This window comes from Crocodylus siamensis, chromosome 10 (assembly GCF_052110815.1).
Source record: "Crocodylus siamensis isolate JL-2025a chromosome 10, ASM5211081v1, whole genome shotgun sequence".
Classification (NCBI taxonomy): domain Eukaryota; kingdom Metazoa; phylum Chordata; order Crocodylia; family Crocodylidae; genus Crocodylus; species Crocodylus siamensis.
In genome coordinates, this window is record NC_143404.1 from 57278931 (window position 1) to 57391104 (window position 112174).

Here is a 112174-nt window from a genome sequence, read left to right on the forward strand (position 1 = left end):
GGGTGATCCTCAAGCACCAAGTCTGCTGGCCTGGAGGCACTCCTGACTCCGCTCCCAGAACAGGGGCTCTGCTCCAGCCAGGCCGGCCTGGGCCCTGGCGCTGGCCGGGGGATGCTACAGGGAGGGACATGCTGAAGAGAAAACATGCTGACATCAAAGCTGAAGGAGCCACCCCAAAGCTCCCGCACCCTCAGCCGAGCAGGACCCACTGGAGGGAAAGCGCCTTGCCCTCGGGTCACAGCAGAGGGCGTGGAGGAAAGGCAAGAAGAGCAATCCCGGCCTGCAGGAAATACCTGTGGCTCAAGGGCTGCACCCTGAGTCACCTCGCGCCCCGGGGCAGACACCCTCCTGCACGGAGGGGCGCGGGCACCGCCGGGCCCGGGCCCGAGCCAGGCACGGCCTGCCGGCGCTCACGCCCCCAGCGGGGAAGGGCGGCGCTGGCAGGTGACGGCCGGCTGGGGGGGGGAGCTCAGTGCGTGAGGAGCCGGCGGGCGGGGCCGGCAGCGCCGCGAGGTCCTGACAGCCGGGCGGCGGCGGCGGGAGCGGCATGGAGCTGTGCGCGGGGGGGCAGCAACGCCAGCAGCAGCCGCAGCCGCCCGTCTTCGGCCAGCCCAAGGTGAGCGGCGGGACGGGGCGGCCGGGAGCGCGGGCAGGAGCCGTCCCTCGGCCGGCCGGCGGGCGGGAGGGAGCCGGGCTCGTGCCGCTGCAGCCCGGCCGCGCCGTCGGGGGCAGGTGCAGGCTCCTCCGGCCCGCCAGCCGGGCGGGGGCGCTGCGGCCTGCCCCCGGGGCAGAGCCGGCCGAGGGGCTCCCCCTGCGGGCCGCAGCAGGCGGGGAGTGCTGGGCTGCAGGCGGACTTGCGAGAGCCCTCTCCGACGGGGGAGCTAGACATTTGGAAAGCGGCGTGCAGGGGGCGAGGTGCAGCCTCGCTTGTTAAACAACACCTATTTTTTCTCAGTTAAAAGCACACTAGAAACTTGAGTGGTTGCCAGGGGCTTGGGCTGGATTATTGAGTGAACACAAATATAACTTGATTGGAATAAGTTCAGAACCACCTGCGGGGCTATGAAATAGCAGCTTCGTTATCAGGAGCGGGGAGCAGAAGCTGCGGCAGGTAAGGCCAGCTTGACGGGTGGGACATGGAGACGTTACATTACAAAGGAGGGACGGCCGTTAGCACCTGCGGTCTGAGGCGTTTGGAAAGGATCAGGCAGATGATAATGAGCCGTGAAGGCGCTGCCCGACTTGAAATGCCAGGCAGTCGGTTTTACATTTTGGGTGGAGCAGGAATGGAAGTGGGATGCAAGCGCAGATCCACTCCTGCCCTCTCCCCTCAGCCTGCCTGATGCATGGGGTCTTCCCTGGTGGTGTTAACCATGGACGGTGTTAGTGGGACACTAGTGGCATTGTTGGGAGGATACCTACTGCTTGGAGACTGCCAGAAAGCCATTAGATAACAACTTTCAGTCATTATCAATTTGAATTGCATCAAAGCATTGACCTATAGGTGGAATGCTGTGTACATGGGCAATTCCCTGAGTCATCCCGTTCCTCACCACACCAAGCATTTAAAACAAAGACTATTCAGGAAAGCTCTGCTCACAGCACATTGGAAGAATAATTTGTATTCTGTGCTAGATGAACATAGAGCAAAGAGGTGGCTTGGTTTTATTGAAAGTAGATAAATGCATCTGTTGTGTAACATGCAGTATACCTCTGACATTAAGCAGTTCGGGAACAAACGTGTATTCTAAGCTGAGCTTGCAGTATCTTGTTTAATGACAGCTACGGGTCACGATACACATGGACACGCATGCACACCCTCTGCTGCTTATTATCTGCTGCTCTGACTTTACAGGTGTTAGAGACCTCTAGGAGATGAGATGTGGCCATGTGCAGGTGACCTTGTGTCCAGGGAGGATTTGAGGAAATGCAGTGCTGATCTGGCAGCGGTGGCTTTTTCGGTCAGAATTGTAAATGTTCAGTTCAGTTCTTTGCTAGGGATAAGATTGTTTCTACCACAAGCATCTACAGACCACAGCTGTAAAATGTTACCCTGGTAGTTACTTGCAGTACATCTGAAACATGATCATGTTCTTATGTTATTTATAAAATAAAGATGTTTGCCTGTTTATACTCTTGGCATCATATAAAGGAGGAGAAAGTAAAGAAAGAAATGCATGTTTCTCTTTGGATCTCATTGTACTATTCTTCACCTGTCAATTTTTCTTCCATGGAAGAATCCCTGCAGAAGGCCTCTTGTCTAGGTTCTGGCACCTCCGTCCTGGACTTTTATGTATTTTATCCAACAAGCATTCGGTGTAAATGCAAAAACTATCCTGGTGTAGGTACTGCAACACATAACTTTTAGTCTCTGCTGAGCACCCCAGCCACTAGCCTGTATAGAAGTGGCATGCTCGCCAAAAAGAGTGGCTGTCAAAAGTTGAACTCCAACCCTCCCTGAATGCCCCTCTGATCCCTGCTCCTCAGAAACGTCCTTGCTAGTTTGCGCCCTGGTGTGCAACAGAGCTCACTTGCCACACACAGCCGCTTCTTGTGGCCCACATGCCGTGCATTGGCCACCCTGGCTGTACAGTCATGTTTTTTCGTGCTCTCAATCACTCTCTGGCCCAATGAACTGTATGCTTTCTGCACAGGAACGCAGCTCCCACAGAAGGGATGGAGAGTGTCGGTCTTTCCTAGAATAGTCTAATCTTGTTTGGACACTCTGCCAGGAGCAGGAGATATGGGTTCAACTCTCCCCTCTGCCCTCCTTTGGCAGAAGAAGGTTTGTAACCTGGGTCTCCCACTTCCTGGGCCAGCTTAACCATTATGTTACTATATAAAAGGTGGACCCATGATGACACCAATAGCATTTCTTTGTTCAGCTGCACTTAAAAAGGAAACAGTGGCTGTACTCACTTATTTGAAAGAAACCCTTCTTTAGGGGAGGGTTCTGCTTTGTGGAACCTGAGCGGATAGAGGTGCCTACCTGCAGCCCTCAGCAAGGTGCCTGAAGCGTGTTTTCCCATTTGGTCAGCTCTGGGGGCTACCCAGCAAGCATGCTGACTTTAAGCAGCTTGCTGCTCAGTATACCAGCTGTTGGGCCCTGTTCTGAGGCACTGAGTCTCCCACACCATTCTGGCCTCCACTCTGGAAGTTAGACACAGCAGCCTCCAGCTTTGAAGCACTTCAATCCTTGTTCTGAAAGGTCTATATGTGGTGAGAGCACGCAACGTCCATTGGGTTGGGGTGGGAGGATGCTTTAATTCATGGCACTTTATGTAAAGCACCAGGAGTTAGAGCAGGGCCCTGAATGTCTGTAGGCACCCTTAGTCTCTGGGTGGCTTTTCTTAACGAAAAGGAAGATGGGAGAGGAGAGACAGTCAGGGAAGATGCATGCAAGACGCTGTCTTTTTCAGGCAGCTTCTTGAACTTTGCCAGAAATTAAAACAGAAAATAAACACCCACAACTTTGAAATGACCACCAAGAGGTGAAATTGCCTCAAAAATGTGACTGTAGTTCCTTTGTTCAAAAACCATCGTCAGTGCTGCCCACTGTCACTGTTGTACCAAACCAGTGGAACAGCCCAAGACAGTAAAAGTGACAAAATGTTAGAAGTTGGAAGGTGAGTGCTCCTTTTCTGTAAAGGGACTGAAACTGTACCTTGCAGAGTTTGTTTTTTTTCTTTTTTTCCCAGATGCTGCCAGTGTGTGACTGAGCCCTGTTCTTCCTGCACTTTTGAAGAGTACAGTCACTGAGTCTGCTAGGAACAATAAGCCATGTTAAAGTTTGTAATAGACCTGGGGTGTCAGTCACATTTGGTTTCCCATGCTGGATCTGGCCTGTGGAGCTCCATCTGAGCTAGATCCAAACCTGCCTTTGCTAGTGGGACAAGTGGCAGCAGGAAATCGTGGGAGTTACCACAGCCTTTTGTCACCCCAATGGCACTAAAATATGACTTCAGTGGTGCTTTGTACCCTGGAATTTGGTGGTGGGTCCTGCCCCCAAATTCCTGGCCTCTCCAGGTCTCTTTGGCCTCTGTAGGCCAAATGCTTGATACCCCTGCAATACACTGGTGCTAAAGAAATTGTGGAGCAAACAAGAAAATGCTTTTGCTGTCCATGAGCTACCATTATCCAAGATCCCTTGCTGTTGATCTGCAGGCTAAGGCATGGTCCAATTGTAGTTGCTTTAGTGCATGATCTCCTGTCCCTAATCAAGACAAATCTCTCCATCTTCCACTGGAGTGTCCTGCAAGCATTTGACACTATTGGTCCTGTCCTTTGGCAACAAAGCTTCAGGATATATGGCAGTGTCCTGAAACTGTGATTGAGCATATGTCTTCACTGCAGTGACTGTAGCTTAAACATACCTGGGCTGCTTTTAAACTAGGTAGCTCGATGCTGCCAACTGAGTGGCTGCAGTGGCATGGATCACAGCATGGGCTGCAAAACCTGTCTGAGAAGCTGGGTAAATACCGAGGTGTCTTACCTGTGCTGAGCTCCATGCTGCAGGGGATATATTGCTGGCACTACCTCATTTAGCTAATTTAAATTAGCTCAGGTCTGTCTGCCAAATGCAGTCACAGAATAGACAAGGAGTAGCCAAATTTCCTAACCATCTAGCTTCAAACAAAACTCTTGACACAGCTGTGAGCCACAGGACTCTGCTTTTGAGATGTGTGTGCCCCAGTCTCAGCGATCTGTGCACAGTGCTCCAGCTCACATAATGACTTTTAGAATAAATAAGAACTGAAGAGAATAAAAAACAGAATAATGAAAGAACAGAGAGAATAAAACAATGTTTTTAATCAACTGCTTCTCTTCCTTCAGAAGCCACATTTAAACTTCCTGGGAGCCATGATCTGACTACCCCTGCAGACATACCCTAGAGGTACATGGCAGGAGCACGGATTTCCCTATAACAGAAAAATAAAATTTGTAGCCCACTGTCTCTGTAGCAAAACTTTGGCCCTATTGTCAACCCTTTGAATTGGAGCTCTGGTGCCCTGAAAGAGCCTTTGTTTTAGGGGTTCCCTTCAAATAGATAAAGCTAGTTTGTAGCTGACTGCATGTGCCTGTATCAGCTGAGCAGAAACCCTCTAAACAGGAATCTCAACACTCGCTTCTCTGCCTATTCAGAAGAACAGCAGTACCAGATAGGCACTCTTGAACATGCATACTGTGTCCCAACAGACCTTGCAGCATTGCACTTGGGTCATCATACCCAAAATAAATTCAGGATACATTTTATATGTGGGGCAGGTGTTGCTTTGAATCCTCCAAGGTTCAGTGTGTGTGCCAGGGCCAAAATAAGATACACAGCAAAAAGTAACGGGAGGAAGGATGGGAATACATTTGGCAAAACAACATAGGAGGGCATTCTCTGTAGTCGCTCCTGAAATCTGGGCTCCCTCTTCTTGCGGCCTGCCAGGGCCTCATCCTGGACATGTTCTGAAAATGCTGTAAGACCTTCCTATCTGGGCAGGCATTCATAAGGCCTATTTAGCAGGCATTGCTATGTAGTTTAACACTCTGCTGTATTTAGTTGCTTTGTTTCTTGTGCCTTATATATGTCGTTTCATTCTCTTTTGTAAGCCACCTTAAGCCTTTTGTAGCAGCAGCTGCAGCGTTTTCTTGAACCGTACTGTAAAGATCTTGAACTTTACTGTAAAGATCTTTTAATTCTAATGTTGATGCTTTACAGGAGCAAACAGTTTTCTGCAAGGTATGTGGAGACTTCCATGTCAGATAAGTGGCATCACTTGGAGTGAGGTAAAGTTGGCACTGGTATAACCTGCGCAGCTCGTGGTTAGAGTAAGTAGCAACCCACTCCCAGCTCTGACAGTCGCCCTTTTAATGGTTAGGAGAGCTTAGTGCTTAAATCTGGATGCCATGAATGTGCCATTTCCATATTAATTCACAGTTATCTTCATTTTAAAGCATTTTAGGTGAGCTTCCATACATAAAGTAAAACAAGATATGGTGGCCTAAATAGTAGAATTGCTCACCCAGAACAAAGTGATCGTTTAATGCACTGGTTGACAAAGAATCAGCAAGCTGGATGTGTCTTCTAGCATAGAAAGATTTTGGTGACCTCCCAGAATTTAACTGGCTGAAAGCCTTTTGGCAGAGGGATAAATTGTTTTCCTGGAAATAAGAATTGGAGGAAGATGCTATCATGCCACATCTAAGTTTGATTGACTTTTCAAACCATGATTTTGGCCTCAGAGTGGAGCTTTAGGGTCATGGATCATTAGGCAGTTTACTTGAAACACATAAGAGGGAATGACGCAGTCTAGAGGACTGAACATGTGCCAAAGCATCAGGAGACCACATTTTAAATCCAAAGACTCTTGACAAAACACTTCACTCTGCCTCCTACATGTCCCCTCTTGGAAAATAGGGTTTACAAAGCTTTACCTCACACTGGGATTTTGAATATTAATTTAAAAGGGCTGGGTCAATAATGAGCTTATTTTCACTGCAGCGTGCACTCAACAAGATAGCCTCTAACCCAGCCCCTGCCCACACAGCAACAAAAGTCAAGCTAGCTGGCTATCAGAGGTCAAAGAGGCCTAGTAATGCAGTGGGGAAATGGCTGCTCCATTGCTAGTCGAGTGCTTTGTGGTGTGGCTGTGCACATTTTAGTTAAATGAGAAATGTTAACTTGAATACAGATAACTCGGATTAATTTAGTGAAGATTTAGACTCAGTTTGCCCTCTCCTCCAAGTTCCCAAAGGCAGAGGTGTTCACAAGCACAGTCTCTGTAGTCCTTCAAACACAAGGACTCCTGTTTTTGTGCGTGTCCCTGAGTCTCTCCGCAAATGCACACACTAAAGGGAAGGTGTGGTGTCAGCATTGCAGGGCCTTCTGAAGCTGTCTCTGTGACGGTACGCCTCTGTCACATTTACTCAGCGCTGGGCCATCATGGCATAAATGAGCCCTTCATAATCATACCAAGCTTTACAACTATCAAGTGCAATATAAGTGTTAAGTAATCACTATAAAGAAGAAAGATGCTGGGAAAAGTGATGTAGAGCAAGACAACAGCATTGGATTTTAAATACTTTTTATGAACTGCAGAATATTTTTGGTGAGACGCAGAAATCTGAGTCGCACCTAATTCACAAAATTAATCTGAGTTATCTGTGCAGCTTTTCCATTGGTTTTGACCTAAATATGTCTATATCTATAGATATAGGTAGTGCACACTGAAATGTGTGTGATAAATTCACCCATGCATCTGTCTGCCTCTGCAGGCATTTCTAGCTTGGAGAATCATTATGTGGTTTTGATTCAGAAAGAAACAAGAGAAGCACGTTTTCTCCAGTCATGCCTGTCCCTGTCATTGAAAGTCAAAGTTGATTGTGCCAACTCTGGCGCCAATGGGTAGACATCATCTTGCATAACCTTTGGTAACAACGGCTGAATAAGTGTGCCTTTGGTTGCAGCTGCTTCTTTTGGCAAAGGTTATCCCTCTATCCTGTGCTGAAGTTTGACCTTAACATTTTCCACTTCAGGTTTATCGAGCTATTCAGCAAGTGAGCAATTCAGTAATTGCAGTAGGTAATAACTGCCATTTCTAGCTATTGTTTGCATCAATATTGATACTGGTATTTTCTAAAGTGCCATATATTCCTGCACTGATAAACACATTGGAGCAAAGTCACTGATAAATAAAAACTGTCTTAATTATTTAATAACTGTTGGCTGGATTATCCATTAACACCTACCTGAACTAATAAAAAAGGGTGGAATGTATTAATGCCAATCAGAATTGTTTGGATTCTGGAATTTTGATCGAATTAATTATTGACTGATGTAAGCGAAAGGCACTGACATTTCCAAATTCCTAGGTGAAAAGGTTGCTAGTGCCTGTTACTTGATGCTGGTATAAATTAAGAGTAACAGCACTGAGGTCAATGGAATTACATAGTTTTACAAATTGGAATTAAGTTCCATGGAGTTTTCCATAACTGGAAGTGTAAACGAAAACTGGACCCTCAAAATGGATATATAGTTGATCTATAACGTGACTGAGGTGGTGCCATGCAAAACAACAACCCAGAATGTTTTTCTTTTATTACTACCTGTGAAATATTTTGCTTTGTTCAGAGCTTTTCCCCAACATATTAAAAAAAGATTTTCAAATGTGGAGTGTTTTATTTTGTCACAAGGTTTTTTGTATCAGTAGCTTCCTTTCTAGAACTTTTTTCATTTTTTTTTTTCTAACAGTAATCAATTATGCTAAATGTTTTGGTTATTGCTCTTGGAGGGGGAAAAATCTAGCCAAACCTCCCTGCCTCCCCCGTCCCACATCCAGTCCTACTAATAACTTTATTGAGAATCAGTTTACTGGATATATGCACTCTAAGAGATTACCTCTCTTTCAGCACTGCCCCTACTTTGGTTTTAGACGTTGCTCTTTAGCCAGGTTTAAATATTGTATTCAGTGAGATGGTCAAACCAACTGGAGATCAATTAGCTTACTCTCAGCTATGGTTCAAACAAAGTATGAAGCCAAGTTGTCTGATACACAGGGGGAAGATAATTCACGTGTCATCTGCCTCTTCAAAGATAGCTTTAAGAGTTTCTTGCAAGTCACAATAGCAGCAGGGTGGAAAAAAATTTTCCTGTCCTGTAAAAGTGTTCAAGATTTCAGAGGCAGACAAAGTTCTTTGAGTGAATCTGATATCTTTTATTAGATCAACTTAAATAGTTGGAAAACAATTATTAAGCAAGTTTTCGGGTTCAAAAACCCTTCATTTAAGTTGGTCTAATAAAAGATAGCGGATTCACACAAAGAACCTTGTCTGCCTATGTCCTTAGACCAACACAGCTACAACCTAAACCCCTGCAAGATTTCAAATACTTTTTCCTGTGTTGGGGCAAACTGAGAGCTTTTTGGATTTTTTTTTCTTCCTTTTTATTTTGTGTGAAAGCGAAGAGAGTGTCAGCCTCCAAGAGTAGCCAAAGTTTACTTGGGCTACTCTCATTTAATTTTTGTTGGAAAATTCCCAAGCCACTCCAAATACAACTCTCATAAAATACCAGGGATGGAGTTTGTCAAATAATCCTGAAAGTTAATTCATAAAGGGAGCTGTGAGGCATCTTAATCTGATTTTGACCTGATGTGAAGTTTAAAGCAGAAAGCACAGTCATCCCTTCCAGTGTCCTCTGCCAGCACAAATGTATCTTGCCACTAGCCCATACCACAACTCCAGGGATTTTTAATATGTAGTTAGTCAAGGGAGACTCAGCATATTTGGCAGTGACATGCATTTCTGAAAGAAGGTTACACAGAGAGCATCTTTCAGTGAAAAATTCTGCAACAGGCAAAAGCCTAAAGCTCTGTGATCAGGAATGAGTTGGGTCTGCATTGTAACTTAGTCCAAAATACACTTCTTTGCTGAGGAGAGAGGACTCGTGCTGTGGCCCATCATGGCAGGGCAATGAGCTTGGAAGCAGAGGTTTCTTACCTCTCCCACCTTGGCTAAGAATCTGTGTTTTACCTTGGTTCTGGGCATGTTTTGCTTACTCAGGCTTCTTCTTGTGGATATGCAGTTCAGTGAAAGCTCTTTAACCTTAGTTATCTGGAAGATTCATTTATCTACAGGAATGTCATGTTCCCTGCATACCCCATGCTAATCGAGCTCTCCACCTTAGAGAGGCCAGGATCTTTTTTGGGTTACTTGCAACTTTGGGGGTCTGCTCACAATTAGTCATTTTTCGTGCAAGTTGCTCACCACTGTGGCTCAGGGGGCTTAAAATGCTCTGCCTCCAACTGAAATTATCTTTGTTTTGGATGCCAGCTGTTTATAAGGAAATAGGAGCAATTAAGGGCTTGTCTTCTCTGCAGTCATAGTGTAGTGTGGCATAGCCATACCAGAGGTATCTTGGATACAGGTTGCACTCTAGCTGTGGCAGGAGGAAGCCTGTGCTTTGCTCTGTGCTCTGCAGTTAGACTGCTCTCAAACTACTACTCTAACATGAGGTTTTGGGTTCATCTGGAGTCACTGCTGTGACTCAGTGGCAACATATTGCTAAAGAATGCTGCTTGATATGACCCTTTTCTTGTCTTGCTGCCATCTGTGTGCTCTTGTTGCCGTCTTCTGTGCTTTCCACCTTGCCTCCCAACATCTCATTCTGTATTGCTCTGGTTGCATAGCCCTAATTATCAGAATCACATAACTCCTGGGCAGAATTTATGCCTGTGAATGATCTGATTTTGACACTGGCTTCGTAGGTTCTGATATTATGACTCCCTTCCCAATCTGTTTTCCAAAAATGAAAAGTCAGTGATGATGCCTGCCCTGAACCTGGTGGCAAAGGTTGAGCTGGGTTTTCCTAGATGAAGTAAAACAAGGATGAGTGTCAGAGCTTTCAAGCCATTACCTAACCCATGCTTCGATAAAGAGATGGGGTTTGCAAGAAGATCTGAAGTTTTCCATGTTAGCGGTTTCTTTATTTCGCCCAGTGGTGATTCCTGTAACTTTGCTCAGGCTTCTGTGAAAGTTCTGGCTCTACTAATGAGGCGTCTCCTCCATTCTGACTAGCATTTTCTTTGCTCCAGTGAAGCCAAGCTGCCATTGGAGGTCCGTGGTTGCAGGGAAGAGGGGCTGTTTCAGCTACATCCAGGCCTGTTCAGGGATTTGCAGAGAGAAAAGCATTTGATGTAGTCTGAAAACCAGTGCTAGGTATGAGCAGTTCCCTTACCTGTTATAATGTGTATACAGAACTATGAAGCATAATGCTCTGCTCTTAGCTAGATGCATCCATCACACCTAGCTTTGATGAGTGTAGCTAAAAGCTACAATTGGTTTGGGATGGAGCTATCTTTTAGTTCAGCAGCTCAGAGCAACCAGTACTTCATCATCCCCCTTTTGCTGCTGTTTTTGCTGGCTCAGAAATCTCAGGCTTTTGTCTTTCTGCAAGTGCTGTATGCAAATAGCCCAGACCTGTGACAGTGAGCAGTGTCAATAGCCATGTTCCAGTGTCAGTGTTGGCCTCTGATTGTGCTTGTGCATGAGGTGGTGCAGGTACTAAGGTGCCTGGTTGGCAGCCTAGAGATCATAAGTTCAAGGCCATTGCAGAAGTGTTCACAGTGCAGCCCTGTCAGATTCTACCTAATCTGAATTCTGCTTGTCACAAGGACCTGAAAAGGCAGAGCTTGTGTGCAGGAGGGGGATTTTTCCTCAATTCAGGCTTGTGAATTAGGAACTCCTGAAAGGGATCAGGCAACGCATGAACTTTAAGCAGACTGCAGAAAACACTTTTACCCAAATAACAGAATTTCCTGAGCTTATCAGGCCAGGAGTCTAACATAGATTAACATAGACTCCTAACATAGTTATGTGTCTGACATAGATTAAAAGCAGGTTTTCCTGAGGAAGCTTCAAGAAACCCTGAAGTAGGCAGATAAGAAGTAACCTGTCTGCAGAGGAAATTCCTTTCTAACCCTTGTCGGTTACTGGCTGGTCTGTACCCTGAATCCAGAAATACATAGAAATAAATGCAGCAGGAATAGAACGGCTAATTAGCTGTGGCTGTATCCAGTATCTACATAACTATCCAACAGCAACATAACTATCTTCTATCTCCTACTGACTTACCATCCTCAGTATCTGCAGGCTAATTTCATATCCTGTTAAAAAAATGCTGTCTTAGTATTAAAATTGTTGCCCTTAAGTTTCATTGATTGTCCCCTTTGCCCTGTTTTTGAAATGGCCTTCGTCATATTCATTATTTTATATGTTTTCTCTAATATCATCATTTTCTCTGAACTGCTCTATAGTCCGGGTCAGAAGAACATAAGAACTGCCATCCTGGGTCAGACCAATGGTCCATCTAGCCCAGTATCCTTTCTCCAGTGCTGGCAAGTAGTTGGTGCCTTAGCAGAAGTGTGTGATAAACAAAATGTATGTAGAATGATGCATCCCATGTCAGACCATCCACATTACCAGCAGTTATAGGTGGAGGGATGTCCTGAGCCTGAGGCCACATCCCCAGCTGCAGTGGTCAATAGACCGTCATGAACCAGTTCTCCATAAATTTGTCCAATCCCTTTTTGTAGCTGGGTCTCTTAGTCTTTTCTTGTATGGCACTCTCTCTGTTTGCTTCACTGGAGAAGTGTTGTGTTTCAACATTTCTGAAGAATCAGAAAATAGTAGCCAGACCTATGGGAGAGTTCTCACTCCCTGCCAGACTGGCTGCCTGTTATCCATTTTAGTTTTAAAAGTACAGTTCATTTGGGCTGAGTAATTTAAACACAAGTCAAGGATGCAGTCTCCTGTAGATTGATGAGATTTATGTGCAGTCCTCCTCAGAGGGCATACCAGGAAAATGATAATGCAGCTTTCGTTAGTCTCTGAATGTAGCAACATCTTAATTAAAAATGAGTTTATTTTCAATGCCTTTGGCTTTCCAGTTTCGCAGTTCTGGTAAATATTTTTCAGAAGATATCTGAAATATCCTGTCTGGTGTGTGTAGGGAGAATGTGTATATATTTGGCTCCAAGGACTGGTATGTGTTATTTTGTGAACAGTCAAAGAATGGTGTAACATTTGGAGAAGAAAGGCACAGATCTGAATTTAATTACAATATTTTATACTCTTCCTTCTTAGTAATTAGCAAAGGCTTCAATCTTGTTCCAGTTTTCCCTTATGAGTGACTTGTTCTCCTACTCGCCTACTGATCTCCGAACGATTGTACTTGCATGGAAAAAGTGCTTATTTTGCAATCCTAATTCTGTGATTTTACAATTGCTTTTATCACCTTCTTCCTGAACAACTGGAAATATACGTTGTTATTTGGAAGGGTTTCCCTCACCCTTCATCCCCTGCCCCTCCTTTTTGGCAGTCCTCTGCATTGATGGAAACTATTTATCCCTGAGTGTACTTGGCAAAGGATGATAAAAGGCAATTTGTATTGCTGCCTCTTCCTTAATGAGCCACAGCTACAGAACTTTATCATGAAAGGTTATGAACTCTTTGGGACAGAAAACATTTTTTTGTTGTTTTGCACAGCACCTACCAGAGTGGGGAGTGGGCTGAGGCAGAGGCTTTGGTAATTTAAGTAAATAATAAAGAAAGTAGCTTTTGATAGATGAAGCTCTGTAGTCACACCTTCAGCAGACAGAAGGTAGGATTCGTTCAAGAGCAAACAGGTTAGAAGCAAAGAGATTTTTAGTTTTGCCAAAGTCTGGGACCAATTTGGATAAGATTGTTTTCCCAAGCAATGTTAAGATTACGGGTAATGTGGGGCCCCTGCAGGACACGATGGGCAACTTAGTCATCACGCCAGATGACAAAGCTAACATATTTAACGATTTCTTTGCCTCTGTCTTCCTAAGTAGGGACCAGTTCAGCCACCTCCCTGCTGGGCCCCCCTCGGGCCCCGAGAGAGACACGCCTGGGCCAAGGGTTAGTGAGGAGTTAGTTAGGGTACTTCTGGAGAGGCTGGACGTGTTCAAGTCCGCTGGTCCGGACGATCTTCACCCTAGGGTTCTACAGGAACTGGCTGAGGTCATTGCGGGACCCCTGGCACGGCTCTATGAGCACTCGTGGTGCTCTGGCGAGGTGCCGGAGGACTGGAAGAGGGCCAATGTGGTCCCTATCTTCAAAAAGGGAAAAAAAGAGGACCCGGGAAATTACAGGCCAGTTAGTCTGACCTCAATCCCGGGTAAGCTCTTTGAAAAAATTATCCTGGCACACATCCAGGAGGGCCCTGCGGGGGAATGCATGCTCAGGGGCAACCAACATGGGTTTATCAGTGGCAGGTCTTGTCAGACCAACCTGGTGGCCTTTTACGATCAGGTCACCAAATCATTAGACGCAGGGGTTGCTGTGGATGTAGTCTTTTTGGACTTCCGGAAGGCTTTCGACACTGTCTCTCACCCTGTCCTCATCAAAAAGCTGGGAGACTGTGGTGTCGATGCCCACACGATCAAATGGGTCGCCAACTGGTTGGAGGGCCGCACCCAGAGGGTGGTAGTGGATGGGTTCTTCTCGACATGGAAGGATGTGGGCAGTGGGGTTCCGCAGGGCTCGGTCCTCGGGCCTGCACTGTTCAACATCTTCATCAGTGACTTGGATGACGGGGTAGAAAGCACCCTGTTCAAGTTTGCTGATGACACTAAGATGTGGGGGGATGTGGGTGCACTAGAAGGGTGCAATAGGCTACAAGCTGACCTTGACAGGTTGCAACGGTGGGAGGATGAGAATAGGATGGGGTTTAACACTGATAAGTGCTGGAAACAGAGCGTGCTCTTTAAAAACATGCTAAAAATTTGCCCTGCAAGAAGAACAGTAAATCTCGGTAATTTTCAGACCTTCAGAAACTAATCACAACTTGTTTAGTGTCTATTTTTGTGTATTGTGCAGATGTTACTTTTCCTCCCTGTTTCCAAATAGCTTTTTTGGCTGTATTACCACCACCTTCAAATCTGTAGACTTCTTTGGCTGGCATAGGAATTTTTGTGTATTGTGCAGATGTTACTTTTCCTTCCTGTTTCCAAATAGCTTTTTTGGCTGTATTACCACCACCTTCAAATCTGTAGACTTCTTTGGCTGGGATAGGAATGTGCTGCTATTCATTCCTGATTTTCTTTTTTCTTTGTTTTAAATTATAGGTAGAACTTCATGTCCACCTGGATGGAGCCATTAAACCAGAAACCATCTTGTACTTTGGCAAGTGAGTTGGTTGCAACTAATGATTTGTTGATGACTATTCAGCTGGGCACCTGGGTTTTTAAATCAGACCGAAAAGCATAAACCCCTGATCTGAAGGGGAGAAATCCTAGAACCTGGCTCTGCATATGCAGTGATTTAACACTGTGTTAAACATGATTTCTACTAGCATGATTCCATCTAGCCAACAAAGATAAGGGTGCTTTTTTTTAAGAGCACTTGCAATCTAAAGTGTGCCATAGATCACTATCTAGCCCCACCTGCTCTTTCTGTGTAAACTGTTTCTATCCCGCCCCAGCCCCCTTCTCAGACAAAGTCTCTCCATATGTTGTGGTCAGAGATGCATCTGATTGAAATCTGCAACCTAAAAACTTGGCCTTTACTAGCACGGTCCTTCTGGACATGCAAATCAGAACAAAGTGCACAGAAGTAAACACTGTCTAATAGCTTGGTATTGAAACTGGACTGAATTGGTGACAACTGTAGTGAGCAAACAGTCTGGCTGGGAAGCCCAAACAGCCACAGGCAACAAAATTAATACTGGGGACACCCAGATCTTTCTATCAGATTTTTCTTAATGAATCGTTGAAATACTGAGTTCCAGGTTGCATTTTTTTTAAATACACCCATGCAGTGCCTCAGCATTATCACGTTAATAAGTGCAAATAAGCAACTTTGGCTGTCCCTTGTAGCTGACTGCTGAAGTAGTACAGTCTGCAGAAAGTACTGGGCTTGAACAAGCCTCCCTCACTTCCTGTGCTCTTAATGCAAGGATTTGTGTCTTCAGCAGGGGCTTTCCCCCTTATCAACCAGTGTAGTTTGTCTGTTTGCCCTTGCCCTGAAGTAATCTATCTTGTCTTCTACTTGACTTCATACTAACACAGATAACTGTATCTCAAAGCAAATGCATGCTGTTGTGACCCACTGCCAAGAAGATTGTTCAGTGATGTTGCTTCATTAATGGCTTAAGAAAGAAGGATCTGGTGGGCTTTGCTTGGGAAGCAAACCTGAGTTAGGTTATACATGCAGCACCCGCTCCCGCTGGTCCGAGGCAGGCACCACATGCAGTGAGGGTCTCAGAACAGACGCTGCACGTGGCGCGTGTTCTGGGCTGCTGGATCTGGCATGTGGGTTGCAGGGGACAAGGGGAGTCTGGGTCCCATAACACCCCGGCTTAGAGCATCCATCTACATAAAATTTGCATTCCTTGGATTCCTTTGAAGCACAAGCTTGAATTCTGCCAGGCTTGGTCTTTTCATGTGGCCTGAATTGTCTTCCATGTGGTGTCCTGCATCTGAGTCAGTATCCATAGATGTACAGACAGTCCCAAATGATGTTATAGTCAATCCCCTGTAATTAATTGTACTATAGACAGGTTAGCTATCAGAGCTGATTTGGATGAAGATAGGACAGATTTGCTGAAGAATAACATTTCATACACTGGAACTGGCACGTTTGGAGGTTATTTTTTTAAATGGATAAGATGTGTGTCATTGGGATGGAAAGGACAACATGAAAAACCCAGTACATACCAGGAATGAATGACTCGTGCTGAGTGCCATAGACTTAAGCTGTGATAATTGTCTCTTGCTTTTGTAGTTTGGATGTAATATAGATTTCCTACACCGCAGAATGATGTGTGCAAGTTTATTGAGGAAAAGAACAATGTACTGTAATTTGTGTTATTGCAGTCAGCTTATTGAACTGGTAAAACTCAGAAGGTCCCATGCCTCTGTTCAGAATAAGTTCTCCAGTGTTTGGCAATTTCTCTGAATGACTGGAAGCTTTGGAGTCTGCATGGAAATTGCTTTTTGGAAGTCTTTTGGCTTTCTAGTTCCAGGAATTATCGAAGTATCTTCAAATAAAAAGCCATACATTCACATTTCAAAAAAAAAAAAAAAGACAAACTTTTTTTAAAAGCTCTTTCAGCTGAATTCCTTATGAATAGATTTGGCTTTGTTTTTTCATCTATAGCTGCTTGAGCTTTTGAATAGAATTTGTGGTGAGGTTTGGTGCCACATTTGCAAGGCATCTTGTGTTGTAACTGTTCTCTGAAGAAACAGACTGCTGGGTCATTGCCTCAGGACATTTCTCTAATTTAAAATATAAAAGCAGAACCCTATCTCTTGCCAGTGAAATCTGTCATATTTTTTTTCTTAGGAAAAGAGGAATTCAGCTACCTGCCAACACTGTTAGTGGCCTGCTGCAGCACATCAGTTACAACAAGCCACTCACCCTCACCCAGTTTCTAGACAAGTTTGCTCATTACATGCCTGCAATCGCGTAAGTAACTCATTCCCAGTTGACTGCGGCACACTTCTCCCTGCTTTTCCGAGGCACCTGCTGGTGTTGCCAAGTTGGGGCACTTCTGGTCTTGAGAATGGCTTAGTCTCGCGTGTGCAAAATAAAATACATTTCCTTCTCTTTGATACAATGATGATAGAGAAGGGCATAAAGATATTTGACTTGCTTATCAGAAAAAAGGAAGTTCATCTCTTGAGGGCAAGGGAAAAGTTTTGCAAGCCTGATTTGGAGGTGACATAATCCATTGCCCCACTCTGCAGAGAGAATCTAAGTGGCACACTGGTTCTATTCCCTTCAAAGCTCAGTGTCAGATGACTTCCCCTTCCTGCAAAACATGTTGAGGCTTTAAAAACGAAGTTTGAAGTCTGAGGCCTTTCAAAGTCTTTTGTGAAAAACCAGGAGGAGGGAGGAGCAGACATTTAACCTCGCAAAGCCAAACCAGTCCGAGCGTGCACCTGAGACATAGATGATTTCATCACCCTGCTGTTGTCTGGGTTTTGCTGCTCTGCCTGATTCAGATCAGGAACTGGAACCCTTAGGTAGTTTTACACGTCCTCCAGGGCTGCACTCTGAGAACTGCCCTAATTAAAGCACCACTGCATCTTATGTGTTAGTGTCCTTGCACTTAAAAATGGTGGCAGGGGTGCTTGAACTAAAGCTTGTTTAGTTCAAGTGCCCCTACCACCATTTTTAAGCACGGGATACTAATACACAAGACGCAGGAGGTTGCTGGAGTGTAGCAATTGCCAAGTTTCATCAGACTTGATTAATCAAGTCTGCTCCAATGTGCTGGAATTCCAGCAAGGTGGAGCAGCCTCGCTGCTCATGTGTAGGCACCCCAGTGTCCCTCATCACAAGTGAATGTGTGCTACTCGGAGATGGGCCTGTCAGTCTTTCCTCCTGAAGCTGAACTGTTTTGTATGAATAAATAAATATTAATTGTGTTATAATTTATCTGTGTTCAGGCTCATGCTGACACAAACCATGTGCTGGTAACTGAAACCTCAGTCCTACCTCATCAGGAAGCATTTCAGACGCACAAAAGCTCCACACATGCCCATTTTGTTGCTGCCTGACTCCTTAAATCCATTCACATTGGACTAACCTCACTGTTTTTTCTTGCAGGGGAGACCGTGATGCTGTAAGAAGAGTAGCTTATGAATTTGTAGGGATGAAAGCCAGAGAAGGCATCATCTATGTTGAGGTCAGGTATAGCCCTCACCTCCTAGCCAACTGCAAAGTGGATCCTATTCCATGGGGCCAAAAAGAGTGAGTGAATCGCTAAAGCTTGAAGCAATGTGAACACTATATACTGGGACTCCTATAAAAGCCACTGACCCCCAAAAGGAGAACTCACTCTTGTTCTCAGCAGGCAGTAAGAATCATTTATAAATGGAGAACAAAAGTTTCAAGCTGGTATTAATTAAGATACGAATTTATATATCTGAATTGCATGGATGATTGCAGTAGCTTCACATGCACATAACTTTTTGGACAGACTTCTAACTAATAAATAAGCAGGCACAGCTATGATAATTGAGCATACAAATTGGGGAAATTATGAACTGAAACTGAATGTAGAGCTAATCCAGATGGATGGATTGAAAGGCATAGATCAGGTTACAGGAACATGTCTGAAAAGTAATGGATACCTAGTTAATAAATACTTTCTGCTCATATCCACATTTTCCCTCTTCCGTAAAGACTTGATAGCAAAGTGCCATAATAAGGCTTTTAGGACCCAGACTTATTTTTTCCAAAGCATATTACAACATGCTGACTAGCATGTTATGAAGCATTGCAAATTAAACTGTGGGTATAAAGTTGATTTTATGGTGCTGTCTGTCTTCATCATTTATTTGCTGGCTGGTTCAGTAATTTGCAGTAATTTGCCCAGGAGCATGAAGTAGGGAGGTTTTCAGTTCAGGCAAGAAGTTAGGCCTGGTGTCAGATAGTATGGAACCCAAATTCCTGTGAACCTTTGCCATTTCATCCCTTAGCCCTATCCTGAAATTAAGTGATAGCTGTATAGTTTCTTGCCCTGCAAAATTAGCAGTTTGTGTTTGTGGAAGTAATTGTTTTCTAAGGACATCTTGCCTTAAGGCACTTGATCCTGCCTCTGTGAAGCAGCTGTGAGATTTTTGGCTGAAACTGCTCCTTGTGCATAACAGTGAATGGGAGAGCAGGGCACAAGTCCCAGGTTCAGCCTGAGTTAGGGAGCTAGTCTGCAGGTGCGCCTACATGTGAAATTAATGTGACATAATAAGCTCTGGTGCATATTGCACCAGTGTTTATTGCTCCCAGGCACCACATTTTACATGGGAGCCTGAGACTGCAGCACATTGAGTGGGGTTAGATCAGCCCTGGCTGCCAGGGGGCTATGAAGGCCAACCTGCCAGCCCAGGGAAGCTTTGACCCGGGTCATCATATTGCAGGGGGGCTGGCTAGGGTAGGAGGGATGCTCCAGTGCGGGGCTAGCTGGCAGGCATCCCCTGCACTGAAACACCCTCATGCTCCAGCCAGCCACATCAGTGTCTACACGTGTGTTGCCGTGCACTAAAGAAAACCTCCATAAGATACTAATCTACATTTCCTGCAGCCTAATAGGGCTGCACGTGTAGACGCTTAAGACTTTATATTGCAGAACTAATTAGGCAGCTCTACAGTAAACAGCTCGTGTAGATGTGCCTGCTATATGCTACCTCTGGAACCAGCAGCAGTACAACAGTCCTAGTGCAGAGCTGTACCCAGGCTATGGTAGCTAGGCTGCTTCCTGTTGTGGGGGTAGGGTGGGTATCTTCATGATGCTGTACAAGCATGTCCATAGTGTCTCTTCTTTGGGGGTTGTTGGGGGTGCTAAATCCCCTGGCTTGCTGGCTGACTTGTGAGTTTTATTCCTGCAGGGGCGACCTCACTCCAGATGAAGTGGTTCACCTCGTTAATCAGGGATTGCAGGATGGAGAAAGGGATTTCCACATCAAAGCCAGGTCTATTCTATGCTGCATGCGCCATATGCCAAGTAATGTATTACAGCTCACCTGCTGCTCTGCTCCCTCTTCCTTGACCCTCTGGGTGTGTGTGAAATGCCTTGAATCTGGGCCTTTGTGGGAAATGCTAGAGAAGAGTCAGTTTGGTTCTGGGCTTGGTGCTGGCTTGTTCTCATGGGAAGGCAGTAACAGTTTCCATTTGGGCCTGGAGGAGGCAGGCCAAGATGGAAGACTCTTCATACTCAGTCAGGGATTTCCAGCTCTCTTTATTCTCAGAGAAGCAAATCTGAGACCATCATTCCCCCCCACAACCCTTTCCTCCCCTGTTGGTGTCTAGCTACAAAAACTCTGGAGCAGAGTGATTCAAGGCAAACTGTACACTGCTCCCAGCAGAACCTGCCAACACCCCTGTGTTAGCTGGAGGGTCTTGCTCAAGAGTGACATGCAGTTCCCCTTTACCCTAGTGGCTGAGCTTGCTGCTTTCACATAGCACTTAGGCTCAGGAGTGGAAGGACCCAGCTAAGCTGAAGTACTCGGGTCAGGCAAAGCCAGTCTAGATAAGCCAAAGCACTTGCCCTCTCAGTTGGAGAGCAACAATATCTTTAAGCATCAAAAACTGTTTTGTTGCATCTCTGGCAGTCTGCTGCAGGTCTTCAACCTTAAGACTGCTATTTATTCATTTTTGTTCACTTCCGCTAGGAGAGATTTGAATCACAATTTGGTCATAGGGATAAGCATAATAACTGCACCTTTTTGCCAGGATGTTGCCAAGAGGGGCAGTTGGGCAAGAGGCGGTGTCAGTGGAGGACAGGTTGCGGCTTATGCAGTCTGGACTCTGAGAAATGTTCCACAAAGACCTTTAAGCCTGGTTGTGCAGTAGGCACATCTACATGAGATTCTGACTGTGCAGTAGCTGAAAAATTTTGCACAGTAACGCATCACAGCACAGATAGTGCAAATACGATACTGCACAGTATTATTAGGCTACTGTGCAGTAGCGTCACCTAAAAGATGTTCACTGGCACTACTGCACATCAGTTACTGCACATTTATTTAGTACTTGCTAATACAAGTACGACTACACAATAGTGTCTCATGTAGACATGCCCAGTGTCCACAGATTTGCTCCATTGGGTTTAGTACCCTCTAGAGTAAAAGAGGAAGCAGAAAAGGTAGAAATATTGGGCTGGCTTGGCAAGGAGGAACTGGTAGATGCAAAAATCAAAGCCATTAAACATAGGGGTGTTACTTACTCATTTAGGGTTCCTACGGTACCTGTAACAAGAGCAACAAAGTCTCGCTGGAGTAAAACAGGACAGTTCCAGCTGGAGGTCATGAGATGCAGCCTGTATGAGAAATTCTTTTTTGTAGCTGAGATTCAGGATAGGAAGGGGAATATTAATGACATCTTGAAATAAAATGCTCTATGATATGGCCTATCTTCTAGGTCTGATATTTAAAAATCCTTGAGCCTCGCATAATCAGTTTACATGAGAGACATGGAGGAATTGGAGCTCACATGAAAGGACTGGAGGAACTTAATTTGAAGATAAACAGATTTATTAAATCCTTTAGGGGAAATGTGTATCAGGGGCTTCCTCCTTAGAGTCCCAAAGCACTACGTAAACTAATATAATGAAAACAGTTTACTTAGACCTGAAGAACAGAACACAAGCAGGAAATGTTCCATCGAGGAGCAACACAATTCCATAATGATGGTGCTCCCTATTGTCTGGTTATAATGAGACTAACTAAACAAACAGACATTTCCGACTCTGTGCAGGCCCAGATCCAGGAGACAAGTAAAATACTCTGAGCTACATTTGTTAACTCAATGGCTTTTGAGTGTTACTAGTAGTTGGTGCTGTGGTCTGAAATGGGTGTAATGTACTGAGGCAACCAAGTTTGCTATTGTCTTGAACTGTGGCCTTTTTATATAAGTTGCACTAGGAGAGGACGTTGGTAAGCAACAGCCTCTGGATATTTAGATGAGCAAACTTAAGTAAATACTACCTTCTGGGTCACTACTTAAAGATATGGAAAGCAAACCTATACCCAGAAATATACCAGAGGCAAATGGAAAGATCCAGTGGTCAAATTTTCAGATCTGTATTCATGTGACTAAACATGTAAAGATGTGCATGCATTTACATATCTGTAATAATTGTGCATGTGGTTACTGTGTGCACAGAAGCAGTAAATGCTTACATAAATGATCACTTCTACATCTAACTGATGATTTGTGTGCCCACTTGTTGCACTTGTACAGGTCTGGTAATTGCACTAGCAAATCAGAGGCACAAGTGAATGTGAATTTTTATGTATATACAGTTCTGAACATGTGGCTCAAATATCCTGATGTGTAGATTCAGTTAATTACAAGACATTTTCCTTAAATTAGACTTTGACATAAGGGAGAATTTTTAAGTGGCATGGTTTAGAAAACTGCAATAAGCTTTCTAAAATCTACACTAAATTGTATCTGTTTAAAAAGATAATGAGAAGTTACTTCTAAATTTGCAACTTATTGAGAGGGAGGAAGAAATACCAGACTGAGAACTAGAGTCTATTAAACTTGAAATGATTACTTCAGATTACAAATGTATAAAAAGTAATTAACCAACAAGGCTAAACTGTGGGCACGCAAGCTGTAGTTCAGGTATCACTTGTTTATAGGTTTGCATGTTTTTACATCAAACAGGCATAACAGGTGCATATTAATTGTTAACTGTACATCCTAAATCTCTTTCTTGGCCCTTTTTGCTAAGGTCCTATATTGGTTATGCCCTCTCATGGTGACCATACTTTGTCATGGTCAGAGATAGCTCTGAACTAGTGGGTCTTGGCCATCTCTAACTTCTGTGAAAATTGGAAAAAGAGAATTCAGATGCTGCATGTTTAGAGCACTTTACAAGCATTATACTTGGTGTACATGGGCTGACTATACCTCATCCCTCACAAAGCACTTGGCATTCTGAAATTCCAGTTCATTCAGATGAGTTGTGTGGTTGCTCAACACCAGACCAGTAGCACTTGATGTCTGGGAGATTCAGCCTGTCATCACTAAACGTTAAACCAAATGCAGTCATTTGCTAGTTCCCAAGGCTTTCCTCCTCTGACAAATACTGAGTAGACTGAAGAACAACACAAATAACTGAATTCTCTCACCCTTTCAGTTTTCTTTTGGATCTTCACCCACTCCCTGGCCCTTTGGCACTTTGAGCTGCAGACAGCTCTTCTGTTTCTTTGCAGGTCTGAAAGAAAAAGGTGCTGTGCAATATATGCCAGAAAAAGAAACTTAGCTCCCCACCCAATTGTTGAGGATGATGAAGGGAAACCCCCCGCAAAGACCACTGCTCTTTTTTCCTTTAAGGCAGTCTTGAAGCAGTGAGTTGCACATCTGTGCTGCAACTTCAGGGCTAGTAACAGAACTGTAAGGGGAGAATCCGGTTTATTTTGTAAATGTGAATTTGTTTACCCCCCCCCCCGACACACATACACACGCAGCCTGTTCCTCTGGGTGTCTGATGTTCAGTACATGATAACCTGTACTGCATCAAGTCTCCTGGGTTTTCTCTACCTGCACTGTCCCATCTCTGCTAGGAACAACGCCCGCGATGGAACACCGCCAGCCTCCTTTGAGCCAGCACTGTAGATGGGGCCAGTGAGATTGGCTTGTGGGTATGCTGGCAGATCAAAGCTCCTTTGTTGTGTTGATTTTGGTTTTGCTAAGGCTCAACATAAATATTTCTGACATAAATATTTGCTTTAAGGGTAGAAACTCCTCTCTACTTTCCTTCCTCAACCTGGACAGGGGTGAGACTGTGCCTTTCCAGTTGGAAGTATAGCTAGCTGTCAGGGTAAGGGCTCCCTTGTTCTCTCTGTTTCCTCTTGATTCCTGTTATTGAAAAGCCCATTCTGCTTTCAGTTCCATACAAAGCACATCCCTGTGAAGAGAAGTGTCCTTCAGGACACCAGTGTCACTGTCTGGCTGGCACTAATGCTTACTTGATCTGAACTTTTGTGAGACAGATTTCCAACTCTCTGACTGACTGATTTATTGAGGATGCTAAAGATCCAGTACTACCTGCTGACAGCTCGTGGGACCAATTCAACCTGGTATCAACCTTCCAGGTTGACTGATGGGAGGTTGGGCTGAGGCCTGCTTTGGCTCCTGCAGTAGCCTTCAGGCTGGATCAGCCTTATTTTCAAGGAGCTTCCTTGTTCCTCCAGAACTCCCTTTTTCCCGCTCTTCTGCCTCATGCAGGAAGTAGCGGTATTTCAAGGAATTGGTAGTTTTTCCTGGTCCAAAAATACCCAGAATGGGAGCAGATCTGGGTTAGCTAGCACCAACATTGCTGAAGTGAATGGCTGCTTCTGTACCTCCTTTTTCATATCATAGAAACATTATCATCCTTAAGGTAACATTTAAGAGATACGTATGGAAGCAGCAGCAGGCCTGAGTTATGAATAGTTGGCCAAATGCAAAATTTATTCTTCCCTCGTGTGACTGAGATCAGCCCACAAGGTAGGGACAGCTACAGAAGAGTATTTGTTCCAATCCCATGGCTTGTTTTTAAAGGCCCAGTGCAAATACACTTTCCACATTGCACCCTTTGAAAATGGGTTTACTCCTCTGGCTTAATACCAAAGGACTTTCAGAAAGACTGGATGAGATGCTACATAGAGCTGCGTGGAGCATCATACTCCCCAGCCAGTGAAGGGTGACTGCTACAGCTTACCTCTTTCCAGGGAAGATGGTCCCAACAGTCATCCCATAAACTCAGCCCTCTGCCTGCTGTGAGCCCCAGCATTTCCACCCTGTTTGAATTCAGTCTTGGAGGGTTTGTGAGTTGCCTTTGTGGGTTCACCCTCTCATGCTTTTCACAGGAGATGAAACCCCACAACTACCGCTACTCCTTCCCATCAGCCTAATTTTCCAGTTTTCTTCATGAATTCCCCTCCTCCTTTTATAAAGAAAATCATGCCAGTCTAAGCTGCAGCAAGCAGGAGCTTTCAGAGGGATCTTGAATTCCTTACTCCTAAACTTTTCTCCTTCATTATTTCATAAAAGATTCTAAGAGATGGAGGGATTTTCTTCTGCATCTTAGAGCAAAATCACAGTAGCTGGAAGGTTCCTCCTCATCCCAGCAAGCCATCTGTGGGGATTAAGTTTTTGCCATATGGTTCTGAGTGGTTACACAGTCCTTGTAACATGGGTCTTCCATGTCTCTGGACCAGGAGGGACACTTACAAAATGGTGGGGAGGGATCTCATTTGGTGTCTTCAGTCCTGTAGATGACAATGCTTTGGGGACAGACTCCTCACCCTTAATGCTGATTTTTCTTTCCCTTTCCCCTTAATAGGAAAAGGGTTGTGTTCACTAATGTAGGCATGGTTCCCACTACTGCTCTTAGCAGTGTTTGCCTGGTGCCCAGTTAAATTAATTAATTATGTGTATGTATATGTGTGTGTGTATATGTGTGTGTGTGTGTGTGTGTGTGTGTAATATGCCTTTATGTAGAGTTGAGTCTAGTAGAACATAACAAAAAGCTTGTGTTGCTACCAGTTCAGTGCCCTTAGCAGATCGCGTGTTAGCTTGTTCAGTTCAGATTGTCTTTACAAGAGGTCATGAATTGCACCCAGGAAATGGGAAGAGAGCTTGTTTGTGTCTTACTACAAACAAAGTATACCAAAAAGTATACCTACTTGGCCCACACTTGCAAGGAGGCAGTTAGAAAGGCCAAAGCAACTACCGAGCTGAGGCTGGCAACACAAACTAAAGACAACAAAAAGTCTTTTTTAGGTCTGTAGAGAGTGAAAGGGAGGCACAGGGCAGCATAGGACCTGTACTGAACAAGGAGGAGCAATTAGTGACAGACAGGGGGGACAAGGCTGAGCTATTCAATGAGTTTTTCGCCTCAGTGTTCCCAAACAGGGCTCAAGATAAGTCTCCTAATGGGTTCTTAGATGGGCAGCAGAGGGACACCAGCCCACCAAACGGTCGATGCTGACCTGGTGCAGAGTCACTTGGATGGACTGGATGTGTTCAAGTCAGCAGGCCCGGATGAGCTGCATCTGAGGGTACTGAAGGAATTGGCTGGCGTCATAGCAGGACTGCTGGCAAGGCTGTTTGAGCACTCGTGATGCTTGGGTCAGGTCCCAGAGGAGTGGAAAAGAGCAAATGTGGTTCCCTATTTTCAAGAAGGGGAGAAAGGAGGATCCGAGTAATTACCCCGGCACTTCTTGGGTAACAAGGAACAATGGTCACAAACTGACAGAGAGCAGGTTTAGGCTAAATATCAGGAAGACTTCTTCATGGTAAGGGTGGCCAGAGTTTGGAATGGAGGTGCCAAGGGAGGTGGTGCTCTCCCCTACCTTGGGCACCTTCAAGAGAAGGCTGGCTAGGCATCTGGCTGGGGTCATCTCACCCCAGCACTCTTTCCTGCCTAGGCAGGGGGTCGGACTCGATGATCTGTTGAGGTCCCTTCTGACCCTACATCTGTGAATCTATGAAACCTTTTTGTAAAAATGTATAGATCCTGGATCAAGAGTTGGGAGTCCTGAATTCTGTTTCTGGTAAATCAATTCACTTGGTCTGTGCTCAGTCATCTCATAGGTGCAAAGGAGCAAGATCAGTTATCCTCCTTTAAGTGCTTATAGCTGTGCGAGTGAAAAGCATGATACCGCAGCTAAGCATTCAGGTTATTAATGGCCATTGACAGTAAGATGTTTGGGGACACAGCAAATGCACATAACTTTCTTTTTTCTTTGCCTCTGGATGTCATCCCAGCCCACTTCAGCCTCTCTTGCCTGGCCTGTAACTATTTGAAAGCTCAGGTGTGATGCTGGGAGTTATTTCCATACTATGGAGTTGGGCACATATGTTCTGGAGTGCAGTTTCCTACAATGCAACCTACTGTGGCCAACTCCTGAAGTGAGTCTGTCTTCTACTCCCCCATCGAGGGCTTTAATGTAGGAGGGCTCCCCCTTTTAAAGCCTGGTAGTTAGATTTAAAACATCTCATGCCTAGATACCTTAACAGCCAGTGTAGTCACTTGCTGATGAGCCTGTTTCTTTTTGGTCTGGATTGCAAATCTGCTTCTAATATTTTGTTGCATTTTATGGAGCCCAGAAAAAATCCTGATTTGGAAATTCACTTTGTGTTTGGTCATTTGAGCAACCAATAGGTTTGTCTAGAGTATGGAGTATTGTCTCTGTAGAATATTCTTCCTGAATCCTGCTGCTGGGTTTTTTTTTTCAGATTGGTCCTCAGAAGTGGTGGAGCTGTGCAAGAAATACCACAATAATTCAGTTGTGGCCATAGACTTGGCTGGTGATGAGCTGCTGAAGGCTGAAACCGACCAAGGTCATAGGAAGGCTTATGAGGTTTGTTTAAGAAACTTCCTGAGGTTAATGATAAAGAACTTGCATCAACTTTCTCTTAATTGGCGAAGAAACAGCACATTATGAAAGGAACCTGCTAGGTAGCTCAGGCCCAAAAAATGTCTCGCCTGACTTAAAAAACATATACTTTAAAACTAAAACATCTTTTATTTGAATTGCAAAGTCTTACTTTGAATTTAAGTTACTAATGCAGTGATATCTGGAAGCAATGTAAATAGAAATAGTTTTCTTTGTTTTTTAATGTGCCTCAGCAGTGTTTGCAACCCCAGTTTTTCAGTACAGGACTGGTGCATACAGCAGTGTAACTTGGAGTGGATAAGTAGGGCCTGAGCCCTGGGCACCAAAATGGCATCTCCCCTAGGAAGTCTGCCAACAGCAGCAACAACAGCAGGTTCAGGAATGCTGCGCCAGTGCTGTAGCAGTAGCAGCAGCAGCCAGGGCTGGGCAGATCACACATCCTTCTCCCACAGGGATTTGCCCAGGGCAGTGTGTCCCTTTCTGCAGCCACTGTTTCTCTTGCCATGATTCCCCTGCTTCCATTGCCACTGAAAATGGGCATCTGCAGTAACTGGCAGAAGGGCAGGTGGTTGTACTTAGTGGTAAGAGAATAAGGGGCTGTCTTCTCATGTTCCTTTGCATGATTGGAAAAGTGATAAAAAAACTAGTTCCAAAAATGAAACTCACTTGTCTCTTTGCCATAAAATGGAACAGCTGAGCAGATCAGACAACAAAAGTTCTTTCGGTTTCAGTAACCTACAGTGACAGTGGCAGAGACTCATTTCTTGTAGTGTTTTCTCCTTCCTAATCTAGACAGTATTGTACAATACCTTTGAGCTACAACAGCTCCCATGCTTCCCACATGGAGCAATCTGAGGCATTTGTCAAGAGGTTGATTTTATTTGTGGAAATAGAAATGTTTGGCAGAGATAAGGTTGCTTTGGCCTGTGACAGGTTCTTAGTCTGAAATATCAGCAGGTTGAAACCAGCACTTGGTGTTGGGTGGTCAGCTAAAGCAAAATGCAAAGGAAAAGCTGAAGGTTGAGAGGTGGGTATGGAAGAAATAGACTTTTGTGTTGTGTGGCCTTGAACATCTGTGCTCATATTAGGTGTTTCTATGGTGTATAAAGGCCCAGTGCCATGTTTTTAATTTGTTTTACATTTATTCTTTTCCCTTCTTGCCATCACCTTTCAGTGAAATGCTTAAGGGCAATGTTTTACTGAAGTTTTTTGTAATAAATGAGTATAAATTGAATAACTAATGAAACTTCTTCAACTATCGAACTTTTCTTATGAAACTTCTTCAACTATCGAACTTTTCTTATGAAACTTCTTCAACTATCGTACTTTTCTTATACAAGAGGAATCAGTTAGCTGGTCACAAGCTGGCATCCAGGTAGTTTAAAGGTGGATAAACAGTTGTTTTCCCTCCTCTTCTGTTAGCTAACTGGCCTACTCCAGTTGAGGGGGTATTGAAGTCTAGATTTCTCACTCCTAAGGGTATGAATTGTTCTGGTCTCTAAGCCAGTGACTCACTTGGACTCTATAAACACCAGAACAAATCATTTTCCAGTTTATCAGGCTTTCTCAGCCAGCATGGCCATGGAATGCTTCTTTTAAATACTGTCCTCACGCTGGAGCTGCTCACAGTAATAGTGTGAAGGATAATATGTCTTATGAAATGAAAGAGGCTTATGATGAGGGGAGCAGATGGTTCCCCTTGGACTGGAGTTCCCAGGTGGCAGATGTCTTCCCGTTGAAACTGTGCCCAGGAGCAGTCGATGGCTGATGGTAAGACTGCAGGTAGTGACAAAAGTTTGGATTCAGTTTAGTAACTTGTGAGGAAGGAACCGGGAAGGCCGTGTGTAAACCTCCCCAGCGAGTTCAGGATAAACTTAGATGTAAAGCATAGAACCAGCGGGAGAGTAATACCCAATCTTTTCCTTAGATGGAAAGTTGAGGGATATTTAGGCCATTTCCCTGGGGGGGGCTGTGCTGAGAGGGGGAAGTAGCAGGAATGTTTCCCTGGCCTCGCTCTTCACTCCAGTGTGTACATGCACACAAATCTACCCTGGAATGAACCATCTTTCTGTTTTCTGAACTTGGCAAAGCATCTTGGCCAAAGGGCTTTTGTTATATAAACAAAAAAGAAAAATGAGAAAACACATGGTTTTTTGCCCCTCGAGGAAAACCCATGTCAGTCTAGCAGCTGCAGTGAAACCTGCCCTGGGGCTGGAGGTGGAATCTCGGGAGGGAGCAAGGCAGCCGCCTCAGACACTGCTCTGTGCAATAATCCCCAGTTCGCTGCGGCTCGAGAGGATTAATGTGGTTATTCTGTCAGGAAAATCCTCTCGACACTGAGCTCAGACCTCTTTTGGTGACCAGGGTGGAACTGAGCTGGCCATGAGGTTCACTCTGGGCTGTGTTGCCTCCAGATGCAGCCTATATCTTGAAACCTTTTGAAGTGTAATGCCATTTCAGGTACAACTCGCTTGTTTTCAGGCGAGCTGCATCAGAGCTCCCGTGGACTTTAACAGGAGTTGTACCTGAGCAAGGCATTGTGGTGTCCAGCTGTTGTCTCGTCTCTTGATGGTGTTGCTCACAGCTGTAACCTTATGGCCTTTCTTGCTGATTTCCCTGTCCTGCTTCTTGGAGGGCACTGGCAAAACTCTCACTTGACTGCAGCTCTCAGGAGAAGGGCTGTCCCCTGAGAGTCCAGAGCCTGATCGTAAACCTCCTGAAGTCAACACGGGTCTTTCCCAGAACCTTCAAATTAGCAATTTCTGAAAAATTAACACTGGAAAACTAGTGTGAATAGTGCGAGTCTGGTAAACTCAGCCCTTGGGTAGCAGTCTGAGTTTCTAACTCATGTAGAGCAGTCAGTAAACATGTGTTTCAAAGAAGTTATTGCTGCAGGCAGGGAGCTTAGACTTCGCTTCAAATAGGATGGCTTTTCCTGTTAGCATCCAAAGCAGAGTGCTGCCTTTCCTGGGTGTTGAGCAGTGAGTGCAGCAGCTGCAAAATTTGAAAAACTCGACAAGGACTTGAACAACTCAGAGGTTAAAAAGAAGGTCACAGCAGTCACCTGAAGGAACGTGTGTGTGCCCACTGTTAAAATCCCTGTAGCACCCACCTGGTGCTCTGCTTCCCACTTTCTCATGTTGCTGAACCTAGATCCTGTCATTGAAGCTCTGGGAACATGCGAATCAGCACCGGTGTCAAAACTGCAGCCACTACAATGAGAGCTTCCTCCTGCCCCAACCTCAGCCAGCAGGTCTCAGTGCTGCCCTTAAGGGTAAAGCAGTTTAGTTCAGTCAGCCCTGTCCCTCTCTGCTGAGGTTAACTGCCACCAAGAGGCACAGTTTACTTTAGGCATTGGACTCAAATCTCCTTAACACGTTTCACCTGAGAAACGAGCCCTGCCAGATGAATGCCTTACTCCCACTAGAGGGAATGCCTTACTGGACTTGGTGTTGGCTACGGGGGAGGACCTGGTAGGGGAGCTGCAGATTCGTGGTCACCTTGGGGACAGTGACCACCAACAAATCAAATTCACCATACAGTGTAGGGTGGGTAAGATAATTAGTAGGGTGGAAGTGCTTGACTTTAGAAAGGCTAACTTCAGTGTGCTTAGGAGTTAGCAGGATAAGCGTATCGGCGAGATGGGAGTCCAGGAAGGGTGGTTGTTCCTAAAGGAAGTGATCCTTCGGGCACAGAGGGAGACTATCCCAGTACAAGGGAAAAGGGGGAAAGGAGCCAAAAAACTTCCTTGGCTAAACAGGGAAATCCAGGGGAGCCTGTGGGCAAAAAAGAAGGCAAATAGGCAGTGGAAGCAGGGGGAAGCTACCAAGGAGGAGTATACCCACTTGGCCCACACTTGCAGGAAAGCGGGAGCAACTACAGAGCTGAGGCTGGCAACACAAATTAAAGACAACAAAAAGTCTCTTTTAGGTATGTAGGGAGTAAAAGGGAGGCACAGGGCTGCGTAGGACCCATGCTGAACAAGGAGGAGCAATTAGTGACAGACAGGGGGGACAAGGCTGAGCTATTCAATGAGTTTTTTGCTTCAGTGTTCCCGAACAAGGCTCAAGGTAAGTCTCCTAATGGGTTCTTAGATGGGCATCAGATGGACGCCAGCCCACCAACTGTCGACGCCGACTTGGTGCAGAGTCACTTGGATAGACTGGATGTGTTCAAGTCAGCAGACCCAGATGAGCTGCATCTGAGGGGACTGGAGGAATTGGCCAGTGTCATAGCAGAACCACTGGCACGGCTGCTTGAGTGCTTGTGGTGCTCGGGTCAGGTCCCAGAGGAGTGGAAAAGGGCCAATGTGGTCCCTATTTTCAAGAAGGGGAGAAAAGAGGATCTGAGTAAGCATAGGCCAGTTAGTCTCACCTCCATCCTTGGAAAGGTCTTTGAAAACATTATGAAGGATCTGTGGGAGTCCAGTGGAAAAAATAATGCATCGGGGAAACCAGCATGGATTTGTAACAGGTAGATCATGTCTGACCGATCTGGTTTCGTTTTATGACAGGGTCACAAAATTCTTAGACTCAGGAGTAGAGGTGGGTGTTGTTTTCTTGGACTTTAGCAAAGCCTTTGATATGGTATCTCATCCTATTCTCATAAATAAATTAAGAGGCTGTGACATAGATGTTTACACGATCCGGTGGGTGGCAAATTGGCTTGGGGGGTCGCACCCAGAGAGTGGTAGTAGACAGGACAGCAGACCTGGACAGGTTAGAAATGTGGGCAGTATACAATAGGATGCAGTACAACAAGGACAAGTGTGGAGTGATGCACCTAGGGCGTAAAAATATCCAGCACACCTACTGACTGGGAAGTGACCCTCAGTAGTGCAGAAGTGGAAAGGGATCTCGGAGTCATAGTGATCTCCAAGATGAACATGAGTTGTCAGTGTGACAAAATCATCAGCAAAGCTAACTGCACTTGATTATGCATCAGCAGATGCATGACAAGTAGATCCAAGGAAGTGATACTTCCCCTCTATGCAGCACTGGTCAGACTGCAGTTGGAGTACTGCGTCCAGTTTTGGGAGCCCTACTTCAAGAAAGATGTTGATAGACTCGAGAGGGTCCAGAGGAGGAGCACTCGTATGGTTAGAGGCTTACAGAACGAGGCCTATGAGGAGAGACTGAGAGACCTGAACCTCTTCAGCCTCCACAAGAGAAGGCTGAGAGGAGATCTTGTGTCCACCTACAAATTCATTAGGGGGACGCAGCAAGGGATCGGAGATGCTCTGTTCAGCAGGGTGCCTCGTGGGGTAAGACGGAACAGTGGTCACAAACTGACAGAGCAGATTTAGGCTGAACATCAGGAAGAGCTTCTTCATGGTAAGGGTGGCCAGAATTTCCCCTTCTTTAAGAGAAGGCTGGATAGGCATCTAGCTGGAGGGTCAGACCCAATGACCTGTTGAGGTCCCTTCGTACCCTAGTGTCTATGAATCTGTGAAAGCTGCTTTCATTCATTAGTGTTGTCTGGACTTCCCTAGCACTTTGGTGCCCCCAGCCCGTGTGCTGTGTGCATGTGTCCTGTCTGTGTGCATGCACATCAACAGTTTTTTCCCTCCTTCTTTTCCACGTGTTGCTCCAGTGGAATGAGCCGATCTAGTAGGTTCACTGTTTTGAAGCTCTCAGACAAAAGGCCTGTTGGAAGTAATTTGTCTGGGAAGGGACTGTTGTCCCAAGAAGCTGGGTTATCCTTTCTTCATGCCTCTCAAAACTTACAGAAGTATTTTCACTCCCTGCTGTTTTTTTCCCTCCAGGAAGCTGAAAGATGTGGCATTCATCGAACTGTTCATGCTGGTGAAGTTGGGCCTCCGTCTGTCATCAAGGAGGTAAGAGACTGCAGCACAGCAGTAACAGCACTGCCCTCCATCTCCATAATATATATGATAATGCAGGGAATAAAGAGAGCAGATTCCTGCTGCATCATTCAGTAGCTCCTGGGAGGTTGCCAAGTTTTCCTGTTGCTCTAAGGGAATAAAGTCAGTGAATCACTGAAGGAGAGAGCCAGAGACCTAGCCCTTACACTGGGCATAATATGGCCTGCAGGCCTGATTCAGCATACGGTGGGACTTTGAACAGCTTGTGGCAGGTCCCTTAGTCCTGCTTGGCCCAGATGCCACCTGGCCCGTGGCATGTTCTGCCACCCCTGGGCATGCAGGGAGGCTGGGGCAGCTCTGTGGCTGCACTCCAGTTCCAGGCAGCCCAAGTGGCAATGATTTCTTAGCCCAGGTCCCATGGAGACTGGTGGGAACCAGCATGCACAGCCCTGCCCACACCCACTCCAGACTTGCCCCAGCCAGTGCAAACCAGCTTTGGACCAGCCAGGACCTACAGACATGGTCCTGACCCTGTCTTGCCTTGCACCTGCTCTGGACCTCCCACCCAGTGGCACCAGCAGTGGTAGCCAGGCAGAAGCTGCTGCTGGGCCCAGGGGAAAAGCAGCCACCTCCCCCTTGCCACTGCTGGGCCCTTCTTGCTGAGGCCACCCAGAGGAGCCCATGCCTGGGCTGTCCTGTGGCTCCTTTCCACTGCCACCATTGCCCTGCTGGACAGCCCCGAGGCAGTATTGGTGGTGCTGGTGACAGCAGTAAAGAGGAGCCACGGGGCAGCCCAGACATGGGCTCTGGGTGGCTGCAGGAAAAAGGGCCCAGCAGCAGCAAGTGGGAGGTAGTCACTTTTTCCCCCTGCACCCAGCAGCAGCTTTGGCCTGGCTGCCGCTGTTGCTCAGCATAGGCAGGCATCTGGAGCAGGCACGGAGCAAGCCAGGTTTGGGGCTGTGCACATAGGTGCCAGTTGCTCTGGAGCTGGTCCACTTCAGGCAGAGCAAGTCTGGAGTGGATGCATGGGGAGCTGAGGTCGGGGTGTGTGCTCAGCTGCTGCTGGGCACTGGTGGCAGTGGTGGGGAGGAACCGCAGGGCACATGGGATTTGGGCTGTTACAGGGGTGGGGGATGTAGACTGGCCCATGGCAGCTCCCCAAAACTGCCCATGTGGCCCACAGGCCCAAATAATTGCCCACCCCTGCCTTATACCAAGATCAAAAGAGCAGATATCTCTGGAGCCCCCATCCCGGGTGCACTGGTGGGAGATGGGAGTCCTGCCACTAGGATTGGAGTCCTGGAGAGTTCAGAAGCTCCTGCGGGTCAGGTCCCCACATACTACTCTTTGGAGCAGAGACCAAGCTCTTGCACAGAGCTTGGAGATCTGAAACATTTTATTCTGCAGGCAGTCAGCTTACTGAAGGCTGAGCGGATTGGCCATGGATACCATGTCATGAATGACCCCGTCCTTTATAAGGAACTGTTGGATAAAAGAATGCATTTTGAGGTAATGCCACGTCTTACAAGGATGGCAGCTTTGTCTACCACAGAGTTGGAGAGCAGTCCTCCCTTCAGTTGCATTACTGCCCAGGATTTTGGATAAATGAATATAAACTTAAATGCCTTTATAAGAAGGGTGGTGCTGCCACCACCTGGAGTCCAAGCACTGACAAGAGTTGGAGTGAAAGTCTTTTCCAGATCAGCTTGGACTCCAGTGTGGCTTGGAGTCGGAGCCAGGCATACAGTGCTCTGGCATGTGGTGTACTGTGCTGGTGAGCAGAAAAGCAGTGTCATGTAAGGGGAGATAAGTTTGGGTTCTCTGCTGTTCTGAATGCTGAAGGTCATGCCCTGGCAGCATGCTCAGTCCTGAAGAAAAGGGGCTTGTGACAAGCAGGGCACTGACAGAAGCGATGGTTTGCTGCATGATTAGGCCTCTGACCAAAGTGCAGAGCTGCAGAGTGCTTTAAAAATGCCCGATCACATGACAATCTGAAACTCCATTACATGAGGGTTCAGATGAAGGCACTGCAAAGCGCAGCACCTTCATTAACACTGTCAGTGCACACCAGGAGCAGAGCTGGGCTGAAGTAGGCCAGCCCCACCTACAGTGCTGTCTTCAGAAAGGGAGGAAAGGGGCTTCAATCTGGGGTTTGCCCAGCCTGCGCTAGAGGCTGGAGCGGGTGGATTGGAGTCCCCCTGAAGTGCAGCGCACAATGAGTTACAGCTGGACGTTGCACATCTGTCAGCACCCTAAGTGACTTCAGTCTGCCTTCTGCTTGGAGCAACCTCCTCTGTCTGTGCAGGGAGATGCCTCCACTTTTTCCAAGCCAAGGCTGTAGTGCTAGGCAGGATGGTGACAGGTGAGATCTTGGAGGATTTTGTGTGCTTCTAAAAGGCACCAGCCTTGGGAGCCATCTCCTTCCAATCTGGAAAACCACCCACCCTAGTCCTTGGCATAGAGTAACTGTTGCAGTACCCTTTGCAGAGACTAGTTAACTAAGAGTTTCCATTTGCACATAGCAGCCGCAGACCAGTCCTACATGCAGAGAAGTAAATACAACACAGTGCTTGAGGCAGGGCAGGGGGAGAAGGTGGATTTTGGAATGATGAGGGGCTTCTGTATGTGGGCAGAAAATGATAGCTAATAGGAAAAACATTTGCTTAGCAGAATTAGGAGTGTGTGTGGCAGACACTGGGAGTGGATGTTCACTGTTTTTGCAGGGCTGTAAATCACTGTGGTACTTTCTGGCTAAGACTGCCCAGAGGGCTTCACAACTTAGCAGTCTGTGCAGCAGCATTTTAAGTGGATGGGGTTGACTGCTTTTTTTTTTTTCTTTTTTTTTTAAACTATATAAACAGACCTGCCCTTGGTCCAGTAACCTCACTGGAGCATGTGACCCGGACTTTAAGAAACACCCAATAATACAGTAAGGCATTTAAATAATACTTTATTATTTTAAAGTAACTGCTCAGACTCCACTTTCTTTCTAGCCACTTTATTGCCTCACATGAGAAATGAATTAAAGTCCTGTCAGAGTGGGTTTTATCCTCCTTCTTGGTGGATAAGCCACTTTGGAAGAGGCTGCAACAAGCTTGCTGATGGGCCTTATCCCAGAGAGCTTTCTGGTCTCACACTCCTGCCCTGAGCTGACAAGGCTAAGTCCCAGGGTCAATGCGTTGCCTTCTTCTGCCTGGTTGTGACCAGCATGGTAAGGGCTGGGTTTGAGCCTCTGTCCAACAGCTTCATTTTAAAAAAATGGGATAGCAAATCTAGGCTACAGTTAGGAAATGCAGGTGGGTCAATACAAATGGTGACTAACCTGGGTAGAAGGTTTTTTGTGTGTTTTTTCACACAGGTGTAAAACCTGTGCTACCCCTGGTATTTATCCTGCTGTATCTATCCTGCTGTAAATTCTGTTTTTCCAGGTTTAGGAAGGATCAAGCCAATTATTCTTTAAATACTGATGACCCGCTTATTTTCAACTCCACAATCGATACTGATTATAAAATAGCTAAGAAATACATGAACTTCACTGAAGAGGAGTTCAAGAGAGTGGTAAGTTGGCCTGGGAGAGTCTAGGTGAAGTCAGGCTAAATCCTACCCGGAGATATGAAACCAAAGAGATTTTGGTGGAATCAATGATCTGTCGAGGTCTTCTGACCCTAGCATCTATGAATCTATAAATCTATGAAAGCGTGGGGCAGAATGTGGAGTTGTCACATGGGGTGGTGGGAGGATGAGCTGCTGAGACAGCCGCAGCGAGGGGAGAGGACGTGAACTGAGTGCGCATGCAAGCTGCAACCAGCTGTCTGAAATGAATAAAGAGCATGGAGAGGATTCCAATGCTGCTTTGGCCAGCCCGAGATGCAGAGGCACAGCATGTGCAAGTCTAACTGAGTGCTTGGGGATTTGCTGGGACCAGACTGTGGGGTGGGATTCGTTCACCGTGTTCCTCAGACTGACATTGAGCAATAGCCTGTGAGGTGGTGTTGGGAGCAGCGCGCTAACTGCTCTTTGCTGTTCCTCTCCCATGACTGTGGGCTGGACTTTCAGAATGCAGCCTGCAAGTGCTTTGCAATTGCAGTCAATGCAGAGTGGCTGTCTGCTTCTCTGCTGGTGTATATGTGTACTTATATTTTTGCATGCATCTCGGCATGGGAAGAGTTCTGAAAATCTCCCCTAAAAATAGCCCTTTTCATCTGCTTTATACCTAAGATACATGAACAAGAAAATAGTCAGAATGTCATTTGCATGTGGGTAATTACTGGTGCTTTCCATTCACAGTGCATTGGCTTGTTAGGAGACATGTAGATAAATAAAAGCTAAAGAAGTTCTTGAAGTCGCCCTTTCTTCCATAGCTTGGCATTCAACTAGTTTCCTTTTCAGCTAGAGCTGAAATGGCAGAATACAGCTTTGCAGGAGAAACTACTGACCTGATATCAGATACTTCAAGAAAGGGGATTCTCCGCATCCTATAGAGATGATGCATTCTTTAGTTTTTCCTTGCATCTATAAGAAAGCTCCACACCTTATACTCATAACTCCATGGGCAGTTTGGCTGCAAGGTCTTGTTCCCTTCTTGCTCTTGCCAGAGATTTTCTTTTTGTTTAACAACAGGAAGTGTACAACAGAAAGATGCATTGTCCACACCAATGGCAAAGCAAGCCAGGGGTAAGCTTTGATATCACAACAGCAGCAGTTCTGGCTGCCTCTCTTAGGGCCCTGTCCAAAGCCCATTTAAGTCTTTCCCTTTTCTTCAGTAGGTTTTGGATCAGGCTCCTAAACTGCATGTCTTAGAGCCCTGCAGAGTTTTTGAAGACCCAGTGTTTATCTTGGCAGCCTTTGGTTTTTTGCAGACGACTTAGGAGTGGTGGCAGATGTAGCTTTTTGGAAGATGAGACTGCAGAACTGAGCTCCAGAGTAGCAATGTGAACAAGAACTGTTCCTTTTATTTTCACAAACTCACCTGCTAGCTCACATTAATGCTCATATGTCACAAGTCACACTCTGACTTGTTGGTATCATTCAAATACATCTCTTTCTCTCTCCCCACCCCTCCTCCTCTTTCCAGAACATCAATGCAGCTCAAGCCAGTTTCCTGCCTGAGAGAGAAAAGAATGAACTTCTCAATAAGCTGTATGAAGCCTACGGGATGGCCCCCAATAAATCCTGACTTGGCCTCTGCCAGCCAGCATGGTGCAGTAACCTCTCCCCACGTAGACATGACTCCCCTATGTGCTAGTGGGAGCAGCAGGGAGGAGGTGTCCCAGCATCAGCTCCTAATACTGGTATTACTATGCTAACATTTCCAATGCTACACATACATTATAAAGCAACATTTCCATGATCCCTACAGTATATACCTACCTACACCGCATATCCTGGTGCTACATTAATTGAAACCTAATTTTCTATAGTTATGATATGCAAACATATTGGTGCAATTTTCTGGCCTAACTTTGTTGTGGTTGACACCTGTTTTTGTAAAACTATTTCAGGGAGCGAGGTGACCTTTGCTATGTAAACTCATGTCACTTCAGTTCCTCTGCCTTCGCTCATCTGCCTTAGTCCTTGTCTACACTACAAAAATAGCCATGTTTAACTGTGGCCATATTCAAATAATTTTTTCTTGTCTGTAATCTTACTACAAGAACCCTGTGTTAATGCTGATAAGTACCTAAAATCAAATTACAAGGTTTATTCTCTTTTTAATGGAAAGAAAACAGTTATAGCATTGCTTGGCCACTTTTATTTTTAAACATGGTTAATCTTGTATTGTAAACGGAGACTGTGAACAAGATGGAAACCCCAGCAGTTGTTTCACTGAGGTCTTCTTCTTCCAGCAATGTAGTATTTTTTTTTAATTTAACAATTTATTTTGCACTTTTTGGTTTAAAAACATCTGTAAAAGAGGGCCTTAAATTTCTAGAATGTCACTGAATGAAAGAGCATGCATCTCATTGGCTACAGGACTGCACTGTGCATTGGGAAGGCCCAGAAACCTGTTGAGGTGGATTTTTTTGCCTGTCCACATATAAATTTAAAGCAGTTTTTACAACTTCAGGCCAAATTCTTCTCTGGGATTCCCCACTCTGGTATTCTGCATATAGGGGAACTCCTGAGAGCTTCATTTTGTTTCTTTCTATTTTCAAGGATCTTAAAAATATGGTAACCTTCTATTGTCCAGCTTTCTTTCTGACCTAAGATAATCTAAAAGCACTATTAAGAAATGAGTGAACAGATTAATAAGATAGGGTCCAATATCTATTCCAATGACCCAAATATTTTCTAAACTACTTGTGCCATTAGCAGAGTTCTTGCTGGAAGTCATATTTTTAGTATGTTCTGAGAATTTTCAAAGAAAATGTTAACCAGAATTCTTAAGCCAACCTGGTGCATTATGACACTTCTATTGTCTTTGCAGCAAAATGATTGTATCTTTGGTTTACAGTAGGTTCTCTTCTAAGAGTTTGTTTAAAGAGTTAAGAAAGGTATGTGTGTGCTGAGTGCTTCAATATGGCAAGGGACTGCAGAAACCTGTACCACAAAGCTACCAACACCAAAACTGCCTTCGATAAAGGGCTATATTTATCATTACTGTGGATATTGAAAAATGGCTGAAATTGGAGCAGTCAGTCTCAGACATCAAGCCAGGGAATGGGATTCTTCCATTCTTTCCTAGGCTTATAATACTTATTTCACTTGAGTTATAAAATGTTCTTCTTATAAATAGACTGTGCATACATATATATGCAAGTATATATATACATATGTACACATATATATGAAAATGAATGATTTTGTTATTTTTATAAAGCAAATACAGCATCAGTTTTAAGAATGGTGACATTTTTTGAACCAGTTTCCCTTTCTCTCATTTTTTTTGTAATATCTCAAAAATTCACTTTTGAAGAACAACAGTTCACCTCCTGGAGACCCAGAGCAACATGCAAGTCTGGTTTAATAAAGTAACAAGTTTGTATTAAAAGTGTTTCAGAGTTCTATTTGATGAGATAAGGAAATTCTCTGTACTGTAGCTCTACGTGACCCGCCTTAGACTTGTCAGGATAATAGTCTTTGAATCCCAAATGCATTTTTAAAAGGTACCTGCCAGCATTTTGCCAAGATACTAAAAATTAAACAAAAAAATCCACTCACCTTCCAACCTCAATCGTTGTGGTGACAGCAGGAGCTAGAAAAAGTGTTAAATGTTGCAAGGTCTCATTGTTGTCCTAAGGACAACTTTAGAACTTTCTTCTCTCCTGCATTTCTTCCGGCCTGTGCAGACTGTCACAAAAGCAGTGGAGTCAGCACAGTTGCCTTCCTCAGTGTCATCCATCTCCTAACACACCCAGCTTTTCTCATCAGGCTCTTGCTGCTTGAAGAGAGCCTGAAAACCAGATGTGGAGAAAAAAGAGGATGATGGGATCAACCTGCTCTGCCCTCTTAAGTGTAGTTTGGGAAAGGTGTTGTTGAAGTCTGCACTTGTCATCCCATGATAGAATAGATGCAGCAGGAATTAGAAGCAGTGGCCCTATGTAGACATGCAGGTATCTCTCGCTACCTTTGGGGGCCTCTTTCCTCCCAGAAGCAATCCCTTGAAGCCAGGTAAAGTATCTTGGTATTTAAAGTGATGTTGGAGGCTTGTGATACAAAGCATGCGTGTGCCTTGTGTAGGCCACAACTTTCTTGCAGCTGTTGATACAAATTGTTCCAATTTCACACATCATTTCCCCCACAATAATCAAAGAAGGGCACATAGCACTACCAGCAATGACAGTGTTATTAGTGAGCAATGGGCTGTGATTTCTTTTTCTGGCAGGAATCCCAAAACAACACTGGTTCTTTCCTTCCAACCTCTGCAGAGTTTAGTGTTCTGGTGTAAAAATGTTTTTGGAACTCTCCCGTGTGGCCAGAGAGATCTTAGTGCTAGCCTGCTTGTGAGGTCACCCTTGTGTAAAGCTCTCCTGCCACTCTGTGGCAGGATTTCAGAAAGGCCAAGTTCCAGAAGTGGCTCTGGCACTTGGGGCTGCCCACTGCAGTCCTTGGGAGGTCTGTGTACTCAGTACCTCTACAAGCTGGGCTATTACTGAATAATAAGATGCGCTCATTCTTTCAGCATGGTTGATGATAGCTGCTGACCTGGCTTTACAGGGGAAACATGATGCCTGTTGCTTGCTCTCTTGAATGCAAGTGGGCAAAAAGCTTGCAAAGCAGTCTGACTAAATATAACCCTCGAACAGACATGCTGAGCTGGGAGACCTAAAATTAGCTTTTTCCTTACAGTGCTGGAGTTGCGTGGGCATTTGTACTTTCCCTGGCTGTTCCTTTGTGAGTATGGAGAATTCTTCCTCAGTAGGAGGTTGAGAAAAAATGTTGGTATTTTGGATTCATCTTTACCACCGCTCCTCCCCACTCCCCCTTGCCCCAGAGACCCTGAGAACACTGCCTTTTTGTCACTGGTTCCAGTAGGATTGAAATCAGGCTGTTTGAGACCAGTGGCAGCAGGCTACAGCAGGAACTCATTGACCTGCCCAGTCTGTTGTTGGGGTGTCAAAAAGCAGATGCAGCTTTTATCTTGCTGCCAAATCTTTGCTTACTGTGGGTTCTGGGCCACCTTCCTCTTCCCTGTGGCTGTGCAGCTGGCTCATCTCTTGGGACCTATGGAAAATTCTTGAACTCTGACAGTTCAAGTCTTATTTATGGCTTTGTTTTGCTTGATAGAATTTGGACTTGTTTCATTAAGTTCTTTCGTAATTTGTCAAGAAGTCCTTCTAGCCCTAGGGCACTATGGGGGATTTTTTTCCCTCTCCTATTCTACCTTCCTCTGGATGCAGTCTTTCCTGTCATCTTACTGCTTGTAGTAAGTCCTGCAGGGAGTGGTAGATATGACATGGTGGCCCAGTGATTAAAGCTGCCATCTCATGGAAAGATGAGGGGGAATTACTGGGATGCTGATACTAACCCCTTATGCCTTTACTTGAGGTGGTCTGGGGCCCAGTAGCTTTTGGGAGACGTAGGAGGGAAATCCAGCATCAGATCCAGCTGGGCTTTAGTCTGCTTGGGCAGCTTGAGCTGAATTGCTCTTTCCTTCCAAGGTGCATACAGGACTCCGGTTTTGTGCTCTGTGCTCTCTGCTCACCCATCTTCCTCTGGTTCCTCTGGCACTCTGGACACTCCTGAACCAACTTGATGGTGCTTCGCTTATGTGGTTGTACCTGAAAGACCCGTGCTGCAAGCTTTAAATGAAAGCCCTTGAGAAAATAAGTAACTACTTGCAGACAAGCTGTTCTAGAGCAAATGTATGGAGATAAGTGGAATTGCATATTTTATGGAATCTGCTCCCACCCGCAAGGTGTTCAGTATCTGGGAGTGCATTGTGCTCGATGCATCTGTTAATATAGATCCCTTCCCTGTGTTCTCAGCATAGACATGATGTAATTCCATGTGTTGTGAAGAAGAGACAATAACACAAAATCCCCACTCAACTTGGTTAGCTAAGAGCCATGTGTTTATTTATTACAACAAGCTTATAGAGTTTATCAAACAAGTTTTAACACAAAAGCATGTCTCCTAAGAAAGAACGTGTGAAACTTTTCCAGAAATAAATACCTCTGAGCTGTATAGAACTTGAGAGTTTAGTCAGAACTTTGTCAATGGTCAAAACAAAACAAGCCTCTTCTATTAACGGTATCCTAAAATAGTAAAATCCAACTGAAAAGATTTGGGGTTTGGTGCTGCAGTTTGTGAATGGGGTTTGTCCACACACGTGTGAGCTTTGGTCCTTTTCTGAGTGCCACATGGCAGCAGCACAGGTTAACAGTGTTCAGTGTGAATGGAACAGGAATTGTCAATACTCCCAGCTGATTGCCATGACTTGGGGCGACTGCAAAGGCAGCCCAGCCACCAATTCAGATCTAAATAGATGCAGAAAAAAGGTGGAGTGTGGAAAGCACCTAAACCTAATTTATGTAACAGAGAATAAATAAGTCTAAATTTACAGAGTAAGAAAGATGTACCTTGGTAAAGTCTGGTGTGTATATTATTACTGAAATCTTGTTTCCCTATAGAGGAAACTTGCTGCTAAGGCATCTTGAGAGTGGCTCATGTCACTACAAACACTGCAGTGTTCGTCTAAACTGTTGTGGACAGGAGCAGAGTTCTTTTGGAGGTACTAGCCCATTGCAGAGCACCCTGGAGATGTCTGTGAAAACAGTGGTCACAGCAGAGGCATGTAAGGGAGAGCTCGTTCTTCTGGTGTCATTCTCACTTGTCAAAAGATTGATGGACCATTCCTGTGTGGTGTCTCCAGTTCATTCTTCCTCCTATCCTTCCCCACCCTCATAAACATTGCTCTCATGAGGAGGTGCCGCCATCTCGCCCCTCTGGTCTCGTTCCTGGTTCCTTCTCAGAGGAAGTGGCACCTGCCTGGTTTTCTGTAAAATGAGAAAGTTTTAGAAGCAAGTTTGATTAACTGTTGCAACTCAAAAGAGGACACAAGGTGGCTTGGCTAGGTAGGAGACTGCTGCAGTGAGTGCCTCAAAAACCCACGTGAGAAGGTACCCAAGAGGATTAAGGATATTAACTCACAAGCCTCCTGGTTCCTTTTAAGGGGAGACTTGGCCCAGCAATTTTGAACTGCTCCAGCACTGCCTTAGGCTCTTGAGCTGTGCAGAATAACAGTGGCTCCATGCATAGGCTGTGCCCTCACTGCACTTGCTTTCTGCAGAATGGAGATTTAACTAACTGGAACGTGCATGATTTGCTACCATGAGATCCAACAAAACAGATGGCTCCCTAATGCCTTTTCAGGAATAGAGTGCATACTGGTCCAAATAGTGTCACAATTTTGTGAACCTAAATTGCAAACCTGTTACAATTTATCCCCATAAGACTTTGGGGTGAGAAGATCATCAAAAAGAGAAGTCACTGGTTAAGCTGCAGGTTAAACCCCCCCCGCCCCTCCAGCTCCAACCACTATCACCCTGCTGCCACAGCCCACTGTGCAGTGTACACACACAGCACACATCTATGTCCATTCCTGATCTCACTGAGGTCAGTGGCAAAACTATCCAAGAATTTACTGTGGCCAACTACTGGACCCAAGAGCAGCGAGTGCTCTGCTAATGAACGTGCTGGTGTAGGCACAAAGTGTAAAGTATCACTCCCAAAAGGGGAACTGATGGTGTTGGGAAGAACGCTGGGGCAATAAGGGGGGGCTTGAGGAGAGTGAGGTCAGAGCGGGGTGCTACAGAGCAGCCCTGTAGCAATGAGCCTTTTCCCAGCGAGGATCTTGTTTGTCCTGCAGACACAGCATGTGAGTGCTCCTGAATGTACTTTGAATGTCCTGCCAGCTAGCTGCAGAGCTCTCTGCTATATGAATTTGGCTCATATTAGAATCTGCTATCAGCACATTTTAAGGGGCGTTATCAGGACAAGAAGTGTTTTTCAAAACCTTTTTCTATTCTTGTTACAAATAAGACTCAGGGTTTACAGGAAAAAATAAGAAAAACTAATTTACGGTCACATCTGGAGATAATTAATAATTTTACTGGGATAACCTAAACAGACCAGCCAGTTTAACTTTGCATTGAGTCACTTTGATTTTTATCCTCTTAAATTAGTATTGGTGGCAGGACAGCATGTGTTACATTAGTGTGGTGGTTATAAAGAAAGCATTACAGGGGAAACTTATCTAAAAAAGGAAAACTAAATGTTTCTTTTATATTAGCCAATCGTGGTTGGTTTGTTTCCTAAAGCTTGGATTTCTGTGAACCCAACCGAGGTTTAATGTGCCTTGAAACAATTCCTTGTACTTTGTTACAAACGCCTGGACTTAAACCTTCAGCAAATGAATTTCCACAAGGAGTCAGATTGAGGTGTGCAGTGTCCCCCCTTTATGATTTAGAGCGTAAACAGACACCACACACATAACAAGGAGTTCCTGTCAACTGGGAATCTAAGGTTGGACCAATATGCCCTTTAAATAAGTCACTGGCACTAAGGAAAAATAAACAATTCCTTGTGAAAGTGCTTGGTCCTTCTTCAGGTCATCTCTGACTCATAAATATGCAGAAACGTAAGTGAAGTTCAATAATCTGCCTTCTTACATTACTCTATAGTAGCCACATTTCCTTGACATCCATGGCAATTTGCTTCCACTGTTCACTCACCTGATGCTTCAATTGAGAGCTCACTTATGTTGCCTGCCAGCTTGCGCATGCTGATAGCGCTCGCATCTCCTTGGATGTCATGGACAGCGTTCCTTCGACCAGCACGATCGCAGGAAATGAAGTCACTGTATGTAGCCTCTACCTCCATTACTTCATTTGCATTGCCAAATGTGTGTGAATCCCTGTGGAGAAAAGACAGCTGTGAAGCAAGAGGTCCTCAAAGAGTCCTTGGTGCATTCTTTTCAGTGGCCCATTCAGCTCATTTAATCTGAATGGAATTCAATGGTAGCCTGATAAAAAAAAAAATCCCTAATAATTTCTGTTTTGGAAACTCCCCCAGTAGAGCCCCTGGATAATAACTGTTGTCAATTCACATGGGTGCAACCTTTTTGTAACCTTGATCCCTGTCAGGAGTGGCCAGACAGAAGATGTTTGTGTCTGAACAGTGCCCAATGCCTTTTTGTGTCAGGCTGTTGTTGCTCCTTCTGCCTTCGCAACCAAGAAAAAAGAGGCTGTTCCTGTTCAGCCCTCTCCTTTATGAGTCATGAAAAAATCATTGGAAATGGCTGTGCTGCTTTCTACAGAAACCCCCTTTTGGCTACTACAAGCTGTGTTCCAGTCAGGCTGTGACCTCGTGCTGACGTGCTCCTTGGATGACGCTTGATCACTTCGGCTATTTTTGGGCCAGCCTATTTGGATCTCTTGTGGAGGCCCCCACCTCATCAATTCACAATAAAGCCACCCTGCTGCTGGGACTTCTCTCCCATGGCCCTGCCTGCCCGGGTGGTTCAAGTGGTGCTATAGTCATCCAGCCTTCCTGAATCATCCAGCTTGCCTGTGTGCACCATATGGCAGAAGCAGGGGAAGATCCAAGCGGGCTACAGTTGTACCCTCCTTTGCACTCCTGCTCCACCTAAACTTTAAAGCCAGATGCCTGGGAGAGGCAGCAGCATTTCTATTTAGACAATGCTGATGGGGTCAATTGACTTTATGGTTCATTATCATCTCCCTTATTCTTGATAACCTTTCTTCACTCCCTGTTAACAACCCTGTCTCTCTTTTTTAATATTCTTCATGCTCCACAGCTCAAACTATCCTTTCTTCTGCAATGTTGCTCTCTGTTAGCCATCCCTGGTAATGTCTCTCTTCTATTTCACAGTCTTGAAGATTGCTAAAAACCTTAACTCAGGTGTGATAATATTAACTCAGGTGTAGAAATGACTGACAATGAACTACTGGAGGCACGGTCAAGAAACTCAAGACAGCTACATTTTGTTTGATGAATCTGAATAAGAGATATATATTTAACTATAATGATTACAGGACTAATGAGACTATATCTTTTGACTATTTCAGCTACTTTTTGTCTAGTTTGTTGTGCTTTTTTAAAGTTTATAAATAATCTAGGAAATCAGTGCACATTCCAAGAGTTATATTTGTTTTTGCTTTGATCTTAAACTGAATAATTTAGTACTAGCCCCCAAGCACATAAATAAAACATAATTTCCCTTTAACTGGAGAAATATGTGCTGTGTTATATGTGATGATGTCCACACCATTTGCAGCCCCCCTGTTCAAAAATTGAAATCAACTGATGGGCAGAAGAGCTTAGACTGTGCTGTGTTTAACCTATGGGGCATGGAATTTACAGGAGCAAAGACAAAGCCCTGCTAGCTCTCTGTCCGGTGCTGCAACAAGGCCTGTTGCATGATCTGAGGGCAGTACATTTCACCCTGATGCTGCAGAGGGAATGGAGACTGCATTCGAGTTTGACCTTACCCTTTGGCCCCAAACCCTCAGAAATGCCATAGGAACTTTGCCCACAAGCTTGTTGGGTGCATGCACTTGAGAGGGTACCTGTGTTAAATTTGGATCCATAAATGGGAGGGGCCCCTATCTCTTCTCACAAGTCAGGTAGAGCAGATTGAGGTCTTTTGGTTCATAGGCCAGTCAGGACTGACCTCAGCTGATGAAAGTTGTCAGGTTCATACCCAAAGGTAGACAGATAACCATAGAAGTGTTCTGTTAAGCTACTCTGAAGTAAGTTAATGAGTGCAATTCAGACTTTCCATGAGCTCCTCTGGGGCTCATTTCTCTGCCAAACTCAGACTGCAAAGAAATGTTGAGAACAGCTAGGCAGCTGTGGCCTGCACATACCTTGTGAGCCAGCTCCTAGTTCAGTCTGATTAGTATTCCAGTAGCTTGTTTTCATTTGAGTTGATGCTTTAACTTGCAGTGTTCGTACAGAACATGCTGTTCAGAGACCACAGCACGATTCCAGGGATATGAAAAAACTAGCGCTGCCTCTAAGCCTGGAGCTAGCCATGAATTTCACTTGGAAGTCTGACTTCACTCTGGAAATCCAGCACTTTTGATTCACTGTTGTGTTTATAACATCCATATTTGGCTTATCAACATGCAGGTAAAAGGTTAACAGTTCTTTTCAGATGCTGAGCTACTTCAAGGAGTTTTGTTTGAATGCTTTGTGAGACCCTGGCCTTGTCATCTATACATAAGATCAAATTTCTGGGAACTTGAATCTTACCTAGTTATATGTTTTGTGGTTAGACATGAGGTCAAGGAGCCAATTTAGTTCCTTTCCAAATTGAGCTCAGCACTGAGCTTCCTTAGGCAGAAGCACAATCTTGCCTACTCATTTCAGACAATAATGTGCCAGGAAATGATATGCATAAAGATGATTATCCCTTAATCTGACTGCTTGTGTCTAACTTGCTTTCTTTTAGTAACCCGGTCCCTAAGTGAATCACTTCCTGTCTTCAGTTCCAAAGAAGTATGTAGATAAGTAAGGTTATGTTTGTTACCTATCACGAGCTGGGCTCTGTATATGGATTATATCCTGAAAAGCCTGTGCTACTGCAGAGCATAGTGTCTTAAAGCAGCCCAAGGAGCTGTTGGCAGCAGCCTGATCACTGCTGCCAAACCTTAGATTTTACCATCCATGTAAAGGTATAAAACAGTACTTTCTGGTCAGGAAAGCCAAAAAACAGCTCCAAAACTCATGCCCAAATAGTTCTTAAAAGGGCTCTGAGAAGTCAGGGCTAAAAACTGGTCTAATCTATGCTGAAGGTGAAAGCCTCTGTCAACGAGGAGTCTCCTCTCCAGCCTATGTCTCCTGTCACCACAAAAAACACCTGAGCCAGAGCTCACAAACACTTGGGAAGGGGAACAGTGTCTGCAGACTAGGATGGAGTAACTCAGTCAAAAGGGCTGGGCATGTCTACACATGCATTAATGTGCTATAGTTACTGCACATTACATTTGGTACTTGTATAATCAAGTCTTAAATTAATGCGCAGTAACCAGTGTTACTGTGCAGTAGTGCTGGCACATGCCTTTTTAGTGACACTACTGTACAGTAACCTAATAATGCACTGCAGTAGTGTATTATCAGTTTGTGCTGTGACGTGTTACTGTGTAGTATTATTAGAGAAATGCAAGCCCTTCTGTATTAAACAGTCCCAGATGTTTGTTGATAGCTTGTGTGGAAGAGTGGGTAGGGTGTGGAAGGGGAAGAAATAGCAGTCAACGAGTATAAAAGATTAAATCTTCCTTTATCGTGAGTTTGGGCAAAATGCCTAGGTTCAGCCCCTGAAAACATTAATAAAACTGGTTCATTTTAGCTGCTTTCGAGACTCTCTTTGAATATCAACATGTCAGGAAGTGCTGGGGTTGGCTCAGTTGCTGGATGTTGGATTTGAAAAAGGCCTTGTAAGGCCCCGAATGAAATGTGCTCCTTGAGAACCCTGACTTAGAAAAGTCAAAGCAAGAAATTAAGACACTGCAGTAAATGCAGCTCAGGAGAGTAAGGAACCTCCCTGGAGCCCAGATCCTCTTCAACTAATGGGGCAAAACTGCCCCAATTCCCCAGAGCTGAGTGCTGAACAGATTGCTGGCAGAAGACAAAAACAGAGGTAAGGGGAGGGGACTGACGGAGCTGTACCAATCACATGCCACTTACAGTGATCTTGGCATGTGGAAATCTTGCTTTAATGATAAGCTGTAGTAGCTGAGCAGGGAAGGGAGTCTGACCTATCACCTCAACTCTTCTGACTGGAACAGCTGCTCTGTGTGTTATGTTAGGGCAGGGGCAGGCAAAGTCTGGCCCGTGGGCTGGATCGGGCCCATGGCAGACTCTGTTTCCCAGCAGCCCCTGCCTCATCACTGCTGCCAATTTCTGTGGAGACCCCAGCAACAGTGGGGCCATGACAGCGCAGGGCCTGGGTTTCCATGGAGACCGGCCCCGGCAGTGCTGGCAGGGTGCACAGCGGGGCGGCAAGCTGCTCCGGGGCTGGGATCTTGCAGTACTGACAGCGTGGTTCAGAGCCGGGGCAGCACTGTGATCCACTGCCTACGTGCCTCGGGCAAGGGTGTGCAGGCAGTGGATTTCAGCTCTACCCCAGCTCCAGACTACACTGTCACCACTGCAGGATCCCGGCTGTGGAGCAGCTCCCTGCCCAGCCAGTGCTGCTGGGGCCAGTCTCCATGGAAACCCCAGCCCTGTGCTGCTGCTGGGGTCTCCCTAGAAACCGGCTACAGCAATGTGGGCAGGGGCTGCTGGAAAATGGAGTCTGGCAACCAACCAGATGTTGGTTGTTTTGTCTATCCTGGTGTTAGGGTGTGAGGCCTTGTTGAAGTCTCTTGTGTTCCTGTGCTTCTCTCTTTAAATAACAGCCACTACCTCAGTTCCACGTGGCTTTTTGTTGGAGATTCAGTGGCAGAGATCCTGACCACAGTGTGCCTTAGGCTTAGAAGACTCCTACCTCCTCCATTGGAGGATAGTGACTGGCCCATTACAGCTGTGTCTGTGCTGAGGACTGTCTGAAATTGTTTGCTCTAGTGCCTGCGTATCAATGGTGGAGGTGCTAGTGTAGACAGGACTCTGGCATTCTTCTGTTCATGTCATCTAATGCTGATTACAGAAGGTCTAAATACCAGGGTGAAAGAAGTGCTGATAATTTGCTTACACCACTAGCACTGCACTGATGGGGGCATTTTGTAGCTAAAGCCTGTGGGCATGGTGAGGTCACTCGTTTGAGCAAAAGAAGGATATGCGATGCGTTTTAATTTGCCTTTCATTTTTCCTAAAGTACAGACCATCATCTTTCTCCAGGTGCTGCAGCCTGTGGTATGGTTCTGTGTCCAGCTGAGCCACCACGTTTATGTTCTTGGTTGTGGTCTACCTTGTCTTTGATTACCTGATACTGGCAACATTGCTTCTCCTGCAGGGAACAGAACTGATACTATTGCCTACAATCTATAGCAGGAGCTTGTTCTTTGCTGGGATAAGTTCTGGCCTTTTCCTTAGCACAGTGTCCTCATGCTAGCCTTTCACTATTGGCTCACAGCTCTTGCATATTAATGATTCTAGCAAATAGGGTTTTCTTTATAGCCAGAGTCTGGTGCATAGAAATGTAGTAAAAAGTACCAGTGCCCTCTGCAGCATAAGAAAGGACATGGTAACAGGAAGAAGGTGGGCAATGGAAACCATGTGATTACATCTGAGAAAAAATCACCAAATTGGCTGTGGGCTCCTTGCTTGTTCTCAACTTGGGATTTCTCAAGGCTCGGAGTCAACAGATTTCTGTCAGACGCAAACACACTAAGAGTTGAGTAAGGGGCATCATCCCTGTCTCCCAGAAGAAGATCACAGCTGCCTCTTCTCCTTCTCGTTCTTTCCTGTTGTCTGTACTGCCCTTACAGATTTCATAGACATTAGGAGCTGGAAGGCATCTTGCAAGATTATCGAGTCCAGCACCCCCGTCATAGTAAGGAAGGAAGTCTGCTGGGGTCAAATGCTCCCAGCGAGATAAGCACCCAAGCATTTTCTGAATGAGTCCAGAGTAAGTGCTTGCACCACCTCTAAGGGGAGTCTGTTCCAGAACCTGGACACTCGGACTGTAAAAAAGTTTTTCCTTATGTCTAGTCTAAATCGGCCTTCCAGAAGTTTGTAGCTGCTAGACCTTGTTATCCCTCAGGGAGCCATGGGGAACAAGTGTTCTCCCAGATCCTGATGCACCCCCCTTATATACTTATAGGCTGCCACCAAGTCCCCCCGAGCCTTCTCGTCACCAGGCTGAAGAGTCCCAAGTCCCTCAGCCTCTCCAAACCTAACTTGCACCCTCACCTGCATCGTAACAGTTGCATTTAAAATAAATCCTTTGCCTCTCTCTGAGTATGACTTCTGGATGGGAGACTCAGGATTAATACTAAGACTGGGAGAGGTCTTGATCTTCAGAGATTGACCATGCTATGAGACTGAAACAAATTTGATCTTGTAAAGGAACCTCGCTCGCTCATTTGCACTGAAGACCACACAGCACACTGTGAAAGGTGAAGTTCATCATTTGACCAAGGACTTAAATTTGTGTGAGAGGTGTAGAGAGCAGACAAATAAATAAGCCAGCTAAAACAGCAGTAGTTAAACAATGTGCCTGACACCAGAGGTTCTCGTTATTTGTATCAGTGATTCATAATATGACTGTAGTTGGAGGGGACTGGTTTTGGTAGGATCTTTGGAAGGAGACTTTGCCCTTACAGTGTTGCAAGGAAAGGGGAGATTTTGATATTTCTGCAAGTGCAGATCCTGGGCTATGGAGCACTTGGTTTGGTGAGATTCTTCCACAGTGCGGTTCTTGTGGGAGGATCATCTTAGCCAGAAGGTGGCAGATGAGGCTCATTTTCTATTACCATGGGCTCCTCCTTCAGTGTCGGGCTGGGAATGCACAATGAAGCTGAAGGACAGCTGTCAGCAGATCCTGGTAAGACAGCAGGATTTTTGTGGCAGTCTAGCATGACTTGCACTGCTAGATCGTCTAGGGACCTAGCCGCGGTCCCTTGTTCTGCTCTTCTCTTTGGAAAGCTCCTGCTGAACAAAGCAAAGGATGGAAAGTCGAAAGATGTCACCCCGTTTTATTTTAAGGGGCTGATTGTTCCCATGAGGTATTTCTGCGAAGGTGCAAATGAGTCTCTAATATGAGTGAATTTCAGTCACTGAAAATGTCTCTTTACATTGTCTCCTCCAGCAGCAGGACTGGAATCTACATCAGTGCTATGCTGGAATAATGTGGCAGTGGAAGAGGTACTCAGAAAGCACTGGGATTTAATCTTGCATTATAAACTGACTTTCTACCTCTGTTTTTAATATCCATTTTGGGTTCATAGAGGAGGAGCGAATTCAAGGAGTAATCAAAGAGGCAAGCTTCTGCCAAGAATCCCATGAATAAGTGTGTGTCCAGTTTAGTAGTTTATTAATAAACCAGTGCACAGATATTTCCAAGGCATTTTGTAAAGGGGTTTCCAAATGCCAGGGAGGGTCATTTCCTTTCTCTCTTTCCCGTTCACTGTTTAAAGTAACATAAACAGCAAATGCATCACTGAGTAGCCTGTGAGCACAACTGCACTGAACGAGATTTTCAGATGAAGAAAGGACTTTTGGTAACAGAGACAAGAGAGCCTGTCCAAAGCAGTCTCGATGCTGACTGTTGTTTATCAATATTCTCGCAAACCTCTCAGCACTGCTTGGAGAGAAGGCTCCTGCATTTCAGCTCAGGGAAGAGGATAATGTTCATCCAAGAGGAAATGAAGAGCTAAGACCTTTTTTGTCAGGGCAACAGGCTTAGCTGTTCAGAAAAGACGTTTCAGAAAAGCAGGGGCTAGCAGAGGACTCGCTTGCTTTGCTGAAATAATTCTGATTTGGCAAACCGACTGCCTGGCCTCTGCTGCTTTTTCCTTCATGTGTTATGGGGACTGGCGTGAAACAACATGTCTGGAGGAATACTTGCCTTGCCTGTACTGACTTGGCCCCTGCACTTTGAGCAGTCTCGTTGTTGTGCCTCACTGTTGTATCCCAAAGGAGATTCAATTACAGCGGCTCTCAGTCCCCCACTGGCTCCTTTGTGCTTCCAACAGCTCTGGCCCAGAGAACCAACCTACTGTACGTAAGTCTTCAGACCCAGGCACTTCCATCAGAGCTGAATTTAAGTCATTTGAGGCCTGCTACAAATGCAAAGGGCTAAATGATCCAGCCCTTATAGTTTTTGCCTGTTACGGTGCATCGACAAGCTTGAGACTGGGCAGTTTCTCCTGGGTCCATTCCTCTATCAGACTGGCAACTTGATAGTTCCCTTTTCTGCTTCTCACCATCTCCCAGGATGGCGGGTCAGTGAATGACAGCTAAGAACTGCAGCTAAGTTCTCCCCCAAATGGAGGATGCCCATGTGCAGCGGTTTGGCACAGTCAAATGCCTGTGGGCCCAGATACAGCTCCTTTGCCTCTCTTACAAGCTAAGCCATTCTGGAAATCTGCTGATGACTTGGGCTAACCCTTCCAGTAGCATCACTGATTTCCTTGACTTTTAAGAGTCACATGTATATGCCATGCTTTAGATCCTGAGAACTGGTTAAACAGGAACTCCTACTGCACAATTACCATTCAACATCACTATGGCACTCAACCTCTACCTTGTGACAGGATGTTTGGCTAGGACAGGACTCTGACGTGACAGTTCTCAGTGACAGACCCAGAGGAAGCAATACCTGTCCTAATCCTAGAGTGCTGTTATGATGGAGGCTGAGGATAAACTTGTTGAGGCTGATGCTTGGGACAGCTGCCTGTCATTCAGATAAGTGCAGGATAAGAGCCAGCTTCCAAAGCCACAAGCAAGATGGGTCAGAAACCAAAATGTGTGGACAGGGAGGTTTTGCTGGGGTATCATTTGATGGATGTGTGCGCCTGTGGGAAGCAGCACCCAGAGGCAGGCAAAGAAAGTAGAAGGAAAGACAAGCAGAGGAAAAATGTTGGCAGCATGGCTTTCTGGAAAGAGCCATGAGAGAGAGCCTTTTGGGCAGTGAAGGATGGAAAGAGCTGTGGGACTGTGATCGTCCTTGCCTCCTGGCATTTGTTCCTACTTGGCTTGGGGAAACAGGTAAATGTGGGTCTATACTGCCTCCGTGGTGCTCTCAAGATTGCTTCTGAAAAGTAAGTCCCACCTACTTGCTCTGTACTCTCCAAACTGGATGCACCAGGGACATCCCCAGCCCCTACTCATGAGATCTCTGTCTCTGCTATGCTTGAGAGATGCAGCGGGAGGGATCTCTGGAGTGTCCTCACTGCCTCAGTTCTGGGTTTGGAGACTATGGCATGAATAAATGGGGCAGCCTTGAGAGCACTGAGGAGGCACCATAGTCATACCCTTTGGGTACATGCTTTGTAAATAAACAGGTATTTCTTTGGTGCAATCCTGGCTCAGTTATCAGATCTTCCTCCTGACCGAACCAACCCTACATGGCCCCAAATGCTGACTAACCACTTGGTCAGTAGGAGCAACACTGGGGCCCAGACTGAGACTAAGTTTCTTACAGGAAAAACTAAGAGTTAGTATTTTTGTTGAATCAAGATAGAGCAAAGAATGGAGGTACCAAAAAGGGTTCAAACAAGAACTGGAGACTTCACAAAAGAAACTAAAATGTCATGTGAAAGCTTTTGAGAAAGGACTGAGAGATGACCTACAGTTGGAAAAGAAAAATCTCTGAGGCAGTTGCTAGAAAGTGAAGCACATTGAGAAGTCCAGCTCCAGGACTCCAAATCTGGAACGGCCACACAGGTTGTAAAGAGGACCAGCATCCTAAAAGTCATGACTTGGGAGGCTTCCCAAAGAGGGAGACCAAGAAATCTCTGGCTATCTTGGAGTTTGCTCCCAGAGGAAAATCACGAGAGACTTAACGAGCTTGAAAAATCACTTTAAGAAGGAAACTAGACCAGTGCGAAAGTCATCTGCCTGGGCTTGGAATTGAGCCAACCAGAAAAACTTGAGTGAGGCTGGATATTTGCAATGCTTTTCTACCCTGATCATAATGCCCAGAGAGAACACTTTGGATTGTCCCAACTTAAAATGGTATAGAAGTCTATCACCAAAACGCCCTGGGTGGTTTATCTGACTCAGCCAAATGAATGGCTGGGAATCCGAACAGAGATGGTATTTCTAACAGCCAGTCTGAATGGCCCAGTTCTGATGATGCTCCAGAACTTACCTCCAGAAAAGAGATGGAGTTATACAGTTATCTGGTACAAAGCTTTGGCATTTGCTTTGGAATCACTCATAAATCTGAGCTGGCCAGTACTATACATATCAAAGAATGAGGAGCAAAAAAGAAGAGATCCTGATATCAACTGGCAGAGGAGACTTGTGTTCCTGATGCATCCAGATACCAAAGACACCTTCGACAATAAATAAGTAAAGAACCAACATACTGGTGCCCAGCTAGACTTGAACATGTAGGCCCATATCAATAAAAGAAGGGTAATGACACTCCAAGAATCTGTGGGATCTGCTGCAGAACTTGAATCTTTCTTTGTAGTAGTTCACCAGAACAGGAAGCAGCTACTGGCGTGAGAGAGAAGTTAACCATCTTGAGCCTGTAAGTGCAACTCTATCTAGTGCATATGACAGGAAGGGGATTCCAATCTGGTTGCAAACCATTTTGATCAATTAGAGAAAGAGATACATTTGTGGCTTGTAAACGAGCAACAGTGCAAAAATTAAGGGGAACGGGTTAGTTAAATGGTGGCACTGTAGAAAAACCTGGCCACAAAAAAGGAGGGTTATTTATAAATGGGCAGGACAGCGCATCACAGATGTTAAGTGAGAGCCCCTCAGCCTTTCAGGAAATGGGGACACCAAACTAACAAGGCAAAGCTGGGGAGTAAACAACAGCTGGGCATCTAAAAAGCAATAATAAGAGTTTGGCTACCGAATGTATAATAGGAACTGTGAAAAGCACTGGAACAGTGGACACCTGCTCAAACACAATCATTATTAAACCAGATGCACTAAAAGGGCAAGGGGATAGGAGATCCAAGACAGAACAATCAAACTGGTTTCAAATGGAAACAATGGCCATGGAAAGGGCACCCATCCAACTCTGAGAAGGTTGGGTTTGAAACCCGTACCTCTGGATTGGAGTAAGGAGTCTGGATAGCTAAGGTGGTAGGTGAGCTATTAATCAGTCTGAATTTCAGTAACTGTGTAAATAAATGCTACAGTGTCTTCAAATTCAGTCTCTCAAAATTCCCTTTAAAGATGTGTCTCCAGTAAAGCAACTGGCCTGTAGACAAATGGTTTGCAGTGAGCCTGTTGTCCTACCAGCAGGGGCGGAAACAACAAGAGCAGATTATTTGCTAGGGTAGCTTTCCAACAGAGGAAAAATGGGAAATAGCTGAGGCTAATTCAAGACACAGGTTCTTGAGAGAATCTTGCTTGCTAAAGTTCTGGTGGATCTGAAGCAGGAGTAGATCCCTACTTACCTGCTAATGGTTTCTGATGAGCAGCAAATAGTGGGAAAGACTGCAAAATGTAAACTGTTGAATCTAGTCAAGGTTTGGAAAGATGAGAACTACAAGGGAGAAAGGGGTGGAAGTGAGGTCCATGAGTCTCTAGTGCACTTATTCCAGCTCAGGGCTATATACTTAAATAGAATCCAGAGTTATTCTCACAATGCAATAAATGTAGTACCAGACTGGTCCAGCATAAGACTGATACTGTGGAAAAGCAGCCCATGGAACAGTCACCTCACCTTCGCAAAGAGAAAAGAAGCCTGATAACCCTTTGAAGAAATACCGGTATAAGCTGAAATCCATAACTGAGCTTTCAGTCAGCCTGAGCCTCTCCCATCGTTCTGGTTAAGAAAGAAGTTGGCAGCACCAGATACAGTGTGCTATACATTTTGCAGGATTCTTACCCAGTGGCTGATACCCTGAGCCTGTGTCAGGTTCAGACTGGTTTTTCACACTGGAATTTAAGACTGAGTATTAACAAGTAGAAGTGGGTCCAGAGGACAAGGAAAGCCCACCTTCACCATGACACAAGGCTTGTGCAATACATATAATGATGGCTTTTGGCTTCTGCAATGTGCCAAACAAGGCAGGGAAAAAAAGGGAAGAGTGTTGCCTGACATGACACTTTCTAAACCCCGTACCACACTGAGATGATATGCTACAAACTAGAACTTCTGAACAGGAACTGATGTACTTACAAAACTTTGGGGCTGCAGACCTGAAACTGTGGGCAAAGAAAAGCATGCTATCCCAAAAAGAGGCAACTGACTTTGCCTCCACAGTGGGCAGACAGAATTTCTGCTGATGAATAGCAAACGGAGGATGTGCAGAACTGGCCAACCTCCATGTGCTCAGAGATGCACAGCGCTTTGTCTGGCAATACTGCAAACCCTTACATAGGGGGGTTAGGAAGGGAACAATTCCAGCCGGCATTAGCATGTGATTTTAGCATTTTCTGAGTTGACCAGAGGCTTGTGTGACTGTTTCCCTCTTCGCCTACTGTGGCTTCAACACCGGTTTCGTATCGGACATAAAAGATAATGTTACCTGTGTATAAGCAGTGCTGACAGAAACACAGAAGGACTTGAGAGCATGTTGGCTTCTTACAGCAAAAGCCTCTTGCAAATCTTGTATCACCAAGAGGGAACATCTAGCCACAGTTACACCTATACACTGTTCTCACCACTATATGTACGGAAGGAAGTTTAGTCAGGATACACCAGGCATCCCTGCCATTCAGATTTAAGAATCCTGAGGGGATATTTACTATGGCGTTCAAAAAAAGTGCTGTGATTTCATGCTTATACACAAACCTAGGCTCAAGCTTCCATAGAGATTCCTATGAAAATTGTCCAATTGTTGTTGGCTCTGCACCTGGCCTGTTCCCTTGGTTATTCTTTTAGTCTAAATTAGACTGTAATCTTGTTTTGGCAGGAAACTGTCACGTGCATTTATATGTTACATCAATGCCACTGATGAGCTTCCATGCCAGGTGTGTCAGCGGATGAAGCAGCAGCGCTGAATTCAAGGGCTCGCCTCCCTCCGCCTTCTACTTTCCTCTCCCTTGATAATCTTGCCTCCTTACCTCTTGCCTTTCTGATTCTTTTGCTCCTCTCCTGATCCAGCACTGCAGCAAGGACACAGGCCCCCCGCCCGAGAGGAAGATTTGTTCAGGTCCTTGTGGCATTTCAGGCATATTTTGGCAGCGCTCCCTTTTTTAGGCCCAAGATTAGACATTCTTAATGGCTAAAGGGGCCAATGCAGCGTGCCTGGACTGACTGAAAGGAGGCAGGGGCAAAAGTTAAACACAACAAGAGATTTCTCCCCAGAATTAGGCACACGACAGCCACCCCCTTGACAAACAGAAAGACTTGGGGCTTGAATTTTGAGTGCTTTGTTCCTGTGCTTGGAGGTAAAGGTACTGAGTTAGGGTGGCTTTAGGCCACCTAAAGATTACTCTGGTTTTAAAACCTGTTTCTCATAATGCTCTGGGCTTCGGGTAGTGCAGAAGAGCCCTCAGGCAGTGACCCCTTGGACACGGGCACACACACTCATACAATACACAAGAAGCTGAAAGCAGGGCTGAGCGTAGGCCCCTGCACTTTGGGTAATCTCTTGGGGGATGCTTCCACCTGCTTTATGGCCCTCGACATGGCCCAGCATTGTGGGTCACCAGCACGAGGACCCCCTGGGGATAGGGCAGGAATGGAGCTAAAATGGGGATGCACCCTAATTTCAACAGCAATTGAACAGGGGCTGGAGCTCAGCCCTACCCGCTGCTCCTCCTGCGCCGGACACCTGGCAGTTGGGAGCGTTGCTAACTCCAACTGATCCCGGCGGGACCGAGCCACGCGCGCGCGCGCCAGCCCCAGAGTTCTGTGCGGCACCGCGGGCGGCGTGGTACAGCCCACCCAAGGGTCCGCGCCGGAGACGGGGCACGGGAACGGGAAAGCTGTACCTCCTTCCCGCACCCCGCTCACCCGCTTCTGGAAACCTGGTAGTTTCTGAGAAATGTCACCAGGAAAATTTGAACTGCAAAGCCATTCTGACTTCTGGTGCCCGCGGTCCTCTGCTGGGAGGGAAGAGCTCTTTGGGCTCTGGAGAGAAAAGTGGCGATTCCTGCGATGGGTGATGTGTTGAGTGGACAGGAGTGAGCGTAATAGCCAGGACTGAATGGACATGAGCCTTTGCTTTGTGCTGTCATCAAGGCTGATGTTTGTATCCCACTACTGGGAAAAATGCGTAAGCTCTTTTCTGAGGTGAGGTTTCCATCTTCATTTGTAGGAATGGCACCCCACCATCATGGCAGCTGAATGTCCTCGAGCAGCCAGGCTTGACAGAGCATATGTCAGCCCCTGCCGAGTAGCCGACCGTGGCTTGGGTAATAAACCTATTACACATCTCTCTGTTGCCTTCCACGCAAGGATCCCAGAGCATTTCTCCTACACCAAGTCAAGTCAATGGGAAGGCCCATCTATGCTCCAGTGAGCAGGGGGCAGGTCTTGCGAGTGGGGACTATTTTTACCAGTTCTCCTCCAGAGAGCACGTGGTTCCTTTTTCCAGGGTTGATGAGATACTGATCTTGGTGGGAGCCTCTTCCTTTCTCAGGCAGAAAGGTGGAAAGAGGGAGTTGAAGACCCCAGAGGAAACATGGTGTTTCCCAGGCTGGAAAGGCAGGACAGAAGGCTCTGTCTGAACCAATGTTTTGTCAGGGACAAACATGCTCAGGATCAATGAAACATGCATGCCAAGGTAGAAGAGACAAGAGGCACCCAAGGGATGGCTCCCTACAAGAGTTAACTGAATGACATCATGTGGTCTGGAAGCCTGGAAGATGTAATGGTCTCTGGATGTGTGAGGCCACAAAGTTATGAAACCAAATGGAATAGAGATGCCCATGTGTCTGAACAGAAGGTGCACCTTTCTGACCAGACTAACCCGGTACCTGCAGTGACATGCGTGAAGTTGTACAACTGTCTTACACATCCAAGCAGCTCTCTGCTAAGAATCAACCCCTTGCCTTTTCATTGCATGGTGCAGCGTCTATTATTAGAACTCCCCTATGGGGGACAGATCCATAACAACAGCAAAACACACACCACAGCCCTGCTGAGCTCTTCAAATATTTAAAGAGAGAGATGGTTGACTTCTGAGGAGGCCTGGTAGAGCACAGAAAGGGGAGTGACAGGATTTCTGTGCCTCCTGGGGGGCTGCTGAGAAAATCCCTCCTGCACACTCATCCAGAGAGGAAACAAAAAGTCACCCAAGGCCAAACTGCACTCGAATGTACTGGGGACTTCACCAGGAGTCTGAGAACAGTCGGGTGGAATTTTAGCAAAGTTTCCAGTACCAGTTTGCTTGGAAATGAGCACGAGAACCTGCAGCCCAGAGAGAGAGTTTCATGTTTAGCCAGTGAAAACAAGAGCTTGGCAGGAAGATTCCTCCTCGGCCCTAGCATAACACAACCAGATGCCTCACGGTTATTTATCAGCAGTGCTGCGGCAGTTCCTAGAGCCCCTGGGCATTGACCAGGACCCAGCTGTGCTTGGTGCTGCACAGACAAAGCAGAAAGATGGGCCCTGCCCCAAATATGTAATTGACTGTGGTTTTTTAGTGGGGCTGGAGCCTCCAAATCTGCCTTTTTTGTTTAGTCCTACTTGCTTAGTACTCAGGAGACAAGAGGCCCAAACTCTTGAGAGTGCCAAGTTTCTTGGATGGAAAAGGAAGAAGAGTGGGGCTCTATTCTTGCCAGAGAATAGGCATGTAACTCTCATTAGTCCTGAGCCTCACTGACAGAATAGAACTTAATGGCAAAAACTGACCAGAAGCCCTTTTTGTGCCTACAGACTAGTCACATGCCACTCACTCCCCTTCTTCCTAGCCCAGAAAAACAAGATGATGTTAAACTGGACTGTTGTCAATGCCTTGGTGGTGACTTGGGAACGGCTTGCTGTAGATTCCTTGTAAATTATGTTCGTTTCACAGGAAATCCTGTCACCTCGTCACTCCATTGAATGCAGCCACTCCATCAGCTGCTCTGTTACTGCAAGAGAAGAGCATGGGGGTTTCTTCAACACGTGCTGAAAAAGCCCAGTACATGAAGCAGGAGCATACAATGGCAACACAAGGAGCTGAACCTCTGTGTTTGTACACAGATTTGTGCTTCAGGTGGTTTTAAAATACCAACCAGGGATTGCTCCTGGAGTTAAAGAACCAGCTAGCATTGTCTGGGTCAAACCCACTGTGAGGTAGGGCTAACTAACCTTTCCCTACACACTATCAGACTGTTTCTGTCCTGCCTGGGTGTCTTGCACCTTGTGTTCGTTCAGTGCTGTGCCCTGCACGCTGCTCAGCCAATGCCCCTCAGGCCTGGCATTCCCTGCTGTGTCAGTTCTGGAGCTGCTCTCTCTCTCAGCCCCCGCTGCTCCGTCCTGCCTCGATGGGCTTCTCTTCTGCTGCCAAGCTCCTGAATCACTCTGCCCATGCATTCAGTTCTGACTTGCCCTGCTGTGCCAATTCTGTGGCACCCATGCTGTCCTACACCAGGGTGGGCAATTATTTGGGCCAAAGGGCCACTGAAGGAGTTTTGGTGAGCTGTTAAGGCCCAGGGGAGAGGATGCTGACCTGTCCTCAGCCCCTTGTGACAGCTGTTTACGCTGTCTAGCAAGGCAGAGGGGGCCAGGGAGAAGCCAACTGATTCTGTCTGGCCCCATGTGCCCCGCACCCACCACGGGGGGTGCCAGATGGAGTGGGTGGGCAGGCAGGTGGGGTCTCCATGGACACTGGCCCAGGACCCCCCACTGGCAGGGTGTGCTCAGGCGGGTGGATGGAATGGGTCTGTGGGCAGGCGGGGAGTGGTGTTTGGGAATGGGATGGGTGGGTGGGGCTGGGATTGCAGGGCAGTGACAGTGCGGGGCCAGGACCCAGGGCAGAGCTGCAATCCACTCCGTGCATGTCCCTATGATGTTTGTGAGCAGCGGGGCTGTGTCCCGCAGCACAGACACTAGCAGTGGCAACCAGAGTATAAGGGAGAGAATGAGGCACTGCCACAGAGGCAGCCAGGAAGCTGAGTCTGGCCATTGTGTTGCTCTCTGCCCTGCTGCCATGCTGCCTGGCCCTGGGGACTACAGCTCCTGGAGTGCCTGAGAGCCACACGCAGATAGAGAGGGCTGCACTCCACGTCCGGCAGCATCTCGGTGCCTGGGGGTGGTGGGACCAGCTGCATGTGCCACAACCTGGGCTGTCCCCTGGGTCTGGGCCAGGCAGGGCCGAAGGACCCACCACAGGCTGGACCATATGTTGCCCACCCTTGTCCTACACATTTCAGTCCTGCCCTGCAGCAACCTCACCTATTTCAGTCATAGGCACCTCAGTAGGCTCCATCAATACCCCTCACTTTTGGCCGTCAGCACTTCCTCTTGTGCTAATGTCAGAGGGTGTTCACACTGCTGCCAATGGGGCTCTTTCCTGATACACAGCACCTCGTCCTGGGTAAGATTCACTCTTGGCCATACCATTATTCCCAACTGATAAAAAAAATAAATGCATTGAGACAAAACTTTATAGTAACTGGCAGGGCCTTGGAGTCCTGAGTAGAATGAGTCCTGTTGTACCTTGCAGTCCTCATGAAAAAAGCTGTGGCAAAACTTCTACATGGCTACTGCTCAGCCTTTGTAAATACCGATGTCTTTCATTTCATTGGCATCAGTGAGCATTAACCTCTCGGCATCAGCAGTAGTCCTGACCACATGCCACTTGTTAGCAGCAGCACAAGAGTATCAGCAGGTTGGCACTGATGTGAAAAGGCTACGGCTAATCACATGTAATGGCAATGAATAGTAGCACACCACAGAAATTAAAAAGCATGGCTGAATTATTAAGTGATGAGAAGAAACTAACATAAGCTGCTTATTCTTGTCCACGTGCTTCAGCCTCAAGAGGCATGAGCCAGCATCCCACAGACCACTGCAAGGGAAGTGGCTCATGTATGAGACAGATATTCTGTGTACCTCATAGGCACAGCTGTTGAGGACCCTGATTTCTCATTTTAGGGAACTCTGCAGATCCACTCAGGCATCCTATTCCTCTCAGGTCAGAGATTGTGAATTAACATGTCCCTAGAGCATGTCCTTCTACTTCTTCCTCCTCCTGTCACCTACTAAGCTCCCCATCTGCTGTCTAAAACAGCTGGGTTTTCCCAACTTTTTCCCTTTTAAAATGGCACTGAAATCGACTCACAAAACACAAGGCAGCCTTAGCTACTCAGTTCCAAGTTCAGGCCCATATTTGACTGTCCAGTGTACAAACTCATTGAAGGCAGTGACTCTCTATTCCTGTCCAAAATAGTTCCTAAACTAGAAGGAATCCAGCTATACTCTATGTGACATGGGCAGTCAGGAGGGAAATGTCTCTTTGTTTGTACAGTGGTCGTGTTTGAGCCTGAAGTCTGAAACAGTGAGCACAGCGTCCAGGGCAACATACGCACAAAGTTACTCCATTCAGCTGGGACTAACTGAAAATTATTGTCACACTGTCTGCCTGAACCCATGGAGATCAAGAGAGGAAAGGGCATCAGTGTGGCATCCCCATCACTCCCCTCCCTTTCTTTCTTGCATGCAGAACTGTCTCTCTGCCTAGACATTTAGCCTGACCCCATCATGGTAGTGAGACTGCTTTTTTGAAGGTCATTTTCAGAAGAGACGACTACCTTTCAGCACTGAGGCCAGCCCCTTGACTGGTGTGAATCAATGTTGCTCTGGTCACAGACCTATGCTGATTTACCCTAGCTGAGAATCTATCTCTTGTTTTGGCTTAAGACAGACATTATCCCAACTACCCACCACACTGCAGTAAGGGTTTTCATTCTCCATTAGGAATAAGCGGCCAGTGTCTTAAAAATCCCAGGTGACTGGGATTCTACAGTCTCCCTTAGCAACCAAGCTTTCACAAAGTTGGGGAGTTTTTCTCCTAGTGTCTAACCTGATTTTTCTAGGCTGCATTACAGCCTCTTGATGCTGCTTCTCACCACATTGATTAATGGAAATAATTGGTTCCTTCATCTTGCTGGAGACAGTTGCCGTGACAGCAGTTATACTTTTGCTTTGTTCCCACACTGAATTTGTTTTTCATGTCCCACAGCTCCTAAGTGCTAATGAATCAGGAATTTTGCTCTTCTGCTTTCCCCAAGGAAGCAGCATGTTCCTGAAGAGTGGGGTTTCACTTCAGGAGTCCATACAGACCAAGTGAGTGGGGTTTCAGTCTCTGCACATGGGACCTCTCTAGGAAAGGGAAATTCTGGAGTCTTAAAGTTGACTGTCTAGGCTGAAAACTGCAACAGATAAAACCACAGACCTGGGATAATCCAGCACCCAGCTGCACATGTGAGTGAGGACTTGGGTTCCCTCTGCAGTGACCTATAGCTCTTTACAGTTCTCTGTGGCCTTGTATACACGTTCATTAATACACAGCAGTTGCTGCGCATTTAGTTTGGTACTTGCTTAATGAAGCATGTGCATGGTGTTTTAGTGATGCTTACTGCGCCGGCACACAGTTTTTTAGTGACACTTACTGTGCAGTAGCCTAATACTACTGCACAGTAGCATATTAGAATCATAGAATCATAGAAGTCGGGTCGGGAGGGACCTTGTAGATCTTCAAGCCCGACCCCCCACCTGGGCGGGAGAAAAAACTGGACTCAAATGAGTCCAGCCAGGTAGGTGTCAAGGCTCTTCTTAAAGACCCCCAGGGTAGGAGCCAGCACCACCTCCCTAGGAAGTTGGTTCCAGATCCTAGCCACCCTGACCGTGAAGTAGTTCTTGCGGATGTCTAATCTAAACCTACTCTCTAATAATCTGTGTCCATTATTCCTTGTCATGCCAGGGGGCGCTAGGGGAAACAGTGACTCCCCCAAACCCTTCTGGTCCCCCCTAGTGAGTTTATAGACAGTCACCAGGTCCCCCCTCAGCCTTCTCTTGTGGAGGCTGAGCAGGTTTAGGTCCTGCAGTCTTTCACTGTAGGGTCTGCCCTGTTGTCCCCGGATCATGCATGTGGCCCTCCTCTGGACCCTCTTAATGTTGTCCACATCCCTCCTGAAATGGGGCGCACAGAACTGGACACAGTACTCCAGCTGTGGTCTGACCAGCATCACATAGAAGGGGAGGATCACCTCCCTGGCTCTACTTGAGATGCACCTGTGGATGCACAACAAGGTCCGGTTAGCCCTGCCAACCGTGACCTTGCATTGTCGGCTCATGTTCATCTTGGAGTCAATAATGACTCCAAGATCCCTTTCTGCCTCTGTGCTCTCAAGAAAGGAGTTTCCCATTCTATAAGTGAGCTGCTGGTTTCTACTGCCTAAGTGCAGCACCCTGCACTTGTCAGTATTGAAACGCATCCTGTTTATGTCAGCCCACTCCTGTAACCTATCCAGATCTTGCTGCAATCTTTCCCTCCCTACTAGCATGCTCACCTCACCCCAAATTTTGGTATCATCAGCAAATTTAAACAGGTTGCATTAGCACAATTTTTGCCTGGCACACTACTGCGCAGTGTTATTAAGCTACTGTGCATTAAGTGTCTCATGCAGACACGTCCTGCACCAGCTCCACAGGGTCATAAAACAGTTGTAGAGCACTATGGGAATACCCCTGAAGTAGGATGCTTCTTTGCAAAGCACAAAACCAATGTCCCTCACCAGAGTTTCCAGGGTAGGAAACATAGTGGACATGAGTGAGGAAGGACAGGGTAGGATCAGATGCAGGGGGGCTGGACCTGATGGTCTGTAAGGTCCCTTCCAGCCCCTAACAACTAGGAAACTCTGAAACTATGCTTACCCCTAGCTACTCTGCGGTGCTGCCATAGCTCACTGAGGCACAACTTAAAGCACCCATCCAGCCAGCTCTAACCTGCACCAGGAGCCAGGCAGACCCCTGACAGACTCAGGCTAAGGCAGACCTCATAGCTTCCTTCTCAATGTCTTGTTACACACTACATTTAGGACATATTCACTGCACTTCCGTCAGACACAAGTGTCTGAGTGTTTAAGCAGTAAAACATGTGCTAAGTGCAATCATATTGTAGCAGAGTTAGGACTTTCCATGGAAGGAGCATCACATTAAGTAATGTGTTCAGCTATCATCGGACTGCTCCACAGAGGTAATATAAGCAAGTTGCAGTCTTCACCCAGCTGCAACATCAACCAGGGACCCCTCTCATGTGTTAAGGCTCTATTGTCAGTCCCAGTTCCAGGACTGCACAGGGCTAGTTCAAGACTCATGTGGTGTCAGGGCTGGGACCAATAATCAGTGAGCTGCGTTTGCAAGAGATTTCATTAGGCACCATAGTAAACATTACCCTACCATTTCCCAGAACACATTCTAACTTCTAATGTGGCAGGGGTATACTTACTACAATCTAAATAAAACGCAGGCTAAGTGGGACGAGTTCAGGCTTTTGTGCTTGCCATAGGCCAAACAGTTGTAAAGCCAGAGCTTTGTGCTTATCAGGAGAGCTGTCACAGGGAGATTAACTCCCGCTTCCTGATTCTTTATCACATCTGCTGCTTTTCAGAGGCGATGAGGAGGGAGTGTTACAAAACAGAGGTGACAGGATGGTGCCATACATACATACATGCATATATATATATATTCTTCCCTAGTGTTTCAAGTTGTTTGATGTGGAAATATTTTATGTTAAGGACACTGATTATATGGAGAAGGTGCTATAAAGGCTGGGACTCTGCTCACTCAGCTGTGGTGCTTCCACTCAGAAACTATTTTCCCAGACCAGGAGGCTGATTTCTAAATGACCCTGCATGCTTTACACTGCACAAGTTCCCTTCTAAGCCCTAGCGGGGTTCCTGTGTCTCCTGACAGATCTATGAGTTTGGAACCTGGCAAGAAAGGGTTAAATGGGTGAGGAGTGGATACAGCTGGGGCTCATTTTCTTCTAGGCTCAGCTGCCTTGCCCTGTATAAAAGGAGGGAGGGAACAAGTGGTGATGTAGAAGATTCTTGGAGATGGGGGCTGGGTTTTTTAAGGAGGGAGTTTTATGTTCAAGGGTTCTGTGGTTTGTCTGATCCTTGTTTCTATGCTAGGAGGAAAGGAGTTTGAGCCCCATTAGGGCAATAGGCAGGGAGAACCTAGCTTGAGGCAGGCATCTGGTAGACTGTGGAAACACAGTTTGCCATTTTAAATACCTCTCAAGGGCTTGCTCCCTTAGCACAACACACACCGCGCACAGTCACCAGGGACAGAAATGTCTCCATTCCAGTTCACAGAATCCTAGAAGAAGCTGCATTCAGCTTTCCAAATAAGTGTTTCTCACTAACAGAAGTGAGATAAACAGCCTGGGAATTAGGCAGCAAACAGTCTGATAGGCAAGATCCCTTGCAGGTCTCTATACAAGTATAAAAATAAGAAGTGACCCTTGAGAACATCACTGTTAGCTGATCAGCCACCAGGGGCTCTGCTTGGCTCCCAAGTTATTACTGTTCTTCCAGCCCATTTAAAAGAAAGACAAAATCTTACAGGTTCTGTAACTGGGTAGTGGCAAGGCATGCCTGGAAACGTGATGGAAAGTCCCTGCCACTAAGCTACCAGAAAGCTTAGATGGTGGAGTTAAAGCACTATCAGTGGCTTTTAGGCCAGACTAGATTATATAGTTTAAGGAAGTAATGCAATCAAATCTGCTGTGGTGTAGGGGGGTGGGCAAGGTGCTATTCACCTTGTATGTTTATTTCTACCGGCTACATTAACTCTCTTCAGCTCCTTCAAGCTTCTTAACCCAATTATGATGGCCTGACTGGGTTGAACTGACTCTTCCCCTCTCCCCTACTTTTAGGTTAGGAAAAAAAAAGGTGGAAGATTCTTCATACACCTGCATTAAGCGAAAGCAGCTTCTGCAGACAAGTTAAAAGCAAACTCTGCCAAAGGTAGAGGAGGTGATACCTGAGGAGTTAAGGGGGGTGATGTTCTGAAGACAGATGTATGCACATGATGTAGTAAAGGCAGCTGTCTCCCCTCAAGCAGATTTCACTGCTTTGTACCCCAACAACAAAAGGAAAATACCAGTTTATGGAAGCATTGAATATTTTATGCATCCAGTGAAATTCCACTCACCCAACCTGGGATCAGTGTCCATAGACTATCTCAAACATACACAGGGCAGCGTGCTGTGTGCAAAAGAGGCATGGCGATCCTTGGAAAGTTGTACAGAGAAAAAAGAGACTGCATACAGCAGCAAATCCTTTAGGGTCCCTTATCACCAAAGCTGCCAGAAGTCCAATGATGATAGCTGAGAGGGACAGAAACAGCCCTATCTTACCAGCCAAGGCTCCTCCTCCATTTTTCCCAAGGTGCATGTGCCAAGCAAACTGCCTTCACATGCCATGCTCTGGCACCCCCTAAGTTAGCCCATCCAGCATTTATCATGCAGGGAGCAGAGGCTACAGAGCCAGGGAAGAAATCTGCCCAGTGGATTTCCAGAGAACACAACTGTGCACAGCTCATTTGTTCAGGCTGTTTAAAGGGGCAAGAATGGGGGGACTGGCATTTTTACACTGTATCTACCTACAGATTGAGGGACAATCAGATGCTATGTCTGGCCAAGAAATGTTTCAATGTGTGTGTAAATGAAATAGGCAACAGAAAGCAAAAAAAGAGCACATGTACCCAATAGCCTCCTCTGTGTAGTTTTCTCAAAATATACCCCCTAAACTGTGCAACAATTCACCAATAAATGAAGGGCAGTGGAGTATGGTTTGCGTCAGCATTTCACTATGGCTTGATAGAAGCTATGGCACAGAAGACACTGCAGGAAACTAATTTGCAGCAGTATACTGGAAGTTGGAGGCAGAAGTACAGTCTCTTTCTGGGCAATGACCAGTCCTCTTTCCCCGAGTCTAGGAGGGCTCCAGGTCCAGATTCTCAGAGGTAAAACCCTGGATGATTACTGTAAGAAGCAGTTTTGGGCACAGGCCTCTGGGATCACATTATAACCGGTCAGAAGCCTGTAGAAATGTGCTCTTGAAACTCTGGCCCTATTATGCCAATCCACAGAGGTTTGCTGGGCGTTACTCAGAATGAGCTCCTAAGCCTTACACGTGATCTCTCTTCACAGATCAGGTTCTGAGACTATAATGTATCTTCAGCCTGTTGCTGGGGTCTCATTGTCAGATTAATAATTTATAGAGGTTAGAAGAGACCTATATTGTGTTTCCAAGTGTACCTACCCAGGCAGCCAGTGAGATATCTGACAGTCTCCTAAAGTTTCCTTTAACCCCTATTCAATAACTTTATAGTAGCTAGCAATTCCAAGTGTAAAGGGTGGTCAAAGGTTTCATGGCGCAGCCCTGTCATATTCCAATGAATCTGTGAATTTTGCTAAACACCTTTTCACGAGGACACAAAAAAGGAAAAAATCCTGGTGATTTAAGTATGATTTTAAGTCATGCAGGGCACATCTACATGAGACACTTACTGAGCAGTAGCTTAATAACGCTGTGCAGTAGTGTGCTGGGCAAGACCCATGCTAATACGCTACTATGCAGTATTATTAGGCTATTGCACAGTAAGCATCATTTAAAAACCATGTGCTGGTGGTACTGCAGAGTAGTAAATACTAAAGTAAGGTTAACCAAGTACTAAACTTAACATGAAGTAACTATGCCACATTAATGAATGTGTAGACACGCTCTCTGTGAACGAAAATCAAATTCCACCCGCTCACCTCCATGCATTTCCAGATACCCAATTAAAGGGTGAAAACCTACCTGATTTAATTGACTTCTCTTCTGTACATGTCAGCCGACCTTTGGCTCCAAACACAGCAGGGAAAATATTTCTGAGGAAAGGAAAATAAATAAATTGCTGCCCAGCAACTTAATTAGGGTATTTGTTTCTCAGGCTCTTCAAATCTGTCATCACAACACCAAGGACAAGAGCAGATACTGGAAGGGAGGAAGGGAAGCTTGCTTTGCAGAGCTAAGTTTGGTGGGTATGAGGACATGAAACTAAGGACTTGTCTATATTTAGCTACTTGTATTAACTGTGTCTGTGCAAGATTTTGCACCAACACAGCTACAGGGGTTGCTAAAATCCTAGGCCTGACTTCCGTAAGCATTTCCCTTTTTGATTCTTCTCTGTTCATTTGCTTTGTTTTGTGCTACAAAGTTACATAATTTTTGCCAACCTGAAACCAACAGGCTCAGGGGGATTCACTGGCTCCCGTGAGCATGCAAATAAGCTTCAGTTACAAGCTGAGTTGCCGTTTGCACTAAAACTTCGCTTAGAACCCAGAGACAGCTGTTGAGAAGGTGCTTATAGGCTTGTCCAGTCGTGTTACCTCAGTGTGTTTGCTGTGGTGCACAGCTGTGTCCCCAAGCCCCCAGTCAAATCCACTTCCTTCGTGGTCCCAACATCTGCTGGAGGATTGCAATCTCCTGACCTGCACTGCGCAGCCACTTATTTTAGCAGCTGTTTTGGCTTTCAGAGCAAATGGAATGCCATGGCCTGTTTTCTTACTTTGTCCCAGGAGCAAATATTAGCCGAGCAGAAAGCATGAAATTAACCAGCTGATGACACAAAAATGAACTGGCTCAACGATTCTGAACTGCTTGTTAGCCCACTGTAGTACTCTGACAGGCAAAATCCCAGACCAACTGCATCCCTGGGGGCCCTGTCTTTGATTTATTTCCTTTGCCTTCAATTTTCTAATGACTTCTGAGCGGGAGGCAGGACTCCAGAGGTCTAACACTGATTATATCACTGATTCAAGTACAAATGCATGTATGTGTTTCTTCCTCAGTTGCTATGTCTGGAGAATGGGGGTACTAATCCTTGTATCTCTTGCAAAAAGAGATGTGAGCCCCACTCAATCAGTATCTGGGACCATGGTTTGGCAGCCATCGATCCTACCAGAACATGGTGTATGCATGAGAGGTTACCCATACCTCTGACACACATGCCTAGACAAGACCTTCCCTCCCCCATTTAGAGCCACTGAGACAGAATCCAAAGACCAGACTGCGTCCAGATGTTTGGTGCCTCCCTGGCTGTAGTTGTACAAGCATCTGGTAATCGAACCTAGGTGTCCTGTAAGGCAGACAAGGATTCTACCACTGAACCACAGGGGCCAAGATCTGAGAAACACATGGAGATCCTGATGACAGAGGCTACATCACAGCAAAACACCCCTTACTGTTGCCCTTGGAGCATCCGGACAAAGTTGTGCAGATTTGACAATATTGTTTTTCTTGTCCCATTGACAACTACTACTCCACTGAAGTATTAGAGTGGAAACAAAGCAGGATTCCCACAAGCCTGGGGATAGGCATTGGCCCACACTGGGCACCAGCCAGGAAAACAAAGGCAGGAAGGAAGAAAGCCAATCTCAAAAGTCCTGGTGCTTTTATTTTTGCTGATTTGCTTTCCTGCTTCACTCTGGCTCACTTGTTCTACAGCTGAAGTGTTGCAGTGTTGCATCATCATCATCATGTGTGGTCACTTGCAATCCAGAAAGAAAATGCATTTCAGTTTCAGTTCAGTTTGTGTCAGCCTGGGAAAGGTCTCCCTCACCTCTCTAGAGTGATGGGTAAAAAGTGGGCCACGCTCATCCCTATAGTATAGACACATAGGAACTGCGCTACTGAAACAGCCTAGCAGTCCATCTTGTCCTCTGTCCTGTCTCCAATAGCAGCCACTATCAATATCCTCCACTTGTTAGTGATAGTCCTGACCCACAAAAGCTTAAAATCTTTCCAAAGGAATATCCCATTCATTATAACTGTGGGTGGTTTAATCATCCTACATAAATGTCTACTCCACTTTTATTTTTATCTTCCAAAGCTCTTGATCTCGCTGATATGTAGCGGCAAGGAGGTCCACAAATGAATTATGCACAGGGTAATACGTAACTTCACTGAAGTCAATGCAGCCATACTGAGAATGGGTTTGACACTACCATTATTTCACTGCAAATACTGGTGAACACAGGCCTTCTGAGTGCTGGATGAGGCTGTGCCAAGGCGGATTTGTGATTTGTTATATTCCTGAAAAAGAGCAGGCAGGGAGAAGCCATACAGATGCCACAGAAGGTGATCCAGTGTGAATACGGTGGGGCTGAATAAAGAATTCAGCACATCTTGGTACCCATGGACTTGTGTGGAGGCGGAGAAGAGCAGAAAAATACCCCAGGCTCAGACCCAGCGAAACAGTTAAGGTGCGGGGCGAGAAATTTCCCTTACACTTACATCTCTGGCTCAGTCTGGTTCTGGTCTCCAATGTTTTTACTACCCAGCTATAACAGCACTACTAAATAGTTAGGAAGGTAGGCGTACACAACAGTTAACCATTCCCAGGTGTGGATCTGGACCGTATTGACATGTTGGAGCACTGCAAAGGTTCTGGCAGCTGCTACCTTGCTAGGACTTGGGGTTTCCAGTTGCAGAAATGAAACAGGCAGACAGAAGATTTTTCTTTGGGAATTGTGGTACTCTCTTTAGCAACTTCCAAGGGAGGTTCAGCTAAGTGCTCTCTTTCAAAATGCTTTATCATGGGGTTCAGGAAGCCTCTCAGGTGCTTGGTTGAGGCAGCTGAAGTGTTTGGCCCAAAATGAAACCCAGTAGAAACTGGTGCGCTGTGGTTCTGAATCTTGGTTGCTGCTGAAGACTAATGATGCTGAGAATGTATCAATCAAATCTGCCTGAAAAATATGCTGGAGAAAAGTAGCATAGAAATGTGAAGGCTAGTTCTTGCCATGATTAGTCTGGGACCTGGGAGATGCAGACTCAGTTCCTTACTTTGCCAGATGTCCTATAGGACCTTGGTCAACACACTTAATTTCTGTGCCTCAGTAACCATCGACCAAGTAGGGACAATACCACTTCCTACTTCCCAAAGGGAAGATGAATACATTTAAGACTGTGAGATATTCTGATACTGTGGTAACAGGGTGTCACAGAAGTACTGTAGCTACATAGAAATTTCAGAGAGCTGGAAAGATAGTTCATCTTGTTTTGTGCCGCAATGGGGTACTTTCTATTTTCTGAATGTTCCGCAAAATTATGTAAAAAATCAAAAGACTTTATTCTGAAATAATACCAGTTTGAAAAGGGAACTTTCTATCTAAACCATGTGACTAAACTGATCAGTCATGCATTTTCACGGTGTCAATACAAAATCCCCAGAAATCAGAAACAAAAGCATTTTTTAAGAACAAACAAAAGCCTATTTAACTTTCTGCTAATTTTTCCCCAAAAACCATATAAAGTTTTAAAGATTGAAAGTCTTTGCCAAAAATCCTGTTCAAAAAGCTGATTTGCAGTAAAACTTGCTGTAGCTTTCCAAAAAAAAAGTTTTAGTACTGGCAGAGCTTGATTCTGCTGCAAGTTCCCGTTGGTGAGATCCAGCACTGAGGTTAAGATGGAGAATATTATGGTTACCTTGAATTCACTGAAAATGAAATCAGCCCTGATGGAGAAATGCTGTTCTAAGGGGAACACGAGCGTTCAGAAAATGCAGGTCCATCCTTATGCTGTCCTGGTGTTCTTGGGTTTTGGTATCCCCAATACTACAGATAACTGCTGTGAGAATCCATCTATAATGGTGATCTAATCTCTTCAAAACACTTGAGCTCTTCCCCCATTTATTTTCAGATGAGAAACAGAATCTACCAACAAAAACAAATGACTCGGTACCATTGCCTGATCTGGCCAAGGCGGAAATTTAGAAAATTTCCTGTTGTGGCTGAGACAACATGGGCATCATTGAAACAGCTGCTCGCCCTGTCTGGAGATCTCTCCTCTGCATTTGCAGTGTGAAAAAGTCCAGGTGCTGAAGCTTTCTCCATGCGTCCTTGTCACTGCTACAGGGCTCCCACAAGAAGAGACAGGGAGTTTTCCACAAACTGAGTGCATACCGACACTGCAGTTTCTCTGACTCACAGATGAGGAACCCAGTTTATGCTTCCCAGGGGGTCCATCCTGACTGGAATCCAGCAATTCTGGAATAGCTGACTGACTATACTACCCTTGTGTGCGCACATCCCAGCAGAAGAACTCTATAGGCTGCATTTCCCATAAAATCTGCAATTGGGTCACCTCATCCAGCTGAACTTGGAGAGACCCCCTCTCTAAAAGACCAACCTGAATGCTCTTTCACTGGTGCAACATATTGCCTTTAGCTACATCTCCCTTGCTTTCCCCTTGTGAGCAGTCCCAAAGAAATTCACCCACTATCTAAGAATGTAGACCTCCATGGGGCTGCTCCTGTAGGCAGGCTGGATTTGGCTCGTGTTTTGTGGACCTATTCCCACCTCTTGAGCAAATCAAAGCATTTCCCATACACCCCTTTTTCTGAGAGCTTCCCTCTTCATGTGGTGCGGATTTCACGCGTGCTGCGTTCCACTGATCCCTTTATTAACTGCCCAGGAGGGAAGAAATCCTTCTCTATAGCGGAGAGATTTGCAAAATCCAGTTGCTGAAGTGTTTTGATGCTCTCACCCCCTGCGCGGTTCTCTTTTTCCGCCCTTGCTTAAAAGCCAGCTCCCACAGAGTCTCTGACTCCACTGAAGTCCATGGCATTGTTCCCGTTCACATCAATGGTTCGGCACAGACCTGTACGCCATGCCCAGAAGCCCCAAACTATATTTCACTTTCTAATGCAGTAACAGTTATCACAGCATTACACGCAGAGCACGACGTATTTCAGGTTCGTAGCGTATTTCCCCACTGGAAACCCAACAGCTAAGCCAATATTGTACTACGTTGGTCCCGCGACATCTGCGTCCAGCACATCACAGGGCGCCGCCAGTACACCGACCCCACCGGGCTGGACCCCGAGGGGACTGCCTGAACCCTGCTCTGCACCTGACAGACTCCGAGAAGAGTCTTTAATGACAGACCAGTCCGCTCCCGGCGAGGAGGACCCCCACCACAGACTTTGTGGATTGAGCAACTTCTTCAAACGACCCCCTCCACCACTGCAGACCATTGCATGGGGTTGGGTGTCTCTATCCTCTTTCTCTCTCAGCATAGTCACCCCCGACCCTTCCCCCCACCCCGGGCTTAGCTGGCTAACCCTGTACGTCCTGTAACCTGCTGCTCCCCTCCTCACCCCCATCCCCCTTACGTTAGCCCCTCGTTTGGGCGCTCTCTATGCCCCTTACGGCTGTGTCATCTTTCTGGGCTCATGAATTAGCCTGGACTAATAGTGACATCCAGTCCGGCTGCAGACCCGTGGCTGAGTGCCAGCAGTGCCACCGCCTCGTGATGTCCGCGCGCGGGGTCCCGGCCCTGCCGGCGGGAGCGAGCGGGAGCCCCAGGCTCCAGGCGCGGGGAGGAAGGCAGGACGGGCCCGGGCGGGGAGCCGGCTCCTCCACTGCCCGCGGCGCAGGGAAAGTTGAACTGCATCTTCGCACCCATTTCCCGAGCGTGTCACGACTGCGGCTCCCACGCAGCCCTCGCCCCCTCCCGGCGCGGTACTCACCGCTCGCCCGGGGCTCCCCGGCCCGCCGCGGCCGTCCGCTGCCCCGAGGCGCCGCGCCGGCGAGCAGGCTCCGGCCGCGGCAGGTGAAGTCGCGCTGGAGGCGGGGGTGTGCCCTCTCTCCGCGCCGGTCCCCGCTCCGTGTAACCCAACGCTCAGCCCGATGATGTCAGGCGCTCCTTGCTCAGCTCCCACCGCGGGCGGGATCTGCTTCCTTTCGCAGGGAGCTTTGTTTAGCCTCGCATTGTAACCTCGGCAGCTGCGCGCCTCTCCACATCCTTCCTTCCCTGCCCAGCACCAGCTTCCTCCTCGCCGTCCCAGGTCGCCACCTGTTGCTCTGGACCCCTCTGCTTCGCTGCCAGTTGTGCCCGGGGTCTTTTCTCCCCCCCAGCACTTGGCTGAATGGATGCGGTGGGAGCAAAGTGCTCCTCGCAGTAGAGGGCTCCAGCCTGCAGCCCCAAGCATCCCAAAGTGCAGGCCAGAGGGAGATCAAGGCATACCCCTGCCCTCCTCCACTGCTGAAACACAGCTTTTTTTGAGACGAAATGCGGTGGGTGTTAGCAGCACTGCGCAGCGGTTTCAGGGAGAAGGGGCCAGGGCGCAGCGTGGGAGCCTTGTTGTGGCAGATAGGCTAGTTGCCGATTTGTATGATGCCAGTGCCCAGCTGGATCAGTTGTGGTAGCTACTGCCCTCATGAATCGGATAACACGACCCCAGCCCCAAAGAACTGACAATCTAGTTTAAGACCAGGTACGTGGCGGGTGGCTCCAGTGAAGAATATGTTGCACATGCACAAGGAATTTGATCCCCAGCCTTTCCAGGGGCTTTAATAGATTTGGATTTGCTCCGCAGTGTGTAACTTGAGATGATTAAACTTGGCCACCCCAGCTCCCCGCCTGCTGTACCCGGGATGAAATACAATCGGAGTGGCTCCCACCTGTGCTTCTCAAAACTACCAGATGGGCATGGGAGCCATCTGGCCCCAAGCTCACCAGCTGCCTCCGCCCTACCGGGGATCACCAGAGTTCCCCTCATACCGACAGACGGGCCCCATTGTCAGGGCAGCTGTGCCGCTATTTAAATCTGCCTTCTCCAGAGAGCTTCCCTTTTCGTATCCATTAGAAAACAAACTGCCTGGCCTGATACAGGCCCATGTTAGCTCCTGCCACCACACATGAACAGATAACAGTTAAAAAATAAAACATACAGAAGGTCAAAAGTCTGCCCAACCTCAGCAGTTCAAGCTAGCAGGGTTAAAGCCCTGTTTCTGTAAGTAATGGCAAGCAAGGGAGTGATATGGTTAGCACCCCATCCAGCTGCTTCCTTTGGTACTACCTTACAGCTAAGTCTGCTGAAAATAGCCTTTTGCACAAGTCTGGAGCAAGGTTTGAGCTCTGAAGCTATAGCTGGACACCTTAGCCACTTCCAGCAAGGAAGTGAGATGGGGGGAGTGGGGGAAGCCATCCACCAAGACAAGCACATGCTCTTTCTTCATGCCCTCTGAATCCAAACCACCCTGACAGGCTCAGAGTTGCGGGGGCCTTCCGATTCAGTCCTCTTTTGTTCGGAGTCCAGCATCAGGAAGTAAGTTCAGTTTCCAAAGATGTATCATTTGACAGAAACTAATCTCTCTTTGGTGCTTGTGAGTCATGCATTATTACTTAACTGAAAATAATTGTAAGGAATTCACCGCTGAACACAAAACAATGTCTGTCTTGGTTAAAGACACAATTGACAGAGGTTGGCTCTGCAGTGCTACTGCTGATAGGCACATAATCCAGCCACGGTACCAATGGATTGCTGAGCTGACCCAGCTAGACTGTACTTCCTTGAAGCAGCTCTAACTCAAATATTCGATTTACCCAGGGAACAGGGGTTGGATAGCACGTGCACGAACTACTTGGTTGACAAGTCTGAGGTCATACAGCAGAAGTGCTCACAGTGTGGCCTGTCATATTCCAGTGAATCTGCAAGTGCTCAATACCTTGTCACAAGGATACCAAAAAAGAAGCAAACCCAGGGCTTTTACATTAACATTTAAATGGAAAGGCCATTGGGGCAAGTGCTGTCTGCACCACCACTGCCATACAAATATTATTTAATAATGGGACTAAAACAGGAGAAAATCCAGGTGCAGAAGTACATTGGGCTTGCTTTTTAAATGAGATGCCTTCAGTCCTGTTTACTCCCTCTTCCCTTGTCTCTTTCTCCCATTATCACCTTTACTGAAGCTCTTTACCTCCCTCTCCCATACTCAGCATAGCCTCCTCATCCTGTGTTAAAGCCCCTTTCCTTACCACTTTTGCACTCCTGTGTTTCCTGTGTTACCTGAAGACAGTGGTAGTGGTCTGCACACTACTTATCACAGCATCTAACGAAGTGAACTACAGCTCATGAAGTTCTCTACCTTAGTTAGTTTTTAAGGTTCAAATGTACCCTGCCTTCTGCTTGATGTGAGACTAATACTTCTAATTATGTGGTGCTCTCTCTCTTCACCATTGCTGCCTCCGTTGGACTGGTCAAGCATTTTCCATTAAATGTCTTTGTCCACAGGAAATCTGTGTTTCTGCTCAAACAAAATCTTCCACAAAAAGAGGACTGCTTTCTGGAAAATAACTTTTTTTAAAAGTCCCAAAGTTTTCAAATTTTTATTAATTTTCACAGCCAAATTGGAGTGTGTGTGTGGGGGCGGGGGGAAGAGGGGGAAATAAAAATCAAACTTTTTTCTGGAAATCCCCATTCCTTTCTTTCAGCCAGCTTTCAGATCTGCCTCGCTTTGTGCTACAGTGGGTTAAAGTACAAGATCTTTTCAGCAAGAACTTTCTTTCATGTTTATTCTGAAGTGCCCAGCTATAAAACAGATACTCACATCTAGTGCAGTGGTTCTCGACCTTCTAAGACTTAAGGCGTTTCTCGTTAGACTCAAGGCACCCCTTGGGAAATGCCAGCTTTTAGCTTTCACTCCTTTTTTGATTATGGAAAAATAATAGAGCAGTTCTTCTGTTGCAAAGGGCTCAGACCTTTGCAACAGAAAGGTCATGATAGGTCATGATGTTTTTAGCACAATGGATTCCTATTTGAAATCTCTCAGTATATTTTGTGAACCTATTGCACGTCTCCCTGTGGCAGCCTTAAAAGGATCTCACATCTGTGGTGCCATAGTTGAGAATCATTGGCCTAGGGAAACAGGCAACAATTGACAGATTTGATTCGAAATAGGGTTGAGCTAACTGATTCAATAAAGATCCCAGCTCACCTCATGGATCATCGTATGAAGCCTCCTGTATTACTTTTGCACGTGTTTTTCCTAAGTGTTTCTTTTGCAGGCTCTTGCCTTCTAGCTATTTATCCCATGCTGCTGTGAGCAGTCTAGTGCTGGTGGTGAATGACATTGCCACTTGGGACTACAGGAGGCTTTGTGTTGTTCTGCCACGCTGCTGCTGCCTACTGCTTTATTGTGTGGCTACTGGAGCCAGTCTACAAAGACTTGCAATAAAGCTGACTCTGACAGTCCTACCATATATTATGCAGCAGAATCTGAAAGCCATTGAAAGCCATGCTGCAAGGTGCTGATGGAAGCACCCTGCTCTGCAGCAGGGATTGGAACTGGGCAGCCATTCCTTTCACTGGAGCAGCACAGGCTAACAAAGCATGTTGTAATGAAGAGAGAGCCAGTGTTTAGGAGGGATCTAAGGAAGTAGAAACAGAATAATGGAAAATGAGGTTGGAAGGGACTTCACAAAGTCATCTAATCCAACCCCCAGCTTAAAGCAGGACCACCCCCAACTAGAATACTGCAGCCAGCCATGGCTTTTTTGAGCCAGGCCTTAAAAGCCTCCAAGGATGGACATTTCACCATCTCTCTGGGTATCCTGTTCCAGTGTTTCACCACCCTCGTAGTGAGAGTTTTTTTCCTAATATCCAACTTAAATTTCCCTTGCTGTAACTTGAGACCATTGCTCCTTGCTCTGTCATGTGCCACCATGAGAACAGTCCAGCTCCATCCTCTTTGAAACCACCCTTCAGGTAGTTAAGGGCTGGTATGAAATCCCCACTCAGTCTTCTCTTCTCCAGACTAAGCAAGCCAGTTCCCTCAGCCTCTCCTCATAAGTCATGTGCTGCAGCCCCATTTGCATTGCCCTCCGCTGGACTCTCTCCAACTTGTCCAGTGGGGGGCGAAATCTAAAGGGGCAGATGGCAAGGATAGGGGACCTGATCCTAGAAGCGACAGGGTTAGGACAACAGCACCAGAGGAGTGTAATAGCTCATGACATATTCCACGAAAAACAAACAACCGAAAGGGCTGCTCAGGAACCCTGCACTCCAAAGAAGTGATCTCCTTTCAGGAAGACTTGACCTCGTCCTGACCTGGATTATTTGCAATCTGATTCTCATTTTCCTTCAAAACAAAGGGAGGCCATTTTAACATTGGGGTAACAGTAGTCTTGGGATTATATTATGCATAAACGATGCCTTCCACTGAATTTCCCACGGGCTGAGCTGTACTTAAAATTCATGTCATTTTTGTGCCCTGCATTGCAAGGAAATGCAGGATTGTGCAATGGAGACATGGAAAAAATGTGGCATACACTGATTTTTTCCAGACTCCCCTCATTCCCCCCTGCACACACTTTAAATAAACTGTGGATTGCACAGCCCGTATTTCAACAGCCTGCTGGGCTCATTAAAGAAAGCCAGGAAGCCTGCAGCCTCCAAAGCAAGAGCTGCAAGTGAGGAGCCTCACGACAAGAAAATGACTGTCAACTAAAAGCTATTTTGGTGACAAATTACCTTCCCCCTTGCCCAAAAGCCCAGAGTTGGCTCCATTTGTTGCTGCCCTGAGAAATTCCAGTGGGTGCCAGGCATCTGTTTTGTAAATCACCTAGGGCTTCCAAACTGCTTTTGCTTTTACAACTGTAATAAAACCAGAGACATTCACAGCAATCTGTGCAAAATAAAGGCCTGGAAAGAGGCTGAGCTGTTAACAACACCATCAGGAGCCTCCATAGGCTCTGATGACTAAATCTGAGTGTGGAGAGGTGTGGACGTGCACAGGAGAAAGGCCACTTTGGAAGCCACTGCGGGGCAATTCAGCACGGGGTGCACATGCCAGCAGGGCAGAGTGCTCTCCAACAGTGCTTACTTTGAGCTGACATTATTTATAGCCCCAGTAATCTGTGCAGGGACGATAAAGCTTTTCACCGCAAAGTCAGTGGCTCCGCTCTTGCTTCTGGACAGTTTCACTTTGCAAGTATCTACCATGCCCCAACCCTGGACTCCAGGTAATCTTATCTTCCTTACTATATAACCAACACCATTTTAAAAAAGGGATTGTCCCAGAGATTTTTATCCCAAACACTTTCTGGAGAGTGCACTTGCCTTTGAAAATAAAAGAAAGCATTTGACTTCTCTTAAAGTTCTGTTGCAAAGCCTTTACTCTAAACCACTGCCTCTGGAAAAGCTTCCCCTAACGATCTGATTTTGCACAGCATCATCCACAGGAAAGCTCTTGCCAAACAATTAGCTCAAGCTTACCTGTATGCCACATAGATAAACAGGTCTCTAGTTCCTCCTCGTAAACCAGGTTAATCACTCGGTGACAGCATATGTTTATATAGCACCTTTCCCGGAGAAGGACAGCAAAGCACATTACAAAGTAATTTACACATGGTGTATATATAGTACAGAGGATTTACTTTACCTGCTGCCTACAGGATGAAATGCAGTGGACTTTAACCAGCGCAAGGCACACAAAACAAGCATAAATCCTGCCCTTGGAGGGTTTGGTTTGTCCAGAGATCCAGCAGCTTCCTCAGTGTAAAGTCACAAAAGGTCATGTTCCCAGTTACCAATCCATCAGACAATCATCCTGCTGGCAAACACCCTTTTGTTTATGTGACACAGACACGAATATCAACACCTCTTGTGAGCAGCTCTCAGCTTTATTCAGAGTAGGGGGGAATAGATGGGCTCTTAGACTTTAGACTGGATTAATTATTGGTGGCTTCCGCTCACCCAGCGTGGGCCAAACACTCAACTATAGCTGCGGCAGAAACTGTGGGATGTGCTATGGGGAAAGAGGTGCTACATCACTTGTTCCCAGAGGTTGACAGCCTTAGACAAGGGCTCCTTGCAACTGTTAGCTTCAGTTCTCTCCCTAGAAGGATTTATAGGAGTTCCTCTAAGAGCAGCCTTCTGACTTCTCCTTTCCTCCCTCAGAGCCAGCTGGGGTCCTTACAGGAAAATACGCAGCAGGACAGGCTGTCACTTGAACTTTTCACTTTTGGGAAGCGGAAGCAAGTGTTGATAAACAGGAATTTGAAGGGTCCCTCCCTGTCAGCATGACAGGTGCAAGGCCAAAAAGGACTGTTTTTCCCTTGACTCTCACAGCAGATGTGCAGAAGGCCCAGTGAAGATCTAGGTTTCAATTCTTGTTCCTAGCTAGATGGGTTTCCCAGCAACGGAAATCCCCTCACATCACCGCACTGACTCCTGAGTCTCACTGCTGTGGGATCAGAATCATGCCCAACATATCTTCTAAATTACTCTTGAATCACTGAACGTGTCCTACGGAGAATTAGCTTGCACTGCACCTGCAGCAAGGAAAAAAATTCAGCCCTACTCCCAGGCCTGGTATTGTACTATCTGGTTAGACTCGTTAGAGATTGTGCATGTGTGTGGTCACGGTTGGATTTCTGCCTGCCCATGAAGCTGTGGATGCTATCTATGATAGATTGGATTAGAGCTGTTGAAACCACTCCTACCTTCTCTGCCTCATGCCCAGATGGTAAAATGATCTGCAGGCATCAAAGGCTTCATGTTCCAGGTGCTCAGTGCCCTCAACTGCAATTCAAGGGCATTCTGTACCTCGTAGAAAGAGCTCAGGGCTCGGGGGCAGGAATTCAATACTGCTGTGTTAAGAGCATACCTAGAAGATAAAAACAGAAAGTATGCCAGTGAAGCTTTGAGTATAAGCTACTGCTTAGGGCATCATATGGGGCTGGGTGCTCCAGATGTTGCTGCGGTGTGAAATCGTTCTGATTTTCATGTTCACAGGCTGCCTCTCATAGCAAAATGCTCACAGCTGAGGTCATTGGCCACCCAGCATATTGGCTAGGGACAGACATTACACACAGACTGGTTTAAGTGATCAGAAACTGGTTTAAATCTGTAACAGAAGAGACATTCAGTGCACATAAACCAGTTTGAAAATGGATGAAACCAGTTTGAGATAAACCTGGTTGAATGTGTTGTGATCACTATGTTTGTTAAGTGGCCATGTTCACCAATCAGAAAAGTTACACAGAGTTCTGTAACAGTTGCTAGGCAGACCATAGTTGTTTTTCTGCCAGCAATGTAAGAGATAAGCGGTAGCTAGAACTTTCCACAAGGCGGAGGCCAGCGCCAGTCAGTCAGTGCCACGGGCCTATCGAAAGGTGCCTCATACAAACACACCACTGCGATGCGAAAATCGCGGTTCGTTTCTTTTGGAGGCTCGCGAATAATAATTCCTCAGGCACACACTATTAGCAACACAAAAGGTATATTTGCAAATAGGGTTGGAGTGAAGACAAAGGACCACTCCGCCCCCGAGGAAAACTCTCAGCTGGCTTTTATCTCCTTCTCCTGGGCACGTGTGCAGAAACAGAAACTCTTACAACTCATTTCCGGTTCATACAAACATATATGTAAATACGTCACTTCATACGTCGCATGTTCATTATAATTAACTACTTAAGTATGTGGGGCGGATAGGCATATATGCATCAGCTAATTACGCACGCTCAGAAAAGCCCCTAGGTCACCAAAAATTGAAATCCTTCTCTCTTTCAAGGACACAGTCAATTGAATTACAGCTTCTGTAATCTACATGAGAAAAGCAGAGGGAGACTGAAGGTATGTGTGATTTAGTATAGGAAAAAGATAGTAAATTGGCCAAGAGAGAAAGGGAGTGATACTTTAGCACAAAGGGTCCTTGGTAGTGTTTCTGCTTATCAGGTACGAGATGCAAACTGTGCAGTTCTAACAACACTCTATTCATTATGCATTCCTAATAATATTTCTAACAACTGCACGACACCTAAGCTATAAAAGGAGCCTGCACCTGATCATCAGGGTCCTTTCTGCATCCAACGGACTCGGAACGATTCACGGCAGATTAATACGGACACGGCTCGGCCTTCGGTGTGGCCAACCGAAGGAGGACGCAGAGACCCGCCTGAGCCCGGCGATCTGAACCCCCAGAACCACTCACCAGCCAGGTTCATCAGTCTCGTGCACCATTAGGGCGCGTGAGGCGTGGGGAGTTCTAGCCACTGCGCGGCTACGTTGATATTCAGTAATAAAAGCTACCAAGCCTGTTCACTGTTCTCCTGCCTATTCGTGATCTGTGGTAAGCCCGGCCAGGGAAAGATCCTGTAACAGAATGTAGTATCAGACATAACAGATTTGGCTTAAACCAGTTTATGCAATGTCTGTCCCAGATCCCTGGTTGATTTAAGTTAAATCAGACACCCCCAGTATACCAGCATGCTCTCTGGGCTGGGCTCTCTCCTCTGCTCTCTAGCTGGAACAAGGGTGGGGCATGGCCAGACACTGGCCTGTCATGGCCCCTGAGGCAAATTCCTCCCTCCATCCCCTCTCTCCTCTGCTGGTAAACCTTGTGGACATCCTTGGTTTTCAGGCAGCCAGGCAGAGACAGAGTTAATTCCTCCCTCTGTCTAGCTTGCCTGCAGCCAGGGAGGGGATTAATTTCACAGTGGTCCTGGAGTGGGGGAGAGAGGCAAACTAGTCTCCTGTGTGCAGATCCAAGATCTGCACCTGTGAGTCCAGAGCTAAGACTTGGAGGACCAGACTGAGAGGTGGGAAGTGTTGGCAAAGACCTGACAATCATTACACACATGTGCTGAAGATGGCGTTAAGGGAAGTTGCAGACAGCTTCTGGCTGGAAGTTGCAGACCCAAGAATGCAGAGAGCTACATTTACATTATTATTACATTACATTTACATTAAAGCAGAACCTGTAAAACCTAAACAAAGCCTTTCTGAATGCCTGGCTGTAAGGAGACACTGTGCTCTCATGATTAATAAGACTAATGCAAGGCTTTCTCTTGTCTTCCTGCTTTACATTTTAAGTTAGACTAAGTTGTGTATGCTGTGTTTTACTGGGCTGTATCTTAACGTAGGTGAAGATTTTTGATAGTTGCCTGTTGTATGCTTTGCAAATTGGTGTGTTCAATACATGCTTGCTTTAGAGAGACGAGTTTTTCCCCATCCCCACTCATAAGTCTGGCAGCAGCATACCCCTCTCTGTGGAAATGAAAAGAGGTTTTGCTAGATGAAGCAACAGACAAAGCAGGCATGACATCAAACTGCAGGGGCATGATGCCACTGTACAGAGGAGTCTGCCAAATGAAGGGTGTAGCAGGGCACTAAGGTATGCCTGCTCCTTTAAGGGCTGAAGCAGCCTGACCAGGGAGCCCTGCAGGCTAGGCAGAGTGACACAGCTGCAGGTTTTATGAGCAACAGGGTAATTGGCTGCTTCTCTTTTCTGGTGTGAATTTCTTTTTCCAGCTTCCAGCCATTAAACCAGTTGTACCTCTGTCTGTCAGGCTGAAGAGTCCTCTAGTACCATGCTTCTGTTCCCCATATAGGTACCTAGAGATTGGGATCAAACTAGCTCTTCGCCTTCTTTCTTAAAAGAACAAGGCCCACACATCTCTTTACTATAAGGCATGGTTTCCAAACCTTTAACTCTTCTTGTAGCCATTTTCTGAGCCTTTTCAAATTCCCCGCATTCTTCCTTCAGCATAGACCCCAGAACTGAGCACTTAATTTTAATATCAGCTGTACCGGCTCTAAATAGAAATGAAAAAATAACCTCCCTCCTCTTCTCCGCAGTCCTTTCTCTGGAGCCCTTTCAGTTAGTGTCACATTCTGACCTGTTCAGCAGATTCAGGTCAGTTGGTGGTTGACGCAGAGAAAAAGGCAGAGCTCTTCAATGAGTTCTTTGCTTCAGTATTCCTTAATACTGACCAAGACAATTCCCCCACCTTGAGCATAGACAGATGTCCAAAAGTCACCAGACCGCGCAAAGGATAGTGCTAATTTAGTTAAAGAGCACTTGGAAGGGCTGGTTGGGTACAAGTCAGCCAGCCCGGATGACCTCCATCCACGGGTGCTGAAGGAATTGGCCAGTGTCATTGGTGAGCCGCTGGCACAGCTGTTTGAGCTCTCATGGTGCTCCGGCCAGGTGCCTGAGGACTGGAAAAAAGCCAACGTAGTGCCCATTTTTAAGAAGGGAGAAGGGATGAGCTGGGTAACTTTAGGCCAGTTGGTCTTACCTCTATCCTTGGAAAAATATTGGAAAAAATCCTCAAAGAGTGCATTTGTGAAGGCTCAGCAGGGGAAATGATGCTAAAAGGAAACCAGCATGGGTTCATCGCAGGTTGATCCTGCTGAACAAACCTTATAGCCTTTTATGACCAGGTCACACACTACCTTGACATGGGAGCTGAGGCCAATGTCATTTACCTGGATTTTAGGAAGGCCTTCGACACAGTCTTGCATCCTGTTCCCATAAGGGAAGCTAATGGGCTGTGGAGTGGATGCCTACACAGTCAGGTGGGTAGCTAACTGGCTTAGGGACCGCACCCAGAGAGTGGTGGTGGACAGGTCATTCTCAGCCTGGAAGGAGGTGGGCAGTGGGGTCCCACAGGGTTTGGTCCTTGGAGCAGTGTTATTTAATATCTTCATCCGTGATTTGGACGAGGGTGTGGAGGGCACCCACTCCAGGTTCGCACATGATACCAAGTTATGGGACAAAGTTAATACACTGGAGGGCAGGGAGCAGATACAGGCCAACCTGGACAGGTTAGATCAATGGGCAGAATGAAATAGGATGAAATTCAATTAAGATAAAAGTAAGGTACTCCACCTAGGAAGGAGGAATCCCCAGCACACCTACAGGTTGGGGGATGACCTCCTCAGCAGCTCAGAGGCTGAGAAAAGTCTTGGAGTCATAGTTGACTCCAAGATGAACATGAGCCAGCAGTGTAACGATGCCATCAACAAAGCCAATCGCACCTTGTCGTGTATTAGCAGATGCATGGCCAACAGATTGAGGGAGGTGATGCTTCCCCTCTATGCGGCATTAGTCAGGCCACAGTATTGTGTCCAGTTTTGGGCGCTGCACTTCAAGAGGTACACAGAGAATCTGGAGAGCATTCAGAGGAGGGCCACTTGCATGATTAGTGGTCTCTGTGAAAGACTCTATGAGGAGAGGCTGAGAGATCTGGATCTCTTCACCCTTTATAAAAGATGTCTGAGGGGTGACCTTGTAGCCACCTATAAGTTTATCAGGGGAGGACAGCAGGGAATTGGGGATGCGCTGTTTACCACAGTGCCCCAGGGAGTAACTAGGAATAGTGGGTACAAACTAGTGGAGAACAGATATCGGTTAGACATTAGGAAGAAATTTTTTAAAGTAAGGGTAGCCAGAGTCTGGAATGGGCTTCCAAGGGAGGTGGTACTATCATCTAACTTGGAGGTCTTCAAGCGGAGGCTTGACAGTTACCTGGCTGGGGTCATCTGACCTTGGCTCTCTTTCCTGCCAGGGACAGGGGATCGGACACAATGATCCATTGCATCTCTTCTGACTCTATAATCTATGAATCTATGAATATATACATTACAACCCTGTGGCAAACCTTACAACCCAGGGAGAGGGCAGGTGCCTGATGAGGATGACCATTTTAATACCCAACTCCCTGTGCTGAAAGGGGAGCAGTTTGTGAACAGCCAGCAAGGAAGAAACATCTCCCTGCTGAGCTCTGCTGCTCCAGGAAGATCTTGGAGGTGAAGGCAGGAGCTTATGGGGATGGTTTGGAGGCTCCTGGTCCTGGGCATGATCTAAAACTGCACCTTGCCGGGCATAGGTGGCCTGGTGGGGCTCCTGGTGGCATGGGAGCTCCCAAGAAATGCCAGGCCAGTTACTTCCCCAGTGAAAGGCAGGTTGGGGCACCTTAATAACCCCAGCTCCCACAACCAGGTGGGTAACCACATAGTAGGACCCAAGAAGATGAACCTGTGTTAGAGAGAGTGGGCTAGTTGCCCAGAAGCCTGACTTGAGGCACCCTTGACTGGTCAATGCTGGGGCCAGGACCAGAAGGGTCAAAAGGTCCAGGGGCCCACTGCAAGGGATGCCCAGAGCCAAGGGCCTGGGGTTCCAACTGGCCTTAGAGGTGAGGCCAGGGCCTGTGTGTCCAAAGGTCCCAGGGAGGGCCACACCTGAGAGGGGGAAGAGTTCAGGGAGCTAGGCAGCCCAGAATGAGAGTGTACTAGCCCACCTGATTAGGGGGATCTAGTTGAGGTCCAGATTAGAGGGTTATGGGGCCCAGTGTGGGGCTGAAGATGTTAAGAACTTAGATGCCATCTGAGAGGCATGGTCTGCGGTGTAGGGGAGGCTTAGAGCCACTGATAATGGCCTCTGGCATTGGGGCAGGAAAGGGGCAGCCTCCCACGTGGGTAATATCTTAATAATTTTCCAGCAAGGCATGGCAGACGAAAGAGGCAGGTGGTTAGCCCAGAAACAGGTGGGCGGGCCGACTTCTAACCGGCCCCAGGAAGGCCCCCTGTTACAAACTCTCATATTTTTTTGGCAATACATTTGTCTGTATTACAGCAGAGATTGTTTGCTTGCAACTTGTTTATGAAATAATTAAGACAACACTGTACTAATGCCTTATCCTTTTCATTACTCACCACTCCTCCAGTCTTTGCATCATCTACAAACTGTCTTAGTAATAAATTTGATAAAAATATTAAACAGTATGGGGCCAAGAGCTGGTCCTTGGAGGACTGTCCTAGAAACAGAACCACTTACTGATGATACCTCATCCGTAATTACATGTTGAGACTATCAATTAGCCGGATTTTAATCCCTTCAATGAGCCCCATGCTATTTTTATATTATTCTGGCTAGAATACACCCTAATTACTCTAGGCCTGTGGGCTGCTACACTTGGAAAGACCTGTCAGTAAAAGGAGAGCACTGTGTGCCTCCTGAATAAATGACTGCCCAGTAGAATAATTGAGAAACAAAAATTATTTATTTCCATTTAAATAGGAACTAAAAAGCCATCTATTCCACTCTCTAGGCACCCGAACACATCATTAAAAATACAGCTAAATCACAGCAGCATTAAGGCATTGATTGAAATGCAGCCAGCCACCCACACAAATTCCTTTGTAGCCCTTCATTGCTATGGGAAGCAAATACTCAGCCCCCTTGCTTTTGCAGCATGCCCAGAAGGTCACTAACGACACTTGCACCGTACTGGATCAGGCTGAGAAGACGTTCCAGAGTCCTCACAACACCATGCCAGCTGCACCCTCCTTTTCTTAGCAAGGAGCTGTGTAAAAGTAATAAGGAACAACATGTGGAACAAGGGAAATTCCCCACTGCATTTTCAGGGCAAAGGAGAAAATAAACAACTTGTTACATTTTATCAGGAAAAGCCCAAGGTATGCCTTTCACTGGAATACAAGCTGAACCCGGAAGGAAGGCTTCACACTGCAGCAGCGTATGTCGAAGAGGTGTGGTTAGACATGGGGGAGTCCACACACCCTGATGCTTATTGTTCACTGAACACTGGCAGTCCCAGCCTCTGGGCCTTGTCTGTGCGAGGATATTAGTACACAGTGGAGTAAGCTGCTGATCCTGCCTACTTGAAGTCACACCCTCACACTGACTTCTGTGTGTCAGACAAGCCCTGAAGGAGTGCTTTGAATTAGATCTATTTTAATTTTGATAGCAGCTGGCTCCCAGCTCTGTGATCATGGTCTCCTTGTTAACTTGCACACATGAAGGGAACGTTGCTAACCTGTCAGAAGAATCCCTTGGTCCCCCACAAGGGCAAATATTGCAATGGAGCCGAAAGAAGAGGGAGTAGAAATTAGCTGGATGTGGCATTTTTACTTGCTATTATATAAAATTAATTTTAAAAGGAAAAGGAATTTGATAGCTTTGTCCTATGTGTTCAAGTGTCAGCTGTTACTGTAATGCTAGCAGATCACCTGCCTGGCAAAGGATATGCTATTGTATCGATGTTAAGGACAGTCAATAATGACTCCCTTCTTAAGCCCCATCTTAGCAGCTGCCTCAGCTCCAAATGGCAACAGAATTGTAACAGCTATGGACAGAAATCTGAGCACAGATTATCATGATCACTTACATTCATTATTAACCACAATGCTTCCTGTTTTTTTCTTCACTAAAATTAATATCTTAGAGATCTGTTCTACCCAGAGGTAACACCTATAAGTGATTTTAAAACTCAAGAAGTGTAATGAAAAGACATGTGTTTTCTATTATTTCTTCTAGTCAAGGATGCCCTATTTTAGTTAAGCCTTATTTTTCTCAGCCTATACTCCTGTACTTCAGTTCTTCAATTATGTCACCCAGTTAAGACTTCTGAAATCCATTCATGTACATCACGACTTTTTCCAATTTCTGTTGGTTACATGACACAGAAAATGACGTGCAAGGAGTAAGAAAAAAGGAGAAAGGCACATTAATAAGAAGCAGAGTCATCTTGGGAGTTAAGCAGAAATGCACATTGGCAAAAAGTAAAGTCATCTCTACCCCTGGCAGGCACATTTTATCCATGACATCAATAACTGCATTACTGAGCTGGTCCAATGCCCATTGTAGTCAGCCATCTTTGAATCACATCCTACAAACCCAAGTAACTAATTTAGTCACGTCAGGTGCAAATGTTGATCATTTTTAATTTAAATGTAGATTCACCCCTCTGGATTCTGCGGACCAAGTGTGGCTGTATTTCACAAGGACAGCAAACTGATAATACAGCTATTTACAGTAGTACAAAAAATACTTTACTTCAGACCCTGAAATGTCAATGGAGGCAGAAGCTGGCAGGATGTCCTGTTTTTGTTTTCAATGAACTCTTTCAATCTTGCAAAATTGTGGCCAGAAAGAAAACCTCGTCTTTGAATCTTTTTACATGTGAATGTTTGGCAAAAGCTGAGTGGGCTTGGGCATGATCTGCACCCGAGAACACAACCCTCCCTTCACCCCCCGCCACGGAAGACTGACCACTGGTGGTTTTGGGATGAGGCTATAAAAAACTGTCATCAGCTTGCACATAACAAATGTAGCAATGCCATGAACACTTAGTTTTATTACCCGTCTTGCCCAACGCTGGTCATGGGAGAATAGTTGCTTCTGCCTCTTCCAAGTAATGACGCCAATGAAGATGAAGACTGAAGTTGGGTATTGTGTGATTAGATTCCCAGGAAATTTAATAAAATACTTGGGGATGGGAAAAACACTTGTATACACTGGAATGCAGTGATCCACACCCTGAGTCTCAAGGCTTGGAAGAGAGAGATTTTGTAATAACTAAAAAGTAAAATACTTCATAGAAATGTAGGCAACTTGCGTATCCCTGAAATCCCTAATCTCAGGATTGAATTTCCCATGCTAAAAAACCCCCAATTGTACTTCAGAACAAGAGCTTGAAAAATGTGATTCCTAAAGCCTCATCCATCCTAACTGCCTCTGACTCCAACCACCCTCAGACTTCCACAGAAAAGGAAGGGGGCTCTGCAAATTTTCCAATCCTTTTCTCTTGCCCAGAATCTGAAGCATACGTTTAGAACAGCATACATCAAGCATGCTGGAGCGCTCAGTTAGCAGGCTACATATGATACAATTCAATAAGCATTTTGCAACAGGCTGATTTTGTTTCTCATGAACACATGCCTAAAAAAATTTTAAGCTAGGCCAGCTAGTTTGAAGGAGAGGAAGAGGGGGAGTGTGTGTGTGTGTGTGTGAGAGTGCGTGTGCGTGTGTGTAAATAAAAAAATACCCAAACCGTATTAGGGAAAGAGGTGGAAAAAACGGAATGGAGGTGAAGGCGTTTGGAGATTGCTTTGTACCACTCCGAGAGGGAATTTATTTATAAATATTAATATAAATAATGTTAACAAACTGTGATTGACTACTGAAAGCAGTGGAATGAATTAAGGGCTCAGCTTCTTCTGAAATAGATGCCTGACTGAATTTGAAGTCTAACCTTAAGCATTTATTTTTAGTATCTTGGTCATAGATAGCATCATTACTAATTACCATGCACCAGATCAGACAGGAGATGTGGATAATCTGGTATTTGTACAAAGCCCCAAAATGGTACAATTGAGTTTTTAAAATACGGCTCTTTGAAACGTCTTTGGATGTTGCTCTCCACATTTGTTATCTTAACCATTTCTGGAACTCACAGCCTGGGTCCTGGCCAACTTTGAAAAAACAAATAAGCTGTGGGGAAAATATTTATATTGATCACGTGGTCAAGAACCTTTGGCTGGTGAAGCTTTCTAAAAAGTTGAAGGAGCTACCTTTTATCTTCTGATTCTCTTCAGGTTTGTGAATAGAAGGAAAAAGAGATTTGGAAAAGTCAAACGATACAGCAGTTCAAGCTATCAACCTTGGCATAATAATCATTCGATTTTGCAAATACAAAACATGGGAAGGGATTTATCTCTGGCATCTTTATGATCATGTGAACTCATTCCTCAAAGAAAAACAGTGTCTTAAGTAGAGGCACATGGGGGAACTGTTTTCCCCCCTCTTTTTTCAAAAATTACAACAACAGAAGCAGCAACTGCAACATGTTAAATGCTTCTTGGCATTGCTACAAAAATCTAGCATCTAAAAGTCAGCTTTGATGCCAGGAGGATTGATATAATTAAAAGAATGTGTGGGAAATGTTAACTCTTTCCCCACCTCAGAACGACATCTTGGACAGTTAGAAGTCACAGGCTTTGGGATACTGGGAAAAGAGTGAATAATGATCTCTAGTAAAGAGAAATGACTTTGCCCAATGTGTTCCTAGTATTGAGCTCAAAGAGTAATAATAATCAATGGCTCAATGTTTAGCTGGCAGTCAGCGTCAAATGGAGTGCCCCAGGGGTCGGTCTTGGGTCCAGTTCTGTTCAATATCTTTATCAATGACCTGAAAGATGGGATGGGGAGTGTGCCCTCAGCAAGCTCATGGATGACACCAAGCGGAAGGGAATAGCGGATAGGCTGGAAGACAGGGCTAGTTAGGATTCATAGAGACTTTGACAAATATAAGGATTGGACCAAAAGAAATCTCATGAGGTTCAACAACGACAAGTGCAAAGTCCTGCACTTAGGAAGAAACAATCCCGAGCACCAGAACAGGCTGGGGGCTGACTGGCTGGGCAGCAGATCTGCAGAAAAGACCTGGGGGTTAGTGGAAAATAAGCTGAAGATGAGCCAATGGTGTGCCCTTGTTGGAAAGAAGGCTAACAGCATCCTGGGCAGCATTAGTAGAAGCACTGCCAGCAGATCGAGGGACGTGATTATTCCCTCTATTCAGTACTGATGAGGCCACACTGGAGTAGTGTCATGTTTGGGGCGCCCCCATACAGAAAGGATGTAGACAGATTGGAGAAAGTCCAGCGGACAGCAACAAAAACGGTTAGGGACTGCAGCACAGGCCTTATGAGGAGAGGTTGAGGGAACTGGGCTTATTTACTCTGCAGAAGAGAAGACGGAGATGGGATTTAATAGCAGCCTTCAACTACCTGATGCATGTCCCAAAGAAGATGGAGCTAGACTATTCTCAGTGGTGGCAGATGACAGAACAAGGAGCAATGTGCTCAAGTTGCAGCAAGGGAAGTTTAGGTTAAATATTAGGCCAGGGGTGGGCAAAATGTGGCCCGGGGAGCAAATGTGGCCTGCTAGGTCATTCTATCTGGCCCTCAGGGCCCGTAAAAAATTTAGAAAATTAATATTTATCTGCCCTGGGCTGCCTGTCATGTGGTCCTCGATGGCTCGCCAAAACTCAGTAAGTGGCTTTCCGCCCAAAATAATTGCCCGCCCCTGTATTAGGCAGAGCTTTCTCACTAGGAGGGTAGTAAAGCACTGGAGTAGGTTACCCAGAGAGGTTGTGGAATCTCCTCCATCCTTGGAGGTTTTTAAGACTCAGCTAGACAAAGCCTTGGCTGAGATGATCTAGTTGAGGATAATCATGCTTTGAGACTCGATGACATCCTGATGTCCCTTCTAACCCTAATTTTCTTTGATCCTATGATTCTGTGATTTTAATATCACCACTGTCACTGAAAATATTTGAGCAGGATTCCCACCTCGTTTGAGCTTGGCATAACCATGCAAACTCTGCAGTCCACAATGAGGCCACCTGAAGATCTGGCCTCATTGTTTTCCATAAGGACCATCCTCTTCCAGAACTGCTGCTTTTTCTATTGGAGTGAAGCCATTCATAATTGTGGACTTATGACAAGAAGTGGTTAATAAATATAAAAAACCCCTTGCATAAAACTATATACAGTACCTTCAAGCTGCCCACAGAGATTAATTGAGCCTCATGGTGTTGTCCCATTTTACAAATAGGGACACAGATTAAGGGACTTGTCAAAGGCGACCCAGCAAGTCACTGGCACAGGCAGTTTTTCTGGAAGTTCCTGACTCCCAATCCAACACCATTTCATGAGGACTATAATATCTTTCCTGCTCCTGTAATAATGACTTATTTGATAACTTCAAATAATTTGATAACTTGATAACTTCAGTGCAAGTGTCAATGAGAGGGCATTGGCTCTGAGGAGTGAAACCTGTCATGGAGCAAAATGAACACATTAAGGAAAATGACAAAGAGCTATGTTTATACATGACTCTGCATATGGCTTGCGGTACAAATTAATTTGGCTTTGGTTTACTTCTAAAGTGAGATCAGAATATGTAGAAATCTGAGCTAAGAACCCCAAATCCTATTTGCATCTTTGTGTCCTACATGCTCTCCTTTAAAGACCAGATCCTAAGCCAGGGGTGGGCAAAATGTGGCCTGCAGGCCAGATGCAGCCCACCAGGCCATTCTATCTGGCCCGCTGGGCCCCTAAAAAATTTAGAAAATTAATATTTATCTGCCCCTGGCTGCCTGTCATGTGGCCCTTGATAACTTGCCAAAACTCAGTAAGAGGCCCTCCGCCTGAAATAATTGCCTGCCCCTGTCCTAAGCCTTCACACAGACAACACACAATGCTTTGTCAGCACAAAGAGATTGAAAAGCAACCACAATCAGAATAATCACTGCCTACTAATAGCATATTATTCTCAGAATCGGGTGTTTATTTGGGAGTGTACGGGACAGTAGAAAGGCACAACTGAACTGTGTTCTGGTGTGGTGATCCCTCAGCAGGGTAAGACTTGCTCTGGGGTTGTTAACATCTGCACGCATTAGAGCAGTCCTAAGGCTGCTCTAACATGAGTCAGCAACCCCAAGGATTGTTTGATAAGTTTTGTTTTATTACTGGCTTTCTAAATAATTAGGAGGAATAGGTCAGTATAATTTCTAAGTGTTAGATAGATACAAATGTGTTTCGGTAACTGTTTTATCAATAGTCTGAATTACAGCAGCTTCAAGAAGCAATACTCCTGATACAGAGGCTACTGACGTGATTTGAAAGGCTCCTGTTTGGACAAGACCATAAACTAAAATGTTCTGAAATAATTTACAGGTCACATACAAGCGGAAAGACAGAGATTACATCTTTTTAAAAAATCAAAATAACAGTGACTCACACACTTGCACACTCATTGTGGGGATGAGAAAGAAAACAGTTACTCAAGCTGTTAAAGATTCACACCTAGAAAAATACATTATGTAAGTTTCATCAGCGTCAGTAATGGCCGTGAAGACCAAAATGCTCCTCTGAGTGCATCACAAGTAGAATGATTCATGTATCTGTATTACATGATAGAAATGCGGGAGTCTAAGCAGCACAAGAGCCTGGTGCTAACCATGTAGTCATGGCACATGCAATCAGGAAAGCTGGAAAGTTTAAAATAATGAACACAAGTGGTTGGGAAAAAGAAATCGCTATGGTATGAGAACAACGCAAGAGGCTGAGAGTTTAAATTTTGTAGATCTTCACCAGGTTTCTAGAAAAGATTGGGAAGAACCCCAGTTAAACAAACTAACAGATCATTAGAGACCTGTGGACAAACAACATGTACTGGCATTAAGACACTAATAGTAATGTAATACCTATATCTAAAGTGTGCTATTAGGCTATGCCCTAGTGAAACTAATTTGAGAACCCTGTGACAATTATAGAGTTTGTACTTGGAAAGTTTGCCAGCCATTATAAAACATCCTAACTATGTGGAAACCATTAAACTGTGTCCAACTGAAGAATAACTGTGGTCAATAGTGGCTACTGCCATGCAGTGATGGAAGATTAATATTCTGTAGAGATGGATAACTTAAGGGAGCCTTTCAAAACAGGAGGTAAGGACTAGATGTTGAACATAGTTCAGTCAACAACATACCTGTGTCTGCAATAGACAACTGGAAAAACAGTTCTCCCCAGTGAAAATTCTACCACTAGTTATACCCAGGAGAGCTCATCAAAATACAGTCATTAGCAATGAGGATGACTAAACTCATTACAAAAGGCATATCCCATGATTATGAGTAGCAGGGAAGGCAGTGATTTATGCGGTATTTTACCAAGAAAACTCCGGCATCTCAATATATCTGAAACTTATGCAATGCAAGGCACAGCACTCTGCATAGCTACGTATACTGGTCAGAGCAACTCTGATCCAAATAGCACACACATCTATCATTTTAAAATCATAAGCCTGACCGTGCATGTTGACCCAGCTCTTTACAAGAAGTAATTCCGACATGCTAAGTGTTTATCTAAAACACACCAAAAGTTTAAAGAAGTTTCCAGTTATAACCTGTATGCAGGAACTGTCATCTGTAAAGAAACAGACAAATCATCATCTTTTAAAGTGAACGTGGAAGAGATTTCCATGCTTTCATTATCATGCAGAGAGACCCTAGAGATTAATGGAAAGAGTAGTGATTTACAAGCTTGAGTGACATCCTCTTGCCAGATTTGCTGCACGAAGAAATGCAGTGAGCTGCTTCCAAAAAGATTTGGTCAGGGATGACACACTTCCTCTAAAAATTGTCCAAATGAAATTTAATTTTGAGGGCTTTGATTTTTGCTCGTTCCAGACAACTAATACACAAATACATAGGAAGGGAACCATCTTCTGAGCCTGCCACAATCAGTTCACATACCACAGCGGGTTATTTTTGTAAGCAATTAGGATAACCTCCTGGCATACTCTGCTGCTTTTCTCCACAGCTGACAGCAACAAAGATGACTTCATCCTTATCTCCTTTTAGACGTGTGGTTTGAGATGATGTTATGCAGAATCAGAAGGCTTTGCATGCTGGGAAATAGAACGAGCTTTTGGAACTCCCCAGTTACACAGTGCAAATAAAGTAAAAACCTTTTTGGATGAATAAAAATCTTTTGTCCTTTGCTAGTACTTCCCATCTGAGGATCCTAAAGCGCTTTCCAATCACTAATTAGCCTCACAGGCCCCCTGTGAAGAAGTCATGACATCATTATCCTCAAGTCACAGCTAAAATTGTGCGAAAGCATTCATTGGCATAATAGCTAAACATTTTGAAGTGGCTTACCAAGGATCCCTGGGAAGGCAACATAGATTTCCAGGATCTACCTTATTTGTGCATGTGTGTGTCTGCATACACGCACTCACCTCCACACACACACACTGAAGTAGCTGAGATTCAGGAATGACCTTATGCCAGAGATTATTTGGAGCACATGAAAAGGATCAGAAGGCTAAGCCTGTAATATGGTAAAGGCCCATGCATTATCAGATCAAGGTTCTATATCCGTGACTTGCTGGGAATGCATTGCCTGTGGTCTAGGAAGCATGGTTTTCTTAATGGAGCAAATTACAGTTGTCCTGATGGCAAAGACAGTGGCCTCTGGAGATGGCAGGGATACATAGTTAGACATGCTAACTATTAAATATGCATGTGGAAAATGGCTGCTTTATTTAATGTTTTGCTATGACTTCCATGGTCATAACTACTTGTACCTATTAAATACTCCAGAGTTCCTTTCCTAAAAGTTAGCATGTGAGCTGTAGGCCACTTGGACTGATTGCTCCCTCCCTCCTTCCAATACCCACTTTTTCATTTCATTTGCTCCTTTAATACAGTGATGGCTGTGGGATGGGAGCTGAGGAAGGAGAACACAGGGTTCTCCTTCATAATCTCTTCTAAACCCTATAATTTTGCCCTGTGCTGATAACCAGATACAAGAAATTATATAGGAGAAGGACACAAAATTGGCTTGGGTCATGACAGACCAACACTTCTCTCAGGCTAGTGGCTTTATTTCTACACAGCTTTCATTTAATAGAGTAAATCCCTAGCTGGTGAGAGTTGTAAAGTATATCTTGAAAGTACGAACTGAATACAGATGATGCAGCAATAAAGTAAGCCTGAAATAGAAGCTCTGAGAGGCGTGAGCTTCCCCACTCAAGAGCTGATGAACAATCAACATTATTGCTAAGATTGACTCAGTGTCAGTTGCTCATCAAATTATTGCTCATCAAAGTATTTAAGAAGAGTGATCCCTCATTTTAGGGTTAGTTAATGGGTGGATCTTACCACTTACTTCTTCACCTTCCCCTGTAAAAAAGTGGAGATAGAGCCAAGAAGCTTCTCAGAGCATCTGCACTAAGAGGAGTCAAAGATTGAGAAGTCCTTTGGTGTGTCTAAGTCCTGATGAGAGGGAGTCAAGTTCAAGAAACCCATTAGGGACCCAAGTATACACAGCTGCATTTTGAATATCAGCACCACTTGTTGAGAATAAGACCTTATTTTGGGATATCACGTAGGTGGAGCTCACAGAGGTGTACTTTCATAGGTTCATAGACGTAGGGTTGGAAGGGACCTTGTAGATCATTAGGTCCGACCCCCTGCCCTGGGCAGGAGAGAAAACTGGGCTCAAATGACCCCAGCCAGGTAGATGTCAAGCCTCCTCTTAAAGACCCCAGGGTAGGAGCCAGCACCACTTGCCCTGGAAGTCGGTTCAAGCTCCTAGCTGCCCTGACCATGAGGTAGCGCCTTCAGATGTCTAGTCTAAACTACTCAATAACAACTTGTGGCCGTTATTGCTTGTTACCCCAGGGGGCGCTCGGGGGAACAAGGTGTCTCCCAAACCCTGCTGGTCCCCCCTAGTGAGTTTATAGATGGCCACCAGGTCCCCCCTCAGCCTTCCCTTGCGAAGGCTGAACAGGTTCAGGTCCTGTAGCCTCTCCTTGTAGGGCCTGCCCTGCTGTCCCCGGATCATGAGAGTGGCCTCCTCTGGACCTTCTCCATGCTGTCCACATCCCTCCTGAAGTGCAGCGCCCAGAACTGGACACAGTATTCCAGCTGCGGCCTGACCAGTGTTGCACAGAGGGGGAGGATCGCCTCCTTGGCCCTACTTGAGATGCACCTGTGGATGCACGACAAGGTACAGTTAGCCCTACAGACCGTGACCTCGCACTGTCGGCCCATGTTCATCTTGGAGTCAATAATGACTCCAAGATCTCTTTCTGCCACCATGCTCTCAAGAAGGGAGTTTCCCAGCTTATAAGTGTGCTGTTGGTTCCTGCTCCCCAAGTGCAGCGCCCTGCACTTGTCAGTATTGAAACCCATCCTATTTTCATTAGCCCACCCCTGTAACCTGTCCAGGTCCTGCTGTAATCTGTCCTTCCCTACTAGCATGCCCACCTCACCCCAAATCTTAGTATCATCAGCAAATTTAAACAGGCTGCTTTTCAGCCCGTCGTCCAAGTCACTAATAAAGGAATTGAACAGCGCGGGCCCAAGGACCAAGCCCTGGGTGACTCCACTGCCCACTTCCCTCCAGGTCAAAAAAGACCCGTCCACCACCACCCTCTGAGTACGACCCTTCAGCCAATTAGCAATCCATCTGACTGTAGGCCTCGGTGCCACAGTCACCTAGTTTTTTAATGAGAATGGGGTGAGAGACAGTGTCAAAGGCCTTGCTGAAGTCCAGAAAGACTACATCCACCGCGACACCTGCGTCCAAAGCTTTTGTGATCTGATCATAGAAGGCAGTCAGGTTGGTCTGACAGGACCTGCCCCTAATGAAACCATGCTGGTTGCCCTTGAGCATCATCCCCGCTGCTGGCTCATCACAGATGTGCTCCTTGATAATCTTCTCAAAGAGTTTCCCCAGGACTGAAGTAAGACTAATGGGCCTATAGTTGCCCGGGTCCTCCCTCTTCCCTTTTTTAGAGATGGGGACCACGTTGGCTTTCTTCCAGTCATCTGACACCTGGCCAGAGCACCACGAGTGTTCGTAAAGCCGTGCCAGGGGCCCTGCAATAACCCCTGCCAGTTCCCTCAACACCCTGGGGTGGAGAGCATCTGGACTTGCTGATTTGAACATATCCAGCCCCTCCAGAAGCTCTCTAACCCGGTCCTCCCCGACCTTAGGCCTGGCAGCGTTTCTCCCAAGTCCATCTGGATTCTTGGTCGGGGAGTCCTGGTCCCTGCACAAGAAAATGGAGGCGAAGAATTTGTTAAAGAGGTCTGCTTTCTCCTCTGGTGCAACCACCAGATTGCCAAGCATATCCTTCAGGGGTCCCACATTCCCCGATGCCTTCTTCATTCTCCCTACATATTTAAAAAAGGACTTTTTATTATCTTTGATCCTTGATGCTAGCCCTATCTCAATATCTGCCTTAGCTTTTCTAACAGCCACCCTACAGACTCGAGCAGTGGAGGCATACTCCTCTTTGGTGATAGCTCTTCCCTTCCACCAGGTGTATGCCTCCTTTTTTGGCATTCAGGTATTCACAAATGCCCTTGGTGAGCCAGGGGTGCTTTTGGGCACTTTTGCCCCCCCTTGCTTCTTGTTGGAATTGTCACCCCTTGTGCTCTGAGTATTGACTCCTTAAGGAACGACCACTCATCTTGGGCACTGAGTTCCCCTACTCTTGAGGACCCAGTGCCTCTCCCATTAATCTCCTCAACTCATTGAAGTTGGCCCTCTTAAAGTCTAGGGCCCTTGACTCCCTTGATGGCCCTTGATACTTCTGTCTTCCATTTATCAATAAAAATTTCTCAGATATCAATCAGGAAGGTCAGATATCCAGGTTGTAGCTGTATTGGTGTAGAGGAAAAGGCAATCAGGGCTCATGGTAGATCTGATATCTTTTATTAGACCAATGGGATTTTTGCAACAACAACAAAAAATCTTTAATTGCAAGCTTTCAGGCACAAACACCCTTCATCAGGCATTGGAGAAAAAATTGTAAAAGGTCTCCTAGTAGAAATGAAAGTTCGTATTTCAAAGAATTTCACAGAAGAGTCAATAGATGGAAAGCTTTTCTGGGCAGGCAGTTCTTAGCTGGTAAGGAGTCTCCCAGCTCTCTTGTGAGGCTGTGTTATGATGCAAATTACCTTGAACCAAGGCAGGAGCAGTATCTCAGGTTTCAGGTGGTCACAGTTGCTTTCTGCTTGGGAAATTATGAAGATTTCATTTAAAAAACGGGCTAAAATTTTATATCTTCCATGGTCAGGTAACCAGGTTGTAGCCATATTGGTCTAGAGGAAAAAGCAATCAGGGCTCATGGTAAAGGCGATATCTTTTATTAGACCAACAAGGTTTTTGCAAAAAAAAGTTCTTAAATTTGCATCATAACAGAGTCTCACAGGAGAGCTGAGAGTAAGGTGGCCATCAAGGTACCTCAAAAATAGAGAACAGTGCCCCCCCCCCGGCTGGGGGCACAGTGAGCTCCTGCAGGCAGCAGTGGCCGTGGCAGTGGCGGTGGTGAGCAGGGAGCTCTTGCAGGCAGCGGCAGCGGTGCTGGGGGCACAGGAGGGCCGAACGGGGAGCTCCCGCAGTCAGCCACCGCTTTGTTGGAGGCGGGGGAGGGCTGAGCGGGGAGCTCCCGCAGGCAGCTGCGGTGGTGTCAGCGACAGGAGCAGGTAGAAGGGTGCTGCTGAGTGCTGAAAAATAGAGGACAGAAAGACATCTGGTAGGGGACAGAGGACCAGAAAACCAGACTGTCCTTTATAAAACTGGATGAATGGCCACCCTAGCTGAGAGACTCTTTACCAACTAAGAACTGCCTGCCCAGAAGAGTTTTCCATCTATTGACCCCTCTGCGTAATCCTATGAAATATGAACTTTCATTTCTACCCAGGAGAACTTTTACGATCTCTTCTCAGATGCCTGATGAAAGGTGTTTGTGCCCAAAAACTTGCAATTAAAGAAATGTTTTTGAAAAATATTGTGTTGGTTTAATAAAAGATATCACCTCTACCATTTGAGTACTAAAGGGACTTATGGATGGAAAAGGTTTGGGGGGAGGATGGGTAGCAGTTCAATGTTATCTAGACTGAGGGCCCAGGGGAGTTCAACGTTATCTATACTGCTCTGGCCTGGTCTCTGCAGAGGGGTCAAACTGCCTTGCGAGTGCGCTCCAACCCCACAGGGCATCGCACCCCCTGGCAGGCAGTGCCCAAAAGGGGGCCAGGCACCTTGTTTTGTCACAAAGGGATGCCACCAGTGACATGATATGATGGCATGTTCGCCCTGTTTACACCAGTGATGTGATATGATGTCATGTGATATGTCATGTTGGCACCGTGGAGATCAGACATGTTGTCATCATGTGACATTGTTAGAAATGGAGTATTGTTAGAAATGCACAGCTTGCATCTTGCACTTGATAAGAAAGAAACACTGCCAAGGACTTTTTTCCTTGCCCAGCCTTGCCACAGCTCTTCTCATTCTAAATCGCAGACTCTCCCCCAGCTTCTTCCTAGCCTTTCTCATGCAGATTACAGAAGCTGGAATTCAACTGACTGTGTCCTTGAAAGGGGGGGCGGGTTTAAAGGGGGGGTGACCTATAGTATTCTCTGAGCATGCTGAATTAGCTGATGCATATTTACCTCTCCACCCTGCATACTTAAGTAGTTAATTATAATATACATGCGATGGATGTAGTGATGTAACCACATATATGTTTGTATGAAACAGAAATGAGCTGTAAGAGTTCCTGTTTCTGCACACATGCCCAGGAGGAAAAAGATAAATACAGCCTGCAAAAATTCCTTGGTGGGTTCAGAGTAATCTGAGTTTTTGACTCTGCTCTGACCCTATTTGCAAAAACACCTTTTGTGCTGCTAAATGACTGTGTGTCTGAGATTCTTTGCAAGCCTCCAAGAAACAAACCGCAAACTTTTGCATCAAATTGGCGAGCCAGGCAGGAGATTTCTTGGACTACCCCGGAATTCAGTGACAAGATCGTCTCTGCCACCACGGGGAGTGCACACCGAGCCGCCTTTTTGGGCTCGCCCAGGGGGCTTAAGACGTGAGTCAGGATATCCAGGAAGTTAAAGGCTCCTGTGCAAATTTTTGGTTTCTGAGGACGCCAGACACACATTCCGGCATTCTGATCGAGATCTCTGGGGTATCTGAGTGAGTATATGAATTCCTTTGCCCAATTTGGTCTGGATCCGGGAACAAAGACGCGTTCGATTTGGTTTAATACTGGGAAATTTTTGGCCTGGTATAAAAGAACCATCTGTAACTAGGATCTTTTGGTATTTGGTGTGCGTTGGACGCACTTTTGTGGGCATATGGGTGCGGGTCGCTCCTGTGTAGAAAACTCGGATGCGCCTTCAGGTTATATATTACAAAACTTTAGTAAATTTGGAAAGCAGGCAGATTATGGAGTGAAGATGAAAAAGGGTGATTTAATTAAGTTTTGTCAACTCGAGTGGCCAACATTTGGGGTCCACTGGACCCCAAAAGGATCCTTTGTAGTAAAAGAAGTGATAGCTATCCATGAAATAGTTATGCAGAATGGATATTGGAATCAATTTCCTTATATCGATTGTTGGTTGTGGGTGGTTCAAAATCAGCCACCTTGGATTAAGAAATGCTTAGTAAAGTCTCATGTGATGGTTGTTAAAGGAAAGACTCGAGGAGGACCACCTGTACTCCCTGAGTCTAATGAGGGGGGGAATTCTGAATTGGCTGAGTATCGGACCCGTTCTCCGGTCACAACCCTGTCAGGTAGCAAGGATGAATCAGACACCTCCTCGGGATCCAGTCCCTCTGCACCACCGCTCCCTCCCTCAGGGAAACCACCACCGGCATACCAAAGCATACCTAATGATTCAGAGCGTGAGCCTCAGCCAAGTGCCCCATCTGAATCAGGGAATAAGGGCTATTATTTGCGCAAGACTGTAGAATCACAGCCGGTGCTGAATTGCCCAATGCAAGAGGTTATCGGAGAGGGGGGCAATGCAACTTTTGTCTACACCCCATTTAGTACTTCAGATTTATTTAACTGGAAGAATCAGAGCCCCTCTTTTCGTGAAGACCCTGAAAAGATGAGGGACCTGTTTCGATCTATTGGGCAAACCCATCGACCCACTTGGGCTGATGTCCAGATGATGCTTCAAACCCTCCTGACCCCGGAGGAGAGGAGATTAGTGTTGGGGACGGCAGAGCGCATTGCAGCAGCCAGGGTAGAAGCGGAGGGAGCTGCTGGTCGTACCTTGCATGATACCTGCCCTGTTGAGGAACCGAGATGGGATAATCATACTGCAGAAGGAAGAGAGCTGAGTGCACGGTATCTGGGGATTATAGTGGAAGCAATGGGAAAGGCAGTGCCTCGGGTTACTAATCTGTCTAAATTGTATGAAGTGAGACAGGGAAGAGAGGAGGATCCCTCAGCTTTCCTCGGGAGGCTGCATGAGGCGTTCCGCAGGTTTTCGGACCTAGATCCAGAAGCCCCAGATAATCAACGCATGGTAAATCTTATTATTGGTCAATCCGCTGCCGATATTCATAAGAAGTTACAGAAAACTGAGGGAGGTGCTGGGAAACCGATTTCAGAGCTGGTGGAAATTGCATATAAGGTATATGGGAATCGTGAGCAAGTGCAGGAACGCAAGGAGGATAAAAAGGCTCAACGACAGATGGCAGCGCTGGCAGCTGCTATAACTAAAGGTAACCCTGGAAAGGCTGGGATACAGAAGGGGAAAGGAGAAAGAGTGGGAGCAGACATTTGTGCTTACTGCAGGGAGAAAGGACACTGGAAGAGGGAATGCCCAAAGTTGAAGGAGAAGAGAGAGGGTGAACCAAGAGGTCACCTCATGCGGGCAGAGGAAAAGGGTGAGGACACAGAATGAAGGGGACGGGGATCTAAGACCACTACCCTTTGGGTTGGAGCCCGAGAAGATCCCATGGTAACCATTAGGGTTGGTGGCAAAAACTTTGAAGCCTTGGTGGATACTGGGGCTACTGTAAGGGTTGGGGGTGTACCACGTGCCGTGGGACCCCGAACCCCGGATGTCCCCTGGAGAGGAGGGGTACTCAGTGGACCGTCCCGCTTCGCCGCTCTCGCCTGCCACGACTTGATGGAAAATATGGGGTTCACCCGTGCCGGGAAGCTGGCGGTCCACGTGGGGTACGGTACCTCCAAAGTCCAGGGGTCCTGAGGGCTCCTCCTCCCCTACACCCTCGCCCGGTCCTCCGGGTTGAGCCTCCGTGAGGGGCTCCCTTGGTAGAGTCCCAGTCCGGTGGGAAAGGGGGGGGCCTTCCCCGGCCGGACCCTCACCGGTGTTCCCGCGGCACCTAGTCCCCCTGGCGCCGCTGGCTCCTAAGGTCTGGGGTTATCCCAACCCCCGTACGTATGTCTCCCGCCAAGCGGGGTTTCCACGGCCGGCCTTCCCCGCCCACGGGTCGTCCTGCGCGACCACGTGTCCCGCAGTCTCTGCAGAAGGGTTCCCCCGTCGGTGGCCCCCTTCCCGGTTGCCCCCGGGGTCCGCGTTGCTGTCTCCGCAGTTACCTTCCGGTCCTCGCGGCCTCCTGCCGTTGCTGTCTCCGCAGTTTCCTGCGCCACTGGTCCCTCTAGGGTCGTGTGGGGCTTCGCTGCCCTCCGGGACGCCGCCGCTGCCTCTTGCCGCGCGGCTCTCGGCTCCGTCTCCGCCGGCTGCTCTGCGGTCGGCCTCTGCTGCAGGGCTCCCGATCATGGGGTGCAAAATATCTTCTTTCAACCCCACGGGCAGGCGTCTCGAAACTCCATGCAGCCGGACCTCTAATATCCGTCGCTCGAAGTGTGTCCTCTGATTCTGCAGGCAGACTAGGTGGATTCCTGCGCAACGCGGGGCGCGTCTCCATTCCACCAGTGATGGCTCCTGCGCGCATCCGGTATCGATCACGGCCATGAGCGGTCGCTGCCCCACCCAGGCCTTTATTCGCGGCAGGGGCCTGGGATAATGGTCTTCCCTGCCGCCAACCCCACAGTCCATGGGTTCCCCCCGAGTATCCTCCCCTGCTCCACTGTTGCCTCTGGGGCGCGGGGCTCCTTTTTCGGGGGGGTACTCAACTTCGGTCGGGCAGGACCGGGCAAAGTGCCCCCTGCCGCCGCAGCGGAAACAACTAACCCCGGAGTTCCCTGGGGCCTTCTCCGCCTTACCTCCCCGGGCCTTTCGGGGAACGTCTTCAGCCCGCGGCTTTCCCCGTCCCGAGCGCCGACCCACCTGGGCTGATGTATACTGCTCCGCCAGCTGGAGTGCTTGCAGGGAGGTCGTGGGGCCGTGACACCTCACCCACTGTTGGGTGTCATCTTCCAGATCCGTCAGGAACTGCTCCAGCAGAACTTGATCACATATTTCCTCTTTCGTGGATTCCGCCGGCCGCAGCCACTTCATCATTTCGTCTCCCACAACACCTTGGGGCTCTTTTGGTCCTTAATCTTGTTTCCTCGGAACGCCTGCCGGTGCTTTTCCGGGGTGATGTCAAGGCGTTGTAGGATCTCCGCCTTTACCCGCTCGTAGTCGCTGGCTTCGGCGCGGGTCAGGGCTCGGTAGGCTGCCGGGCTGGACCGGTTAGCAGGACCCCGAGCCTACTGGCCCATTTTGTCCGATCTATGCCTGCGGCGAGAGCCGCTCTCTCGAAGGTTTCGATGAATGCTTCGGCTCCGCGGGGCATGTTCATATCCCCGCTATACGGGCCAGCCCGCGCCTGCTGCTGTTGGAGCCAATGCTCCTGCACACTCACTTGTCTTAAAGCCGTCTGCTGATGCTGCTGCAGCAGCTGGGCCACCAGATGCAGCGTCTGCTGCGTCACGTCCGTGCTCGTAGGGAGCTCCATGATATGGTAGTGCTTTCCGAGCTAGGCCGGGTTCGATTCCCGGCCAATGCACCAGTTGTAAGGGTTGGGGGTGTACCACGTGCCGTGGGACCCCGAACCCCGGATGTCCCCTGGAGAGGAGGGGTACTCAGTGGACCGTCCCGCTTCGCCGCTCTCGCCTGCCACGACTTGATGGAAAATATGGGGTTCACCCGTGCCGGGAAGCTGGTGGTCCACGTGGGGTACGGTACCTCCAAAGTCCAGGGGTCCTGAGGGCTCCTCCTCCCCTACACCCTCGCCCGGTCCTCCGGGTTGAGCCTCCGTGAGGGGCTCCCTTGGTAGAGTCCCAGTCCGGTGGGAAAGGGGGGGGCCTTCCCCGGCCGGACCCTCACCGGTGTTCCCGCGGCACCTAGTCCCCCTGGCGCCGCTGGCTCCTAAGGTCTGGGGTTATCCCAACCCCCGTACGTATGCCTCCCGCCAAGCGGGGTTTCCACGGCCGGCCTTCCCCGCCCACGGGTCACCGTCCACGGGTCCGCGGCTCCTGGCTCCGCTGCCGCCGGCTCCCGCCGCGTGTCTCCCGGCCTCACCGCACGTGACTCCGCCGCTCCTGGAGTGGGCTCCGGGTGGAGCCTCCGTCCTTCTCTGCGGGTAAGCGTCTCCTTTTTATCTTCCCGCGCCGGTCCCGCGCCGGCGTGGTTCAGGTTCCGGCACACATTAAGTTCCCCGCCGGGTTTCCGGGTCCTGGCCCGGAAACGGGGCGGATTTCCAGGGTTCTTCCCTCGGGCCGGGCCCCGCGGGGTCCTGGCCCCCTCACAGCTACATTTTCAATGATTCCAGAAACCCCCCCGTGTAGGAACTAGTGAACAGCATGTACTTGTGGAAGGGATTGAGGGAACGCAATCCCGACTCCCTGTTTGTAAACCACTCCTCACCAAAGTGGGGGACCATTTGCTTGAGCACTCCTTTGTATATTCTCCAAGTTGCCCGGTTGCCCTACTTGGGCGGGACCTACTCACAAAATTGCAAGCTGAGATATTTTTCAGAGACAACCAGATGGTAGTCCAGCTACCTGTGAAGCAGAGCTCGAACTATCAGATGGCTCTCCTGGAGGACCGACGCCCTGTAGTAAGTTCTGAAGATCACATGACTGGAGTAGACCCTTCGGTATGGGCTGATGGAACCCCTGCACGAGCTAAGTCGGTCTCCCCGGTAAGGATCATACTCAAGGATGGGGAGGGGCCCATTCGGATAAAACAGTATCCACTCAGCCGAGCGGCCAGAGCTGGACTCAAGCCATTAATAGAGAAATACAAGAGGTGCGGATGGCTAGTGGAAGGGTCCTTACCATATAATACCCCCATTCTTGGAGTGCCGAAGGCAGATGGGGTCTCATACAGACTGGTCCAAGACCTGCGAGCAGTAAATAAGAAGGTCCTTTCAGACCATCCTGTAGTCCCAAACCCACACACGATTTTGACACAAGTACCGGGGGAAGCTGAAATATTTTCAGTGCTAGATTTGAAAGATGCTTTCTTCTCCATTCCCCTTCACCGAGAGAGTCAAAAATTGTTTGCTTTTGAATGGGAGGATCCAGATACTTTCCATAAAGCCCAACTCATGTGGACAGTTCTTCCACAAGGATTCATAGCAGCCCCCCATATTTTCGGACTTGCCCTTCAGAAGGACTTGGAGGAGTGGAAGGGATCACACCCTGCAGTGACTCTCCTCCAGTATGTGGATGACCTGCTAGTTGCAAGCCCAAACTTGCAACTCTGCGAGAAAGCCACCAGGTCACTGCTAAACACTCTAGGGGGAAAAGGATATAAAGTCTCTAGAGAGAAAGCCCAAATATGTCAGCCTCAAGTTACATTTTTGGGATATAAGCTCTCAAAAGGAGTCAGAGCCCGGAGTGCAGACCGCATACAGGCAATCCAAGGTCTAACCTCACCTAAGTCACCCAAGGAGCTGCGGGCATTCCTAGGGCTAACTGGGTTCTGTCGACTATGGATACCAGATTACGGTGGGAAGGCTAGACCACTGTATGACTCACTGACTAAGGAGAGTCTCACTAAATGGAAATGGAATAAAGAAATGCAGCATGCCTTTGATCTGCTTAAGGCAGCATTAACCCAGCCCCCTGCCCTGGCCATCCCAAATAGTAAAAAGCCATATCAACTGTATGTTCATGAGAATCGAGGGGTCACATCAGGGGTGCTGACACAGCCATCGGGCCCGACCTGGAGACCCATGGGATATTACTCAAAGGTTCTAGATCCGGTTGCACTCGGGTGGCCAGCCTGTCTTCAGGCTGTGGCAGCCACAGCAGTGGTTGTTGAAGAAGCCCAGAAGATAGTCATGGGTGCGGATATGGAAATACACACCCCACATGGAGTTCCCCAGATTCTAGGGACTGAGGGAGGAAAGTTTCTCAACCCCTCCAGACAATCACGGTATGAGATATTTTTGCTCTCTAATCCAGGACTTACTTTCAAACATACTACAGCCTTGAACCCTGCAACCTTGCTGCCGGAGCCAGGGCAACCGACGCATGACTGCCTTGAGGTCCTGAATCAAACTACGCAGGTGCGGCCTGACCTTGCTGAGGACCCAATTGAAGACCCAGATGCTGAATACTTCGTAGACGGCTCCAGCTCTGTCATCGATGGAAAAAGACGAACAGGATGTGCAGTGGTAACCTTGGATAAGGTAGTATGGAGGGAGTCATTGCCGAGCTCATGGTCGGCACAGGCCGCGGAACTCACTGCGCTCACCCGAGCACTACAGCTGGGGACAGGCCAGCGGGTTAATGTATACACTGACTCTCGCTATGCTTTTTCTACGGTCCATGCGCACGGACTATTGTGAAAAGAAAGAGGTTTCATTACGGCTTCTGGGAATAAAATTGCTAACGGCCCCCAGATTATCAAGCTACTAGAGGCATTCCACCAGCCTAAAGAGGTACCAGTCATTCATGTGTGGGCCCATGGGAAGGCTGCTGGGGAAAAGCATAAGCTTGGAAATGCAAAGGCTGATGTGGCAGCAAAGGAAGCCGCATTTATTGGTGGAGAAGCGGAGGAAGTATCCAGGCAGGCCTTGTCCCATGCCATATGGCCATACGTCCGGGATTTAGTCCCACAGTATTCCCCTGAAGAAGATAAATTTGCACAGAAAGCTTGTGAAAAAAAGAACTCCCAGGGGTGGTGGATAGTACTGGGAGGAAAGGTCATGATACCCAGGCCATTGCTTCAGGAGGTGCTGCAACAGTTCCATGCAAGAACCCATATGGGAGGCTTGGCTATGGGTGATCTAGTGATCCACCAAGCAGTAGTCCCAGGGCTATATGTAGAAGCTCAGCGTATTGCTACCAGGTGCATCACATGCCAGAAAGTAAACCCTCGAAGGAAACCCCTGTGCCAATGGGAGGTAGACCCTGGGCAGCGTACCCTGGACAAGCATGGCAGATTGATTTTGCCGAGCTCCCACGGTCCGGATATCATGGGTTTTTACTTGTCATGGTAGACCAGCTCTCTGGTTGGGTCGAGGCATGGCCCACCAGGACTGCCACTGCGGCTACAGTAGTGAAGTATTTGTTGCAGGAGATCATTCCCCGGTATTCTCTGCCTGAATCCATCGAGTCGGATCAAGGACAACACTTTGTGGGAAAGGTAGTTCAAGAAGTCACACAAGCTCTCAAGATCACTTGGAAACTACACACACCATGGAGACCACAGAGTTCAGGACAAGTGGAATACGTGAATAGGACCTTAAAGACTCTACTCACCAAAATCTGTATTGAAGCACGCCTTAAGTGGCCTCAAGCATTGCCGCTAGCTCTTACTTGCATTCGAAACACTCCCTGACGGGGCATTAAATTAACCCCATATGAAATTATGTTTGGCAAGCCCCCTCGAGTCTTACTCCCTGGGATGCGAGAAAATGTAACTTTTGAATTGGGTAATAGCGAGCTTCATATGTACGTTATTGCTTTGCAGTCTGTCTTGTCTTCTCTTCACAGGTATGCAGCCTCCTTTCAGCGTCTGCCTTTAGACGTACCGGTACATGATTTCTGCCCGGGAGACTGGGTCTTGGTGCAGCGGTGGAAAAAGGAACCTTTGACTGAGAGGTGGAGTGGCCCTTTCCAGGTACTTCTAACAACCCACACTGCTGTAAAGATTGCTGGCCATGACCGTTGGATACACCATACCCGTGTGAAACGACATCCACGGGCATCAGAGGACACCAACTCCCAGGACGAACTCACTCCAGAAGCTGAGTCGTCCTCGGAACAAGAAGCCAGCAAGTGGAGCTGTGAACCCACTGGTGATCTCCAAGTGCACCTGAGACGGCTTAACCAAAGTTCAGAAAATTAGACAAGAAAGTAAAAAGAAAAAGTTTAGGCTGTATTTGATCTCAAGAAAGGGAGAATATGGTGGGAATCTTAATATGCTTTGTTGTTATCTATGTAGTAAGAGAAGCAGGACTGAGCAGCCCTAGCCGCCAGCCTATATCCCCGCTTCCCCCAATTGCTCCCCCAGGGACAAATTTGTATGTTGACATGGTGGAAAGAATTGCAGGTACCTTCAGTCTCACCAACTGCTGGGCCTGTGGGGGACTCCGAGAGGCCGGAGAACAGTGGCCTTGGAGGGCTTTTCCTTTGGCCCCAAAATGGTTGGTAAGTGAATTGGCAATGGGCACACCCGAATGGCACGATGGCGTGGTTCAATAGATATTGGAGTGCCTCAAATGACACAAATGAAATAACCGAGTGCGAGTATAGGGATAAAGATGGCGTATGGTGATGTCAGCTTAAACCGAGTGACCATTACACCGGCCCTTTAGGGCATAGGGACAACAAATACTATCCCCCTCTTTTCTGGTGGAACCGTGACCCCCTGGCCTTGGGAGGGGAGAACAGGGCCTTAAAAGGACATTATTGGATTTGCGGAAGGTGAGCCTATACGGTACTGCCACAAAGGTGGACAGGAACCTGCTATATTGGGGTAATTGTACCAGCTTTTTTTTTGCTACCATCTGAGGTTGGAAATAAGTTGGGAGTCTCTTTGTATGATGATTGGAAAAGGACCAAGAGAAGTATTGATGTAAGTTTGACATGGGGTGGCTCCCAAAAGTGGAAGGAGGATGAGTGGCCCCCTCAAAGGATTATTGAGTATTATGGACCAGCTACATGGGCTAATGATGGGAGTTGGGGATACCGGACACCAATATACATGCTAAATAGAATCATCAGGTTGCAGGTGTGGAAATAATTACTAACCAAACTGCCACTGCTCTCGAGTTACTGGCCCGACAGAGTTCTCAGATGAGAGAAGCCATATACCAAAATCGAAT

General features: G+C 46.6%; 2 protein-coding genes across 2 annotated transcripts; one reads left to right on the top strand and one right to left on the bottom strand.

Moving 5' to 3' along the window:
- The first annotated feature begins 480 nt into the window (after window positions 1–480).
- ADA (adenosine deaminase) lies at window positions 481–40222 on the top strand. Its single transcript, XM_090020524.1, has 11 exons — window positions 481–616; window positions 14634–14695; window positions 16852–16974; window positions 18121–18264; window positions 19899–20014; window positions 27247–27371; window positions 33172–33243; window positions 34639–34740; window positions 36093–36160; window positions 36660–36789; window positions 38306–40222. Exons 1-11 carry the CDS (start codon window positions 548–550, stop codon window positions 38405–38407), a joined length of 1113 nt encoding a protein of 370 aa, XP_089876650.1. The 5' UTR covers window positions 481–547; the 3' UTR covers window positions 38408–40222.
- A 2505-nt stretch (window positions 40223–42727) lies between these two features.
- Window positions 42728–76365, bottom strand: PKIG (cAMP-dependent protein kinase inhibitor gamma). The gene is made up of 4 exons (XM_090064921.1): window positions 75743–76365; window positions 70030–70100; window positions 45408–45589; window positions 42728–43670 (listed from the first exon to the last, which is right to left on the bottom strand). Exons 3-4 carry the CDS (start codon window positions 45553–45555, stop codon window positions 43591–43593), a joined length of 228 nt encoding a protein of 75 aa, XP_089921047.1. The 5' UTR covers window positions 45556–45589; window positions 70030–70100; window positions 75743–76365; the 3' UTR covers window positions 42728–43590.
- Window positions 76366–112174: the final 35809 nt, after the last annotated feature.

Bases quoted from the DNA above. Each gene is read 5' to 3' on its own strand.
- ADA (XM_090020524.1), top strand. From the start codon at position 548: ATGGAGCTGTGCGCGGGGGGGCAGCAACGCCAGCAGCAGCCGCAGCCG. The intron at 34,741-36,092 runs GTAATGCCACGT...CTATATAAACAG, and splicing joins ATAAAAGAATGCATTTTGAG to ACCTGCCCTTGGTCCAGTAA. The intron at 36,161-36,659 runs GTAAGGCATTTA...CTGTTTTTCCAG, and splicing joins AAGAAACACCCAATAATACA to GTTTAGGAAGGATCAAGCCA.
- PKIG (XM_090064921.1), bottom strand. From the start codon at position 45,555: ATGGAGGTAGAGGCTACATACAGTGACTTCATTTCCTGCGATCGTGCT. The intron at 43,671-45,407 runs GTGAGTGAACAG...CTCATTTTACAG, and splicing joins GCTCTCAATTGAAGCATCAG to AAAACCAGGCAGGTGCCACT.